The sequence below is a fragment of the Pan troglodytes genome, chromosome 9, assembly GCF_028858775.2.
Source record: "Pan troglodytes isolate AG18354 chromosome 9, NHGRI_mPanTro3-v2.0_pri, whole genome shotgun sequence".
NCBI lineage: Eukaryota > Metazoa > Chordata > Mammalia > Primates > Hominidae > Pan > Pan troglodytes.
The window spans coordinates 48273059-48415457 of NC_072407.2; the positions used below are offsets into that span (position 1 = coordinate 48273059).

Consider the following 142399-nt stretch of genomic DNA (forward strand, 5'->3'; position numbering starts at 1 on the left):
TCTCCTCTTTGAAGAGCCTTTTAGGGATGTGAGGAAGTCAGATGGATAAATAGATATACGGTATCATGTGCCATCATGGTATTATGACACAAACAGTTTTGTGGAGGCCAGAGGGGCAGCCTTTGACCTAGGGGTGGAAGTTGAGGTGAGGGCATGGGCTTAAGAAAGAGCTTCACAGAGGGTGCTATCATTTGGAGGATACACTGCAGAGTGGCTGGGTGCATTGGAGGGGATCTAGGGAGGAGATAGAGGCACTCTAAGAAGAGATAGCAAGTCCAGTGGTGTGGCCAGGTGAAAAGGCCTAGATGGCTTGGGGAACAACAAGCTGTGCTGGGTGGTCAGACCCAGTGAAGGGCTGAGCCGTAGTCCACAGTCAGAGGAGGCCCTGCTGGCCCTGGCCTTGTCGTTGTTCTCCCCAGAGACCACTCGGAGGCACAGGTCCCAGGGGTGGGCTACCTGCATCCCCCGTGATGCCTAAGTCACACATCAGGCCAGTCTTCCTCTTCAGCAGTGGCGCTCATCTGGACTCTGAAGGATTTGGGGGGTGCTCAGCTCCCACAGGAAGAAGCAGGGGTGTGAGGTAGAGACAACACCCCGTGGTTTCGCATGTGGTTTGCACATGGCTTTTCTCCCTCTCTGCTTCAATTCCTGCCCTGTGACTTGGCAGTGATTTGGTGTGGAGTGTCCAAGTGCTACCATGACCCTGAGCCCTAATATAGGACAGGTGTCATTTTTTAAAAAAAACAAGCTCCCAGCCCAGGTCAACCTAAAACCCAGTTGGGTCTATACTGAATGTGAATGCACTGACACAGGTATCAAATCTGAGATGTGGTTCCAAGAGAACAATGTTCAAATAGTTGGAAAGAGAGGATAAAATGGAGCTTGTTGTTGTTGTTGTTGTTTTATCAGACTCACAGCTGGGAGCTGGAGGGAGATGTCATTCTCTGGGAGTATCATTGTCCCTTATGTCACTATGCCACATCGGCTTACGAAGCCCATGCATGGACATTGTCCACTTAATCCTCCCCCCTCCATCGGTAAGCTAAGCAGGGACAGGGCTTGTTTCTATCCTTCAGATGTGAGAACTTAGACTCAGCTGGTTTGGTCAACAAAAATGACTCCCTGTCCACACAGTGGTCCCTTGGAGGCTGACTGCCTCTTCCTGAGTCACCTTCGTGCTGGAAAGCAAGGAAACACCTATACGACAGTAGAACCTGGGTTCCTTCTGCTTCATAATTTGTCTTCAGAGGTTTGCTTTAAAAGTTGTCTGGCCATACGTCCTGGAAGGACAGTTCCCCTGGCCACTCAGTAGCAGAGCCAGAACTGGGACCCGCCTCTCCTGGAGGTCCGCCCTGTGCTCCTGGTGTCAAGCAGCCTGGACCTCTGTGCTCTGGCTCTCCTGCTTTCAGAACAGCCCCTGGGAACAGAACGGTACTCAGTGGCACCGAGGGGCTGGCAGTGCTGGTTGTGAAGACCTCACGGCACAGTCTGTGCCAAGCACACCCCAGATGCAGGGGAGGCAAAGAGTTGCTGCTGCGACCCTTTGGGCTGCCTGAGAAGTGGGTTCTGGTACCCCCTGCCCCCTTCTAGCTTCCCTGCAGTGCAGACAGGTCCTCTGGGACAAGGGGGCTGGGTATGTCCCAGACCTTCACAGGCCACGCACCCCTTCTTTGTGCAGGAGCATCAGCCGGCCACCTGTTGTTCATCTAGCCCTGGTAATCCCTTCTGTACTGTGTCAGCAGTTCAAAAGGGCACTGTTAGTATTTTTTGCCGACTTCAATTAATGTGAGATTTCAGAGGCCCCTCTGATCACATTTCATCTGTCACAAGTCAGGAACAAAACAGACAGATTCCAGTTGAGAGGAGGAAGGAGAAGGAGTTTATTGCAAATAACAACAACCAAACAGTTTGGGCTGGGCCAGCAAAGGGTGTTCTGGGAGTGCCCGGCTGCCTCTGCACTCCATTTTGCCCCATGCCTGGGCCCCTATGTCTCCTTCCCATCCGTGTTCCTCCTCTCCCAAAAAAGATGTAAGTGCAATAACTTACTTTAAAAGGCAAGAACGTTTCTTTTAATATTTTGCTATAATGTAGTTACATGGTGGTATAGGCAGTAAAACTTTATGGAACCGACCTCATTTTTTTTTTACATTTTTCTGGATTTTTACTGTATTTTTAATATATATTTTTAATATTCCACCCCAGGCCATTAAGCTAAAGGAAAAGTTGCATTTATACAGGGTTAAAATATCTTACAATGAGAACAATAAGTATTGGTTGAGGTTCATGTTCCTTCTAGCACTCAGCTTTCTTTTTTCAACCACTGCACACCTAAACAGATGATTAGACATTGAAAACTGTCCTTCAAAATCAGTAGTATAAAGGCCTAGCTCTATGTGTGTGAGTGAAGAGGGAAGAAAGGAGAGGCCGAGGTTAGGTCATGGAAGCCCCTTTCCTCCCTACAGCATCCTGAAAGAAGTGAAGTGGGGTTGATGGGTCTTTGTCACCTTCTTATTTTTTAACTGGATAGTCACAGAGTATTATCCTGGGGGCCAGTTTACCAACCATCCTCCCCCAGCTAGGCCTGTTTGCCTTTGCACTGGACAGTAAGGGCCATGAAACAGACCAGGAACCCCTGCGTGTCTTTCAGGTTCTCGAAGATGGCCCCCCACTGTCTAGCCCAGGGAGGGAATGACTGCATAAGCAGGGTACGTAGTTTTTCATGGAAGCGTCCCTCTTGTCTGCCCAGCCGAAATGACAGGAGATGGGGCACGGAGCTGGGTCCAGTGTGATCACAGCTGTGTGTGCTGGGGACCCACCCCACACTTGCTGCACCCACCCCGTCGCAGTGTCTTTGAGCTAACCTGGCCACCGTGCTTCCCGAAGCTGGAGGCACGGTAGTGAGCGCTGAGAATCAAGTATAGTTAAAAGAATTCAAGGAAAGTTCTAAAAGCCCATGTCCTCCAAGTGCTATTTCAGCCTTGGAGACAAGCCTCTCTGTGTGCCCCCCAGAGCCCTCGCTCCCATGCCCCAGGAGTAGTGCTGGCATCTGGAGGGCAGTAGCAGCACCTTAGTGTCAAGCCTTGCCATGCTGAGACCTGTGCCCAGCAGGGACTGGAGGCTGTCAGTGTGGGGAGGCTGCCCATCCATCTGCCGGCTACCCACGACTTCATTTTTAAGTTGCCATCTCTGTTGAGATCTTAGGCAGGTATCCAAAGGAAATCCTCACCTCTCTTAGCTTATTCGCATAGCAATGAACCACGTGGCAGGTAGATGCTTCTCTCCACCTGCCTTCATGAGCTTTAGCTCCAGATGGCCTTGGGCAGCTGCCCTGACTTGCTCAGTCATCCTAGGACCTGACACGGCAGTGGCCCCCTGCTCTGCAGTGCAGAAGGCTGGGCCTAGCCACCTGTCTGGGAAGGGACTGGGCCCCAAGGTTCTCTTCTGGAGAACTGAGCTGCTGAGTGAATGCCCATGAGGCATTGGAGAGGGGAGCTCCATGCAGCACCGGCCGCCCCTGGTGCCAACGAAGCCCAGGCCCTCACACCCTGGGTGGCACGTCCCAGGCTCCTCTCTCAGCTTAGTCTCAGGGCAAATACAGGTCAGGGCAGTCATGTCTCCACTCTGGGCCAGGGTCTTCTCTGTTGTGAAGGGACTGGACTAACTAGAGGGTTTCTAAGCTTCCTCCCAACTCGGTGGTCCTATCATACTTAGTGTGGTTAGGTGGCCCCCAAGGGCTGGGCCAAGCCACGGAGGACAGGCCTGGGGTACGTGGCTGCCTTTGACGAGATGAACAGGAATGTTTCACATTGGCATGTTTAATCCTAGACACTTCCTGGGTGTGTTGGGACAGGCAGCCATAGCCACAGAGTCTTCTAATAGATGCCTTTTCTTCTCAAGCTTTTGGGTTGAAATTTGCCTGACTTGGGTCTAGCCCAGCCAGAGAGCAGACGCATGGAGGAACTGAGTGCCGGGGGCCACTGCGGAAGAGCCCCCTTAAAGCTCTCACTCTCCCTCCCTCCCTGCTCTGGAGCTACCTGTCTGTCCTCCTCTTTGTCCTGATTCCCTTGCTCTCCCTCGTGGCCCACTCTGGAGCTACCTGGCTCTCCTCCTCTTTGTCCTGATTCTCTCATGGGTGAGAAAGACCCAAGGTGAAAGTTCCTTCCTCCCCCATCCTTCCTCAGCCATGAGCATTTCAGAAGGAAAGTGGGGAGAAATGGGGAAACTGTTCCCAGCCTTAAGTTCTTCCTTTCCCTGGCTAGATTTTGGGGGAGTCTGGGTCATTTCAGCGAGCCTCAGAACTAGAAAAAACTTCCCAAAAGTCACTCCAAATCCTCAAATATTTGAAACACTTAAAGCCAAGCCTCCAAGAACATTTAATTCAATGTCCAAGACCCTTTCACCTCTATAAGATCAATTTTAGAGCTACGGTTCACAAAGAGGTCTGACTCATTAAGGGAGGCCACAGCCAGACCCTTCCTCAGCCTGGTTTCTAGAGCAGATGAGAACACCAGGCAGGCGGGAGACTGTCACCCCCAACCCCAGAGACCCTCATTCAACAACACCAAGTTTACCCTCAGCCCAACCCAGGAGGCCTTTCTGTGTCCACGACCCTGAGCCTAGTGGGCCTGGCCCTACTCCATGACAGGAATCAAGGGAGAAGGTAGAAAAGGCGAGCGCTTCAATGCGGGGCGCTGCCTGCTGGAGGGACCCCCCACCTGGGATCTGACAGGCCTGCCTCTGGACGGTTACTGTGTACTCCCAGCTGAGGTGAGGGCTGGGGCTCAGGGCCAGACCCAAGCTACAGGGGTCGGGCAGGCAGGCACGGAGCCCCGCTTCCTGGAGGCAGGAAGTCTGGTTTCAGGAGGGCATCCTGACAGCCCCATTTGCAATAGCAAAGCCACACCGAGGAGCCCAGGCCAGGAGCCCTTCCGCAGGCTGGAGAGAGGGCAGAGAGTCCTGGTCCCTGTGGAAGAAGTGTAAGGACGGAGTGTGGAAAGCTGTGTGGAGAAGAGCAACACCTCCTAGTGCCTGGAGGGACACAGAGCCCCCATCTGCCATGGAAGGCTCTGGGCAGCGATGACACTGACAGATATGGCAGGGAGGACAGTCAGTTTGAGGCCATAGCAGGGCCTGGAGGCCGAGCATGGCCACACGTCCTCTAGCAAAGCCTGCACGCAGCTTTTGACCCTCTGCCACCCGGCCCCCAAGCTCTAGCTTATGTGTTCCGAAGTTGTGAGTCCTTCCATGCCGGGACACTGCTGAGCAGCCCCAGGGAGGGGCCAGGCTAGGGCAGGGAAGAGACGAGCCCCTCCACATCCTCCTGGAGGGAACCTGACTGGGCTCTGGATGGAGAACAAAGCTGCCCAGACCTCCCTACTGTACCAGATGCCAGGCAGGCCGGAGAGCGGGAGGACTGCCCGGGCCCACGCCCCACCCGGATGCCTCCCCCTCTCCCAGGACCTTTCCTTCTTCTAGCACCATGGGAGCCCTTGTGGCATCCGTGTTCTCAGCCTCCCTCAGGTCTGGCTCCTCCCCTATAGTGTCCAGTGAGGGGCTGGCCCGTGTCTCCCCTGGGGACTGGCATTGCTAGATGGCAGCAGGGGTCCTCGGCTCCAGCTCCTGTCATCCTCTGCCCACTCTCTCCAGGTGTATCCAGCCTAGGGGACAGCCAGGATGCAGTCAGCCAGGCTCTGTCAGACTCGTCACTGTTCGGGGGGAGGTGGAGGCCGGTGCCTTGGCCCCAGCAGGTCGGATTCCATGTGCTTTCAGGGAGAGAAAGATGGGAGGGCAGGAGGCTGGCTCTGCAGGGCAGCCTGTGCTTCAGACACACAGCCACCGGCCTGGTGACCAGGGGACCCCATTAGGAGCGGGAAGGATGGACAAGACTGGGCTGGTGAGGCTGCTGGGTCTGCATGGAAATCTAGCATTGACTCATGGTCAACTCGGCAGAGCAGAGGAGTGGGCGGGAGCAAGAAAGCGCTTTCAGCTTATCATGGATGCGAAGCTGAAAAACGTGGCCACCTGGCTTTCTCCACTGCCTGTGGCCGGGAGCAGGGGTCAGGGCCTCAGTGCCAGGGAGGGGCCAGGGGCCTGCTGCCCCCTCCCTCCCAGCAGTCCACGGGGCCTCAGACTTGGGGCGGCTGAAAGTGCTGAGGGTCAGGCCCCTGGCCCAGGCCAGGTTCCTAAGAGGAAAGTCGAGTGGGAGGCTGGGGGCCTGGAAAACATGGGCGTGGCCCATGGTGTCCCGAGGTGGGGACGGGGCAGGGGTGCCCTGTCATGTGGCCCAGGAAATGGCCGCACTGTGCTCCTTGGCCTTCATGCGGAGGGCCGCGATGCTCGAGGTCTTGCGGTCCGGCTCGCCGTTGAGCTCGTAGCCATTGAGGCCTGGGCTGAGGCTGGCTGCTCCAAACAGGCTGCCCATGTGCGTCTGGCCCACGTGACTGCCAGCCCCAGACACACTCAGGAAGTCGGTGACGCTGCTGGCCCCAGAGCCAGGGGGGTGGGCATGAGGGGACATGCAGGCAGGCACCGGGTCGCAGGGGACCACGCAGGCTGGCACTGGTGAGGCAGCCCCGTTGTTGCCGAGCCAGGACGGGTTCTGAATCTGGGAGAGGAAGGGAGAGATGTCACCGGCTGGCGGGCAGGTGTGGTGTGGAAGGGGCTCGCCCCTTCCCCCAGAGCACCTCTCCCCTCACTGTCCATCCTTCCCATGAAGCCCCTCTTGAGTGTTTAGCCTTGATGGACATCCAGATACCCCTGTAGGGGTGGCTTTTACACCTTGGCATCTCTGTTCCCAGGGCCAGGCTAGCAGCAGAGGGAAATTCAGTTCTAAAGAGTGACCTCAGGCTTCATTAAGGGTCCAGTGGAAGGGTGACACCCCAGCACCCCCCAGCTGCCTTCCTATTTTTAGACTCAACTGTAGACTTGGCCTCCATCTGCGGATGGCAGCTGTGTCTCATTCACCTCCAGCTCCTCCGCAGGCCCCTCACATCCATAGGCACCTGAGCAAGGTGAGCAGACCTCAACTCGGAGAGCTTTGGCCTCGCAGGTTCCCTTGGGCCCCCACCAGTAGCAGGGAAGATGGAGGGGTTGGGTGAGGTGGGCGGCAGGGACCTAAACCTCTCAGAAACCAAGGGTCAGTGGCTGAGGTTCCAGGGCCTGAGCTAGGAGGCTTCAGAACTAACTCAGGATGGAAGGGGCTGCCTCAGGAGTGGACAGCCAGAGCTGAGACCGGACCTCCTCGTGCCAAGGGGGCGAGGGCATGCGCAGGGATGAGTTGGCCATCTTATCTTCCATCTGTGCCACTGGGCTTCCCTTCCCTCCCCAACGTTCACCTGGGGCTCCCATCTTCCTCTACCTTCTAGGCACGTATAAGGAGATAGAATTAGGGTGTGGGGGAGACCCGGGAACCTCTCAGCTTATGCACACGGGATTCCTGGTTACCTCATGTGGGCTTCTGCTGGCCTGCCCTCCTGCATGTGTCTGGAGCACACTCGAGGGAGGCATTTTAAAGCAGGGAGAAAGAGCTCAGCCCCCATCCTGGAGGGAACCGCATTTCTCTCTGCGGTGCAGGGGAAGGGGGACCGGTTGGCCTCCATCACCCCCTCTCGGAAGAGGTCTGAGCACACACTATGTGGTGCTGTAGGTGAGGTGGGGGTAGGAGGGGTGAACAGGGCCCTGTGTTGGGTTCTCCCTCCAGCTGTGCGCTCAGGCAGCAGAGCTGAAAGCCAAGGAGGGAGCTAGAGTTCCATCCTGGGAGGACAGAGGGAGGCTGAGTTTAGGGAGGGAGAGGGGAGAAAGAGAATGGAAGAACATAGTGCGAGCTGATGCTGATGGTGCCTGTGTGAGACACCCCATATTCCTCAGCCTCACCTCCAGGCCTGTGCCCTGCCCTCCTGCCCCATGAATCCTGGGCTGGGGGAGAGGGAACGGAGGGCTGGTCTAGTTGGAGAGCCAGAGACCATTTGCTAGCACAGAACCAGGTCAGGGAGAAGTAAAGGAGGCAGGGGTGCCCGTGCTACTGGCTGGCTGCTGAGCAGGGCCGGGTTGGGAGCTGAGGCAGAGGCCACGCCAGAATGAGGCCTGAGCAGGTAGGGAGCAGCCACTTCTGCTGGGCAGGCTGAGTGGGGGTCAGGAGTGGACTTGGACTTGGCCAAAAACACATCTCTCCAAGCATCCCATGTGCCTGATGTGACTCAATACTTCTCATCCCTTGCATCTCACACTAGAACAGGGGACTGGCTGACAGACACCTAGGGAAAATGCTCTGGGGGGAGGGGAGGACACGGCCCCAGAAGCTGAGCACAGGCACACAAGCTTTTTGAAACTGTACAATTCACAAAATACTTTTGCATGATTGAATTTAGACCTTACAACTGCCTGACAACAGAGCTGAGCAGATGCTTTTACCATGTCCAAGGTACAGGTGAAGAAACTGAGGCTCAGAGATTTGAGACTTGCCTAAAGTGAGAAAGACCTGGAGCTGGAAAGATAACCTAAGTCCCTGGACTCGGAATCCCAAGCTCATTCCAACTTGGCCACGAGTCCTGGAGATTTCAGTGCTCGCTTTCTGAAGAGACCCTCCGAGCGGTATCTGAGGGCCTGGTGGCCTTCTGCCTGCCTTGGTTCCGATGCCCACAGCAAAAGTGGCCAAAGCTAGTGGAGGAAAGAGCCGTTCTCACTGCCCCAACCTTCCCTTCCCTAAAGTTCAGCCAAGCCTGGTTCAATGATTAGTTGGATAGATTAACCCTGGGCCTCCCACACTCTGGTATAAACAGGCACACCCCTGGAATGAGACGGAAGGGCAGCCTGGAGCCATAAGTCATCTCGGGGTGCCTGGGCTCTCCTCCAAGGGGCTCATTCTCAGAGCACCAGGGGCTGGGGATCGGTGGCGGCAGCTCAGGGCGGGACTTACCTGGGCGTAGTTCTCAGCTCGGGTGAGGAGGGGCAGCTCATATGCAGTGGAGAAGTGGGTTCGAACCTGCTGCATCTGCCCAAAACGCTCCCGCTTCCTCCACTTGGCCCTTCGGTTCTGGAACCAGACCTACAAGACGCGAAAAAGCCATTGTCACCAGGGTGAGACGCCCGCCTGGAGGCCTCACTTTCAGGCAGTGCAAACTGTTCCCTTGAGCCCCCCATCAGTTGCAGTGCGTTTGGGAAGCGGTGCGGCCACACATAAATATCAACCTTGGTCTTTGTCCTCAAGAGCTGACAATCTAGAATCATCCACTCTGAGCTGGGAAGGTATCTTACCCCCACTAGCCATGGGCGTGATCCTGAGCCAGAACTTTTATTTTTCTAAGCTTCAGAATCTAGAGCAGCCAAGTGTCACCACCTATAAAACAAGTCACTGGTCATCTTAGCAGTCATCTAACCAGACTCCTGTGGAGAAGCTGATAAAAGCTACAAATGCTCCTCCAGATGTGTTCTCCTAGACAATCACACACAGTTTTGCCACAGTTTTCCAAAAGGTTCATGGCTCTCTAAGGCTTATTGGTCCAGATTCAGAATGCCTTCCTCCCTGCATCCTGTCTGCAGCCTTCTTGTTGGAGACAGTCTCCCAGCTCAGAACTCCCCTGTGTTAAAGGGAGAACAGGGGCTCTGCTGGGCAACAGAGGCAGTCAGGGAAGATTTCCTGGAGGAGGTACAGGAGCTGGGCCTTGAATGGTTGGCTGAAAGGAGGAAAGCCAAGGCCTGGGTTTAGAAACACCAAGGCATACTCCAAAAACCTAAAGAGGTCAATTTGAAGGAAGCGGTGGGAGAGAAAGAAACAGAGTCAGATTGCAGGGGGCCTTGACTGCCAAGTGAAGGGTTTTTCCCTTGGTGCTGTCTGTAGAGGCAGTTGCTATAAAATCTTGTGTAGAAGCGTGGCCTGATGGTGAGAGGAAGTGGAGGCCAACCCGTCACTGAGCACAAGTGGATGGGATGTTGGCCTGATTGGGAGCCCAACGGGGGAGGGGAGGTCTCTGAGTCAGCTGTGAGCACTGGGGTTTTTGGCGATGGGGAGTGTTGGGTCCTTTTCCTTTGCACGAGCATTTCTGGAAGGCTGAGAACTTTCCCAAGGCTCAAGAGCAAGAGCTGCCCTACCCCTGGCCCATGACTTAGGATCTGGAGAAGGGGTGATGGGGACGGGGTGGATGAGAGAGGGAGAGTGAGGAGGGATCAGCTTCCAGGCCAGGAATGGCTTTAGGCTGATTCAGAGATGGACCGTGGTGCTCCTCAGAGGGAGGCCTCTGCCAGCTTGATGTGCACCTGTCTGCTGGCTTTGCAGACTCAGATGCAAGTGGGCACACCTCAGACAGCACGCTGCAGACCGGGAGAACAGAGCCATGACAACAGCCTCAGCTGCAGAGCCATAAGGAGCCTTGCCAGGCCCTTCCAGGCCCAGGCATCAAGAAAGCCAACTTTCCTGAGGTCCAGTCCCTGCTCTCCAGGTGGAAACATTTCTCTATCCATCACGACCAATGCAGCTGCTGAGCTAAATATAGGAGTCAGCTCTCAAAATTCCTCTGCCTCAGAGCCTTTGAGCTTCCTAGGAACCACTTCGAGGAGGGGAGAAGGAGGTGTGGACGTGCTTCCTCACAGACGCTGCCTGGCCTCTTTGGGCATCCAGTGTAGCTGGCCAATGGACAGGCTCATAGGAGCACTGGCATTGCCAAGGGCCTCAGTTTCTGCATGGCGAATGGTACCTCATAGTCGCAGCAGGGGAGATAGATGGGAAATGCAGTCCAAGAATGTTTAGAGTACTTCCCATTTGTTTCCTTACAGCTCCTGACCTTTCTCACTGTCTTTTGCTAGAGGAAAGAGGTCAAGGAAGATGGGGATGTATCTCATGTTACTGTGAGGAGGGTGGGGGTGAGCAGGGGTGTACATTATTATGTTTCTCCACTCCTGTACCAACTCACTTTCCCCTCCCTAATCCTAAGCATGTGTGTGCGTGCACGAGCGTACTCACTAGTGTGGCTACACGCACGTGCATGTGTGCACACACATTGACTGGGGGAGGAGAAGCCTCTTCCTTAGAAACGGACCCTCTCCCCAGGTTGGGGTCTCAGCCCCTGCCCTGGCCTCCCAGGGCCCCTTTTCCTCCAGGGATTCCTAGGGTCCAGGCCCTGGCTGCCCACTGGGAGCCAAGGACAGATGGGGTCTCCTCTCTGTGCTGCTGAAATGGGATCCCTCTTTATCAGTGGCCTGGGATGGGAGACTGGGGCCAGGATGAGAGAATGAATCAGAGGAGCTTGTTTTCATTTCATGTTTAATTTCCTGCAGGCTTAGCTCCGTCTTTCCGCTCCTTCCTCAGCCTCCCAGGGTTTTCTGTGGGGGAAGCTGGGGGGAGGGGAGAAGCCACTGGAGGCGCGGAGAGAGATGGCTTCTCTTTTTCTTTTTGTCACTGTGACTGTTGGGGTTCTCCTTGTGTCTCTGTGGGTTCCAGGTCCCCATGGTGGGACTGTGGAAGTGGAAGATGTCCCTACAGGCTCTGGAACAGAGGATCCAGGGATGGGCGGGGAGGGACCCCGAAGAGGGAAGGAGGTGGCCAGCGCCTGGCAAAGGGGTCTAGAGTGGAGGGAGGAGCCATGTGGGGGAGTGGAATGTGGGGCGCGGGCTCGCTGGAGCTGAGTGTGAGGGAGGAGGAGATGTGGGTTATCTGGGGAAGACAGATGACCAGGCGGGGGAGAGGCCAGCAGAGCTAGCACCGTCTTTGGAACAGGAGTGGAAGAAGGTCAGGCTGAGGGATTTATTTGAGGGCTGAAGATGGAAATGGTGAGAGGCGGGTGAGCGACCGGTGGGAGCAGGGCTGCCCACCTCCTCCCTCCTTCTTCTCCTGTTCCTTTGTCCTGGGGCCTTACCCTGCGCACCCAGTTCTGGCTTTTCTGCCCAGATCCAGACATGAGCTAGGTGAGCCTGGCCGGTCCTCAATATCCTCCCCAGTAAATTGGAGGCAGCAAGGGTATCCTCACGACCCCTTCTATGCTCACATCTGCAGGTCCTGAGGCTTGGAGTGTCCATCCATTTCTGACCCCTGGCACCCCAGGGGCTCCGAGAGCTCCCTTCCAGATGCCACGCCAACCCCCACGCCCGCTCCTGTGCCTCCAAGCTCTGCACCGCAGGCCTGTCTCCACTGTGCAGCCCCAGGAGGACAGCCAACCACGAGGTCCCCACTGTTCTCCCGGTCTGAATGTCATACCTCAGGACCACCCCAGCCTGGGCCCACTCAGCACAGGCCTCTCCTGAGGACCGGGCTGTGCAAGGAACCAACTGTCTTGGCGGAGGCCTCGCTAACCGCAGCCCATCTGGGGCCAGGGCGGGGTGGCCCAGGGCGGGGAGGCCTCTGTCTTATTGTCTTCAGACACCAGCTGCAGAGATTGGAATCCCAGACAGCAGAGAGAGGCCCCTGCAGCCCCCTGGAGCAGGGCCAAACCCCAGGCTTCTTCCCAGGAAAAGTCCATCTTGGGGCCCCCATTGCCCCGTCCCTGTCCCCACCACCACTCTACGCCAGGCACCTGGCTTGCCACCAGCTGAGTATGGGCCCTGAACAAACACAGCAGAGGCAGACAGGGGGTTCCAGCACCACCCCCTTACCCCCCCCAGGGCACTGCCAGGCTTAGGGCTCAACCCAGAGGTCTGACGCACATGAAGATCCCACCCACCCTGCTGCCTTTATACAAAGAAAAGCCTCTGAACAATCTGGCATGTGTCCTTGTACAGCAAACTGAAGTCAAAGAAGCACTAGGCTGCGACTCAGGAGTCCCGGATTCCAGTCGCAGTGCTGCTACTGAGTGGCTGCTGTTAACTTCAGGTTATGACTTCCCACCTATGGGCCTCTTCTTCCTCGTCTATCAAATGGGAAGGTGGGGTGATCATTTCCAGCACTACCGTTCTATAATTCTGTGGTTCTCCCACTAGGTGATAAGATATGCAGCACCTCAGAGTTTCCCTTTCTGCCTTGGCTGCCAGGAAGCTCCAAGTTGAAGTTTGCGCTCAATGGCAACCATGAACCTTAGCCTAAATTTTTTTTACCACATTACCTCTGCATTTCATGCCATTGTTCTTGTTTTTAGATTGAACGAATAAATCTTTAATTGTAAGCTACCTCAACTCCGTTGTGGAAGTAGGTATAAGTGTGTGTGTGTGTGTGTGTGCGCGTGCATGTGTGTGTGCAGAGAACACTCTGTTTTAGTTGTATGGTGGTAACTGAAAAATGCTCTGTGTGCCTTTGTTTTCATGTTTTGTACTCAAGGCGTCATTCTTCTTTCAGTACTTAGTGAATTCTACTCCCGGGCACTCCCATATGTTTGTTAGGAAGCATGCATGCAACACACATATGCAAACACAAATGTACACACATACTGCACAGAAAAGGAACAGGTTTATCGCACACCAACACAGCACCTACAGGGCTGTCCCATAACCAGCTATGCCCCTTTCTCTACCTACACCTGTGGGTCCTCCCCAATCCATTTGCTGGAGATCAGGCTAGATGCTAGGATTCCTGTCCAAACTCAGGCATGTAAGGTCATGTGAGTGGCTGGTTGTCCAAATTCAAGTGAGATCTGGGTGTGTGAGGGCTTCTGGATTCACAGGAAAGCCCCAGCTGCCCTGTCATCCTTCATCAAACATTCATTAGGCACTGGAGGGGAATAAAATGGCAGTCTTGCCAGGTGCAGTGGCTCATGCCTGTAATCCCAGCACTTTGGGAGGCTGAGGTGGGTGGATCACCTGAGGTCAGGAGTTGAAGACCAGCCAACCAACATGGTGAAACCCCATCTCTATTAAATATACAAAAATTAGCCGGCTGTGGTGGTGCACACCTGTAATCCCAGCTACTCAGGAGGCTGAGGCAGGAGAATCGCTTGAACCCGGGAGGCAGAGGTTGCAGTGAGCCAAGATTGCACCACTGCACTCCAGCCTGGGCGACAGAACAAGACTCTGTCTAAAAAAAAAAAGGAGTCTGGGCTGGGCATGGTGGCTCACGCCTGTAATCTCAGCACTTTGGGAGACCAAAGCAGGTGCACCACTTGAGGTCATGAGTTCACGACCAACCTGGCCAACATGGTGAAACCTCCATCTCTACCAAAAAATAAAAAAAATTAGCTGGGTGTAGTGGTGCATGCCTGTAGTCACAGCTACTTGGGAGGCTGAGGCATGAGAATCGCTTGAACCCAGGAGGTGGAGGCCGCAGTGAGCCAAGATCACACCACTGCACTCCAACCTGGGTGACACAGTGAGATCCTGTCTCAAAAAATAAAAAATAAAAAATAAATGGCAGGCTGCCCTCAGGGAACTTACAGCAACTCAACCATGCAGCTCTTCAGCATCACTTCTGGTAGCTGCAGTTTCTGAACAGCTACATATTTACTGATAACCACTAGTCCTTTTCCACATTAGCCATTTTGGAAAAAAAGTTTGTAGACTCTATTAGAGATGCCTCTGCCTTCTTAAACAGAAAATGGTTGCAACTGATGAATCTTTTACTGATGCCTTAGAACAATGCTGCTGAAGATGCTTTCATGAATTAATTCAAGAGTCCCTGGGGCCTGCTGAGGATTGCAGGGTTGGGGCATCTCTGTCCTAACATTGAAGGGCTCAGCCCACTGAGCTGCATGGCGCTTTGCTGATTAAAAAAAAAAAAAAAAAAGATTTCTCTTTGTTCTAAAGCTATTGATTTTTCTGGCCCACTGGAGAGGGAAAAACTGCTATGTGGCAACATTTTATTTGCTATTTCCAACATGCTTTGGGTTGGAAAAGCGGACTGATTATGACATTTATTTTGTGTTAAATTGAAACTTAAACTTGAGTGTGTGAATTTTGTCACCTGTATTTTGGCTACTCATGGGTCTTTTCTTTCTTTCTGATCCTTTCTTTGCTGTGAATTCATGCTGGTCGGGGCAGATACAGCTCTCTGGACAAGGGTTGATTGGTCCACGGATACTTATTTTTTAGACTTGATGCTCTGCGTTTGGCTTTCTCTAATTGGTGGGAATACAGTGATGAACAATCAGTGCTTGATCTCAAGGAAATCACAGTTTAGTAGGAGGGGACAAACAAGTAAAATAACGTAAGCCAGTCAACAATCCTGTAAAGAAGACAAAATAGGAGTTGGGCACAGTGTCTCATGCCTATAATCCCAGCAGTATGGGAGGCTGAGGTGAGGGATTACTTGAGGCCAGGAGTTTGAGACCAACATGGACAACAAAGCAAGACCCCATCTCTACAAAAAATAAAAAACCTTATCCCAGGCGTGGTGGTGTATGCCTGTGGTCCCAGCTACTCAGGAAACTGAGGCGGGAGGATCCATTGAGCCCACGAAGTTAAGGCTACAGTGAGCCATGATCACACCACTGTACTCCACACTGGGTGACAGAGAGAGACCCAGTCTCTTTAAAAAAAATAAACAAAAATACCCAAAAGATAAAATGGGCCCAGGCATGGTGGCTCATGCCTATAATTCTAGCACTTTGGGAGGTTGAGGTGGGATGATCACTTTAGCCTAGGAGTTTGAGGCTGCAGTGAGCTATAATCATCTTATTGCACTCCAGCCTGGGTGATAGAATGAGACCCTGTCTCTAAAAAGAAAACAAAAAAAATTTAAAAAAATTTTTTAAGAAGATAAAATAGGACAGTGTAACAAAAGGTGAGCTGGTTTGATTCTGTTGTGTTGGGTTGGGTTGAGTTCTATTGGGTTGTGTTGAGTGGGTTGAGTGTGTCAGGTTCCATTGTGTTGTGTTGTGTTAGGTTGAGTTCTGTTGGAATGTGTTATATTGGGTTGTGTTGTGTTGGAAGGGGTTGCATTAGGTTTAGTATGTTGAGTTCCATTGTGTTGTGTTGGGTTGAGTTGAGTTCTATTGGGTTGTGTTGTGTTGGGTTGGGTTGAGTTCTATTCGGTTGCACTGAGTTGAGTTGAGTGTGTCAGGTTCCATTGTGTTGTGTTGTGTTAGGTTGAGTTCCACTGGAATGTGTTATATTGGGTTGTGTTGTGTTGGAATGGGTTGAGTTGGGTTGAGTGTGTTGAGTTCCATTGTGTTGTGTTGTGTTGAGTTGAGTTCTATTGGGTTGTGTTCTGTTGGGTTGCAATGAGTTGGGTTGAGTGTTGGGTTCCACTGTATTGTACTGGGTTGGGTGTTTTGGTTGTTGGCTGGTAATAGGGGGGCTACTGCTTTAGCCACAGTGGTCAGGAAGACTTCTCAGAGGAGGTATGAGTTGGAACTTGAAAAATGGAGGGGGATGCAGCCATCTAGGCAGAAGGAAGAGCTAAACTGTTCTCTGTTTCTGCCCATTGGGATGCTGTAGACATTGTCTTCATGTTTGTCCTGTTTCCTGTCTAAGAGATAGGCCTTCTAGAGCAGGGACAAGTAACCCTTCTCTGTGTGAAAGAGCCAGGACTCTCACACTGTGTCAAGCCCAGAAACAGCCAGCAGCAGCCTTCCTGCCCCTCTGCTGGAGGCCCTCCTTCCTTTGCAACCCCCCACCACAGTGCAGAAGCCCAATATTAAAGAGGATAAAAGCAGAGTCGCTCTAGTTGGGAAAGGGGCATGAGGGGCAGGCTAGGAGCCCCCACTTTCAGGTTCTCAATGAACTGAGGAAAGGAAAGCCATGGTGTGGTTGGTGGGCAGTCAGGAGACCCCAACTGCAGCCAAGAGCCCAGGGACAGGCTCTGCTTTACCAGCCTCACTCCCAGGTGGCCCTCACTGACCTGCACGCGGGCCTCGGTGAGGTCTGTCCTCATGGCCAGCTGTTCCCGCGCATACACGTCTGGGTAGTGGGTCTTCTGGAAGACCTTCTCCAGCTCCTCCAGCTGGTAGCTGGTGAAGGTGGTCCGGTTCCGCCGCTTCTTGCCCTTGTTGCTCTCCGAGTCGGCCTTCTCCAACGGGCTGGGGAGGTCTGAGCTGGCCCGGTCCTGGGGCCCCTTCACCCCAGCCTCCTTGACACTCAGGTAGCTGCTGTCCATCCCCACAGTGTCAGAGTCAGGGGGTAACTCTGGCTCACCCAGGGAGCTCTCTTTAGCTGAGGGAGGAGGAAACAAAGTCAGAAACCAATGGTTGAACCAAGCAAGAGAAGGGGGATGTCGGGGGGACAGTGGGGCACTCGGGTAGCCACCCCTTGCCTTTTTCCTCTTAGAGCTCATTGGATGCGAGGTCAGGAGACTTGGCTTCTAATTCTGGCTTGCCATTAACTTGCTGTGTGACCTTGGGCAAATCTCTTCCCCAATCTGAGCCTCTTCGCCATCATCTTAGACTAGGTCCCTTCCAGCAACAATGTTATGTGAACCTAAGGCAGCCAATCTGACCTCTGTGACCTTTAATCCCCACCTCACTGACCCTGAGCTCCTCTCTCTAGAGGGATTCCCTGCATCAGGACTTTTCTGGGGCCCGAGAATTCTGACCCCAGTGCCATGGCCTCCCTGGGTGGAAGGGAAACTCATTCAGCAGCCATGTCTGGCCCAGTGGGGCTTGGGGTGAGGAGGACCCAGCATTGAGGCAGACAGGAGTGCCCCTCCTTTCCTGGCCTAGTCCCACCAGGAGTTCAGCAGGAGCTGTGGAGACTCTGCCCCAAGAGTCCTGTGCTGAGGAGTCAACACCTCCTTCCCTGCCCCCCAACCCTGCACACTGGTCTCACCTATTGTTCAAGAGAAGGGTCTTTCTTCCTTGGGGGTGCATGGGATTGAGGCATGGGCCACATTTTCTGTTACAAGCAGCTCCTGCCCACTGTTTACTGAGGCTGCCCGGGCACCTTCATCCCCAGCATGCTGACCCCGGGCCTGGGTGGGTGTACATGAGCACAGCTCCCAGCCACTGCGTCTGGCAGATGGACCCCCCCCAGGACATTCCTAGCTCAGGACTGCAAGGACGAGTCAACCCATACACATCAAGAAAGAAGAGGTGGGGGCTGGGGTGGGAGAGTGAGGCGAGAAGCCACTTTACCACCACACAGCCTGGTGAGCTTCCTAGGCAGACACACTCACCTCCTGGCAGAGGGTTTGGGACAACAGTCCCTACCTTTTTGGCACCAGGGACTGGTTTTGTGGAAGATAATTTTTTCCATGGGTGGAGAAGGTGGTGGTGGGGCATGGTTTGGGGATGAAACTGTTCCACCTCAAATCATCAGGCATCAGATTCTCGTAAGGAGCACGCAACCTAGATCCCTCACATGCATGGTTCACAGTAGGATTCACGCCTCTGTGAGAATCTAATGGCACCGCTGATCTGACAGGAGCCAGAACTTGCAGTAATGCTTGCTCACCTGCCGCTCACCTCCTGTGTGCGGCCCGGTTACTAACAGGCCATGGATCGGTACTGGTCCACAGCCTGGGGGCTAAGGACCCCTGGTTTAGGTCATGGACTCTTGATAGCCCCACCATGAATCCTATGGCCATGACTCCCCAGCTGTGTGCTCAGGAGAGCTTACCTACCCTCTATGTGCCTCAGTTTCCCCCTCTATAAAATGGGGATGAAGATACTTCTAGGATCTTCCTCACAGGGTAGCTGTGGGAAATAAAGAGGCTAGTGTGCTAGCTATGTAGTTTTGCCATTATTGATATTCACATTTCTAGTCTGGACTTGCAAACCCACAGACCCTGTGAACATTAGAGGACTCCGACCCTGGAGAAGTCCTCCAAGCATGCAGGCCCTTGGGCACAGGAGCATGTGCAGGGTGTGCACAGATGCCTAGGGAAGGGCAGCCAACTGGGTGTCTGCAGATGTGGGTGTGAACTCCTCGAGAACTGCATTCCTTGTCTGTAACTTGGGGAAAAGGAACTTGTTGAGTGAAAGAACAAACACAATTAATAAGACGTTTGGGGAGCATTTGACACAACCTTTCATGTGCACGAGCTTTGATCATCACAACAAGCACGTGTGGTAGGTGTGAGCATCAGCCACTCTGACCCGCGGTTTCTTCTGGAAATAGGTCCAAGCGATGGGCATTAAGTGTCAGAATGATGCCTCTAGTCCAGGTCTTCTGACTCCATCCAGATCCTGAGGGCTGAAGCTTCAGACTCGTCTCATTCCTGGCTTTCTGTGCACACTGGGGAAGCTGAGAGGGACATTTGGCCTGTGGCATTCTCGCCTCCCTCTCCAAGGCATCAAGGAAAGGGCATAGAGGTGAGTGCCCAGAGTAGGCCTGGAAGCAGCTTCAGGAGGCTGCTCCTGAGGGCCACTGGCAGTGCAGACGCCATGGGGGTGCACGACCGGCCCAGCGGCATCACGCATGACACCTGTGTGAGCCCAGGCACATGCAGACAGCCACGGCTTCAGTGACAACATTCTGCAAACTGCAGCTGGCAGCTGGGCCAAGAGCTTTCAGCAAAGATATTTATCTTCCTGGCAGACAAATACATTTTATGTTTTAGGTTTTTTTTTTTTTTTTTAGAAACCCCACCCAGCCTCACAAAAATAACCATCACTGTTTTGCAACTTCCTGGAAGCCAGATGAGGGGCTGAGGGAGGTGAGCACTGAGCCCTGAGCTCTGGTCCCCAGGCGCCATCTCACAGCCCCACAGACCCTTGCTGGGGATCGGGACCACCCTGCACAGCAATGGGAGCTCCATGTTACAGGAACTGAGAGTTGGTATGGACCAGCCTGAACTGCTAGTTTTAACTGGGGGGAAACTGAGGCCAGAGAGAGAAGGGAACATGCCCCAATTCCGGACAGAGCACAGCCTCTCAGCTCCTGGCCTGCCCTCTACTCCCTCCCCTGGGGTCTTAGGCCTTATTCCCAGGGAGAGAGGTAGGGGCAGAAGGAATCCAGGGGCCTCATATGACCAAGGCGTCCTGCTCTGTCCATCTTGTGGGGAGCAGGACCAGCCCTTGAGGATGAGGGAGTGAGGATGCGGCCTGGGGGCAGCCTCTCAGCACTGAGCCAGCTCTTGGCCTTTCAGGGGAAGTGGCAGAAGGTCCAGTCTTCATGGTGACAAGTAAGGGTCCAGTTTTGCCCACCTCCAGCTGCCCACTGAGACCAAGTGAGCAGGCAGAGATAGAGGTGGCCCAGGGTGTGCAAAGACCACCAGCCCAAGAGTTGGGAGCCCTGGCCTCGGCCCCTGCTCTGCGCAGGACTTCAGATGACCCATTTCATCTCTGGAGTCTCACCTACAAATAGGGAGAGCGGGGTAGTTGAGGGTCCCTCCTCCCTTGCTCACCAGCAGCCAGGACTGTCCCTGAGGACCTGGGGAGGGGAGGAGAGGGGGAGGGTGTGCCTGTTTCAGAGATGGAAGGAATTCAGGGCAGTGCTGCTCCTGGTTCCTCAAGGAAGAAGGAAGCAAGCCTTCTAACCTGTCTTGAGTCAGCTTGCTTTAAATTCTGAGGCTGGGTTCCTCATTTAGACAACAAAGAAAAATTCCCCGAAGTTCTGCAGCTCCACTCAACTGGTCAGAATAACAAGCACGGCCCTCTCAGAGTCTGAGTCCTAAGACCCCAAGCTCAGGCTGTCTATGTCCACCTCTCGCCACCCTGCAGCATCTCCACCTGGCGCTGGTTCCAGTCTAGGGTAGCAGGGAGCTCACTGCCCCCAGGACAGCAGAACTATTCATCTTTAGACCCAGCCCATGTCTGTCTCCCGTAGGTCTGGCTCACTGATTCCAGTTCTAACCCCCCAGCGCCCTTCCCCATGACAGCCCTGTCCCTGCGGACATTGGGAGGCTACTGCCACCCGTCTGAGTCTCCCTTCCTTCTGCAGTTCCCACTGCTGTTCCTCGGGTGGCCCTGAGTTTCTCCGGCCTGTGTGAGACAGAGGGTGGCAGGGATGATATGAGGAGTGGGGCTGGGCCCTGGGCAAAGCCAGCAGATTGCTCTCCAGGGAGATGACCCCGGGCTGGCTGGAGTGTCAGCATGGTAGCTGAAGGCCTGGGTGCTGGTCAGATCTGACTCCCCGCAAGGTGCCCTCCTCAGCAAGACGGCTGCTGAAAATAGAAGTCCCATGGCTCAGGCTGACTGCTCCTGACCAAAGGAAACCAGTGACCTTGGTCCCCCAAGTCCCCATCTTGGGCCCCTGCCTGGAATGTTCCTCCTTCCAGCTGACCTCCAAGATCCAATGCTCCTCCAGGAATCCCTCCCAGATTGTGACTGTTTTCCATCCTCTGATCACCCTCTCCACTGACTGCCTATGTTTGCTGACTCGTATCTCATCAAGCCCTGAATGTCCAGCTCCTCCTATAGAATGTCAGTTCCCCAAGGGCTGGGACCTCATGCCGTTTGTCCCTTCTCAGCCTGAGGCTCAGCACAGGATAGGTCAGGTGGCAGAGATGCAGTAAGAGGTTGCTGAGGAATAAATGAACAATTTCTAACTAACAAACATCACTGAGCTCTCGCTCTGTCCAGGTATCTGTGTGCACCTTTGGTGAGCCGATGTTCTATAGAGCACGTGCAGAAAATGTCTCTCGAGTAAATGAACCAACCGCCTCATCCTCCTACCCATTGGGGAGAAAGTTGGGTGGGATACATTGAAAAAGGGCACGCAATGACGAATGCCACCATTCAAGGCTGACAGCACAAACAGCAAAGGTCACTGCGGGAGACAGGGGAGAAGAAAGACCCAGACAGACCTTGAGCGATGTCTCCATGCAGAGAGCAAGGGACAGAAGGAGAAGCAGAGACGGGCTTCATAGGGGCGGCTCCAGAATTGAAACCAAGGTCCAGAAACCCAGTCCAGGATCTGCCAGGAACTGGCTCCACACCCACCCTGCCACCACACTGGGGTAGAGAAGACCGCCAGGGTGCTCTCAGTTTGCCTGGATGCTGGGCAAGCCTTCTTCAGAGCCTTGGGGCACCTCGTGCTGGCATAAGGCTGAGCAGCAACAGCGCCCAGCGTGGGTCCAGGCCACCCGCCAGGGGTTGGACTTCTCACATCCTCCCTGGAGCAGCTCCTTGTGGACCCAGAAAGGCTCTATGCTGACGCCCCTCCCATGATGAGTTTGTCCCAGGGCTGAGGCTATGGGGTCCAAGACAATGTAGTCCCAATCTGCAGCTTCCCAGTCTTGATCTGGAAGTAAACCCCTGACTACTTAGAGCCATCAATCAAGTAGTGAACCTACATCACCGAGAGCAATGCCTGCTCCACGGAGGGTGTTGTGCACGCAGTGTGGCCATCATGGTATCCAGTGCTCTTCAAACAATCCTAGGTCAGCATTATTGCCATAGACTGCTTTTGATGAAGTGGGAAGCATTCAGTTCAAGGTTGTATTCTCAATCCGGAGCCACTGAGCCCTTCAACCTCTGCTGGAACTCCCCCTGGGAGGACCCCCGTACCACTGGGAGCTGTTGTTTCTAGTGCTGGGAACCCCAGGCTGTTGGATTTCAGCTGGAGAAATGCATGAAGTGGAAAGCCTTGCTTCGTTCCCTTAACCTCTACCCATCTGTCCTGGTTCAACCCAATGGCATCACTCTAATCTAGTTTTACCTTTTTAAAACAGGAAAGTCCTTGAGAGGTTTCCAAAGATGACTCATTTTTCTTTTTTCTTTCTTTCTTTCTTTTTTTTTTTTGGCCGTGATTTAAAGAATGACCTTCTAGAGCCATTTTAGGGAGAGGGTGCTGGTGGCATCTGTATGTACAGATGTACACCCGAGGGCCTGTGGCACAAGTCTGCCATTGTGAGTGGGTGTGGGGAACATATGTGTAGTTGCTTGTGGATAGGTTTGTGGAGTGTGCATGCTTGTGTGGTCAAGTGCAGGCACACAAGTGGGATGTGTGTCCCCGTGGGCAGTTGTGTGTGGGTGCAGATCCGCGTGGGTGGGTGTGGACATGGGTGGTGTGGGCCTGTGTGGAGCCGTGCACAGGCCCATGCATATGGCGCTAAGGGGTCTCAGTCATTTTATCCTCCACGGTTTTGATTACATCTATTTTTCCTCCAAACATCTGCTTTGTGGGGGACATGCCGCTTGCTCTGTTCTCGGGTGAGCTGGCCCCACACACCCTGTGGCGGAGTGCACACACCGATGTAATCTCCTTAAAAAAAACAGGCCAGCATGAGGCCCTTTCATGCTATTGAAAGGGCACTGACTAAACCCACTGCTGTCCAAACGGTCCTGTGGGGGTGAGGGCGGAGATTAAAGTTTAGCCATTGATCACGTCCCCACCCCACCTCATCTGACACTGGGGTCTGTCCAGAGCTCAACTTGAATGTCCCTAATTTAGCTCCAGTCCCAATAAATAATGCCAAAGGGGTAGTAGTGACTGGGCTTAGATTTCAGCACACATGCACGGGGCACAGCTGTTTGCAGAGAGAGACAGTGTCCCGGCCCTCAAGGGGCTGCCAATCTTCAGCAGAGGGTGGGGTGGAAATGGCAGTCCTCAGGCTAGCCAGTGGCACAGGCCATCCTGCTCACCCACAGCCACCAACCCAAGCCCTGAAATGCTCTCGAAATAAGGAAAGTCTGAGAAACTGCCCCAGACTAGAGGAGGCCAAGGAGCCATGAGGACTAAGTGTAATCAATGTGTTCTGGGGGGAATGCTGGAACAGTAAAAGGACATTGGGGGAAGCCAGTGAAATCTCAATAAAGTGTGGAGTGTAGTTAATAGTAATATTTAACAAAAAGTGGGCAAAATATTCTAGCAGACACTTCACCCAAGAAGATCTACAGGGAGCAAGTAAGCATGAAAGATGCTCAACCTCATTACCCACTATGGAAATGCAAATTAAAAGCACAATGAGATACCACTATGTGCCTATCACAGTGGGAATAAGACCTGATGATGCCAAGTTACGGCGATGTATGGAGCACCCGGAACTCCCATCCATCACGGTGCAAACACTTGGGCAGTGTCTTATCTAGTTAAACTAACACTGACCTCATGACCCAGCAATCCCACTCCTAGGTATTTACCCTACAGAAATAATGACTTATTTTAAGAGGAGAGGAACCCAAACCCATAAGCAAATGTCTGCAGCAGCTCTATTCAGAATCACCCCGAAATGGAAACACCCCCAAGTGTCCTTTGACAGGGGAATGGAGACGCAAGCTGTGGTCTATCCAGGCCATGGATGGACTCCACAGTGAAAAGAAAAAACTGTTGACAAACAATGACATGGATGAATCTCAAAGGTGGCCTTAGGGTCTGTAAACGAAGCCAGTCTCAAATTTACATGAAGTGCAACTGCACTCAGCTAGCACATGAATTCTGGGAAAGGCAAAACTACGGGGACTCTAGGCAACAGATCATTGGTTTTCAGGTGTAGGAGGAGGGGGAAGGTTTGTTTACAAAGGGCTTGCACTGGTGTGATGGAACTATTCTGTATCCTGACTGTGGCAGTGAATACATGAATCTATACATGAGTGTGTTAAAACTCATAAAAGTATACACCAAAAAGTTTTTTACAGCTGGGCGCGGTGGCTTGCGCCTGTAATCTTAGCACTTTGAGAGGCAGAGGCGGGTGGTGGATCACCTGAGGTCAGGAGTTTGAGACCAGCCTGGCCAACACGGTGAAACCCCGTCTCTACTAAAAATACAAAAATTCGTCGGGCATGGTGGCAGCCACCTATAATCCCAGCTACTTGGGAGGGTGAGGCAGGAGAATCGCTTGAACACGGGAGGTGCAGATTACACTGAACTGAGATCATGCCATTGCACTTTAGCCTGGGCAACAAGAGCAAAACTCCGTCTCAAAAAAAAAAAAAAAAATTTACAGCATGTTGTTTTCAAATTTTAAAAAATGTAACTAAAAAGAAAATACAAAATTGTGTTCAAATATATAAAACAAAAACTAAATTAAAAGTTTATATGCCTTCACCCAGAAATCTCACTTCTAGGAATTTACTCTAAATAAATGATGGTAAGCATTCACTAGAGAGAAAGTTCATCATGTCATAGTTTAATATGTAGGAAAACCGACAGTAATCAAAATATTCAACAATAGGGGATTGGTTAAATAAAGGATGATATTTCCATAAATGGAAGATCCTTCCTGATAGTCTTTATTCTGCACGCTGTTTCTTTTTTTGAGACAGAGTCTCGCTTTGCCACCCAGGCTGGAGTGCAGTGGTTCGATCTCGGCTCACTGCAACCTCACCTCCTAGATTCAAACGATTGTCGGACCTCGGCCTCCTGAGTAGCCGGGACTACAGGCATGGGCCACCACACCCCGCTCATTTTTGTATTTTTAGTAGAGACGGGGTTTCCTCATGTTGCCCAGGCTGGTCTTGAACTCCTGGCCTCAAATGATCCACCTGTCTTGGTCTCCCAAAGTGCTGGGATTACAGGCATGGACCACCACGCCAATATTAGGTATTTATTTGTTCTTCTGTTTTCCCCTTGTTTATTGTCTCTCTTTCCCTCCCATGGAGCAGGGAATATATCTGAACATGTGTGCTTTGTTTACCCTGCTGTGTAACACCTAGTATCATAGCCGGCATGCAGTAGATGCTCAGTAAACATTTGATGAACAAATGAATGAAATGATGCTAAGAAAGGATAGCGTTTTAACACATGCAAAGATGTTCAATTTATATCAGATAAATCTCATTTTGATCAAAAAGAGGAAGGGAGTGGAGCATTTGTCCTCAGAAAATACTACACGTTTCCAGAAGTGGCAATATGGGTCTATGGGTTAATTTTGTTTCTTTTCTTTTTTGGTGGGGGGCGGGGCTGGTCTGAATTAATTTTCTATTTGTTTTCCCAGGAACAGGTTGAAACGTTATCTGAAAGCAGTGATTAGAATCCTGGATGGTGCATGCTCTGAGAGCGGGCTGGGCTCTGTGCTGTGGGATTATGGGAAGCAAGAGACAAGCACCACTTGGAATGGGCTGGAGGAAGGTTAGGGAAGCTTCCGAGAAAGGCCCTTTTTTTTGCCGTGGAGATTGGCCACTGTCCTCACAAACTGGGCCCCTGCAACTCAGACCTCTAGGATCTCGGTGACGCTCAGGGTGACACTCAGTCCCGACCTCCTGAGGGGTTTCTCCACCTTCAGGCTCACGACCCTCAAATACAACCGGAGGGCGTGTCTAAAACATACACAGCTGGTCATGTCGGGGCTGTCTCCGTAGCCTTTCACTGGCTCCCAGATCCCTCCTTAGGATGGCCAGAAAAAATACAGGAGACTTGGTTAAACTGGAATTTTAGATAAACAGTTAACACTTTAAACAATATAAGTATATCCCAAATATGGCACAAGAAATACTTATCCTACAAATTATTCATTATTCAAATGCAGATTTGACTGAGCAACCTGGTTTTGTTGTTTGCTTGCTTGCTTTTTGCTAAATCTGCCAACCCTGTACATCAGGCTTATGTGGCATTCAGGGTCCCGAAGGCAGGACTGGTCCCCACCAGAGTCACGGACTTACACCCCAGCCTTCCATCTAGCTTGAGGTTCAGAGACCTGCTTCTGCTCTGCAGTGCACTGCACGAGTATCTTCAGGCTTCCGCACTCCTGCGGGCACCCTTCCTTCTACCTAGCATGTCTCTCTGCCTCTCCTGTCTGTGGCTAACTACTACTTTCACCTGGATAGCTTTCTCTGTAACTTTTGTGACTTTTCTTTCCCATTACAAATGTAATCTATGTTCTATATGGAAGATTAAACAAAAATCAAGACAGACCAAAAGAAAATCACTCACACACACACACATACACACACACACACAAACACACATAGAGAAAACATTACTTTGTAAACTTTTGTGTTTTTTTTTTGAGTTGGAGTCTCACTGTTGTCGCCCAGGCTGGAGTGCAGTGGCGCAATCTTGGCTCAGTGCAACCTCCGCCTCCCCGGTCCAAGCTATTCTCCTGCCTCAGCCTCCTGAGTAGCTGGGATTACAGGCACCCGCCACCACGCCCGACTAATTTTTGTACTCTTAGTAGAGACAGGGTTTCGCCATGTTGGCCAGGCTGGTCTCGAACTCCTGACCTCAGGTGATCTGCCTTCCTGGGCCTCCCAAAGTGCTGGGATTACAGGCGTGAGCCACCGTGCCCAGCCTGTAAACGTTTTAGTAAAATCTAACCACATTCCGTACCCCTTTCCATGCTGTTCTATATTCTTCTACCACACCATCCTTAATGGTTATGTAGCGAGAACAATCACTATTTTATTTAATCCATCCTTTTCTGTTGGGCTCACAGGTTTCTACTTGTTTGAAATCATAGCAGGTCTGTGATTTAAATCTCTCAATACATGCATGGCGATTCCCTTAGGAGAAGCTCCAAGAACTAGAAATACGAAGTTCAATTATCCACATATCTGAGGGTCTCTGAGAAACACGGCCAAGTTGTCTTCCAGAAACATGTAATGTCCTCAGCTACCACGGTGTCCCCTCCCACTTCAGAGCCAATAATGGTCATTATAGTGTTTTTAAAATCTTTGCCAGCACGATGGATGAAAGTGAGATCTTGTCTTTCCTTTTTTTTTTTTTTATTTTTTAACTATGGAACGTTTTATTTTTTTTATTTCTTCTGCTGTGAATTCCCTCTCCTGGGCTTTCAAAGCTCAGCCAAGGGTCACCCTTCTTCCTCCAGGACCTCCCTTGCCTCTTAAACACTGAATCTGCTGCTTTACAGCACCGGCTCATGGGCCTGCTCCCTCCCTAGACTGTGAGCTGGTCAGAGTGGGCCTCCCAGATGTACTGCTGGGGCCTGGGCCTCGTGTGAGTAAGGGCTCAGGACACACCCCTGGAATTAATGCAAATGCCTGTGTGTCCCTGGGTTGGGGGAGACTCCTCTGGGCTCCTTCTGCCTCTACTATGGCTGGGGCAGCTCTGCAGGCACAGCTGAGGGTGGCCAGTGTGTCTGCAGGAAAGGGCCCCAGGCCCTGGAGCTGGGCTCCAGACACAGGAGGTCCTTGGTCCCCTGCACACACTGCTTGTGTCGGGAGGCTGCTGCATGGAGTCGGAAGAAGGGACCTTTCAGGATGAGGGGGGTCGAGGAAACCAGCCACAGCGCAGGGCAGGAAGGACCAAAGATGACCCTGGCAGCTCCCTGGCCCTGGACAAACCTCTTGCCTTCTGTTTGCTCAGCTCAACAACGTTGCATGAATTCCTGCCAGGGAGGGGTATGAGAAGAGGAGATGGAGGGGTATAGCCCTGTGGGGGAAGCCAAGACTGAAGAGGAGTCCCCGGCCCTGGCTGCTTACCCAGAAGGCTAAGCATTCAGGTTCCAGGGCCCAACTCCCAGCAGGCCAAGATCAAGACTGCAGTTGTGCACGCTGGCCACCAGGAGGCACTGCAGTTCCAATAAAGTCACTGGACGGAAGGTGATGATCCTGGGGCCCCAGTGCCTAATGAGGTTTCTAGACGTTTGTTTGAAGACCCAGGTCCTAGCTGGGAGGATTTGCCACTCAAGCAGTAATTCAGCCCTACTACGCGTCTGCCACCATTCCAGCACTACAAGGGACAAAGAGACGGATGGGGCGGGTCGCTGGCCTTCCTTGCAGGGGTCTTTCCTCCCCTAGTTCTGGGTATTTTCACATTCCTGCCTCATTCCAGTCTCCTCAGAATTCCCACACGGTGGCCCCAGCATCCTCATTGGACAGACGGTCAAAGTGAGGCGCCGAGAGAAGGGACCCACCAGTGTCACTAGCAACTGAGTGACAGACAGGCTGAGACCTGGGCTCTTTTTCATTCCTTAAGTGGCCTCCCTTTGGAGACCCATGGGGATTCCTTGGCCCTCCAGAGAGGGTGGTGCACAGTGGGTGCTCAGGAAACTGACTAACTTGCAAAAGCCTTTGCCTTGCAAAAGCTCCCTAGGACACCCCTGTCGTTTGGCCCAGCAGCTTTCCATGTGGCTGGCAGATTTGTTACCAGCTTCCCCGTGGTTTCTTCCCGAGGCGGGCATCCGCCGAGGCAGGGTCTGCCACCCCGTCCTCCACTGCTCCGCCCTCACACAGAAGCTGTCTCAGTTCTTTCTGCAATGGCAGGGGTGAGTTAGGAGGACTGTCTTTCTCTTAGTCTAGAGATGGAGTGGGCTTCCCAGAGTCCAGGAACGAAAAGGGATTAATGCTGGGCTCTCGCAAAAACAAAAAACAAAAAACAAACAAACAAAACAAAACCAGGAACTGGGCTTTGTACTTTACAAAGTACTAGGGCATCTATTATGCCACCAGTAGGGTTCCAGCCTCTTTACAACCGCCAGGTTTCCATTTTATAGCCCCAGAAACTGAGGCCAGAGGGGTAAATGCCTTGCTAAGAATCAATAACTGTTAAGAAGGTCCAGGGGTGGTGGTTCATGCCTGTAATCCCAACATTTTGGGAGGCGGAGGTGGGAGGGTCACTTGACCCCCAGAGTTCCATCTAGCCTGGGTGACAGAGGGGGAGACCTGTCTCAAAAAAAAAAAAAAAAGAAAAAGAAAACAAAAAACTGGTAAGAGGCAGAGCTGAGACTTGAATCTCATGCCTGGAGCATGCCTACTGGGCCCTCCTGGGGTGGATGCTGTGGGTGGGACTGGGACAGGCAGACAGGAGACAGGGTCAAGGAGGAAGGGAGGAAGTCACAGGAGAATGGCTGCTCTCAGCTGCCTCAAGAGATTGGCCCCCTTGCAACAACCTTCAAGGCTGCCCCTGATCAAACTGCTCTGCTGAAGATCAACTTCATTGACCATCTGGGACCTCAGATGTGGACCCATGCCTTGTTTCAGGGCCTACACACACTGAAGTACTTAGAGGCAAAGAGGCATATGAGTCATATGTCTGCAACTTACTCCTTTTTTTTTTTTTTTTTTTAGACAAAGTCTTGCTCTGTTGCCCAGGCTGGAGTGCAGTGGCACAATCTTGGCTAACTGCAACCTCTGCCTCCCGGGTTCAAGTGATTCACTATGTTGGCCAGGCTGGTCTCGAACTCCTGACCTCAGGTGATCCACCTTCCTCGGCCTCCCAAAGTGCTGGGATTACAGGCATGAGCCACTGCGCACAGCCTGCAACTTACTGTTAAATGATACAGCTGTATATAGTATGCATGTATATCAATACATACATAAACAGAGCATATGCACAGAGAGAGACACAGAGAGAGACCCAGAAAGATTGAAAATAATGCAAATATGGCAAAACATCACCATTTGGGGAGTCAGCATAAAAGGCATCTGGGAATTCTTTTAAGTGTAATATTATATCAAAATAAAAAGTTTTTTAAAAATAAAATGTATTAGAAGGCACCTTCCCTAGGAAGCCCTCTTGTGGAGCTGGCATATGTAATCATTCGAACAGGACATGGATGAGTTTACCTGGCAACCTCCCCGCCTTCCCCTCATCACCACCACCATTCATAATTCTACAAGGGGCCTTGTACGTTGCAATAAAAATCACAAGACAAATGCAAACTCTGGGAGCACACATTGCTCCCCAGCCCTCTGGAAGCCCTCACTCCCGTGGAAGCCATTGTGACCCAATTAGAACATGGGGATCCTTTAAGCAGCTCTTCTGAGAGCTGTAGGAGACCAAGGTCAAGCTACTGTTGGAACTTAAAAGTTTAAAAAGTACTCTAATTTTTGAGTCTACTGTAATTTCAACTGTCCTACAGTTAGTCCAAATGAGTAAAGTTTCCTTGTATAAAAAAAAGAAATGGTGGAAAGAAAGAACCCTAACCTTTGTCCAGCCCCCAGCCCCCATGGCCCCTCTGCCAAGGCCTGGGTCCCCTCCATCCCCTAGCTTGTGTCTGGAATTTGTCTTTCCTGTTCTCTCCCCCACCCTGTGTCTTGCCTCACTGATTCATTCAGAGCTTCCCTTAGGAATCATGGCCTAGTGGAAGAGATGGATGAGGGACAAGCACGGTCAAGTGTTCCAGGGTCCCCAGGGCAAAAGTCTTGTTTCCCAGACACGGCAGGGCCCACAGAAAGGAGCGGTCAATTTCGGTTGAAAAGGTCGGAGAAGGCCTCCGCAATGGAGTGGCTCTTGAATTGGGTATTGCCAGTCAAGGAAGGCTTGGCAAGGCATGTTGCATTTTATGGTAAAACAAGATACCAAGATACCATCCCCCCACCCCAAATAGGGCAAATCCCAAATTACCAAGCTCCTTAGACAGGAGCTCTCCAACCAGGGCTGATTACAACCATGACAGCAATAATGTAATGCCTTGTATTCGTGTTGCCCTGACCCACCCACTATCTCCTCTGACCCTCCCCAGATCCCATGAGGTCAGTGTTGGTATCTCCGTTTCACAGATGAGAAAACTGAGGTCCAGTGAAGATGAACAACTTGCTCAAGATCACATAGTTAGGAGGGGGAGACCGGATGGTCCCATGCCAAGTCCACTGCCTTTCAAGGTGGTGATGAGTTATCTTTCTAACATGGAGGGGTCAGGCAGGCTTCATTTTGTTCTAAGGGGGCATTGCTGAGCCACTGGGGTCATTTCTATCTCAAAGGACTAGGGTAAACCAAGCTTCAGGGTCTCCATGAGAAGCCCACGTATGATCTAACACTTGGAGATCACTTCCTGATGCCTCCTGGGGTGGGATGGGTGTTCCAGCTTCAGTCTGGGCTCTAAGTGCCCCTGTCAGCTTCTCTCCTCAAGGAGGCTAGAAGTTTCCCGGCTCCTCGTCCCATCCCCAAGCTCCATCTCATGGCGTGGGTGGTTGGATGAGACCCTGTCCCTGGCAGGACCCACTGCCAGAGAAGCAGAGTCTCCCATGCTCTCCCCTATCCCAGCAATACGTCCCCAGGGTTCAGAGACCCCACTGGACCAGACCCTCCCTTCACAGCCAAGATGCGGAGGCCCAGAGCAAGGTCATACTGCCTGATAATGGAAGGGCCAGGACTCGAACCCTGCACCTCCTGCATCCAGCCCTGTGGTCTGTCTGCCCATTGTCCCTCTTAAGCCCCCTAAACCATGTGGCCCTGGGCGTGTCCCGAGACATCTCTCACTTAATTCCCCCAAGCCTCTGTTTCCCTTCTGTAGCAGAAAGAATCCTGCAGCTCCACCACCTTCACCAAGACACTGTAATATCACTTTCATCCAGAGGCAGGCGAGATGGAGAAGCTTAGATCCTGCACAAGGCAAAATGAAATGATTGAGAAGTCTTTGGGGTAGGACAGGCCTGGGCTTGGCCCCTGGCTCTGCCACTTATTTGCTACATTGATTCATTCAACAGCATTCCTGGAGCACCAGCTATGCACTGGGCAAAGTTCCAGGTGGTGAAAATATAAAGCCCAGTAAAACACAGTCCCTCCCTTCAAATGGCTCGCCTCAGTGACAGGGGCCATGGTTACAGTGCAGGGTGGTGACCAGGGCAGGGGCACCTAGCCCAGCCTTGGGGCGACTCCAGATCTCTGTAGAGGAGGTGTTTTGAGGCAGCGATGTGGTTGGAGAGGTCTGTTGAAGCTGTGTTTAGCTAACGCTTCACATAAGACTAGGGAATGCCAGTTTTCCCCGTGAAAGAAATGGGAGCAGACTAAAGGAGATTATTAAGGAGGCTCCCAAGCCACCTTGTGGTTCTGCCACAGAAGGGTATCCTTGGAAAAGTGACTTGACCTTTGTGTGCTTCAGTTTCCTCATCTGTAAGGTGAGGCTGAGAACATCCACATCCCAGAATGGCTGTGAGGTCTGACTGAAGTAGAGTGCAAGACGGCATATCCCCTGACCCACACACGGCACCCACTCTATCAATGGGACGTCGCCATGATATATTAACACAGTTATGATCTGGGGATGAATTTGGCCGTGGCAGCTGACAGCCAGGGCAACGTTGCTCAGCCTGCAACTGTGTCATCCCCACCCACTTCCTTCCCCAGGTGCATCCTCTCCAGTTCAGGTTTCCCGAGCGGCAGCTCCCAGAATGACATTTATGAACCATAAACCTCTGTCAAAAGTAGCTCCCAGGGTCCCTTTCAATGAAGGGCCCATTTCACATACATATAACAAAGACTATAAATGGGGTGAAACATTGGCAACTGCTGTAAAAATCAAATGTTAAATTTATTTGGTTATATAGACTTAAAAAACTTTTAAAGAGTGGATTCATGGCAGCCTCTGCCTTTAGACTGTGCCCTCACCAAGGGCAGGGGAGGGGTGTTACGAGGCAGCGTTATCACTCGCCCTGCCTGTTGTCAGTGTCTGGCACCCAAGTACATGCTGAATCGAGCTAATCTTAAACAATTGAATTTCTTTCTTTCTTTTTTTGGAGACGGGGTCTTGCTGTGCTGCCCAGGCTGAAGTGCAGTGGTGCGATCTCGGCTCACTGCAACCTCCGCCTTCTGGGTTCAAGCGATTCTCCTGCCTCAGCCTTCCGTGTAGCTGAGGCTACAGGCACATGCCGCCATGCCTGGCTAACTTTTTGTATTTTAGTAGAGACAGGGTTTCACTGTTGTTGTCCAGGCTGGTCTTGAACTCATGAGCTCAAGCAATCCGCCCGCCTCGGCCTCCCAAAGTGCTAGGATTACAGGCATGAGCCATTGCGCCTGACCAAACAATTGAATTTCTTAGCCTGCAGAAGCAGCATATGATCCCAGAAAGAATGTGCTGCTTTCACCAACATCAAATCTTTTCTTTCTCAAATGTGCTCCTTCTTTAATTTTTATTTATGTATTTATTTATAGAGACGGAGTCTCACTCTGTCACCCAGGCTGGAGTGCATTGATGCCATCTCGGCTAACTGCAACCTCTGCCCCCCGGGTTCAAGCCATTCTTCTGCCTCAGCCTCCCGAGTAGCTGGGATTACCGGCACTGGTCACTGCACCTGGCTAATTTTTGTACTTTTAGTAGAGATGGGGTTTCACCATCTTGGCCAGGCTGGTCTTGAACTCCTGACCTCGAGATCCACCCTCCTCAGCCTCCCAAAGTGCTGGGATTACAGGTATGAGCCACCTCGCCTGGCCCAAATGTACTCATTCCAATCTAGAGAATCACTTACAAACTGAAAAAGCAACAAGGCTTTTCTCCCCTTGGATGAGAAAGGGAAAGTAATGGCTCAATTAATTATAAGATTGCTTTTTTTTTTTTCTGTTGCCTAGGCTGGAGCACAGTGGTACAATCACAGCTCACTGCAGCCTCAACCTCCTGGGCTCAAGCAATCCTCCATCCTCAGCCTCCTGAGTAGCTGGTACTATGGGCACACAACATCACAGCTGGCTAATTAAAATTTTTTTTTTTTTTTTGTAGAGACGAGGTGTCACTATGTTGCCCAGGCTGGTCTCAAACTCCTGGATTCAAGCAATTCTCCCACCTCAGCCTCCCAAAGTGCTGGAATACAGGCATGAGCCACCATGCCCAGTCCTCGTTTGTACTTTAAGAAAGTCATCAACTTCCTTAAAGTTGATAAGAATGGAAAAGATTTTTCAATATTTGCTTTTTAAAAAATCCACATTTACAACTATAAAATAGTTAACAATTCAAAATATCTAAAGGATAATTATACCTAAAAGTTTTGGTTGGTGTTTTTGTATAAATGACTGGGATTTGGAGTAGATGGGTTCCCAGGATTTTGCCTATCACATATAGTAAGGATAAAATATAAATAATCAATGTTTCAGCATTCACAATTAACATGTTAGTTAAAAATGGTTCTTTTGGCCCCGCATGGTAGCTCATGCCTGTAATCCCAGCACTTTGGGAAGCCAACGTGGGCAGACTGCCTGAGCTCAGGAGTTTGAGACCAGCCTGGGCAACACAGTAAGACCCCCAACTCTATAAAAAAAATTTCTAAATTAGCTGGGCGTGGTGGCACAAGCCTGTAGTCCCAGCTACTCAGGAGTCTGAGGCAGGAGAACTGCTTGAGCCCAGGAGGTTGTGGCTGCAGTGGGCCATGATTTAGCCATTGAATTCCAGCCTGGGTGATAGTGAGACCCTGTCTGAGAGAAGGAAGGAAGGAAGGGAGGAAGAAAGGAAGGAAGGAAGGAAGGAAGGAAGGAAGGAAGGAAGGAAGGAGGGAGGGAGCGAGCGAGCGAGGGAGGGAGGGAGGGAGGCAAGGAAGGAAGAAAATGGTTTTTTCATTGACTTCTGCTCATCTGAACAAAATAAAAAATTCAAATAAGTCTCTTCTTTAAAATGCATGGTGTGGCCAGGCGCAGTGGCTCACACTTGTAATCCCAGCACTTTGGGAGGCTGAGGTGGGCGGATCACCTGAGGTCAGGAGTTCGAGACCAGCCTGGCCAACATGGCAAAACCCCATCTTAAAAAAAGAAAAAAATATATATATAATGCATGGTGTGTCCCTTCTACCAAGCAAACCTTAATCCACAGCGAACATGAGACAAATACATCTCTTTTCCACCTGTTACTACTTCTTGGCAGGATGGATCCCCTGCAACGGGATAGATCTCCTGAGAAGATACTTTGTGTAGCACAAAACTGGGCTCTGTGGAATCTTCTCTCATGGGGCTAAATCCTGGGGGATGCGTTAATAGAGCAGGGGTTGGGCACATACATTCCCTGAGGAGGCCTGGCCCTCACTGTCCACCTGCCACATGGTACAAGTAATATTTCCAAACTGGCCTCTTGCCCCTGGCTTCACCAACACTGGGCTAGTGAGGAGGCTATTACTCATTCTGTTTAGAAGGGTTTGTCTCCTCCTTCTTTACCCACAGGAGCTGCTCCCACACATCACATGGGGGTCCTGGGCTGGGCTGGCCTGGTTCTCAGGATGGCTCTGGAGGGAGAAGGGAGTGGTGTCTGGGCGGTCAGGGGACATGGTCATCATTTCAGTAGATGGGCGAAGATGGTGTAGCCCACGTACAGCATGCAGTGTGCTGAATACCCCTCCCAGTGCGCCCCCTCCACCGTCTACAGAGCTCTCACATGCTGGTCAAGTCTGATGGGCACATAGGCATGAGGGCGTCCAGGCAGTGGGCATGAGCCCCCTGGGCAGGGGAGGAAAAAGGCTCTTTGGCTTCAGGAGATCTGGGTTCAATTCACAGCGGGACAGCCTCACCTTCCTCATCTTCAAATTGAGGATACTAATATCTCCCAGTGGGTTTCCATGAAAAGTCTCAGTCCAGGTGTGGCCCAGGGCAATGCCCACCAGGTGCTTTCTTAATTGCAGATGGGGCCCAGGAAGCTGGGACCCAGGAAGGGTGCAGAGGTTGCCTGACATTCCCTGAGCCCGATTCTCTGTGCTCAGCCCTGTGCTGATCAGAGAGGAACACAACAGAACCCCTGCCCTGGGGACAGGCTGAAGTTCTGGGTCAAATAAACACAGAAAACACATTCAGCAGGGAGAGAGTTATTCCCCAGCTCATGACACATGGGTACAAGGTGCAGCAGCCTATGGGGAGGAGGGGCCTGAGGTGCCTGGGTGGCCTCTGTCCCTCCTTGAAGCCTGCCCCCGCTGCGTTAGGTAGAGATGGCAGCCCCCTCCCCTCCCATCACTCATCCATGTTTTAAAAGACAATGTCAACCACACAGTAATCATAGATTCAGTAATAATTTGTTCATTTTCCAACTCTATGCATCCCAGTCAACTTTAACTGCCTGTCAAGGTTTCTGGCCAGTCTGATAGAGTCAAGGTTCCAGTAAAATCTTATCAATCATAACAGCTAACATTGACTGAGCACTTACTATGCTCCAGGAACTGTTCTAAGATCCTTACCTATTTATTTATTTATTTATTTATTTATTTATTTATTTAGAGACAGCGTTTCACTCTTCTTGCCCAGGCTGGAGTGCAATGGTGTGGTCTTGGCTCACTGCAACCTCTGCCTCCTGGGCTCAAGTGATTCTCCTGCCTCAGCCTCCCTAGTAGCTGGGATTACAGGCGCCCACCACCACGCCCAGCTAATTTTTTGTATTTTTAGTAGACACAGGGTTTCACCATGTTGGCCAGGCTGGTCTCAAACTCCTGACCTCAGGCAATCCACCTGCCTCAGCCTCCCAAAGTGCTGGGATTACAGATGTGAGCAACCACACCTGGCTTTATCCTTGCCTATTTTACCATATTTAAGCCTCACCCTATCACTAACAGGTAGACATGATTCTTATCCCCACTTTACAGGTAAAGAAACTGAGGCAAAGAGGTCAACTAATTTGCCCAAGGTCACTCAGCTATGTGGGCTGAAATCTGTTTCCAGGTCCTGAGCTCCATGGGCTTCTCCAAACCAAAGGCATCTGAAGCATCAAGCAGCCTGTGTAGCCCAATTGTGGAATGAACATAGTTTCCATGATTTTCCAAGAACTCTAGAAATTATGCCTTAGGGCACATGGCTGGAAGACCAGGCTCAAGCAGGCCTCTGTTTAGTCACCTAGGCCGGGGAAGTTCCTAGGAGGGGGAGCCGGGGGCAGCTACTTCTCTGCAGCTGTGCTCCCCTTGGACTCTGCTGTCTAGTCCCTGGAGCCCCAGCCCCTGGTTGTGCCGCTCACTGGATGGCCTAGGGTAGGGGACAGGGAGTTGCAAGTGCCTCTTTTGGGAATCTAACAGAAAATCTTCAAAATATGCACGGGGCCAACAGCATGGAGCCACTGGCTGCTTCCTTCTTGGAGCTCCTCCGAGCTCCACTGGAAGGATTCTGGAATCATCTTAATAAAGGAAGTGGTCCCAGATTTGCGCATCTCAGGAGGTGGGTGTATAGATCCTCAGAGCACATAAGAATTTCCCCAAAGGCCACGTCCTCATGGGATGGTCAACTGAAGGGGCAGAGGGGCCCCCGAATATCCAGGGGCCTAGCCAGGGCCAAGACTGTGGCTCTAGAGTCCTTGCCTTTGGCTCTGCCCTCCACCCCTTCTCACCAGCTCCAGGTCCCGGAAAACAAATGTGTCCTTGAGCTGAATTTCTGTGACCTGTTGGTCACTGGCCCGCAGGCAAGGAGATGAACGGATGGCCTACGAGGGTCCTTGTACATTCTGCAATCCTGGACTTCACATCAGAAGATCATTCAGGGGCCAGATAGACAAATGCAACAGAACAGAGACCAGATGTAAACTCTCAAATACATGCGCAATTGATTTTCAACAAAGGTCCCAAGACCAGTCGCTGAGAAAAGGGCCATCTTTTCTACAAATGGTGCTGGGAAAAGTGGATATCCCCATGAAGAAGAATGAAGTTGGAGAGCCTTATGTTACATCATATTCAAAATTAAAGTGCATCAAAGACCTAAACCTAAGAGCTAAACTATAAAGCTCTTAAAAGAAGACATAGGCAAAAATCCCCCTGACACTGGAGTTATTGATGATTTCTTGAATATGACACCAAAAGCACAGACAACAAAATAAAGAAATTGAAAAATTGTACTTCCTCATCAAAATGTAAAACTTTTGTGCATCAAAGGACAGTATCCAGGGAGTGAAAGGACAATCCATAGAATGAGAAGAAATATTCGCAAATCATGTATCTGAAAAGGAATTAATATCCAGAATTCCTATGACTGAAGAACAAGGAAACAACCCCATTCAAAAATGGGCAAAGTACTTGAATACACTTCTCCAAAGGAGATACACAAATGGCCAGACGCCAAAGGAGAAATACTGTATGATTCCACCTATAAGAGGTACCTAAGGCCAGGTGCAGTGGCTCACGCCTGTAATCCCAGCACTTTGGGAGGCTGAGGCGGGTGGATCACCTGAGGTCAGGAGTTCAAGACCAGCCTGGCCAACGTGGCGAAACCCCATCTCTACTAAAAACACAAAAATTAGGCAGGTGTGGTGGTGGGTGCCTGTAATCCCAGCTACTTGGGAGGCTGAGGCAGGAGAATCGCTTGAACCCGGGAGGTGGAGATTGCAGTGAGCTGAGATTGCGCCATTGCATTCCAGCCTGGGCAACAAGAGTGAAACTCTGTCTCAAAAAAAAAAAAAAAAAAAAAAAAAAGAGGTACCTACAGTAGGAAAATCCACAGAGAGAGAGTAGAATAGAGGTCCCTTGGGTGGGGGGTCAGGGGTGTGATGGCGGTTCCCGTTTAATGGTATGGAGTTTCTGTTTGGGATGATGAAAAAGTTCTGGAAGCAGTGGTGATGGTTACACAATATTGTGGGTTTACTTAATGCCACTGAAAGGTTCACTTGTAGATGTTAAAATGGTAACATTTTATGCTATGTATATTTTACCACAATAAAAAGTTCATTCTTAATTAAAATAAAGATTTTGAGTGCAAAAAGCAAAGGCCATACTGAACCATGCAAAGAACACTCAGCCTGGGGTCTCACTGTTTTGCTCAGAGTCCTCCAGTGGCTTCCCCAAAGTCTGAACCCTTTGGTAGAAAATAAATGGCCCAGGGGCCAGGCGCGGTGGCTTATGCTTGTAATTCCAGCAATTTGGGAGGCTGAGGCGGGAGGATCACTTGAGTCTAGGAGTTCAAGACCAGCCTGGGCAACATGGAGAAACCCTGTCTCTACTAAAAATACAAAAGTTAACTGGGCGTGGTGACGAGCCTGTAGTCCCAGCTACTTGGGAGGCTGAGGTGGGAGGATCACTTAAGCCTGGGAGGCAGAGGTTGCAGTGAGCTGAGATTGCGCCACTGCACTCCAGCCTGGGTGACCAAGTGAGACCCTGTCTCAAAAAATAATAAAATAAAAAAAATAAAAAGCTCTCTTCGGCTGTGCCCCTGCCATTCCTCAGCCCACCTCACCGGCATGCATCATGCCCCTGCACTCCACACACTTGCTTCATGTTCTTCCCTTACCCGAAGACTTAGTTCATGCTGTTTCCTGAGTCTAGAGGGCCTCTTTCATCTCCTTCAGCTGGTGAGCTCCTATTCAACTTTCAAGGTCCACTTTGAATGTCCATGCTCAGGAAGCCCCAATCCATTCACCTTCCCTGGGGATTCCCATGGCATGTAGCACATTCTAACCAGGCTATGGGCTCTCTGAGGGCAGGAGCCAGTTCGTTCACTACCAAACACTCTGGTCCCTGCCCGACACAGAAGTGCCAGGCTGAAGGATCTGTTGGATGTAAGGAGGAGCTTTTGCCAGGCGCACACTCCTCCGTGCGTTCCTTCTGAGCTGTTCCCCCTCTTTGAACTTTGGCTTCCACCTGTAAAATGGAGATTCAATTCCTCCACCTAGGCCTTTGGTGAGACTCAGGGGATCGTGGATGTTCAAGTGCCCTCAGATTGCATATGCCGGGGTGGGACGGGTGGACGGAATCATGGGTGTGCTGGGAAGAGCCCAGGCCTTGGAGCCGGATGCCCCGCTGGGAACCCGGGTGAGGTCAGATGGCATCCTGGCCAGAAGAGAGGGCTGCATCCCTTGCAGGTGAGTCTCAGAATCCCAGGGTGAAGGATGAGTGAATGGGGGACTAAGGGAGGAACCTCAGCAGCTCTCAGGCAGTACCCTGGGCAGGTGGCAGGAATGGGGGTGCCAGCGGGCAGGACACGGAACTCACTGTAGGGAATGGGGGAGACCTGAGGAGGAGAGTTGGGGACGAAGGGAGAAAACCATTTGACTAGAGCCGACCCCGGGGGCTGTGGCAGTCAGACCGCAGGCCTGTGGCCAGTGGGGTGAGACCCAAAAGAGGAGCAGTGAGGAAAAGGGGTACTCCTCCGACTGCTGGAGTCGGAGAAGACCAAGGCTTGTGCTAAATAGAGCTACCCAGAGCCTCGCTGCTCCTACACCCCACAGGAAACCCTGCAAAAAAAAAAAAAATCAATAATTTTCTACCAGAATGCAAGAGAACGACAAAGCAGGCTCTCACCCCAGGCCTCCATTCAAAGGAAGGATGAATGAAGAGAGAGTGGAAAGACTTACAGAGTTCCTAGCATGTTCCCCTCCTGTAAGATCCCTTCATTCATTCACTCAGCAACAGACATTTATTGAGCATCTACTATATAGACTAGCTCCAGGCTCTGGGGAAAGTTTGAAACAAAACAGACAAAGCCTCCTGCGGTCTCTCATGTTTCCTAGAGGGCACTGTTCCCACAGATGCTCCTCAGCTCCACCCTACCTTGATCAGAGGTTCTCTCATGTTCCTGAAACTTCTGGAAACTCATGCAGTCATTCCTCATACCAGCTATGAGGCCCTATGCCATGCCTGGGACACTGTTTTCACCTGGTACAGGTGAGGAAGCTGTGCCCAAGGTCACAGAGTCAGGTGTAGAACTTCAACCTGGCAGGTGCCGAAATTTACTCCTGACACTACTTGTCTTCTGCATCCCCGGATGTGAAGCTGAGAAGAATGAGAAGAATGCTTTGGGGGCCATGGTTTTTTTTTTTTTTTTGAGACGGATCTTGCTCTGTCGCCCAGGCTGGAGTGCAGTGGCATGATCTCGGCTCACTGCAAGCTCCGCCTCCTGGGTTCACACCATTCTCCTGCCTCAGTCTCCCAAGTAGCTGGGACTACAGGCGCCCGCCACTACGCCCAGCTAATTTTTTGTATTTTTGGTAGAGACAGGATTTCACCGTGTTAGCCAGGATGGTCTCAATCTCCTGACCTTGTGATCCGCCCGCCTAGGCCTCCCAAAATCCTGGGATTAGGGGCGTGAGCCACCGCGCCCTGCCCTGGGGGCCATGTTTGTAAGACCCTGTCTTTCATCTCCACATCATCTGGGACGGAATTAGGGTTATCTCAAGTCTAATCAGGATCATTCTAGAACAGGATGCCTTTTAGGTTTCTTGGAGCTCTTGGCCAGCAAGACTCGACTCTTCCTTCCTGGCTGTCTCACTGTGGACGAGTTACTTATCTTCCATGAACCTCAGTTTTCATCCACGAAATGGGGATGATAATAGTACCAATCTCATAGGATTGTGATGGTGATTAAGTGAAATAATGCATAAGCAGCACTGGTGTACTGCCTGGCGCACAGGCAGGGGCGCTCAGTCGTTCTGGGCTGTCTCATGGTTCTGCAGCAGCAGCCAACTCTAAGCCTTCTTTGCCTTAAAACCCATTATTGTCTCTGTCCTGTAGATGGGAAAACTCAGGCCAGGAGCCAGGCCTGGCATCCCAGACTCTTAACCTTTGGCAGACTGGACCAGCCTTCCCCCTTTCCTGGTACAATGAATGGGGAAGAGTGTGGGGTCCTGAGGCATCTTGAGGATTCTGGAGGGCCCATTCACCCCTCTTGGTGAATATCACAGAACCCCAAGGCCTCTAAAACCACTGAGTCCCATGAAGAAGGTTCAGAGATGGGGAGGCTGAGGCCACAACAGGGGAGCCATGCAGTAGAGCTATGTGCATGTTTGTCTTCCCCATTTGAAAGTGAGCTCCCTCCTTGAAGTCAGAGGCCATGGAGCTGGAGTTGTCCCATCTCCATGCTGGGATGTGAGCCAGGTGTGAATGGATCCTTGTGGCCACATAGAGACATCGGGGAGGCTCACATATCCAGGAGGACCCCAAACTCTACATACATACTCTAAAACCTGATCAGAACCCCACCACTATCATTTGCAATATCCTAGCACCCTCAAAGGGTATAGTGTGAGGGGTGGGGCAGAGAACCTGGTGGTGCAGGATGTACGGGGCAGACACACTACCTCTCTCCATCATCACATCCTCCTCACGCTCCCCTCCCAGGTGGGACAGGGCCAAAGTGCCATTCAACACAGGGAGAAATGGAGTGGCACCAGAGAAGTAAGGGGGCTGTTATACATGACTATTTCCATAGAAAAACCAAGAGAAAGCATGGAGGGAGAAAAGGAGAAAGTCAAGAGAGAAGAAGCCTCAGGATTTCCAGCCACTAGAGAAAACTCATTGGCCTGGACAAATCCCAACTTCCCCCAACTTTCCTGCACCCTCCCCTTAAGTGGCTTCCAGTAAGCTACCAAACCCTGGTGGCGCCTGCACGCCCCAGGGCAAGCCAGCCTGACCTTCTCCTCAGAGCCTGAGTCAGGGCTTTCCCCATCTCAGGGCCCATCCCACTGAACTGGAATTTCAAGGTCACTTGTCTGTCTCTGCCTCTGGACCTGAAGGCAGGGGCTGCATCCAGAGCTTCCCAGAATCCCCTACAAGGCTTGGCATAGTGACAGGCAAAGTTTGGTGAGCCTTGCGTAAATGGAATCAAGCCTCTCAGTCCCCTTGTCTGTGAAATAAGACATGTGGGCCAGGAGATGACTGCCATCTCTTCCAAACTTGAGTGAGACCCCCCAACATGTCACCATGACCCATTGTGTGTGTGCTGCAGGGTCAGGGGAGGTACCAGTTTCCTCGATGTAACCAAAGGCCCTCAGGGCCTGGTGGACAGTCCTACACAGTGGGAGGAGTTGGTCATCTGGCCTCAGCTGACCCTGGCTTGTGGTTTTCAAGAACTTAGGAAAAGAAAACCCAGCTTGGGGAGCTGGGCAGAGAGCAGGAGTCCCAGCCTGGTGGGGCTGCATTAGAGTCAGGTCCCTGCAATCCCACCAGGGATTCCACGGGTGCTCTCCTGCTGTCCTCTAATGCCCAGGAGCTCGTGGCGGGGTCTGCTTTACTTCTAAGGAGACTGAGGCAGAACTGCAAGCATCTGCCCTATTTGATGCACAGAGAGAGTGCAACTTACTGGACTTACTGCAGGAGTCGCATCCAACAAGACAGCGGGTGAGTGGATTGGATTCCCCAACACTTTCTGCCTTTCCACCCATTTTAGTGGAAGGAGGAGAACTTGGTGGGTTCCTGCCCTCCTACTAACCTGGCTGTGGGGGTCCATTTCCCCTTGGGCCTCAGTTTGCTCATGTGCTAAATGGGGTCAGCAGTGGGCACAGACAGTGCCAAGGACACGTCTCTTCCGCAGTGAGCCACACGGGACAGAGGGTACATTCCAGAGCTGGTGGCTTGTCAGAAGGCCTCGCCGCAGTGTGGGTGGGCTGGATGGACCATGTTCGAGGGCCCCAGGATGACGTGGGGGGTGGTTGGGCCCCACTGGGGACTTGCCACAGGGAGATTCTGCCTGCCACTCGGTGAGTCAGCTGCTCCTGGGAGCTATGACCAGGGGCAGGAAGGCCACAGGCCATGATGCAAGGGCGCTTAGTCACTCTCCCTGGGGGCGCCTCTGGAGGCAGAGGCTATGCCACCCACAGACCCAGAGAAGCTCCAGAGCCGTGCACACGGGTACTCACCCTTGCACACCTGAGGCTCGCACACTGGGGGACACAGACACAAGTGCCAGAGGACAGACATGCCTTTCACCAGACTACACACAAACCCTCGGCCTCGCCCTGAAACACTCAGATAGCAGGACGTGGACCCAGAGAGAATGGGCACGGCACACACCGCTCACATTCATGCTGTGCACACGCTCACACAAACACCTAAGCTGGCTCCTGGGTGCACTTAACCATGTGGGGGCAACACTGCAGGAGACACCAGTTCTTCATTCATTCTTCCAGCCAGCGAACATTTGTTAAGCCCAACTGTACAAAACACTTGGAAGGACATAAGCCGTAACACAGGAGGCAGGGACTTGGCATGTTCTACCTCCTAGGAGAAGGTCCGCCCAGGGAAGGTGCTCCATAAATACTGGGATAGGGAAGATGAGTGGACACAGGGGCCATGAGCCCGGGGCCTCAGCTTGAGCCTGGTCACAAAGACACTTGCTTACCCCCTCCCTATTTGCATCCCAGTCCTGAGCCCAGAACCTGCATTCCACCATGGCCCTGTAGGACCTCCAGCCGGCTTTGTGTCCTGTGATGGCTCCCCACTCAGGACCTGTGTTAGCCTCCAGGGAAGCCTTTTCCACCCACCTTACCCCAGTTTCTCCTGGACAAAAATGCATGTGGGGGTGAGGAGGGAAGACAAAGGGGGTGAAGGTGGGCCCAGACTGCTACCAGCACAGAAACTCCAAGAGGGTCTTTGGAAATTGTCAACACTCCTGCATTTCATACAGCTAAAATTCAGACCCCGGAGCAGAACAGACTTCTCCAAGGCCATGGAGGAGTAGAGAATGCAAAGGTGGAGGCTGGGGTGATCTACACCGCAACTGTGGGCCCCGGTCCCCACGTGTGCCACGCTGGACATCAGTGTCATGGTCCAAACCTCCCACAGCTTCCCAGCCTTCTCGGTTGTGGCCTTCAGAGCCCTGGAGAGCCAGTTGTTCTGCTCTGACCTGGGTCACCAGGTCCTGTCCCTCTACGAGGTGCGTGGGGCCAACATCCATGCTGGGCCTCCAGTTCAGAATGAAAATCCACTCTTAAAGAATCTGCTTTAAGAATCCGATGAAGCAAGCACTGGCTCCCTCTCTGCCCCCAATGTGCACCGGCGCCAGTGCCCAGCAGCCTTGACCAAGCGGTCCCGAGTACAAGCGGCGCCTTCACCGGGAAAGACAGGTACCTGGCAGCCGGTGGCCCCTCTTACCCCGCCCGTATCTCCCAGTGACCCCCTCCTCACCAAAACGGCACCCTGGGAGCCGCGGAGCGCCACGGTGACCCTTCCAACTGCCTCTGGAGTCCAAATCCGAACCGGTCCGCGGCCCTGAGTACTACCCTACACACCCCAGCCTTGGCTCCTCAGAGCCTTGCCTCTGCGTGGCTCTTCCTCGCCGCTGAGCCACAACTCCCTTCCATTCCTCTCTTTCCTCGGCGCTGGCTGGTGCGGGTTGGGGTCAGGTGGAGAAGCCGGTCTTTGTTAAGGTGACAGAACGTGCTGGGGGTGGGGGCCGGGGCCAGGGCCGGTGCAACTAGGGGGCCGCTGCCCTTTCCTGGACACAGTGGAAGCTTCTTCCGCATCACCAAATTTTTGTCATCCTTTCTGAGGGACCTGCTTCCAGGCAGCACGCAAGTTGTTGTCCCGGGTTTACTCCGCACCCCTCTACTGGGTGAGGAAGGAGCATCTTGAATGGAGATGGGGGTGTCCCCGGTTTATACATCTGCAGAGGAGAGGTGTGCCGGGCTGCGCCTCTGGAGGCAGGGTCTCTGGAGGCCGCGGTAACTGATATTAGAGAAGACCCCGGTTGCAGCTGGGAAGGCTCACTGGCTGGAAAGAGGTGCCTCCTCCTTCCAGCAAAGGGCCCTGTTTGGAAGGGCTGCTTCTCACTTGTCTAGTGGCACCACAGGACGGTCGGCTTCCACTCGAATTCCCCCGGACGGTATCATCACATAGCCGGGTCCTCGCAGTGTTGGTTTCCCAATCCGATGACTGTCACCTCGGTGAGGACCTGTGCTGATGCCTGGAGAACCCTGCGCTGCGGGCGCACATGGCCAGGTGGCGCCTGGCAGGCGACGTCCGGGTGCAGGACCGCGCTCTTACCGCCCCACCCCAAACCGTTGCCTGGGCCTAGGTCCTTCGGCTTCCTGAACAGGGGTTTGGGGGGCTAAGGACGCTGAGGCTCCGGGGGCAGGAAGTTCTCTCTGGTTAAGCGTTCTCTCTTCTCTCCGGCATACACTCCCCTACCCACCCACCTCGCCTACCCTCGGGGCGAGAGGCTCACCAAGGCAGGGCGCGCCCCCCCATGAATCATCCCAAGGCCTCTGAGCCGCGGGGGCTCCGGGCAACTATCCCCCTCCTCTCCTGGCCTCAGGCACCCCAGTCCAGGGGTCTGCAGAGAAGCCCGAAGCCCGGACAAACGCGCCGGACGTCAACAACCTCTCATCCCTGGCAGCAGCAAAGGCCAATATGTTTCCATTTCTTATTTAAGTTTGCCACCAAAACAAAGCTGCGCGCGGCTGAGGGAAGGAAGGCGCTGAGACCGAGAAGAAGGGACGTCCCGGAGAAAGTGCGCCCAGCTGATCTTAGAAACCAGAGTCCTCCGGGACTTCGCCGAGATTTTCTATAGGGCGTTTTAATCTGTTTTCCTACTGCGGGCCGGCGTCGCAGCGCGTGCGGCTCAGGGCTTGGTGACTCCGGCTTAGCCCGGCGGTCGCGGCGAGGTTCCTGGCGCAGCCGCTTGGAACTTCGCATTAGAATCGGGACCGCGCAAATGCCCTGGCTGAAGTGTCACCCTATTCAAGAAACACTGCTGTCAGGAACAAAATGGGGTCCCCGGTGCTCCGAAGTATCTTCTGAAATTTTCTTAAAACAACTTACAAAAAATGTTTTTGCTTTAACGTTTTACAACGTTTAAGGAAACATGTAAATGGTCTGTTTCTTTATCCAGATGGTCGTCCTAACTGTGTACACATACATAACAATTCTTCCAACTTTCCTCCTCAGAGCTAAGCACTTCACTATATGTAAATTATAATAAAGAAAAGATTGTGCAAGATCGTGCAAGTCGATTGACTTAAAATATTGAGTTTTAATCCAGGCCCTCTGTTTTTCTATTTAACAACGTATGTGTTTGGACCAGACTGGTGAAGCAGGCTATGGAAATTAACAAAGTAAAAAATTAAAAGCATGTTCCTTCGCCATCCCTCCCTCCAAAATTAAACAACAGTCGCCCCTTCCTGAGCAGGCTTCAGTCCCAGGCTCGAGTTTTCCTGCGATCACCCCACAGTCACCCACTGGCTGTTGCTGCTTCTGTCGGGTTTTCGTTTATGCCTTCTTTGGGTCGTCTCTTGTATACAAAACACACCCCAGTTCTCTAACTAAATTCAAATACGACCCCGGCAGAATTTACACATTTCGTGGTGCATGGATTGTGTCGGTGCAGGGGAAATAAATACCCTCTGGTATTTAACCACTGCGTCTAATTCGAAAAATCGGGACTGGGTCCCTAGGCGGCACCCCAGGGGCTCCAGCCTGGCCCGCGCCTCCCCAGACCTTGGCGCTGAGAGCGCTGCTTTTGCGGGTGGGTGGATGGAGAGGTAACAGTCTGCTTTCAACAAAAACCTGTCGCCACCGAATCGAAAGCGAAAGGGAAGGGGGAAGAGGGGCAGCTTCCCGCAGCGGCCCCGCGTCTCGGGACAGGTAGACTAGGACCAGCACGCGCCGGCTGCAGCTCCGGCGGTCGGATCCGGAGTTTGGGGGCGAGGCGCCGGAGTCCCTGCCCTGAGTACAGGGAGGTTCTTTGCGTCGCTGAGAAACGTCGGATCTCCAACCCGACATGTCTCCTGTGGCCCAGGCGGCCCGCCCTGGGCTCGGGCAAGGAATTCAGGAGGCCAAAGAGCGGACCCAGAGTCTGGAGGGGAGAATGGTGAAGTCTTGGGTTGCAACAGAAGAGGGCTCGGTGGGGGCTCTTTCGTAAAAACGCGGTCTTAGCACCCAAAGGACACTGCGGAGCCGCCTTAATCATCGTTCTTTTAGCACATTTGGGGAAAGGAAGGCCCAAGTTGGGGTAGGGACGCTTGCAGCCCGGGAGGGTTTCTCTCACCAACTCTTTCCGCAACCCGGTCCAGACCCGGCCAGCAGAGACTGGAGGCGGCTTCCCCGCCCCGCACTCCCTCGGCTTGGCCCTGGCTCAGCTGCCCGGGGCACCTTCCTTGCCGAGAGGCAATTGGACTCTGCCGGGAGTGGGCCCAGAAGTTGAGGCCCAGGAAGAGGCCTCCGAGCTTCCCCCTTTTGTTAGGTGTAGTTACACACGTGAAAGAACAGCTTTCGCCCCGACCTCCAGGGCTAGGAATGGTTGCCAGGTCTCAGCTGCCTGCCTGAAGACGGAGATCAGCCAGCGCCAGTACTGGCACCAAGGCCGCCCCTGCCTCCGACTTTCCCAATGCTCCTGGGAGCGTCTAAGGATTTTTCCTTGAACTCCATTTCTCCGCTTTTGAATATATACACTCTCACAACTGTGGGAGAGAATCGTTGTCAATGCATGCCTCAGTTTTCCTGCTTGCTGGCAGGGTAGGGATCCCACTCCAGAGTCCCTCTCCTCCTGGCTACTTCTGTTAAGGGCAGAGCCTCACCTTTTGTATCCTCAGTTTCTCCATCTTAGACCTAACGCACCTAATCCCTTTCCTAGAAGGACCAGACATCTCCTGGCTGGGGAGACTCAGCTGCTGAGAGAGGGAAAGAACAAACACTGACTTGCTGTTTATTGTTTGTGGCTTTGCCCCGAGCAGTGCCTCCATCTTAGGCAGCATGGAGTGGCATCCTGCCGGTAGTTACAGGCTCCCTTTGGTCCCAGCCTGCAGTTTATGACCCAGAGCAGTGGCAGGGACTTGCCCTGTCCTCAGAATTGGGTGCTCTCCAGTTCCCAGCGGCTCGGAGATAGATAGGGATGGAAATGTGGGCGGGGGTTGGGAGGGGCAGGGGTAGCGGGGGCTCTTGCTCTTGCCTCTTGCTGTCTCTGCAGAGGCACATTTATGACCCAGTAAGGCCTTTCTGTTATCACCCCAGGATGCAGATGAGGAAACCGGGGTTTGGGAAGGTGTTTGCTGTCAGGTCACACTGCCACGGGTTAGGGGCAGTAGCGGGTCAAGTGGCTAGCCCTTTCCGTCAGCTCCAAAGGCTAGTGAAAGTAGAGGAAGGGCCAGGCTGGCTGTGGGGGCCCAGCAGGGCACAGAAAGAGGGCTCAGGGGAGGTCAGGCCTCTCCGCCTTTCCTCTGGACCTGAAGGCATTTAACCAAGAGGTGGGGAGCTCCTTAGGCTCTCTTCTTGCCTAATGTATCAGCCTCTTCAGAGGTCTCACTGGTAATTTTCATTAAAATATGAAAATTCAATGCAGTGGAGAGAGAGCATGAGCTCCCTGGCTATGCAGGATGAACCTCCATAGGTCCCCTAGTCTGTGACCTGCCCTCACCTAATAGTCCTGAATGACAGGGACGAGCTGGGGCCTGCATCCCTGGGCTGGGAAGGACAGCCAGTACGGACAGGGCTGAGAATCTCTGCTGGCTTAGCACGGAAAGAGCGCCTGTATGAGAGCTATGTGTGTCCATGTGCGGAGCTGTGTGTGTCTGTGTGTGGAGCGGTGTGTGTCCATGTGTGGAGCTGTGTGTGTCCGTGTGTGGAGCTGTGGGTGTCTGTGTGTGGAGCAGTGGGTGTCTGTGTGTGGAACTGTGTGTGTCTGCGTGTGGAGCTGTGGGTGTCTGTGTGTGGAGCCTTGGGGGTCTGTGATCTGAATGCCTGATCTCATTCCAACTGGAGGTGAAGAGGAAGGTGGAGGAAGTGGGGAAGAGCCACTGAATCTTTCTAAATCTTCTCTCAGTTCTGTCCTATGGGTTTGGGAGTATGTGGCTCATTCGAGGCCACATGGGCATGTGTTCTTGGGGTATGACCACATCGGCTCCTAAAGAAGATGCTCTCCGCGTGTGTGTGTGTAGAGTGCAATTGTAGACAAGCGTATGACTGTGAATGTTTGTCAGCAGCCATCTATGAACTAGTTCTGCGCCTGTGAAAGAAGGAACCTGAATACGAGAAAATATCTGCCATCGGCTGTTTTCCCAAAGTTATTCTAGCCACCAAGGCCTCCGCCGTGTCCCAGCCTCTGTCCCCAGGCCTAGTGCCTCTCCATCAGCCTGGATCAGGGCAAATTCCCTGCCCCCAACTCTTCTCACCAGGGCCGGACCTGAAGGCCAAGGCCTCCGGGTATGTGCTCAGGGCTCCTGGCCCAGAGAAGGTTTTTCCCTTTCTGCGTCTTTGCTTCCCCTTCCGCTTTGGGGTTCAGGAACCCCGATTCTCTGGAAGAAGAGAAGGCCTAGGCTACCGAGCTGCTCTGGCTAGAGACGTCCTTGAGTGTCTCTCTCTCCCGGGCAGTGGTGGCTGTGCTCTGGGGGGCCCAGGCCTGCCTCCTGTGGCTGCGTTCAAGGCGGCTTGGAGGTCATTTAGGCCAGCTCCCCCGGGTTCCCCGTGGGCTCAAATCAGGACCCAGATCCTTCTCTCTTGCCACAGCTCTGGGCCACCTGGGACTCGGGACTTCCTGTCTCCCTTCCTACTCTGTCCTAAACCATTGTTCAGAGGCCTGCCGCCTCCAAGAATCGCCGAGGGAGAAGCTCCAGGGGAACTGGCCTGCCCGCATCCCCACTGCCAGTAGCGCTCAGGGTCCCAGGACTCGGGTCTTGCCAGACCACAGTGTCCCCTGGGACCCTAGGGTCTCTGGCTCCGCACTGTGTTGCGCCAGTGCGCCTGGATTTCCCGTGAGCTTTCGGCCAACCACGCTCCGGGCTTCCCGCCTGGCTCCGCACCTGCGGCGCTCTCACCTGCGGCGGCGCCGCCCGAGGAGCCTCCCAGCCGGCGAGGAGCGAGGCCTCTGCAGTCCTGCTGTCCCGCAGCCCCGCAGCCCCGCAGCCCCGCAGCCCCGCAGCCCCGCAGTCCCGCAGCCCCGCAGCCCCGCAGCCCCGCAGCCCCGCAGTCCCGCAGCCCCGCCGCCCCGCAGCCCAGCGCCAGAGCGCTGCGCGGAGACTCCTTAGCGCTGCGCGGAGACTCCTTGCCGCCGCACGCCCTGGGCCGGTAAGAAGCATCCGCTTCAAATCCCGCCCAGCGGGCAGCGCAAAGCGAGCGGTTTGGGGAAATGCCGAAGGGACCGGGAAAAACAAACTCCAAGTCGAGTTTAACAGCCGAAACGCTCCGTGCCTAGGCCGGCGGACTTGAAGGAGACAGAACAGATCCCTTGGCTCCCTCGCAGCGATCGATCCCGTTTACCGACCAGAGTCACCACCCCGCCCCCAGCCCGCCAACTCATACCTCCCGCAAGCCACCAGTTTCAAGGGATGCGGAAGCCAAGCACCCCGTGGTCCCCAGCACCAGGTGACCCGCACGTGCACTCACCGTAGCAGGGAACCTGCAAGGCCGCGCTGTGGCCGCTGCTGCCTTCCTGGAGTTTGAGGCTGCCGTCCGGGGGCGTCTTGCAGGCGCCTCGCTGCAAGTAAAGATGCGGTTGCGCGGGCGGCTGGGGCTGCGGCTGCTGCTGCTGCGGCTGCGGCGGCGGCGGCGGCTGGGGCTGCGGGGTCGACGGCTGGGGCTGGAACTTGTTAAAGGAGCCCCGCGCCGCAGCTCCACTCTCCAGGGGTGTCGCCAGGTCCTGCTGCCCAGCGCCGTAACGGGCCCGGCTCTTGGCGTCCCCGAATCCCTGTGCTTTGGCGGCGGCCGACAGGAAAGTTGTGCCGAACTTGTCGCCTCCGGGAAATGCCCTAAAAGGCGACGAGCCCTCCCGACTCTGCGACACCGGGCTGTAGTAGGCGTCCATGGCAGCGGCCGGCGACTCGCAGTAAGAGACGCAAGTCTCAGCATTCATGCCTGGCTTGCGCAGGCGGCGGGCGGGGGCGCGAGCGAGGGCGCGAGGACGCCACCGCGCGCCTTGGCTGGGAGTTTGGGGAGGCGAGGAGGCTGTGGCTGTGCACTCCGTGCCCGGCCTGCTCGCTCTCCCTCCTCCCCTCCACGCCTGCCTCTCTCTCTCTCCCCCTCTTCTTTCTCTGTCTCTCTCCTCTCTCTCCCTCCTCTCTCTCTCTTCCCCTCCCTCCCCCCCCTTCCTCTCTCTCTCCCTCTCTCTCTTTCCTCCCTCCCCACAGCTAGCCGAAGGAAAGAACGGAGGGCAGTAAAAAGATTCAGATGTTTCGGAAAGTTGACCAGATCTCCCAAACCCTCTTAAGGTTTTGCAGCGGAAAAAAAAAATAAGTAAATTTTTTTCCCTGCCTTGCTTCTTCCTTTCCCCCTCTCTCGTCCCCTCCTCCTCTCTCCTTCCACTGGCCCCTGCCCCCTCCTCTCCACTCTTAAGGAGATGCTACTAACTCGCTAGCGGGGATTCAACCCGGAGGCGCCCGAGGGCTTTTCCGATTCTAGGCGGGGCTGGGGAGGTGCCAGGATCCCCAGGGCTCCCAAGGCTAGGCTGAGAATTGGCGGGGTGTCGGAGCTTTGGCCTAGGGCAAAGGGAAATGCAAATTTTAATGACAGGTTAAAAAAAAGCCCCCCAAAATAAACCTAACAGGTTTTGACATTCGAAGCCAGGGGGACCACGGGCCTGCGGATGCAAGCGAGTCCTACGGACTCCTGCGCGCGAGCTCGCGGGCGCCGCTGCGGGCCTTCCCGCTGGCACCTTTTCCTAGGTTTCCAACCTTCCTCCCCATTCCCGTTCCTACGGGAGATTAACACACACACAAGCCTTCGTCGTCTAGTGCATGGTCACTTGCACGTCTTGTTAACTATTTCCCTCTGCTGTAAGGGCGCTGGGCTGGGATGTAGCGGAATCTGTGCTCCCTCAAGCCCTGGGGAAGCCCTGGGCTGGGCCCGGCTTCAGAAGCTTTAGAGCGCTGCCCTCTGCGCTCCCTTCTAGAGGCCGCACCGTTCACGCCCCACGTCTGCGCCCAGGCGAGGGGATTTCCTGCCAGGCGAAGTACAGAGAGCGGACTCTGGAGACCCCCTGACCTTGCCCGATAGTCGCGCTGTCACCTGTTCACTCCTTGGGGTCAGGGGTCGGGGAGAGGGGTGAGACCGTCTCTTCTCTTTCTGGCCTCACTGCCCCCGACTGTAAAACGAACTGCTTGGTTTTGATAGGTTGTGGTTTCACCACCACTGCGAGCCTCAAGGCCCCTGGCACCGCCACAGCAAGGGAAAAAAACTTTGCGCGTGCAGCCCCTCGATTTCGCTTCATGACAACCGTGCTAGAGATTGGCGCCCCCAATTTTCTGATGAGCTAACGGAGGCTCAGAGAGGGGCGGCCACCTGGTCCAGGTCACACAGCTGGGAAATAGCCGTCGCGCCCTGGAACCTCTGCTCAGGCTAGTCCCTCCACCGACCTGGAAGGCCGTGCGGACAGCGTAGATGCAGAGGGGAAACTGGCCCCCGGCTGTGGAATGGTTCAAGTTGAAGGAGACCAGCTAGAGCAGCCTTCCTTAAACCGCTGAGAAATCGTTAAGCGAGAACGTACCTCTAGGGAGTCTGGGAGTAGGGTGAGAGGTAAAAGTGCAAGGTAAAATTAAAGAGGGCCTGAGCACCGTGAACGAAGGAATGTGGGTCAGATGTCAACTTTCTGCATCTAAGGTCTCCCAAAGAAAAAATATACCTGGGGGGTCGCGCTTCTGCTCCCAATCTCATCTGGGCTAATTCTTACCCCCACCCTACCCCCTTAGTATCTCTGGTCCTTGCTCCGCCGCCGACCGCGCGATCCCACATCTGGTTTCCATCGCCGGCTTACCTTGAAGTGCTCGTTAATAAAGATATTCCGCAAACCAAGCCAGGAGCGCGCAGGCTCCAGCCGCCCCCCACTCCATGCCCAATGGGAACCGCGCCTCACTGGCCCGCAGACCTAAGCCACTTGAGAGTCCTTTATTTATTGAGCTCCTGTTGTGCCAACAATCTGGCAATACAAGGCTTATCATACCCATTTTGCATATGGGTAGACTGAGACTCAACCAAAATAATTTTCCAGTTAGCAAAAAGCGGAGTGCTCCTGCCATCATCCTAAATGCTCCTGTCCAGCGGTTTCTTCAAGTTCCTAGAACCTGCCAAGGTCTCTAGCCTGTGCACTGTAGCATAGGTGGTTTCCCCTACCTGGAATTCCCTAAACTCATTCCTGCACTTTCGTCTGGCTAATGATTCAGAGTTCAGCCTAGAGCATCTTCCTCTAGGAAGACTTCCCGTCTCTCCTAGTTTAAGTTGACGCTTCCGTTTGCCTCATCTCCGTCCCAGATCTCGTGGTTGTCTGGTTGCCTGGCTGTGAGTGTATCTCAACCCCACTAGTTGCCCCAGGGCAGCCTCCTACGTGCCTGGCACCCCACAAATATTTGTGGAATAAAAGATTAAACCTGGACCAGGCGCGGTGGCTCACACCTGTAATCCCAGCACTTTAGGAGGCCAAGGAGGATGGATCACAAGGTCAGGAGATCGAGACCATCCTGGCTAACACGGTGAAACCCTGTCTCTACTAAAAATACAAAAATTAGCCAGACGTGGTGGCAGACGCATGTAGTCCCAGCTACTTGCGAGGCTGAGGCAGGAGAATGGCGTGAACCAGGGAGGCGGAGCTTGCAGTGAGCCGAGTTTGTGCCACTGCACTCCAGCATGGGCGACAGGGCGACAGGGCGAGACTCCGTCTCAAAAAATAAATAAATAAATAAAAATAAAATAAAATAAAGATTAAACCTGGGGCTGTAGGACTCTATCACCTCAGTTTATTCCAACTGCTCAGTGCAGCACCAAGTTCTGAGACTCTTTCTTTGGTTTCCCTTAGTCAAGGACAGCTGGTCACCCACCCACCCCCTCTTCAAAAATCAAGTAGCGGAATTAACAGCGTGCTGGACCTTCCTGAGCCTGTGCCTTGAGAGCAGTGAGTTTTCTCACAGCAGGGGCCAGGTCTGTCTTGTTCACTGTAGGGCTTGGCACTCATAAAATGCTTGTTGAGTGAATGAATGAAAGTGTCCTATGGTTCCCAGGGGCTTAGAGATGCATTTTTTTGTCAAGGAGTTCCAAGCCAGCAGCCTACTCCAGTCTCCTGTGCCCAGCAGCTGCCTGTAGGCACCCAGAAGGTGGTGGCAATACCCCCACTTCTTTCTCCACCTCCATTCCTGTCTAAAAAATGAGGGAAGGACTATGAGAGGCAAATTGTGGTGGAGAGGGTTGGGGTGGGGATGACAACCCCGAGACAGGAACAATTGCAATTGTACACTCTTCCTAGAACCTCTGAACCAGGCGCACCCAATGCAAAAATTTGCTGTGTTTCATGAAGCATTTTTTGAGCATCACCTCGCCTCTTACCACCTAAACACTCTGAGCTTGTATTACCTGTTTAATTACTGCCTTGCTATTCAACCTTTCCCTGACCACCTGGATATTCAAACCTAAGGATTTCATGCCCTAAGCCAGAATCTTTCCTGTCTTGCCTGAGACCCTGTGTCCTTGGAACGAGTGCCTTTAGTCCTCTGCATTTTATCTTATAGATGCATCCAGGAAGAATGAGCGAGTGCCAACAAGTGAGAAAGTGCCTTGGGGACAACGTTCCGGGCAAGTCCTTTGAATGTGTGACCTGAAGCCCTCATGCAAACCTCCACCGACTCCCTCTCCTAGGTGCCTTCCAAAACATTCCAGGGACTGTGCTAATAAGAGCAGCTGGTTATTTCTGTTTGTGTTCAATCATTTGTTCCTCTATTGGTCCTTCCGTAGTTGAAAGTGGAACCACTCCCATCTGGTTCTTAAGCAAGGATGTAGGGCATCCTTCCAGCTTTCTGGCCACAGGGAGAGTGCTGGAGCCTGAGTCTGGGCCTGACTGCTGCTCTCCAGGTGCGTTATTTCTCCCGCAGCTGAGGCTCTCCCTGGCTTGCTGCCTGATTCCTGTCAGGTTCCTTCACACGCCAGGCAGTTTCTGCATGCCCAGTTACTTCACTGTGTACTGGGAGACCCAGGGGACTACACACCCACCTCAGCAAGTCATGAAGTCATGTGCACCACTTGGCTGGAAGTTGCCAGCTCTGCAAATGGTGGAAGGCTAGGATAACTGCTTCTAGTCCTGCACTCCCACCCCTGGCAAATGCTCCACTGGCTGCCCCTTTCTCCCTCCCTTTTGCTTCTCCCAGTCAGCCCTCCAGGAGGCAGCTTCCACATTCTGTGGCCTCAGGCTCCAGGCTCCACACTTGGGAAGGGTGTGGGAACATGGTGAAGAAAAGCCTTTCTTCCTCAACCCTAGTGTTGGGTGTCACCTCCTCGCTGAGGCCTTCCTTCGCCACCCTAGCTACCCCTGTCACATCTTCTTTTTCCTCCATAGCGTCTACCGTGATCTGATATTATCTCCCACATTTGTTAATGTACTTGGTTTATTGTCTGTGTTCTTCCTAGAATGCAAGTCCCTGGCCACTGTCTCCCCAGTACTAAGTGTAGTACTTGGCACACAGTGCTGCTCAGAAAATATGTTGAATAGATGATTGAATGAATAGCCCAGAGGACTGCCCCTGGCTGGGGGGGTAGCTGCCCAGTCCTGGTGGCTCCGGTAGAGCCCAAGGGTGGGGGATTGAGTTGGTTAGAGGGTGCCCAGTGGGGAGAGAGCACAGCAGACTCTTTTTCTTTCTTTTCTTTCTTTCTTTTCTCGTTCTTTTTCCTTCCTTCCTTCCCTCTCTCTCCTTTCTTCCTTCCTTCTCTCTCTTTTCCTTCCTTCCTTCTTTCCTTCCTTCCCTCCCTCTGTCCTTTTTTCCTTCCTTCCTTCCTTCCTTGTCTCTCCTTCTCCCCTTCCTTCCTTCCTTCTCTCTCTCTTCCTTCCTTTCCTTCCTTCTTTCCTTCCTTACCTCCCTCCCTCCTTTTTTTCCCTTCCTTCCTTCCTCCCTCCCTCCCTCTCTCTCTCTCTTTTTTTCTTTCTTTCTTTCCCTTGAGATGGAGTCTCACTCTGTCGCCCAGGTTGGAGTGCAGTGGCACGATCTTGGCACACTGCAACCTCCATCTCCCAGGTTCAAGTGATTCTCCTGTCTCAGACTCCTGAGTAGCTAGGACTACAGGTGTGTGCCACCATGCCCGGCTAATTTTTTGTATTTTTAGTAGAGACGGGGTTTCACCGTGTTAGCCAGGATGGTCTCAATCTCCTGACCTCGTGATCCACCCACCTTGGCCTCTCAAAGTGCTGGGATTACAAGTGTGAATCACTGCACCCGGCAGAGCCACCACCTTCAGTCTGAGCTGCCCTCTACTCCCCAATTATCTACTGCACTGCCACCCTGGCTGAGCACTGTGGACGTGTGATGAGGGGCACCCCGGATCCTTGCCTGACTGACCCAAGCCTTGAATTCCATGTGAGTCAAATGGGGACTACGCCCACATCAGCGAGCCCTGTGCAGCACTTGGCTGGAAGTTGCCAGCTCTGCAAATGGCAGAAGGCTACAATAACTGAAGTGTGGGGTGGCTGAAAGGACACTTTGGACACCGGCAGAAAAGACGGGAAGAGTCAAGATATGAAGCCGAGAAGCTTCTAAGTCTTGCATGGGAACCCTCCTGTCCTAAGGAACCCTGTGCACTCACCTCACACTCTAGAAATAACAACGTAATAGCCACAGCCTATCGGCAACTGTTACATCACAAGTCAGCCCTTGCACACTGAGATCTTTGCAATCCTAACAATAGCCTTACGGTGGAACTATTATTCTCATTCTATAATGGTTACGAAATCGAAACACAGACAAGTGAAGTAATAGCTCGGGGCCACACAGCAAAGCAGAGGACTTGGGATTCGAACTCAGGCGATCCAACGTCAGAAACTATGGTCTTAACCACTGCACGAGTTATCAGAAATCCCTGGAGCCAAACACTACGGGGGACCGGCGGACCAAAAGGTTCCTAACTCCTTTGGACCTCCAGGGCTCGCAGAAAAGCTGCCACTTCTCCAGAGCCGCCAGGGCGGGCGCGAGAGCAGCGAGTCCGCGCGGGTCCTCGGCGCGCTCGCCAGACCCAGTCGACCGCGTGACTCACCACGTCCTCCGCCGGGAGGAGGTCAGCATCGGCCCTGGGCACCGGTCCCCAGCCGCCGCAGCCCCTGCCCCAATCTCCCCGGAATGCGGACGCCGCCGCAGCCCCTGCCCCAATCTCCCCGGAATGCGGACGCCGCCGCGCCAACCCGAGCCTCCAGTCGGATAGAGGCAGGGAGGGAGGCACTGCCCACGACGAGTGCTCTCCAGGCGCTGCAAAGAGCAGGGGTCGCTTAGGGGCTTTGAGACCGCGGGCGGACCTCGGGGGAGCAGGCGTGGGACCCGATCTGTGCCGGCTCAGCAGGGCCCCAGCAGCGCCCAGCGTCGCCCGCCCTTCCTCCTCGCCCACCTCACGCTGGGACTTGCACCCCGAGTTTAGGGGCTTAGCCATTTCCGGAACTCGGGCTAGTGGACTCTGGGGAATCAGGCGCTGGGAGAGGCCTTCGCAGCTGCGTCTCTCCTGCCCAGCATATTGTGTTGAATGAGGCAGGGGAGTGAGGGGGTCGTAAAGGAAACCCGCATTCAGGGGCACACCTTCATTTATCTGGGAACAGCGCGGATCCCAGAGGTGCGGGATAAACGAGGCGTTCCAGCCGCTCACACGCTGTTTGGTACCCCGCGTCTATGAAGCACAAAGCAGGAGCGGATTGGAGGTTTTACAAACTGACCAACCCCGCCGCCCGCGCCCGCTGGAGGGAGACGCACACCTTTGCCCTGCATATTCGCTTCCAGGCTCTGCATCTCTGCTCTTGGGGAGCCGGCCGCCCGCTTTTCCGCGCGGGGGCTGGGGTTCTCGCCTGAAGGCGAAGTCCGGGTGCGCGATGGAACCTGGTGCCCCGCCCTCTCTGGCAAGGGCAAGGCCAAGAGCGCAGGGCGGGGAGAGGAGCTCCGGGGACCCGCGGAAAACCTGGCTCGAAAGCCCTGGAGGCGAGCTCTCCACCCTGTTCGGTGGCCACCTTAATTCTTGTTGAACCGAGAGGAAGTTGTTGAAACCGGAAGTCGGCCTCTGGGGTCTGAGCCCGTCCACCCTTTGCAGATCGGTTACAGCCGAGGAAAGCACAGATATTTTAAGTCCTCACATAATTCCCACGTCATTAGCCAAACCCCAGGCCAGGTGTTTGGAGGGAAGCCCCGTGTGCCTACTTGTTTTCTCCCCGTCCCTTCTCTCCCGGAAGCTGGTCCTTTAAGGTTTCAAAATGTGGCTGCAAAAGATTGGTGGTGGAAGAGGTGGGCCAAACGCAGCGCCTATCCAGGGTCCTATCCAGGGTCCTCAGGCACCTCCTGGGCAGACGCGAGGCCTCAGTTTCTTGAGGTGCTTGGCAGGAGAAGTGGATCTGCCTTTATTCAGCCGTAGTTCCAGGGAAGCCAGTAGGAATGTTCTACCCATTTCTCAGCTGGGGAGGTGGAGGCAAAGGAGCGTGATGGCCAGGGTATCTGAAGACCCTTCAAACTGTGTCTGCTTGTGCCTGGCTCTGGAGAGTGGGGGAGGGCTCAATGCTCTTAGTAGAATCTCCAAGGAGTTCCTGGCCCCCAGAAGGTTAAGCTCCACTGTCCTGGGCAGAGCTGGCCCTTGGGACAAAGCATCCCTCTTCCCAGAGTTGTCTCGGTTCCCTCAGGCCTGGACCTCACTCCCTTCCCCCTCCTCCCTTTCATTCTGCAATGCAAAGGTCTACATGCCCAGCCTGGCACTGCCCAACTGACAGCCTGTGGGTTTGGGGAAGAGGGCTCTTCTGGGGTGGGTAGCACCTCTGTCTGGTAAGGAAGGGGTGGTCCTTCCATCCCACCATTCAGAAAACCGAGCTGAAGCTGGAGAGAGTCAAAGGGGCAGGCTTCCATGAGGACGGGAGAGGGCTGGCTTCTTGATTCTCTCTGGCTGATACTCAAGCTTGGCTCTGCGTCCACACCTCCCTCCCTCCTTTCCCCACTCCTACTCTCCTCCAGTCCCCAGAGCCCATTGTTCAACCTTGTGCCATGGCTTCACTCACAGGAGGGAGCATGGTCCATAATTCCCTTGTCTCCTCCCCACAACTATGGCCCTGGGCCTCCAAGAGTCCTTCTTCTCTAAGGTTTCATTTGTCTGTCCACCTGCCCCGCCCCCCACCCCAAGAGTTGGTGGGCAGTCAGTGGCAGCTGTGTTGACTCCCATTCCAACCCTCCCTCCGTCCCCAGTATGGTCTCTGGATTGGGAGGGGGCTTCTGGATTCCCTCCAGGACAGAGCTGGAGTGAGGCCTCTGTGATAGCGGGGAGGCCTGTGGGGTGGCAAAGTGGGAAGGAAGGAGGCAGCAAAATGCTCGGACAGTGGCTACATTAGTGGTGAGGAGCCCAGCTTTGAATCCCAGCTGTGCTGCTTACTGGCTGTGTAATGCCTGTAAGTGACTGCCTTCAGGGAACTCAGTTTCTCCTTCTGTGAAATGGGGATAATAATAGCCCAGTACCTACTTCATAGGATGGCTGCTTAGATTAAATGAGATCATGCTGACTTCAGATTTTCCCACCATTTCCATATTGGAGACTGCTGTTTTAGATACCCTAGCCCAGGCTGAAAAGCCCCTGAAGTGATCATTTGGGGTTCCTGACCTTCAACAGCTGGGAAAATGGGTTATATTCACCCGCTTCTTCTACCCACAGCTCGCCCTGGGTCAGGGTCCTTTCAAAGCACCAGGAGTGAAAAAGCCAAAGGAATTAATAACTCCCACGGTCCGGCCCTTCCTGTCGGTGCGCAGGGAGATGGAGGGCGTGTGTTGAGTGGGAGAAGGTCTTAGGGGTAGGGTCTCTGCTGCTCTCCATCTCCCGGCTCTGACCCACCTGGCACTTTAAGTAGCACCTTCTTCACCTTCCTTGATTCGCTTCGTGAGCTTACTACTGCCTTGTGGAGTAGGGTCTATGTCCCTGTTTTACTGTTAGGGAAAGGGGAGCCCAGACACGCATTGCCGTTTTCCCGAAGTCACTGGGCCAGCAAGAGGTCAGGTTGACCCTCCAGCCCAGGGCTGCCGGCTCCCAGGCCTGCTGTCTTTATCCCGGCAGCCTCCTGCAACCTCCCCCACCCTGCCCTCCTGCCGCCTGCCTCCGGAGGGAGGGGTCCCTGCCCTAGCACCTGTCATAGGAGGCAGCCGGAGCGCACATTCTGATCGCATAATCCCGAGGCTTGTGACTGGCAGGGAGGGGGGCTGAGAGGAGCGAGGCGGACATCGGGGAGGGCAGAGCCGAGGGGAATGCACAGGAGAAGTACTAGGGTAACCTTAGCCACAGAAAGAGACAGAAGGAGGGGGACAAACATGGGGCTGCTTGGCATAGTGCGCGGCACAGAGTAGGTGCTTAGTAAGTGGTGGTGGTGATTATATTTCGATTGCCTCCTGCTACTCATTAGCTGCGTCCAGCCTGTGCAACTCCCCCGATCCGGCCGGTAGTATCTGAGGATTCCAGTGGCCAGACCTCGACCCTCTCTCCCACCCCTCCTGAGGTCCTTCCTTCCCCAGGACCCACGGGCGCACAGCTGGCCTCTCCATACTCCCCCCACACGCCCAGAGCAGGCCCAGAGCGCGCAACTGCGGGCGAACTGACACCTCTCCTGGCGTCGACCCCTCGGTCCAAAACTGAGTCCAAGGGCCCTGATTACCGATCTATGGGAGGAAGCGCAGCGCAGCGGCTTTGTTTCTCCACCCCCAGGCCTTGGGGAAACTTAGGGCGGCGCGCGCTCCCAGGTCGACTAAGACCGGAGCGAACCGACTTGCAAAACCACAAGGGCAACTGATGGGATAAAAAGAAACACCCAAAGCCATAGCCTCGTGTGCCACTCGGGCCACTCCCGGAGCAAAGAGGCGAGGCCCGGAGGAAGCAAGCTCCGGAGGTCGCTGGGAGGTGGCTTCTTCGTTGAACTTCTCGAGCGCCACTGCTCCACCCCCCGCCCCCCGCCCCGCGCATCTCAGCCGACCCGCGCAATGCGCTCTCTCTCGGTCCTCACTCAAGGTCTTGGGGCCTGAAGGAGGCTGGGCCGCGTCCCGAGGAGGAGCCACCCGCCGGAAACACCCAGGAAACTACTCGTCCTCAGGGGTTGGCTGTGGAACGAGCTTTGGCTGGAGAGCCTGGTACCGTGTCCTGGCTGTGTCTGCGCAGTGACGTGCTTCAGGGCCTGGACACCAAGCTTCCTCTCTCTCAAACCTTTTCCCTCAGGTGCTCTGCCATGCTCAGGAGCGAGGAAACTCCTCGCTGCTTTCTCTAAATTGAATTCGTTTACAGGTCCCGGTCGAGTTTTTCAAAGGGTGGTGGAAAACGCGCGCGCGAGCTCTAGTAAAGCCAGGCAGAGCTGGTTGCTAATCCGTGGTCTGCGGTTGTGCCATCTTGGGCAAGTCACTTCTCTCTGTGCCTCCATTTCTTCACCTGTGAAATGGACGTGATTATTTCTATCTCCTAGGAAAGCTGTGAGGATCAGAGATCACGTGGGTAGATGCTCCCTTAACTTCAGTTCTTATTCTCACTTGGGATGGTTGCAGGTTTTGCAGAGCTTGGAGGAAGATGCAATTCTAGAAGCCACCCTGACCTCCTGTCCAGTCGAATTCAAATGAAGTAGTGGCTAGATTTCCCCAGATCCTCTTCCAATGGGGTCCCGGGGCCACATGACCTGCTCTTTGATGGTCCCTCGGCTCCCAAGTGTGGCCAATCCAGTCCTTTCAGGATTTGCCTCTAAAATAAATCACTGGTCTTGCCCTTTCTCTTGCCAAGTTAACTAGCACTGTTTCAATTTCTTAGAGACGAGGAGTGGGGTGCAAAATGAGCTTTGTTAATTATTGCACCTAGGGAAGCAATTGATGCTGATTTCCCTCCCCCTCCACTCCTCATTTTTTAAAGGTGAAATTCACATAACATAAAATTAACCTTTTAAAGTGAACAATTCTGTGGCGTTTAGCATATTCTTAGTGTGGTGCAACAACCATCGGTCTAGAGAGGTTCCAAAACATTTGCATCATCACCAAAGGACCTATTTTCCTTTTTTAAGGATTGCTTGCCCTTGGAGCTGAGATGCTATGCAGGTAGACAAGGTAGACACCAGGGCTTTTCAATGCTTTTAGAAAGAGCTGCTTCCCAGATGATTGCGAAGTTGATCTCAAAAGACTTGGGAGCTGAGGAAGTGGAGTCGGGTGCTTACCCAGAACCTACAGAATCAGTGTGGGAGAGAGTAGGGAAGGGAGTGAGAAGGACTATGGGACAGAGACCTCCATCTCCAGGCCCAGGTTGAGGGTGTTTGCTGATCCCGCCTTCCAAATTATAGGTACGGTTTCCATCCTGCAGGAGCAGTGACTCTAGAAATACATGCAATTCACACAAATATTTTACATCCATGACTCTTCGGCTTTCTAGGGGAGACGTTTCTTTGATGATCTGATGAAAGTTGAGGACCCTCTTTCTGGAAAGATGCAGATAGATGCTGTATTAGTTTCTGAGAGCTTCCTTAACAAATTGAAGCAAACGTGGTGGACCAAAATTTCTTCCCTCCCAGCTCTGGAAGCGGGAAGTGGAAGATCAAAGTTCCCGCAGGGTCGTGTTCCTCCAAAGGCTCTAAGAAAGAATCTTCCTTTCCTTTTCCCGGCTTCCGGGTCCCCAAGCTTTCCTTGTGACTTCATTACTCCAATCCCTGCCTTTGTCTTCCCAAGGCCTTCTTCTCTCGGTCTCCTTCTCTTCAGTCTCTGATAAGGATACTTGTCATTGGATGTAGGGCCCACCCGGATAATCTGGAATGATCTCATTTGACAGCCTTAATTTAATTAAGCTGCAAATACCCTTTTCCCAAATAAAGTCACATCACATTCTAAGGTAGTGGGGGTTAGGACTAGGACATATCTTTTGGGGGTTACCATTCAACCCATTATTGTTGCATACTCCCATTTTCACATAAAATTTAGGGGGTCTTCAAGCCCCTGTCCAATCTAGGAGTTGCAGTTTTAATGCCACTAAGTAATCCTTTGATATCACTATTTGAAAGATGGAGAGAAAAACAACCAACCTTGTTCTGTAAATCCAAATTCCTATAGTTCTCTTCTTTTAAGGGAGGACACACCTACATATGGTTAAAAGGAGAAAAGAAAACTGCCATTTGGCCCCAGTGATATCATCTACCATTTTGAGGAAGGACATTCCAGAGCAGAAGGCTAGAGACAGACAGTGGTTGCCTTTTTATAAAGAAGCCCTTGGAAAATGCAGCATCAGCCAGAATCTAAATTTGTGAAAATGGACCAACAGGAAATTTCACCCCACGTCAGACAAACTTCATAAGGGCGCTGTGGGGGACTCTATTGCTCAGAGAGGCTTTTTAACAAAATTGCAACTTTTCACCAGACCCCGAGGGTATTGGGAAGTTGCACAAAGATCGTCACACCCTTTCGTGGCTTCTCCTCCCTTGGTGGTAAGGGAGGAGTAAGCTTTTTCTCAAAGAAAAGGAGATGGTATGGAGGAGGAGAGGCTGGGGAGAGGCTACTTCCAGAGCCAAGGATGAGGACGGCTCCAAAGATAGAAGTGACAGCTTCCTCAGCTGAGTCCCTGGGTCGCCACCTGTGTCCTTCCTGCAGATCGGATTTATAGAGTGTAACATTTTAATAAAAAACACACACACCTTCCCATTTTGGTGCATTAAGAGATTTTTAACAAAACACTGTAATGTTGCTATAAATTTTTCTCCCAGCACCCTCGCAAGTAATAACTCAGCTCTGGCATTTTGCATTTAATGTTTATTTTGATGGCTACATTCCAGCCAGAGTGGGGGCTCAGGGTGGGGAGGGGTGGGGAGAGAGAAGCAAAAATGCCTCCTCTTTCCTAACCATTAACTGTGTGTTTTTAATAAAGTCCCTACAAATTGGGGAGCCAACACTTGGAAAGGAAGGAAGGAAATCATGACACCTTATCAGGAAGGGCTAGTGGCCTCAGCTCTAGGAAGTAGCTGGGGTTAGGCCCCAGCTGGATCCTGCCAAGATGGGTCCCCAGAGGGTTTCTGGAATGTTCTGCCTAAAATGCCCTTCTCCCTTCTCCCCAGCAGCTTTGGAGGCATAGCTCAAGCCTCATCTTCTGGAAGTTTCCTCTTAATCTTCTCTACTGGAGTGATGTGCCCCTCCCCTGAACAGTGTTCATTCTCTCCACCCATCACCTGTAATGTAGATGTTGGCTAGAACAGACTCAGAGCAAGGAATGTTGAATGAATGAAGGAAGGAAGGAAGGAACAAATGAATTAAGTAGAACTGGTTGGAGAATTCCCTTTCGTTATATCTGAGTTACTGCCATTAAGGCAGCTATTATGGGAATGGTTCATTATTTTCCCCTTTGGATCTGAATGGTTTAAAATCAGATGGAAATCAGTTCACAAGCCCCATCTCGTTCACAGGTTTCGTATTCCAGATTTCTTATACCAAGGACACAGGCCAGAGGAGAGGTTGTTTAGGTCATGTAGTGTGTTCCTTTGGCACCAGGTCAGAAGGAAAGGTGAGGGCTGCCAAAGATGTAAGGGCTGCTTCCTGGAAGGTTGAGACTAAGGGTCTCAAAGCCTCATGGCTGCTTACGGCCAAGCTTCCTGTCCCTTGGCTGTGGAGCCTCCCCAATGTCCTCCCACCATCAACCCTTCCTTCTTACCAACTCCCAGCCCTTCCTGCTTGCCTTTCCATGGGGCCACTGATGAGAGCCTGAGCTCTGGGTGATGCCCTCTTTTTTGCCCAAGGCTTGCTCAAATCATAAGTGGAGATAATGAATGGAAAAAACATTATTAGCTTGTAAACTGCAAAGTGCCTCAGACATGGAGGGTGACACTTAACACAATGGTTGTGAGTCACATGGGTAGTGAGTGGGTCAGACACTGGAATCAGAATGATTTGGGCTCTGCCGCTTATTGGCATGGGGCCTCAGTGTTCTCATTGGTACACTGGGGACTTTAGTAATTGGGTCGGGGGTGGGGTTATTTGAGAAAGGTCATGGGAAATGCTTGGCTCAGGTTAGCGCTCCACTGTCACTTTCCAGGATAGGAGGGTACCTGACTGTACACCTGCCACTCTTTGATCCCTGGACATAGTCAGCTGGCTGGGCAGGGGTGTCCTTCCTCCACTTACCTCCACCCCTTGCCCTTCCTTCACTTTCTCTGTGGAGGAAAAGTGTTCCTCCATCAAGGTTTCAAATTCTCCCTCTGCCACTTCTGCCACTTATTAGCTGTGCAACCTCAGGTGAGTTACTTAACCTCTCTGGACTTCTGTTTTCTTTTATTTGATAAATGAGGAGGTAATGGTTGTCTTGATGCATTATTTGAGGATTGAAGGAAATGATGAGAAAGGCTGGCACACAGTAGGCATGTCTAAATGTTTTTCCTTATCCTTCTTTCCCCAGGTATCCAACAAGCAGATACTGTATCTGATGTTGCAGTGCCTCTTAGGGTCTACACACAGATGGTGCCTAATAGCTGCTCTAGATGGATGGACTGGCAGAAAGCTGCATTGCCTGTACTGGGGAGCTCTCAGGGAGACCACCTCACTCCTCCTCCATGAGGACAATATGCATTTTCCCTTTTTACAAGCTCTCAGCCTGGCCCATGGCATTTTAAAGCTGAGATAAACAGTTCCAGGGCAAAGCCAGCGATCAGGGCTGATCTTGGCTCTTTCTAAAGAAGTGTTTCTGAGCCTTTTAGGCAGGATCTCAGCCCCCACCCTGCTGCCCCTCTAGCTTTAATGGGTGCTGAGCACTTTACACCCCGTGAAACCCGCGGCAAATGGTTCTGGTCTCTGATGTTCAGTCCAGGCTGGCAGCAGGGGCTGGCGCTCAGCCTCCGCCTGAGGAAATGAAAGCCCGATGGAGGCTGGAGGAGGAGGAGGCGCGGGAATGTCCAGAAACAGCATGGCAGCTGAAGCAAGCCAGGCCTTTACCCTGGCGGCGCCATCCCTCAGACATCTCTCCCTTGTCAAACTGAGGGCAGCAAGACCTGTGGCTGTCAGGCAAACTCCTGCTTACTCCCAGAAGCCCTTGCAGATCAAGCTGCATATCTGACCATTAGTAATAATTAACAGTCAGTAGTATTTACTTAGTACCCATTAAGAGCCAGACCCAATTCTGGGCTTGTTCCATAGATTCCCTCTTCTGGGCCACCCAATCCAAGTTAGCTCCCTCCCCACCTGCTTTATTTCTTCAGAGCACTCGGCACCAGCTGCAGTTACCTGGTTTATGTATTTGTTTACTCATCTGTTCTTGTAATGTGAGGAATCATGTGTTTGCTCTGCTCTGTCTCCGGGGCCTGGAGGAGAGCTTAACACAGAACAAGTGTTCAATGAATATGAACTTTTTTGCCTGAATGAACGGAAATCTTCAGAGTTGTCTTATAGGAGGATACTACGATCATCCCCGTCTTGCAGAAAAGGCAACTAAGGCTGAGAAGAGGCCAGGAGCCTTGAAGAAAGGCACACAGGAAGAGCAGAGCTGGGACTCTAACCCTGAACGTTTGAGTAAAATCTGTGATGTTCTTCTGCTCCACAACCACCTCGTCTCACTCATCTGACTTCCCTTGTGCTGAATATCCTGTTGGAAACAGAGGCCTCTTCAACGATGAAAACTTGCTGCCCTTCTTGTGTTTGAAGAAACGTCTCCTGAATATTTGTATTCATGACCCTACAATCTTATTTTCTGTAATTTTTACAGCAACCAGTCAGGTCATTGTCATTATATACCATTTTATAATGAAGAAATCAAAGCTCAGAGAGGTTGAGCACTTGCCTAAAGACACACAGCAAAAACACAGCAGAGCTGGCATTCAAGTCTGGATCTGGCTGTAAAGCCCATGCAGGTCTGGCCTTGCAGACACGTGGCTTTCCAGGGTGTCTGAGGGACCGCTCTGGACTCACATGGCTAGGAAGTGGTAAAGCAGAAACTGGGCCAGGACTTAGGATGCCACATCCAGTTTTCCTCCCCGCCAACGCAGCATGGCAGCCTGGAAGCCTGGTGGGCAGAAGGAAGGGATGAGGGCTCGGACTGAACACAGGGTGTGATTGCCTTGAGAGCCAGGGATTGGCAAGCTGGGAGGGATCCTCTAAGACTGTGTGTGTGTGTGTGCGTGTGTGTGCGTGTGTGTGTGTGTAAAATACTAAGGCCTGAGCATTGATGTCCTCTTACTCCACCTCCACCCCACCCCGCTGTGGATCAGAGTAATTGTGAAGGGAGGGCGAGGGGCAGAGAAGCTGGAAAAATTGCCTCATTTAATATGGGAAAGGCTGCAGAGCTCATGGGAAGTAGGAAAAAGTACAGCAAGGGGAAGGTGCAGGCTGGGGTCGGGGGGAGTGAAGAGGAGACTTGGGAGGGCACCTGCCATCCTCGGTGCCTGGGGCGAGGGAGGACAGTCTCTAAGGTGTTTCTCCGTGTTATCTGTGAATATATAACGAATAGATGAATATAATAGTCCTTTTCTTGTGAATCTGCAGTGAACATTTGAATGAAATTTCAAGCGACTTCTGGATGTTGTTTTTTGGTTTGTGGCTCATGTCTGGAGGGGCTATGCACTGGCTTGACTTTCAAGGATTAACTTGTGTGCATGTGTGTTCTCTACCTGTGTGCACATGTCTGCATGTGTGTGTTCACGTGCACGTGGGAGGTTGTGTTCATGAAGGCGTGTGTGTGGAGGGAGGGAGGGAATACTCACAGCCCAGCCCAAGACTGTGAGCATGGCTCCTCCCTCAGGAGGTGAGTGGGATGGTCTCAGGGGAACCAGAAGCTATGAATCAGGAAAAGCTTCCCCAACCTCCACTTTTGGGGAATGGGTGTTTGTATGGGCAGAACAGGATGTGGGGCGACACTCCCAGGGGCAGAAAATGCAAAGGGGTGAGGGAGAGACACAGAGAACAGAGCAGGAAGGAGCCAGGCCAGGGAGTGCTAGTTCTTGGCTAGTTCTTGGGGTGAGGGTGGGAGCACCCTGGAAGTGTGCCCAGTGGGGCTGTCCCTGCCCCTCCCCACCTCCCTGGAATGTGTGTTGCCGAGGACCTCTGGGAAAATACAGCAATGCACATGGGGAAAGCCCTGAGCCTGGGGCCGAGAAACTGGCGTCGCCTCCTGGCTCTGCACACACTCACTGGCTGTGCGACCTTGGGCAAGTTGCTCGGCCCCTCTGAGCCCAGGTTCCTCATAGTGACACTGCCTTTCGGGAAGCCAGGAGGACAGGGTGGGCTGGTGGGTGGGAAAGTGCTGAGTGTGTGGGGGCCTGGGTTTCTTGCTGTAACCATCATCCCTATGATGCTGCCCTGGGATCTCAGGGAATTCTGGGTCTGGTGTTCAGGACAATGGGGTGGCCAGTTATGTGTGAATATATACCTGTAAGATCATCTAAAAAATCCTTGCAACATTCCTTGTAGTTAATCTTTCTGATTTTGACAAAGTCAGCTTAACTCTTTTAGGAGGCCAGTCAGGGTGCCAGCCCAAATGTCCAGCCTGGATGTGTGTCCAGACACACTGTGACGGCTCCTCCAGAGCCCCGGAGTGACTGAAGGCTATGCCAGCTGCTAGTTGCTGTTTTCGATGTCAACTTTAAAAGCCTGGCCTTGGTGTCCAGGGAAGTGCTATAAGAGAGTCGGGAGAGAATGGCATAGAAAAAAAAGATAGGAAGGAGCAAGGAAGGCAGTAGCAGTAACGTCAGACCCAACTCTCTTGCATCTCGTCCTCTTCAGGCCAGACACCATGGCCAGTGTCCTCACCCTTGGAATCTCATTGAATGCGCAAAACCACTCCTGAAGGCAGGCATCCATCGCCACCTACAGATGAGGGCACTGAGCAGTAATGGTGCCGCCATGTGGCTGGACTCAATGCCTTCTGTCTCCCTTATGGTCCTGGCCCCAGATAATAATTTTATGTTGATGAGGAAATTGATGACTTGTCTCATTCTTTGCAAACATAAGTCGTGCCCCAGTTCACATCACTGAATGTACTTGTTCAATTTTGTTTTTCTGGTGACGCTGATGGATGCAAACCCTTTTGACCCTATGAGGGTCACAGACAAGACAAGCCCCTGGGCCTCCCAGTGGACGATTCCCATCACCGCCTCCTTGCGGGGGTGTGGAGGATGTTACTGCTATTGCCTGCCTTGCTCCCTCCTGTGTTTTTTTCTACACGGTTCCCTCCCCACTCTCTTATTGCACTTCTCCTCTGGACCCTCCCTCTCCCCCACTTTCCCTCCCTGCCCCTTCACCCTGGCCTGGCCCCTTCCCCTCCTCTCCCCCAGGCCCAGAGCCAGAGCCTCAGCCAGGATGAAAGCCACTGGCCAGGCCCATAAATCAGCCGGCAGGTGCTCCTTAACCTTCCCTATTAACCTCTCACACTGGCAGGCATTAGGTGTTATACTTGGCTGCCATAAATTACTCGCCAATGAATTTATGAGCACTTACTCCTTAGGGGCGTGCTTTTGCATCCTCCTCTCACTCTCCTTCTGGGCTTGCAGAGATCAAGCCCGTGCTCTTGGCAGTGCCTGGTTCCAGCCAGGGACTCCCTGTTTGGCACTCTATGTGGGACCCCCTATTATAGACACTAACTAGAAGGCAGAGGGGCTTTAGGGGAGGGGCAGGGTCAGAGTTAAGTCACCTCTTAACTCAGCTAGCCAATATTCCCCTCTCCAGAGGCCATTACCTGGAGCTTCTGTGCATTTACCTCCACAGGTAAACTGATCCTGAATGGTAATATCAAAATAACTAATGGGCACTAGGCTTAATACCTGGGTGGCCACATAATCTATACAACAAACCCCCATGACACAAGTTTACCTATATAACAAACATGCACATGTACCCCTGAACTGAAAATAAAAGTTAAATAAATCATTTAAAAACACAGTAATATCCGACACCATTTATTGTGCCAGGCACACATTTGCTCACTGCCTCGAATTATTCCAAAAGCTCTGGATAGGAGTCATCACCCATCTCACAGACACGGAAATGGAGACCCAGGTGAGTGATCAGACTTGATTGAGGTTCCCGGGCAGATGGTGATAATAGCTACCTTCTCCTTTCTTCCTGGCCACAATCTGGGAAGAAAGGGAGGGACCACTATACAGATGAGAAAACGGAAGCCCAAGTCATACAAGTCCTAAGGGTCAGAGCTGGGAACCTCTGGTGTGGAGAGCTGGTGGCTCAATTAACTAACTTAAAAAATCTAATTCTGCAAAAACAATTCCACATACGGCAACCACAGCAACTCTGTGAACCAGAATATGTGTCTCATTCCCCAGGCAGGTTGCAAGTCAGTTCACCGTAATAACCGCTGTTGTAGGATAGTGATGGTGATGATGATGAAGCCTCACACATGAGGGATGTTACCACGTAACCGTTAGGTGCAAGGCATTATATGTGCAGAAACTTGCCAAATTCTCACCACAGTGTGAGGCTGGTACTGTTGTTGTGCCCATTTAACAAAAGAGGAAACTGAGGCTAAGAGAAGTCAAAGTCACCCAAGCTAGTAAGTGCCAGGCTCAGGAGGCAGGCATTAGCAGTCAGCTCCAGACACCCACCCTTCATTGCTGTGGTAGTGACACTGATAACAAATTCGACCAGACCATGGGTAATTAGAGCAAAAGGAGTGGAACAGGCACCTCCAGGGGCCAAGGGCTGTGTGGCACCTGTGGGGGACCCCCAGGAAAGTCCTTTGCGGGCTACCCAGGGGATGAAGCCCGCCTGGCTTTCCCTCCTTGGCTTTTCCTAGGCAGCAGCAGTGGCCAGAGCTGGAAGCTTTCCCTAGGTGAGCCCAAGCCCACTTGGGGCGTCAGGCCAAGTGCCAGCTGTGACTCCAGCTCCTAGATCTGTGAGGTCTTCCCTGCAGCTTCCTGGGTGTGGCCCTAGGGAGAGGGGAGCAGGTGTGTGTGAAGAGGGAGCTGGCTTCAGGGGACCTGCAGGGACCACAGGCTGAGGCTGGTGCAGGGGCAGAAGTCTCAGAGGATGCCTCCAGGTCAGCTACCACCAAGGGTCCTATGCCTCCTCTCTGCCCCACTGCCAGAGCTTTGGTGTGTGTAAGTATCCCCCTGTGCAGCGGGGACACAGCTCTAAGGAAGGGTAGCCTGTGGTTTGTGCTCCTCTTGACTATGCATAACCCTGACCTAGAGGGAAGGACAGGTAGAGGGCACTGCTGCTGCCCCTAACCTTGAAACAGAGGACTTGGGCCCAGGACCCACTGGGAAGCACAGGAGTGTGGGATTATATTATATTATTATGTGAATTCAGCTCCCAGCTGTACGGGGTTGAATAATGTTCCCCCAAACTCATGTCTACCTGGAACTTTCAAAGGTGGCCTTATTAGGAAATAGAGTCTTTACTGCAGATGTAACTCATTAAGACGAGGTCCTGCTGGACTAGAGTGGGCTGTAATCCAGTGACTGGTCTCCTTATAAGAAGGGGAGAGCGTGGACACAGACGTGCGGGGGAGATGAGAGCCTGGGGTGGTAGATCAACAAGCCGAGGAGCATCAAGGACTGCTGGCAAACACCAGAAGCTAGAAGGAGCAGGGAAGGATTCTTTCCTTCGAGTCTTTGGAGAGAGAACATTGACTCCTTGATTTGGACTCCTGGCCTCCAGAACTGTGGGAGAACAAGTTCTGTTGTTTCAAGCCACCCAGTTGAGTTCGTTGTTATGGCAGACCTGGGCAATGAGTAAACAGGCTCCCTTCCCTATGTGCTGATTTACCTTGGGTAGGTTGCTAGCTTCTCCAAGCCTCAGTTCCTTGTCTTGCAGTAAGGATGATAAAACCTGGTTCACAGGGTATTGTGAGGATTAAATGAAACGATGTATACAAACATGAAGTGGTTCAGTAAATGGCAGTGGAATTTGACTCCATTGTTTAACTACAGTCATTCTTCAGAGATGGGCTCACCGTTGCTTACGGAGAGACTGACAGCTCCCCTATTATTTTTTTATGGTTGATTTTGGAAATTCTAAGTTTGTGGTTTGGTTAAAAGTTGATCATAATTATGTAATCTATGTGATACTTTATTAAAAGTATCACAAGTTTTGTATTCAGCACTTTCACGAAAAGGAAAAAAATACCAGTCATATATTTCACTCTGTGCACACACAGATTACATGCTTGTACCAACTGAATGAACAGTTAGTTTATACCAGATGCCAGCTGACTGCCTGATGCCAACTGGAAATAAAGTTATATATGTGTATACACTCATATAAACTGATCTCTAACCTTGTATATAAAACCATATGTGTCTCTCTGTGCACATTGCATCCTGATATATTCACAACAGATGCATACGTATATATCTCTTCAGCAGTTCCATCCAGAAAATATTTATTCAGCATTCACTCTATCTGGGGCATGCGTGTGTACAGATACAGAGGATTATGAGTTTGTCCATAAATAATATATGCACCTAGCTGATTACACCAGAAGCCAACCAAAGTCTAGAGGTAGGGATGTGAGCATTGCTGTTGGAAAACAGTATACTCCACATGTCCTGGTTGGGAAATGGGCCAAGGCCTGGAAGTTAACACAGCTCCCAAATGAGAGATGAGGCAGCATGGGGCAGATTTGGGGGCACAGGAGGAAGGCCTTGCGACTTTCTTTTCTTTTTTTCTTTTCTTTTCTTTTTTTTTTTTTTTTTGAGACAAGATATCACTCTATCACCCAGGCTAGAGTGCTCACTGAAACCTCGGCCTCCCAGGCTCAAGCCATCCTCTCACCTCAGCCTCCCAAGTAGCTGGGACTCCAGGCATGCAACAACAAACCCAGCTACTATTTTTGTTTTTTTTTTGTAGAGTTGAGGTTTTGTTATGTTGCCCAGGCTGGTCTTGAACCTGTGAGCTCAATCGATCCACCTGCCTCGGCCTCCCAAGGTACTGGGATTACAGGAGTGAGCCACCACGCCTGGCTGGCCTTGGGTCTATACCATGGGAATGGGGTCAGGCTTGGGGCTACCATCTCTTCAAGTCAGTTGTACCCAGACTGTCACTGTCTCCATCTTTATGGGGATATCAAATGAAATGGCTTTCAGGAAGAGTAGCATCTGGGCTCCCCTGCCACTGTCCCTGCCTCCCACACTCAGAAGCACCTCCTGGACAGGTAGACCGAATGCCTTGAGGCCTCCCACTATTCCTTCTACTCCCACCTCCTCCTTCATGGCTCTTCTGTTCAGGATGGGGCCAGACCGGGCTAGCTAAGGCAGTCAGGGCACCCTGGAGGGTGGGAGGGGCTGGACTTTATTCTTTCCCTCACAACTAAAGTAATGTATACATCCCCTGACTTTCACACTAGACTCCAAAGGGGGGCTGTTGGGTCTTGTTGGCTGTTCTAACCCCAGAACCCAGCACAGAGCCTGCCCCATAGGATGCTCTTAATAGACTATTGGAATACAGAGGCTTAGACAGGTGAAAGGACTTGTCCAAGGTTAGCCAGGCGGTGGAGTGGGGTTTGTGTGCACACACCCCCTATTCAGAGCAGACTCACTATTGAAGAAATAAAGCAGCTCCCATTGCCTTACATCCCATGTGCCCACCAGAACATGGGCTCCAGAGCCCGCCCCGTCTCTCAGTTCCACACCTGGATTCCCAAAAATCAGTGCAGTGTAACCACACACAGTAGGCACTCAGCCAGCATTTGCTGCTAAATTGTTGCTAAGTCAGCCAGTGTTTGTTGCTAACGACTTAGGGGCCTGAGTACAGAGCTCTGGGTGTTGGGACTGCAGGGGCTCAGAGCAACAGGATTTTTGCCCTGGGAAATGGAGAATCCTCACGCTAAGGCACCGGAACCAAAGACGGGTCTCCAGGGAGAAGGAAGGTCTGAAATCAGCAAGAGTCTGCTGTGGTTGGTAAACTAATAATGAGTGGGATTTGGCTATGACAAAGAAAGACACCCCTGATAATAACCACACATTTTAAAAAGGATGAAAGCCTAAACACAGCAATTGATTTTAAGTATGGAAGGGCTGCTAAGGTTTGGGGATGAAAAGGAAAGGGAACAATTTTTCTTTTTTTAAAAAAAATTTATTTTTTAAGTTTCAGGGTCCTTGTGTAGGATGTGCAGGTTTGTTACACAGGTAAATGTGTGCCATGGTGGTTTGCTGCACCTATCAACCCATCACCTAGGTATTAAGCCCAGCATGCATTAGCCATTTTTCCTAATGCTCTCCGCCCCAACCCTCCCCCAACAGGCCCCAGTATGTGTTGTTCCCCTTCCCGTGTCCATGTGCTCTCATTGGAACAATTTTTCTTTAAGCCTCTATGAATACTGATCACTAGGTCCTGGACATATTTGATCCCATTTTAGACAGTCAGAATTATCTCTACTTAACAGATGAGGAAACCGAAGTTCACAGTGGTAAAGCAATTTGCTCAAGTTTACACAGCCAGGATGAGGCAACGCTGGTGTGACTCAACTCTTATCAGTGACCTTAGGGAAAATTGCTGCTGGTCTTGCTACTGAAACTGGTGTAATAGTTATTGTCTCCCTGCTCCTTTTTTTTTTTTTTCTGTAAGAATCTAGTTCTTCTTCAAGCAAAAAGGATAAGTTGGGGGCATTCAAAAATGTATCCCCCACCCCCCTACTGTCGGCACACCATCTAGGAAGGATGGCATGTGTTCTGGACGCTTCTAAGGGCCACATCAGAGACAACATGGGCTTCGGGTGATGTGCGTCCCCTGACCCACTCTTCCTTGTTCTCTCAAAGAGAGCTCCCTGGATGCTGTTGTGAGTAAGAGGGATGGTTTGTAGGGGTGACTTCAGTTGGCATGAAAGCAAATTATTTGCAAACTTAGGTGCCAGATACATGAATTAACAAGCTTAAGGTGGGTCCCTCATCACTACTAACATAATTGACACACAGCTCAGAACAGACCCAGACAGGACATAGAAGTGGACTGAGCCTGCGCCGCTGGGGCGGGGCGGGGCTGCCCCCAGGGAGTTCCCACTGATGTGTCTCCCTAGTCCCCCCATCCTAGCTTAGTGACTGGGGCTCTATGCAGCTAGCCTGCTTCTTAGTAGCTTAGCGATCTTGTAAGTAGCTGGGTATCCTTGGGCAAGGTACGTTGGCCCTCTCTGCCTCAGTTTCCTCTTCTGCTGGTAGTAGCAATCCCTAATATAGTTGCCGTAATGCTTTAGACAAAGCCTATGAAGCACTGTGTGCAGAGCCGGGCTTGGGAAGCATGAAATAAATGTCAGCTGGTACAGCAACAATTGCCATCTTTAACAGGGCAGCCTTTCCGGGCTGACGGAGGTGCGGGGAGCAGTGTGTCTGAGTGGTGTGTGCCACCTATGCCTCTGCTCTGGAAATACCAGGCCCAGGGGAGGTATCGGCCCAGTGTCTGCCTTGCTGAGCCCTGCAGCGGAGACTTCTCACGCACACACACACTGCTTCCTCCAGTCTCTGTCCTTTGGGCTGGCTGCCTGTCTGTACCCTGGCAAGGGCAAAGAGGCCCAGCCAGGGGCCCCCTGGACCCAGGCAGCTCACCCGAAACAGGCCAAGGACTCGCTGTCCTGGGAGGGGGACCAGCCCTCGGCTGCAGCTGCTCCTCCTGGGAGGGGCAGGCAGGAGCTCCCCACAGTCTCTCAGCACAGCTTGGGGTCAGCACCCAGAGGGGCATGACCTCAAAGACCTTCAGGGACCCCTCAGAGCTGCTCCTCCTGTTCCTCATTCTTCTGTAAATGAGCCAGGTCCTGGGGAAATGGGGCTCCAGCTGGAGGCCTGGTCCCCTGACCCCAATTACTTCTGGCTGGGGGTGGGGCAGTGGTTGTCCGTCCTCTTGAAGATTCTCTCTTCCTTCCACCCCCATCCAGGGCCGCTTTTCCAGATTTTTCCCTTTCCCACACTCTTTCCCGAACGGTCCTTCACACACCCAGTTCTTCTTAAAGGGGCTCTAAGAAGAACACATTTTCTATGAACAGAACAATGCCCTATTAATCTTACAAGGGATTTGAACTTGGCAACATTTCAGCCTTTGATTTAAATATCATTTTGGTAATGGGGAAGGATAAAGAAGGCTGACTCTTGGTAAGGAGTTTCCAATACCTTCTGAGCATGAGACGATTTTGAATATAAAATTAAACCCAACTCTCTCCTCCCTTTTCTCCCTTCCTCCCTCTCTCTCTCCCTCCTGCTTTCACTCACACAAAAGCTCACTTCCCACATACTTCATGGGGATATTTCAAGTTAAAGTTTTGTTTACCTTATAGAAAAGTTAATTAGTTCCTTTTGATCTCACAGGGAAAACCACACAGGAAATTTTTCTTCAGAAAGTGTACACACGAAGGCAGGCTTTACCCTCATAACCAGAGATATTCATTAAAACAATTCGTTTCGATTTTTAATTTAAAGAAAACATTTTACGTTTTCCCTATTTATTATTAAGAAAGTAGTTATCCCCAGGGCAGGGCGTTGAGGGAGTCGGAGGCAGTGTTTTCGCTGTGCTGGCAGCCAGCGTTGGGCAGTTCGTAATCCGTCCCTAGTTTGTTTTTTCTGCTTTGGATAACAAGAGACTTCTGCAGAGAGACAAACCTTCAAACATGCCAGATTTCAATCGCCAAAATATTAAAAATCCAGGGTTTTGGAGATTGAGGCTGTATGGTTTAAATAAAGATATTTAAGTTTTGAAATATAAATATTCGAGATCCTGAAAAAACATACCATTGCATTAAAATCTGAAACAGGCAGCGGGTGAATCGCGGGGAGAAAATGTTTACTTTTTTGAGGTTTATCTAATGAAATACAATAAATAGTACATCATGCTTTATTTTATCATTATTATTATTATTATTATTTTTTACCCCTAGAGATAGTTAAGTAATACCTGGATTTGTACAATAAGCGGCTTAGCAAAAGCCTGGAAAGAGAAACGCTTGGATTTCCAAAATGTGATTTTCAATCTTAAGCACATTTTCCACATCTTGTGTTGTTATGGGGTAAGGGATGCCTGGGACTGCAAATTGTGGAATTCATTTCCAGCACGGATCAACCAAAAAAGAAAGAGCATGGCTTCACTGAGGTTGAAAGAATAAATTAAACGATATTGCTGATGGCGTAGCCAAAAGCTGTGGTCCCCATTACTGCGAGAAAAAAAAAATCATACAGATATGGTATGGACAAAAAGCCTGTGGAAAAGATGTTTTTACAAAAGAAAAACCACAAAAACATAACAGCTCTAAAGAGTGGTGTTGACATCAGTATATAATTTTGAGGGTATTTTTGGGGTGTGTATCCCTTTCCTGCCCCTGACACAAATATTTGGAGATTGGGACTGTCATTGTTGATAAAAATTAAATTGATGCCACATACAAAAGATATATAAAAAGCATGTTAACATATGGGGTGACTTTGATGATGTTCTGTACAGCAAAAGTATAAGAATCTGATGACATTTTATTGTCACCGATTCCTGTTTTAATCTGCCCCGACCAGTGCCTTTAAAAACAGAACTCTTAATATAGATTCCTTTCCTCAAAGTTTTCACCTGAAGATAAATTTTCTGGTTTAAATACACCCCATTCTCCTTTTTAATTTTTCTTTCTTTTTTATTTTTGGTAAATGGTGAAGGCACGTGACAGTCCATTTGTGAAGTTGGAAACAAATACAGATATTTTGAAGAAGGGTTTTAAAATGCTGACTGGAGGAGCCGATCCCTGCAAATGAACAGCCCCAGGGAAGCTGGTTATTAGTACGAGTTTCCATAGTCTTTCCGTTCAAATGCAGAGCCCCAAAAGCTTTTTAAAACTGTCCTTCTATAACACATTTATTTTCATTTCCTCCCTAAGATACCTTTGATATTTTCTTCTAAAGAAGTATTTATGCTTTTTAGAGTTGAAAATGCTGTTTTTTTTTCTTCTTTTTTTTCCCTTGAGGGAAACCATTTAATGTGGAGTTTAAGGGGAAGAGAAACTCGTTTAACAAAATGGATAGAAAACAGAAGTTTCAAATGGATACCCAATTCCCTCTTCGGATTTGCCAAATAATTACTAAAAATCAAATACTTCCCATAAGACGATGGATGCAATTCCTCCCAGATAAATAGGCATCTATTTCCACTTTTATCCAAACAAACAATTTTGTCTGTGGCTAGAAGTTTTGGAGACTGGGGTCCCTCACATCCTAAGTGCTCGCCAAGGGGAACCTTCAGATTTCAATAGGTATATAATATATGTGTATAAAATTGTCCTTTCCATAAAGAGGAAAACAGGGGAATTCCCACAAACTCCAAGTTCTTTCTTTAGGAGAGCAGTGGGCTAGGAGAGACTTGGGGCTCTGGGTCAACGCTTTATTGGCCTGAAGGCAAGAGGGAAGTGGGAGAAAGGAGCTTCCAGAAAGATATAATCTGAAAGGAGAAAACGCTGGCAGAGTGATAAAAAGAACAAGACAAGTAAACATTTTTCTAGTGCGCTTCCAAGTGAAAATCCACGAAACTACTGCCCAGTTAGAGAAAGAAAAAACAAAATTCATCCCTACCTTAGTCAGTTGAAAAGTAATGGGGAACTTGCTTCCAAAGTGGTTGTGACCTGTACAGGCTACACAGTGCTTCTTACCTTAAATCTATACGTTTTGAACAAAAACAGCTTGGAGCAATTCTCTCCAAACAACCCCAAATGTTAACCATTCCATCTCAAGATCAGGTTTCTCCTTCGGCCTACGGTGATATCAGTTGGATTTTCTTTTCTTTTTCTGTTTTTTTTTTTTTTTTTTAAATATGTATTCTTATGTTTCCAAGCCTGAAACATACTTTTCTCATCTTTGTTAATGCTCCTTCTGGCTGGTGGATGGGATAGGAGTAGTCAGGAGTCCCTCTCTTCAGGACAATTAGCCCCCTACTTGATCATTTTAAGATGGAATGATTTGTTGTGGTCACTGAGTGAGGGCTTACTGCTGCTCTCCTTTAATATTGTTGCAGATACGTAAAGTTTACTGCGTGCTGTAAATATGTCAGCTTTTGCCAGGGAGTTTGCTAATAAAGAACTTTGAGGTATTATTGATGGAAAAGATAATGTTTTCAATAAGACTTGCAGGGGCTGAGGTTCGAGACATTCCACACCCAGCAAAGTGCAGGCGTTTAAAACAGACGCCGACCCTCTGGCTGTGGTGCTGCCAGCGCTGGGTCTGACAGCCACAGGCCAGGCAGCTGCCCGTCGCTCCGTGGTCACCGTGCCTCCATTTCCAGCACTATTTGAATTGCCTAACTGGTTTTAAGAACTCTGTCCTTTTTCAAATGGTTTTCCTGACCGTCAGTAACAGCTGAGCTTATCAGAGAGCCACAAGAGACCGTTTTCCCAGTATGATGGCTTTGGATTTACAAGTTGAGCCGTGGATAGGAGAGAAAAAGAAATCGATCATTTACAGTGGAATCTCATATTTCTGTTTTGAAAGGCAAAATTGGATTCATTTTTTCCACCTTTATCTTCATTTGTGGATTATTCTTCTGCCTTCCTCCCTTACAAGGAAAAAAAAAAAGAAATTACAGAAAAGTTGGTTTTCATCTCTCATGTGGCCAGGGTTCCACAAATACAGTCATTTGCTCTTGGTTTTTTTGTCACATCACCCCACATGACAGTTTCATCTGATGCTAATGTGGCCGTCACATGGGTTGGCTCTAAGAATTCCATGCTCACTCACCATTAATCAAATGCATCATTATGAATTGTGTATGCATTTTAGAGTAGACCTGAGCCCCGGCTCGAGAGAAAAGTACTTTTTTGCGTTCATGTTCAGCAACAAAATTCACGTCTGCTGTGAAGATGAATGGCAAGGCCAAAGTGGCATTCTCTGTGTTTGCCTAGCCCAGAAATCAACAACTCTAAATGACAGGTTGGTAAGCAATGTTCAGGTAGCATTCGTTTTTCTGGATAATTATCGAGAGCACTTATGTGCCAACACAAGCACCCCCAGCTAACTGAAGCTGGTGTGAGAGAGGCCAAACAAAGCTAGTGGAGAGCTCAGCCCCAGCTTCCCAGAGGCCGGGGGTGGGGGGTGGGTGCCTTCTTTAGACTGGGGGGATTTTAGTCTTAAGTTGCATTTTGGGTGAAATAGGGACTGGCCTTCTAATTTGGAAGAATGTGAAGTATTTGCAGGCTGAGCTCGGATGGGAGGGGGTGGGGGCCATGACGGTGTTACTGCACTACGCTTTGCTTTGGAACTGTGAGCTCATTTGCCAATTGGTGCTCTGTGGGAGCATCTGAGTTCCGGAACCTTCCTTGGAGGGCCTGTCTCCGTCAGCTGATGGGGACATGAAGTCTCCTGGGTGTATAAAGAGGGTTTTCATTGGGCGTTGCCAGTGATCAAAGTCTTTCCTGAGGACGGGACCGTGTTTCAGGTAAAAACCCTTTGCTGAACTATCACAACAGTTCCAGGAGACGGGGCCTGGTGCCTGAGACAGGAGGGCCCTGGGCCCGACTCCTCTCTCACAGTTAGGCTGGAGACACAGATCTGGCCTGGGGTCAGCTCACATTTTGATGTCTAATTGTCAGCAACGCCAGAAGAGGTTGGTCCGGAAGAGTGAGGAGAGGCTATGGTGCTGGTTTATTTCGTGGCACTGTTTTGTTCCCTGCAAGCAGATAGCTGGGCCTGGATTATGATATGGCTGAAGCCTGCTAAAAATAAACACCTTTTTAGAAGATGCTGCTCACAGCCCGCCTTAGCCTGTGGTTTGGGAGGTTCCAGGAGAGATTGAGAGTCCTGGGCTGCTCTGTGAGCTTGCTGCTGGGGTGCTGGGGTGCTGGGGTCACCTGTGTGCGCTCCTGGGCACATTTTGGGAACTCTTCTCCCTTGGAGCCTCTGTTCCTTCTTGGAAGGTCTGGGCTGCTTTCCCTTGGAGGGGTTCAGGGGCACAAGAGCACAGATTTTCAGCCCCCATCCCCCTTTTTTTTGAGACAGGGTCTCGTTCTGTTGCCCAGGCTGGAGTGCAGTGGCACAATCAACAGCTCACTGCAGACTTGACCTCCCGGGCTCAAGTGATCCTCCCATCTCAGCCTCCTGAGTAGCTGCTATCACAGGCACACATCACCATGCCCGGCTAGTTTTTGTGTTTTTTTTTTTTGTAGAGACGAGGTTTTGCCATGTTGCCCAGGCTGGTCTCAGACTCCTGAGCTCAAGTAATTCTTCTGCCTTGGCCTCTCAAAGTGCTGGGATTACAGGCATGAGCCACCGCACCCGGCCTCAGACCCTCTTCCTGACCTTCTTCTCCTGGTTGGAGAAGAGTGATGGTGCCACCATTGGCTCAGAAGCAGCTATCTGCAGGTGGCCAAAGCGCTGAGCCTGGAGGCAGCAGCCAGCAGTTAAATTCAGTGGCAAGATGTGGCCCTCTGCACATGGATGGGGGAGTGTGTGGGTGTGTGATGGGAGTGGGGGGCTGTTGTCAATACCCTCTAGGCCAAGGCTCAGGTTCTGCTTTTGTTCCCTTGGGTCCTCTTTCCCAGTGGGGCAGTGACCCTGGTACTGCTGCCAGCTAGGCTGAGCCTGGAATCTGGAATGGGCATCTTGAGGCAGGTATGGCCTCAGAGGGGTGAGCAGCTGGGGCATCGCTACTGTCCCCGCCCCCCCGACCGCCCCCATGACCTTTAGGGCCCGGAACAAGGCAGTAACATCCAGGCTCTGAGCCCAGGCTTCTCAATGGCTTGGAAGAGGCCTGGGAGACAAGGCTTTGGAAATGCTCTTGTCTGAGGCCTTCAGCTACTTTACAGGGTCTGTGGCTTACCCTCCGAACCACCTGGGACTTCACCAAAGCACTGGAGTCCACTCTGTGGCCACAGCTTTCTGAACCTGCTTCTTAGGGCTGTTTAATCCCACAGCAGCCCTGGGAAGTGGGACTCTGGGACTCAGAGCAGTTTATACTCTGTTCAAGGTCACTAAGAACCCAAGCTTTTTGGATTCTGAACCTTGAACCTCACCTCCGTGAATGATGCCCCAGAAAGCCCTTGCGCTGAATAAAATGCAGGGCCTCGAGATACTGGAATAGGTCGTCTCAGACAAAAATTTGAGGGATGGTCTAATTGAACTGCTTACAAAAATACAGAGGACCAGTCCTGCTTTGAGCAGCTCACTAGGGGTTTTAGGGAAATAGCTCTGGTTCCACTGACATTTTTGGTTTTTTGAAATTAGGATTTGGGTCATTTTGGTATGAGGTTTAACAAGTTGATGTGGCTTGTCTGGCGTTTTGTCTGTGACCTGGTTTGGTTCAAGGACAGAGAAGAGTTTCCACCTATAAAACAGGCACAGACATGGCTGCCATGTGGAGGTGTCATCTCTCTCTGCTTCTGCCCCTTTTCAAGGGAGCGGAGGAGTCTGCCCTTATACACCCTGGACCGGTCCTTTAAATAGGCCTAGACCAGGATGCTGAGCAATGGAAAACTCCAGGCAGCTAGTAAAAGCGACATGTAAGTGGACATTATTTGACATGGAGAGACTTTCCCTCCATGTGTTAATTAATTAATTAATTTATTTATTTATTTATTTGAGATGGAGTCTTGCTCTGTCACCCAGGCTGGAGTGCAGTGATGCAATCTCGGCTCACTGCAACCTCCACCTCCCGGGTTCAAGCAATTCTCCCGCCTTAGCCTCCGGAGTAGCTGAGATTACAGACATGTGCCACCACGTTTGGCTAATTTTTGTGTTTTTAGTAGAGAAGGGGTTTCGCCATGTTGGCCAGGCTGGTCTTGAGCTCCTGACCTTAAGTGATCCGTCCTCCTCAGCCTCCCAAAGTGCTGGGATTACAGGCATAAGCCACCGCGCCTGGCTCCTCCATGTGTGAATTTAAACTCATTTTTAATTATAAAAGCAACACATACACCTGGTAAGAAAGTAAAACTCTACAGAAGCACTTTTAAAGTAAATGAAATGAGTTAACATTTGTACAATGCTTAGAAGAATAGGGCCTGGCTCTCTAGAAGTGTTTTTTAAATAAAAATATATGAAATTAGAAGTACGATTTTCTCCCACGTTAGACCTGCAGTCTTCCTTTCAAGAGCAACCACATCAATAATTTCTTGCATATTCTTCCAGCAATTTTGTGAGCTTACATAAGTGTGTGTGGGCACACAATAATTTCACATTGTAAAGTGAAAAGAGTAGGTTACAAAACAGTTTCAAAGAGTAAGATCCCATTTGTGTTTGTTTGCTTATTTATTTATTTATTTATTTAGAGTCTGCATCTTGCCCTGTTGCCCAGGCTGGAGTGTACTGGCGTGATCATGGCTCACTGCAGCTTTGACCTCCTGGGCTCAAGTGATCCTCCCACCTCAGCCTCCCAAGTAGCTGGGGCCAAAGGCTGGCTAACTCTGTTAATTTTTTCAGAGATGGGGTCTCCTTATGTTGCCCATGCTGGTCTCGAACTCCTGGGCTCAAGTGATCCGCCTGCTTGGCCTCCCAAAGTGCTGGGATTATAGGCATGAGCCATCATGCCTGGTCTTGATTCCGCTTTTAAAACAAACAAAAAATACTCATAGAAGATAATCCAGAATCATGTGTATCTAAGTAGTAACAGGGATTATCTCTAAAAAGTGGGATCTGGGGTGGATTTTTTTTTTACTTCTTGTCTCCTTTTGCTCATTCTTTTTGTAATTCTAAAACTAACGAAGGAGAAGTGAGTATAGATAAATGAATGAGTGGGGGAATACATGGACCTGGGTCTTCTCAGATGAACATGTTCTAAGAGGGCTAACATCCCAGCTGGAGGCCCAGGGCCGCCCTTGTGGCATGTGCCTGGACCACTTCCTGTGGGCTCCCTGGGACCTGCCACTCTGCTGTGGCACAAATGCTGGTCTGAATCTGACTTTCCCCAGTGGCTCCAGGACTCCCCTTGGGCCCAAGGACTGATGACCAACACTAGGATACATTCCTCAGGACTGTCTTACACACTTTGCTCAGGACGCGACTTTTTTTTAAGCTTCTTTTTTTTTGGTGTGTGTGTGTGTGTGTGTGTGTGTGTGTGTGTGTGTGTGAGATACAGTCTCACTCTGTCACCCAGGCTAGAGTGCAGTGGTGCGATCTCGGCTCACTGCAACCTCTGCCTCCCAGGTTCAAGCAATTCTTGTGCCTCAGCCTCCTGAGTAGCTGGGACTACAGGTGTGTGCCATCACGCCAGGCTAATTTTTGTATTTTTAGTAGAGACGGTGTTTCACCCTGCTGGCCAGGCTGGTTTTGAACTCCTGACCTCACGTGATCTGCCTGCCTCAGCCTCCCAAAGTGCTGGGGTTACAGGCATGAGCCACTACATCCAGCCAGGACATGAGTTTTGCTGTTGTTTATTGAGGCTATAGTGGGAAAGAGACCCCCACTTCCTCTACCTGCCCAGACCTGGAGGGCCTGCCTGGCTGGGCCTGATCTCCCCATCAGGGGATAAGAGTGAGACCTGTTTGAAGCAAATCCACTTATGTGTCCTTCCTGAGACCCCCATGTTCCATGGCCTGGGTCCTTTGGAGCTATCAGATGGTCATCTCTGGGTGTGCTTAGAGATGAGAGGTGGCAGGCCAGCCCTGGCTCTCCAGCTTCCTGGCCTGCTTTTCTTGAAGCTCAGTCTGATTCCTGCAGCAGCCAGGGCAGCAGGGGTCCTGGGTGAGGGTCCCCAGTGGGCACAGCTGACTGCTTCTGATTCCTGATGATGATCTGAAGTCAAATACACCTGGGCTATGAAGCAGGTTCTACTATGGGACTGGGGCAGGCCAATTCATCTTTCTAAGCTTCAATTTCTTCATTTCTAAAATGGGGGAACCAGGAGGTGCTAATGTTATCTTCATTCTCATCTCATTCCTTCAGTACGGATTTATCTGGGCACCTCCTGTGTGCGAAGCTCTTTATTGGACCTCCTGACGTATAAACCTCTTGTAGGACACCAGGTAGAGAAAAGGAAGTGTTCTCCAGTGGTGAAAACACATGGAAAGCAGGGAAGGCTTCTCAGAGGAGGTGGCATTATAGTTGCACCTTGAAGGACTGATAGGAGCTCTGATACCTTGGGGCTTGCAATTGGGAAGGAGCTTAGGAGTTTTCACAGCCCTTCCACATATATAACTTCATATGTTTCTCACAATAGTCGTATAATTTGATTTTTGCTGAGGGGAGGTTAGGTTGAGTTTGTTTTTTAGCCAGATTGGGTTGGATTGTAAGTAGAGGGGAATACGCCAGGCAGTACTAGACGATACTCAGAGTCCAGTCTGTCCTGCTCCTTCTGCTCTCATCTAGGGATAACTAGCTGCCCCTTCAGCTTTGAGTAGGTAGGTCTTGAAGGTCAACTCAAGGAAAGTTTCCCTAGAGATACCTCCCTTTCCACTTTTCTACTGCTGGGGTGCCCAGGGCTGGAAAGGACAAGATCTTTGGGCGAACCAGCCTCCAACTTGGACTCTGCCACATGCATGCTGGTGATCGTGGGCAAGCCTCATTTTCCTCATCAGGAAAATGGGTATTGTGGCAAAAACCCACCTTGCCAAGCTGCTGTGAGGATTGCAGATGGTGCAAAGCACCCACTTAATGCCTAGCATATGCCAGGATGTCTGAGGCAGAGCTGGGTCCTCTGCCAGCGGGGCCCAGTGTCTGGACTCAAGACATCGTACTCCTTATTATAAGCCGCACAGCCAGGTCCTAGCCCATCTGGGTCCCACGTGAACCCTGGGGCTGCAGACGAATTTCATCCCTTTACTTGGCTTTCATCTTCCCAACCCTGGCTGAATGCCTACCTCCCCACCTGCTGCCCCTGCAGACCCCCATCAGGCAGATAAATTGGTGACCTGCAAGAGCTAAGGAGAAGGAGGCTGTGAGGTGAAGGGAGGAGAAGAGCTGTGTTTGCAGACGAGGGTTGCAGGAGAGATGGGGACCCCAGATGCTATTTCTGGGTGATGGGGCCTCCTGGGTAACAAGGCCAGCCACAAAACCTGCTCTGGTGCTATCCTTCACCCTCAACTTCCCAAATCAAGAAGGCAAAGAAGAGTTTGGCATTTTTTTCCCTCTCCCTCCTCTCATCTGTAAAATTGAGACATTACAGTTCCAAAATGGGCTTTGAGCCTGTAGAAATTAACCCAGTCTGGCAGGAGGTCTGAAAATAAACATATTGTTTTGATTGGTGTTGACATTTGGATTGCGAGAAGGTTTGAAAATGTAACTGTAGTTGGGATTTTCCAGCCCATCCAAGTTTTTCCATGGAGGAGCTCAGCAGACTTAAGCCGGTGACTGGGTGAATGTCCTCTTACTGCCAACGTGGGCACTGGAAAAGGCTGAGGGCTTCACGGCTTGGAGACTGAACCAGTGGAGGCCGACTGTGCTCTTTGGTGGTGTGGGGAGGGGTTGAGCATTTCAGGATGCCGAGCCCCTCTGGGCAATGTGGGGGCAACCAAGTGTCCAGCATGACCTGAACTACTTAGAACGCCTACTACATGCCTGGCACCTTATCCGCACTATCTCACATAGTCCTTGCACCGGGGCTAGAGAGTATCGTGTGACTATTCCCACTTCACAGATTGGGACGCTGAGGAACTGAGGGTTTCAATGACATGCCAAAGCCACCCAGGAGAAAAGCAAGGACTTAAACTTAGCCCTCTCTGGAGCTCCATGGCTTGCTGTACACCACCTACTTCATGTCAGGAACTTTCTGGAAGGTTTTCTCAGCAAGAGAATGGCTCATTGTTCCAGAGAGAGGGCTGATCCTGGACTGAAGTAACTGTCGTTGGCATAGTACTTGGTTGTAGAGACTGCCAGCTCCATCCATTTCTGGAAACCTGTGGATTTAATCACCTCTCCACCTCCCACACTTTACCCTCTTGCCACCATGGGAGCCTGTAAAGTGGTTTTTGCCCCCTACTCCCACTCCATGGCCCAATGAGCCTCAGTGCCTATTCCTCTCACCCAGCTCCAGCCTCCCACCATGTCCTAGCAGGGAAGCTGCCTGGTCCCCTGTAGGAGAGGCCAGCCCTAGGAAGGCACCCTGCCCAGGGCGGAGGTGCACACAGCTTTTAGCTACGAACCCAGAGTGCTGGCTGAATCAGGCAGGCACCTCATTTTTGGGAAAGGCTTGGTGTCTAATGCACCTGGCAACTTCTGTGTGCCCCAGGCCTCATCTCCCCACCTCCTGGCCTTTGAGATGCAAGGGCCAATCTCCACTTGACTTCAATTGCTGGTCTCCCTGCTCCAGTCTCTTGTCCACTCTCTGCACCTGCCTCTGCATGGCTGAATGTGGCTGGAAAACACACACCACACCAAGCTGAGTGGTCTTGCTTTAAATTTACCATCACAAGACGGCGGGGGCACTGGTAGTACTAACTGGCCATCCTCCCCATTTCCTGAGTCCATAATTTCTTCTGGTTCTCAGATGTCTATTTCACCTCTTGTCAAAGTTAGACCAAACGTGTCAGGAGTCCTTGAGGCAGGGGCCTCCATGCTACCTGGGATCAAGCTCCCAGCCCCTGCACCTCTACCTCCACTCCCAGGGGAGAGCACTTTGCTGTCTGGGAGGACATGGAACAGGGGTTGTAAGATGGTGGCCAGACCCCGTCCTGTGCTGTCCCACCCTATCCTGCACACTGAGCTTCTGGGGAAGGTGACTCCATGCCTGGCCAGGAAGATCCTCAGTCACAGCCCCCTCCTCTGCTGTGACTCCATGCCTGGCCAGGAAGATCCTCAGTCACAGCCCCCTCCTCTGCTGTCTCTCTCCCCTCTCAGGGGCTCCAGTGGTAACTGGCAGCCTCCTTGGGGGAGGAACAAACGTTACCTGTTTCCACCTGGGGGATTTCTGTCACAGGATTCCTGGAGCTGTCCTTGTAGCTGCAAGTACCTGGCACCTTTACACATCAGTGCCTCCCTCCCTCTGCCCTCATGCCCTGTCCCCATTCGGTCAGGCTCCTCAGGGCTTGCTCTCCTTTTCATATTCAAAGACTCGAAACCATGACCAGAAGTTTGGGGGCGTTGGGTTTGGCCTGACACTGTTTTGGGAGCAAATGCTTGGATCCATCTGGATGTTTTTGTTTGTTGGCTGGCTTTGCCTTCGGGAGGTGTGAGCCTCTGACTGGGTTTGAGGTTCTGTAAATCGGGAAGGTTTGTGTTCATTTCAAGGTTCAGAAAATCATTGTGGTTTGGGGTCATGGTTGGGTTTGATTTGCGTGCTTGATGGCAGTGGCGGCCGGGTGGCTCTGAGCTAGGCCTCTGCTCAGCCCTGGGGTTTCTGAGTGAGAGGTACCCGGGTGTGCACCTCTGGGTGGGGCTGGTCCTGGGCCAAGCCCTTGGGCAAGCATCCAAGGCAGGGGCACGAGGCTGGTTTGGGGACATAGAGATGGGGAATTTGCTCTGCTCTCAAACTGCTTATCACAGAGCATGCCTGGATGTAATTTTCATGGACAGCCAGGGAGGTGATTTTCGGGCAGAGCAGGGTGAGAGAGTCAGGGCTGAAAGAAGGATGGCTCCAGACACTGGGGTGGAGTGAGCAGCCAGGTCTCTGCTTGGGGACCTGCACCTACCTCGCACCTGCTGGGTGATTTGAGCAGCCCGTTAACTTCTCTGAGCTCCGGCTTCCTCTTGCCTCTTCCTAAGGCAGTTCTGAGGATTAGAGGGGAGAGCATTTGTGGAAACTCACAGAGGAGGTCAGAATATATTAGTTTTCCTGAGCTCTACAAAGACAGGTCTATGCCTCATTAATCCTATTCTTCCCAAGTTCGCACAATGCTTGGCCCCAGTTCCCGTTCAAGGAAATCTTCTTGAATGCCACATGGGATTGGCCCCCTGGTTATTTGTGTCAGTTTTAGTGTCCAGCCTCTTTTGCCCCATTGGAGGTCTAAGTTGCAGTCCTGAACTGCCATACCTTGCTCTGGAAGAAGCTTTTCTCTCTGGACACAGCAGTTTTCCTGCAATGATCACCAACCTTTGGTCACCTCCCAGGGTTGTTCCCGGGCCTGCCAAGGCTGGTCGCTTTCTGCCTCTGAACTGACTGGATTCATTTCCGTCTTCCCAGGGCTGGAGGAGCCTGACTTCTCCAGCCACAGAGAATTCCCACAGTCTTTGGGTTTTCAATTTTTGGATCAGTGTGTTGGAGCCCGAGGCCCTTTGGACTGCCCATATGTCTCAGATTTCCAGCTATAGTTTCAAACCCTCAGTGCCATTGTCCCTGTTGAGTGTCAGCCTAGGATCCTTGAATTTTAGTCTGCAAATAATACTGTTATTTTATTTGACCATAAACTGAGCACTTGTCTTTTCTAGGCACTTACTTAATCCTCACAGCTGCCCTGAGAGGTGGCAGTATTAGTACAATGCCCACTTTACAGATGAGGAAGCTGAGGCTCAGAAGGTTACGTAACATGCCCATGTTCACAGAGCATGGAGTGGCAGAGTTGGAACACAAAGCCATTTGTGTTCCGACACAAAGCCAGAACACCATTTGTTCTGCTTCCAAATATGGTGCACTGATTAAAAAGAAGGGCAACTGGTGTCCCCAAGACCCCTCGGCCTCTAACTTGCTCAGTGACACTGAATCTCTTGGGAGGTGTTCCCCATCTGGAACGGGGAGGGTGAAGAACTTCCCAGCCAGAAACCCGTCCCAGCCTTGGAAGACACCAATGGCTGGCTGCTGCACCAGGCTGGCTGTCACGAACTGTTCAGAAGGTGCAACTGGCCATGAAAGGTGAACTGTTGGGAGCAGAACTGCCTGGGGCTGTGTCAGAGGTGCCTGCCTGAAACTCTGCTGCTTCACTTGCCATGGCCCCGCTCAATCCCTAGGTCTGTTCTGCCACCCAAACCACGAGCCTCGGGATGACAGCCACAGGCCCCCTCCCATCCACCCCTCGCTTTCCTCCTTCCCTGGCAAGGGAGAAATCCAGGCCCCGAGTCGGTCAATGCCCCAGTGTTCCTGGCATCACCAGCCTCGGGGTTACTTTGCTGTCTTCAAAAAGGATCTGCCTTCCCTGCCCTCTGCCATCCCCATGGAGGCTTCACAGGCCTGCGGGTTCACCGGGCTGGGAGCACAGATGGCCTCTTTGTGGCTCTTCCCCCAAGGCCCTGCCATCTTTGAGGATGACAAACAGCCTTTGAGGAGAGAGTCACGTTTGCACACAGAAGACCACCACTTAACTTGTCCAAAAGCATTTTTATTTCCTTTGGCAATTTGTTTTCCTTTGGGTGAGAATAAAATGATGCAGGAGATTTGCATGCTCTGATATTTTTTCTCCCATTTCCCTCTTTCCTATTTTCTGCCAGCCACTCCTTAGCTGTGCTGAGAAGTTGCCCTGAATGCACCCTCTAGTAGCTCTGGAAAGCTGCCTTATCTCTGTTTCTGTGGCCTGTGCAGGGTTTCAGTCTCAGCATCCCTCCCTGGAATGAGCCTGGCTGGTACCTGGTCTCTGGGCTTCCACTTCTGCTGCCTGGGATCCTTATGGTGGTCAGGACGACCTTGCAAGCAAGAATGCTAGTCTGATCCCACTGGCCCAGGCCACGTCTTGGACTGTCTCCTCCCCTCTCTTCCTCACCATTCTGGCCTCCTCCAGGCAGGCTTCCAGCTCAACACCTCTGCCTGGAATGCTTTTCTCCCAAATATCCATGTGGCTCCCTCACCTCCTCTAGGTTTCCCCGAGGTCACCTTCTCAATGAAGAAGGCTTGTCTGTCTACCCCATTTCAAGTGCTGCCCCTCCCCCAATTCTCCCAAGGCCGGCTGCCCCCAGTGCTTGATTTTTCTTAATCTCATTGATCACCTTCTGACCAGAGGTGGAGTCTCCAGCAAGCTGATGATTCCTAAGTTTCAGGACCCCTCACTGGTAGCTTCCAAGGCTTTGCACCTCAACTGATATTTACAATTTTTTATTCTTTTTTAATCTTAAAGAGTTCCTTACCCTGACATTATATGAGATCACTTCAGGCTCTGTGAAAGCCTGGATTTGCCTGCCTCTGCCTCTGACAACTCATCTGTTTTTATTTTGTTTATTGTGTCTTTCCCTCTACCATTAAAATATAAACTCCACGAGGGCAGAAGTTTTTGTCTTTTTTTTTTTGAGATGGAGTCTCGCTCTGTCGCCCAGGCTGGAGTGCAGTGGCATGATCTTGGCTCACTGCAGCCTCTACCTCCCGAGTTCAAGATCCTCCTGCCTCAGCCTCCCAAGTAGCTGGAACTACAGAAGCGTGCCACCACACCTGGCTAATTTTTGTATTTTTAGTAGAGACGGGGTTTCACCATGTTGGCCAGGCTGGTCTCGAACTCCTGACCTCAGGTGATGCATCCACCTCGGCCTCCCAAAGCGCTGGGATTATAGGTATGAGCCACTATACCCAGCCTTTTTCTTAACTGTTTTATCCCCAGGGTCCAGAACAGTGACTGTACACAGTAGGAGCTCAATAAATCTGCTGAATGTATGTCATTCCCAGGTTCACACTTCTTTCAAGGGTTTCCCTTTCAGACTCCTTAACACCCCCATCCTTCAGCTTCCCTATTGTCTCGTACACTGGGATCCAGCCATCTTGCCGTCTTTCTGCTCCCAGATGTGCTAAGCTGCGGACTCAGGCCCTTGGAACATGCTGTTTCTTTTCTCTGGATGTTCTTCCTTTCCCCTTCCCCTCCTTATTCCTTAGATCTCTACTGGAATGTCACCTGCTTGCCTGGGCTCAGCCCAGCCCTGGGGTTATGTGCTCTCCAGGACCTCGGAGTCTGTCTTTACAGTGCTTGCTCTCACTGTCATGCACAGTCTCTGCCATTGGTGGTTTGGTAATTCATTTCCTCCTAAGGACCGTAAAAGCTCCATGAGGGTAGGCCGTGCTCAGCTGAGGTGCTGCGGTAACCCCAGCATAATCCCCGGCACTTAGGCCTTTTCATTGACCAGTAAATATCCGCTGAGGAAATGAGTGAATTAAAACACACTCTAGGCAAGACAGGAATCAGGCACAAATATTATCCAAATAAACAAAATCAGAATCCATGGCATGTCAGAGCTGGGAGAAGGTTTAGAGATGGTCTAGTCTGCAAGTTGCAGAATGAGCTCTGCTCCCTCGTGCCTCTGTAGAGGTGTCCCCAAATCTGCTGCTGCATGTGTGCACATGTGTATGTGCGTGTGCGCGTGTGTATGTATACATGTGTGCACACACATACAAGTGTTGCAGGGGGTGGGGCCATCAGGCAGGCAAAAGAGGTGGCAAATGAAAACATCTCAGTTCCCCATTTCCACTTCAAACACAAAGAAGTTCTGCTTTATCTGTTTCTATATTGAACGTCTGCTTCTGATTTTGTTTGAAGAGAAATAGGACTTCCAGCTGAAATGAAATTTGGAAACTGACCAAATCCCTCCTCCCTGTTTTATGGATGGGGAAACTGAGGCCCAGAGAGCAGAGGTACCTGCCTAAGATCACAGAGGGAGTGAGCCACAGGGCTGGGACATGCACACTGGGACACAGGGGACATCCAGCCCCCTCTGCCTGACTTTGGCAGAGCACCATTATTCTCAGCTGTGACCAGGTGGCTGAGCACCTGGATGTCCTGGAGCTCACAGAGAAGCTCCAGGGATCACTGGCACTTTAATCCCATCATGTGAATCAGGAATCATTTTCCTAGCAGAAGACATGACTTCCTGGACGCATACAGTAAAAATCACAACGTTGAGTATTACACTGAAGGGGGGAAATCCCAATATGGAAGACTAACTCTCTTCTGAGTCTTTCTGTTCATATTCTTTGGCTACTTGTTCATTTATACAATTGTCTGGAGGTGCTCCTTAGAGGAGACACAGTAAAAAGCACCAAAGGTTTTAGGAAAATCTGTGGGAGCAAAACTTAAATGAGACCATTTCTCATATATTTTGATGGTGGAACAAATACCTCTGGCCAAAGGGATCTCCATGGGGGAAGAAAAAACATTATTTTTCATTGTTTTAAAAATAAATCTTTAATTTGTTTTCTGATTACAAAAGAAACAAGTACTTCTGAAAAAAAGTAGAACATTACAGAAATATACATGACTTAGAAAGTAAAAGTGTTTCCATATTGTATCCCCCCCACCCCACAGCCACGGTTAATAGTACTTTTTTTCAAACTTACCGAGTGAGTGCCAGGTTCTGTTCTAGACACTCGGGGGCAATAGTGAGCAAACACAGATGTTGTGTGTGCCTTCACGGAGCGCATAGTTGAAAAGGGAAGAAATATAAAATCACTAAAAAGGAGAGATATAAAGACATAAAACTAGAGAAAAAGGCCTTGACAGGGAGGTCTGGGAGAGCTTTGTGGAGGGAGTGAAGCTGGAGTTGGGATCTGTTAAGTATGTGAAAATGGAGGGAAGAGTGTTCAGGAAAGAAGAGACAGCATATGTAATGGCCCTGTGACAGAAGGGAGCAGACGGGTGTAGCAGGAGGAGCTGGTTCACAGTGAGGCTGCAGGAGGCAGCTGGGGTAGGGCTGCGAAGAACATGGCAAGATTGATGTTAAAAGCAAAGGAAACCATAAGTTGTTGTAAATAAGGGGGTGGATTATGATTAAATGTTTATTTGATACCTATTCTTTCTGTTTTTTTTTTTTGGTGCATCTATCTATCTATCTATCTAGCAAAACCCCATCTCCACATAAATACAAAAATTTATATATATAATATATATAAATTCATTCTTTAGCAGAACGGCCTAAGCAAAAGAGATTTTTATTGGCTCATGTGACTGCAGCTTGATCGAAGGGCTCCAATATTATCCCCAGGACTTGGTTTCTCTCTATCTCTCAGCCTTGGCATCGGGTCTGCTGACTCTATTTCCTGGCTCCACATGGGGCCTCCCACAGCTCCAGGGGTAAAGACACCATCTCATCTTTCTACCCCCATCACAGTAGAGAAGAGTGCCTGTCACTGCCAGCAGGCCAGTTTCAGCCCAATTCAGCCACATGTCACCCCTTCCGGCACTGAGGTTAGGGGGATGTGGTGCTCTGGTTGGCCAGGAGCAAGTCACATGCTCGGGAACGAGGCATGAAATCAACTCCAGTGGACCGGAAGCACATGGCCTGATAAAAAGTAAATCTAAGTGGTAAAAGTCAGAATAGTGGTCAACTCTGTTATGGGAGTGGGGGCAGAATTAACTAGGAGGGAACCTGGGGGTTTGGGAGGATTGGAAACGTTTCATATTGTGATCTGGGGCTGGCTATGCAGGCAGATGTGTATGTAAAAATGTACCAATTTTGCTGTGTGCAATAGAAACCAAGATTTAGTCCAGGAGCCGTGACTAACACCTGTAATCCCAACACCTTGGAAGGTGAGGCGGGCGGATCACCTGAGGTCAGGAGTTCGAGACCAGCCTGGCCAACATGGCAAAACCGCATCTCCACATAAATACAAAAATTAGCCGAGTGTGGTGGCGGGTGTCTGTAGTCCCAGCTACTTGGGAGGCTGAGGCAGGAGAATCACTTGAACCTGGGAGGTGGAGGTTGCAGTGAGCCAAGATCACGCCACTGCACTCCAGCCTGGGTGACAGAGTGAGACTCCGTCTCAAAACAAACAAACAAAGAAACCAAGTGCGGTGGCTCACACCTGTAATCCCAGCACTTTGGGAGGCTGAGGCAGGAGGATTTCTTGAGCCCAGAACTTGGAGACCAACCTGGGCAACATAGTGAGACCCTGTCCCTACAAAAAAACAAAATAGAAAAACTTAGCTGGGTATGGCAGCCTGTTCCTGTAGTCCCAGCTACTTGGGAGGCTAAGGTGGGAGGATTGCTTGAGCCCAGGAGTTCAAGGCTGCTGTGAGCAATGATCCCACCACTGCCCTCCAGCCTAGGCCATAGAGTAAGATTCTGACTCAAAACAATAGTAATAATAAATAATAAAAAGCACCCGGCCCAAGAGTGGGGAAGAAGTATTTCCAGAGAAAAATTAAGACACTGTGACTAAGACAAGGGTGAATGAATGTTCATTATAGTACAGTCATATATGCATACATGTATCATACAGATACAGTTTTAACATGTGGTGGGCATTACAATGCACCCTCTTATGTAATACTTTTTTGCTTCATAAATCCTGGGCATTTGTTCATGAAATCCATGGCTTTATGGCATAGATTAATTTTGGAAGCATGCTTTAATCAGGCAAACGAGCTGTGTCTCCTCAGTGCTCCCTGCAGGAAGGGGCACTCCAGAAGCATGCTGGGGCCCAGCTCCCTTGAGTGACCAGTTGCCTGCAGACGATTGACGTTTGTGTGGTTGAGGACCTCAGACCTTGTTGTGCAAACTGGCTCAGCCTCAGAGCTCTGGGCCCGTTTCTCTTCTCTGGGAGCCCTCACCTCCTCAATTAGGCTTTCAGCTCTCTCTTACTCTGCCCCTGTCAAAATATGCCCTACAAAACAGAATATATTCTTACTCATGCTAGGTCGTTAATGACTAGGAGCCTGCAGTATTCCTTTTCCTGTGGTGGGACACATATTATGTTTTCTTGATAGCAAAAACAAGGAAACTTCTAAAATGGTCTCTCCCTAAGTGCAGGGGAATGGTTGAGAGTGGGGCTCCAGCTTCGGACCTCAGACTGAAGTCCTGCCTCTCTGTTGACCAACTGTGGGTCCCTGGCCAAATTTTTACCTCTCAGTGCCTCACTTCCTCCTCTATGTTCGGGAGAAGAGAGGATTCAATGAGCCAGGGCCTGCTAGGCACTGAGCAGGGCGCCTGCCATGTAGTAAGAACTTTGCGTGGGTCTGCACTGTAGGGTGGGGGGACTGTCAGGCTTTGGGAGTGCAGGAGAAGTTTTAGGGAACATTCTTCACTGTGGACAGAGCATTCTTCTAGTTCTTGGACCCACCCCCGTATCCTCATCTTTAATCCCTTTTGTATGACATCCTCTCCTTTTTTTCTTTCTTCTCAGGGCCTCTCTCCTTTGCAAGAAATGGAACACTCTGGGCTGTTTTCTGGGAGACTGCAGGTGGCTGCCCCAGGCGTGGTGCTCAGAGCTCATGGATGCCTGTGGATAGATGCCCAGGAATCCCCTCTGCCACCCTTGGCTTGATGGCCACCCAGTTTCTATTTGTGATCTTCTGGCTAAGCAAACCCTGAACCTGTGTAACTGGTGAAATGGGCCCAGGCTTTAAAATCTGACACTTGAGTTCAAACACAGCTTGGAGGAGCTCATCTTCTGAGAGGCTCTCGGTTAGCTCAGTTGCACAGTGTGACCCATGCTGTTCCTGGCAGGGCTGGGAGGATTCAGTGAGGTTATTTATTTATTTATTTTAAAGACAGGGTCTCACTCTGTCACTCAGGCTGGAGTGCGATGGCATGATCTTGGCTCACTGCAGCTTCAGCCTCCTTGGGTTCAGGTGATCCTCCCACCTCAGCCTCCTGGGCAGCTGAGACTACAGGCATGTACCACCATTCCCAACTAATATGTATATATATATTTTTGTAGAGATTAGGTCTCCCTACATTGTCTAGGCTGGTCTCAAACTTCTGGGCTCAAGCCATCCGCCTGCCTTGGCCTCTCAAAGTGCTTGGATTACAGGCATGAACCACCGCACCCGGCCAGCAAAGTAACGTGTATGTGCCTGGCACATAGTAGGCCTTCAGCACTCACTCATTCTCTTTCTCTTCTACTTGAGTGATAAGATTTACTTGGTAGCCTTGTTTGGGGTGTGTTGTTCAATTTATTGGGAGACTAATCAGGGCCTAGATTACTAACTGGGCTGCCATAGCAAAGTCCCACAGACTGGGGGCTGAAACAACACAGATTTATCTTCTCACATTTCTGGAGCCTGGACATCTGAGATCAGGGTGTCAGCAGGGTTGGTTTCTTCTGAGACCTCTCCCCTCTTAGATGCCACCTTCTCATTGTGTCCTTATGTGGCCTTCTCTGTGTGTGTCTGGCTCCCAATCTCTACTTGGAAGGACACCGGTCACATTGGTTTAGGTCCCACCCATATAACCTCATGTTCCCGTAATTACCTCTTTAAAGACCTATCGCCAAATACAGTCACATTCTGTGAACTGGATATCAGGACTTCAACATGTGAGTTGTGGCAGGGGGACTAGGGGAGATACGATTCAGCCTATAATAGGGGCATTGAGCCAAATCAACTCCCTTGGCCATCATTATTATTTCCTTGCTTTGGGCCTTGAAGGGTCTTTGAACTTCAAGAGTTCCCTTTTCAAATGGGGCTGTCTCTAGGATAGTGCCTCCTCCTGCTGGCTCTAAGTAACAGCAGAGATCAGCTGTAGCGATTGGGATGGGCCCCAGGGAGGAAAACTGGGGCCAGGAGGGAAGCTCACTGGCCAGCGCGGATGTCTGGCCAGGGCAGAGTGCTCTGCACGCCTTCTGTGTTATAATGGCACCTTGGCTGCTCCTGTGCCCAACCCCTCCCTCAGGGTCTCTTCAACCCTGACTTTGCCATGCCACATGTACCCAGATGCCATTCCTGTTCCCAGTCCATTAGGGCTGCCAGCCTGGGGAGTGTGGACCATTGGGGAGAAGACGCTGTTTTGGTGAGACAGGCAGACTGGCAGACGTCCCCGTGGAGCAGGGTGGGATGGCATTAGCTGGAGGCTAATCTCATTAGCAGCCACATCCTGTGTCTACCAAGGCTCTGTTCCCCCGCCTTGCCCTCAGCCTGATGCCCATTCCCAGGCAGAAGGCAGATTAAGCATGAGCAAGGCCCAGAGTTGCCTCCTATCTCTGGACCTCAGAGACGCTGCCCTGAGCATCCCTGCCTTCTCCCACTGGCCGAGCAACTGACTTGCTCTGTGCTGAGGTAAGACATTTGAGCATTGGCCACCCTTTTTTTTTTCTGGCTATGAAGTGGGCCATACTGTGGGATCCCATGACAAAGCAATTCTATGAGCCTCTATGGTGATTTTTGTGCTAGGAACAGATGTGTGCCTGGTTATGATGTGGCTGAGGTACACAGCACTTGTTTCATCAAAGAGAGGCTTGGCTGGGGCCGGGTGTGGTGGCTCATTCCTGTAATCCTACCACTTTGGGAGGGCAAGGTGGGCGGATCACCTGAGGTCAGGAGTTCAAAACTAGGCTGGCCAATGTGGTGAAACTCCTGTCTCTACTTAAAAAAAAAAAAAAAAATTAGCCAGGCATGCTGGCATGTGCCTGCAGTCCCAGCTACTCAGGAGGCTGAGGCAAAAGAATTGCTTGAACTTGGGAGGCAGAGGTTGCAGTGAGTGGAGATCATACCATTGCACTCCAGCCTGAGTGACAGAGCAAGACTCTTGTCTTAAAAAAATAAAGGGTGGGGAGTTGCTTGGGAGATTAGAGTCAGGGTCAGGTGGAAATACTTCAGAAGTTACTGGGACACTTTGAGGCATTAGAACAGACCAACACTCTTTAGGGCAGAGGATATGGGGACACAGAACCTCACGCCAGTGAGATTTGCATCTTTCAGTTAAAGAGACCCTGCAGGGAGTAGCTGGGCCCAGGTCTAGCTACTGTCTTGGGTGGTGTAGCTCTAATCACCATGTTCTGCTACTTTTCTCTCCATTCCTAATAGCAGGAAGGCAATTTGGGGCAACTTCATGTAGTTGATTGCAATTTGCAACAAGTGTTTAGGAGTTTAGAAACTTAGGAATTTCCCTGAATAGAGGGCTAATCATAGACTAAAAAAAATCTACATCGATGTACCTATATCTCAAGATTTCCTTTTTTGATCAGATTGTGGGTAACAGAAAGCACAGGAGCTGATTTGATCATCAGACAAGAATAAAACCATCTGCCATGTTTTCCCTTTTTTACCTCAGCCACCAGGAAGCTCTGGGTAAGATCTAATGTTCAGTTGCCGTATTTTTCAGGTCTCTGGCTTCTGATACATTTCTCTGTTCTTTTCCTTGAGTCAATTTTTCATTTAAATGATGTACAAGCATTAAAATTAAAGAAGCTATTACACATGGTGACTCACTTGGTATGGAATCTGGAATACGATAGGTACTGAGGTGTGTGTGGTGGGGAGGGGTGACCTTTCCTGACATTTATACACGGGGACACGGAATGCCAACTTCCATAATTTATAAGCTGTTTTCATTTATTTAATAGTTCTTATGATATGCAAAGTGCTGTGTGAGTGCTTTACAAATATTAGTTCATTTAATCTTTATAACGACTCTAGGAGGTATGTATTACTACTATTATCCCCATTTTGCAGATGGAGAAACTGGGGCAGGTGGAAACTAACTTGCCCAGAGTCACACGGCTAGAAAGTGGCAAAGCAAGATCTGAATGTAGGCAGCCTGTCTCCGGAGCCCAGGCTCTTGTCCAGAGCTTTAGGACTTAGCTATGCTGTCCAATAGTGAAGCTACCAGCCACATGTGGCTGGTGAGCACTTGAGATGTGGCTAGTACAACTGAGAAACTGAATTTACAATTTTATTTAATTGTAATGTAAATAGCTATGTGTGGCTAGGGGCTAGTGTAGCCACCATGCCTTGCTACTTCTCTCATTCCTATTGGTGGGAAGGCAATTTGGGGCAACTTATGTGGTTGATTGCACATTGCAACAAGTATCAAGAGCCTTAAAAACTTCCTGCTCTTCGTCTCCATCCTTTTCCTTCTCCTTCATCATCATAGCTGACAATTCCTGAGCACTTACGATTCTCCATTAACTCTCCCCCAAACCTTGGATGTAGATACTTTTTCTAATATTCCTGCTTTACAGGAGAGGAAATCAGCATTCAGAGGGGTGACTTATTGAGGGCTGCACAGCCGGTAAGTGGTAGAGCTGGAATTTGAACCAAGGTGTAAATGACTCTAAAGCCAAAGTATCTCCAGCTTTCTTTTTACTTTTTAATGTAAAATGTGCTCCTCTTATGACTCCTTAGGCCACAGGCCTATCAGTTTCCTCCAGAGTAAAGTTTCTCTTGTCAACTACAGTCAGCGTTTTTAAAGGAAAGAATGGGGAAGACACAGGTGGTGAGCAGAGGCGGGTGAAGTGCTGGATCAGCACAGCCTCGGAAGAGCTAGGGAGAGGGGCCTGCGTGCAGTGCAGCGAAGGCACCTGGACCCCGTAGGAGTAGCCAAGAGCCTGCTCAGAGAGCCCACTGCCAGCCCCGCCTCCACTGGGAAAGGGCTGCATTCAGGGAGAAGAGTCCCAACAAGATGCCTCAGTTTTCTCATCTGTCAAATAGGGACAAGGATGATTAAAGGAGACAGTGTCCTAGAGCACATCCGGCAAGTAAAAGAGTTGTTACCTCTTTTTGAGTCGGGGCTTGTCTCTGGGCTGGAAGCTCCCGGAGACCTCACAAGGGAGAAGTCCTGGGCGCGGAGCTCTCTCCATCGTGGGCAAAGGGAAGGAAAACAGCTTGCTAGCTGAGGGGTCGGGGTGGGCGGCGGGGGCTGCGCACATGGCTGTCGGCTGAGATCACTGCCTTCGCCTTCCAGCTGCCTGGGGATATTAGGAGGTTGCAGAGACAGGGAGAGGAAGCTCAAGCTTGGGGGCCTCTTTGGGGGGTGGAGAAGGGGAGCAGAGGAGTAGGATGTTAATGAAAAAAACATTCCTCGTTCAAGGTGACTGAAAGGGTTTGGGGCTTGTTGGGTCAGGGTCTGGCTTTGGCTGAAAACAAGTCCCCCAGATGCAGAGGGGCCAGGCCTGCTGAGAAGGCACTTTGTGCGGCCCCAGCTGACTTCACTCTCTTTGGGGCTGCTGAACCCCAGAAACCCCCCAACTCTGAAGAGACACCTGGGATGGGGCAACTGTGATGTCCTGGGGCCAGAAACTCTTGACGGGCTGGGCTGCCCTGTCCGTGCTTTGCAGAGATCTCGCCCCCTCCCTCCTGCTTCCTCCAGGCTGCATTTGGGCACAGGATTCCAGCTTGACTCAGAGATGGCACATGCTGCGCCCAGCCTCTGAAATGGAGGAACTGCCAAGGTGGGAAGGCTCGGATGGGTTTCTGGGGCAACTCCTCACTCGCCTCCTGACTTTGCCACTAGACAATTTCTAGACTTGCAGAGAGTGCACAATATCTGACAGGCGTCGGAATAAGGGCCCCTTCCAATCAGAGAAAGCTAAGCACAGAGCCTGTCCCCACCACAGCCCTGTCAGGTAGGCATCCCCACTTCACAGCTGGGGAAACTGAGGCTCAGAAAGGTTAAGGCCTGAAGCTACTTGGCTGAGAAAGAATCAGGGTTGAAACCAGATTTTTGCTCCTAGGGGAGGAAATCCTATGTAATTTTTGATGTCCCTCACTACTTCCTTCTAGATGCCAGGAAAACCCCAAAAGGCCCAGATACCTCTGGAGAGAGCCCTAGCCTGGAGCATGGAGAGGCAGAGGACAGGGATGAAGCACAATGGTGATTTGTCCTCAGGATGCTTTTGCAAAAGGCAAAGGTCTTATTTCTTAGAACTAAGGCTGCAGGGAAGCTAAGGGAATAGATCAAAGACATGTGGATCCAAGAACAGGCCCTGATCATGCTGGGACCCCTGTTTCCTCTTCCAAGCCAGATTCCATCATGATTGACTTTCATCCCTCCAAAGGGGAATGGGGCCCCTGCCGTGTGTTTTGGGATACATGGGACATACATCATCCCTTGGGAAGCTTGGTTTTCCTCAGGAGTGAAGCGATGGTTGGCTATGCAGGCAAATGCATCTTTCATCCCCACCAGGATGGGGACCAAGTCACCCATCTCCTGCCTACATCAGTGCTTCTAGGGGTTTGGAAAGTTGTTGAAGATGCTAAAGGCTGCAGGGCCTTGAATGGGGATGTCCAGCCTCGGAAAATCCCCATCTTGGGCATTTGAAAGCCTTTCCCAGGCCGGAGGGAGTCTCAGCCCTTCACAGACTGGTGAACCATCAGCTCTGAAAGGGAGCTTCGGGAGTGACCTTATCCAATTGCCTTTTGGCACAGATGGGTAAACCAAAGCCTGGAGAGGAAAGGCACTGCCCAGGCAAGACCTGGAGAGTGTTCCAGGGGTCCATGGTCCTTTCTGGAAGAAACCTGAGGATGAGGCAGTTAGTGGATGGACAGGGGGTAGCCACATGCAGAGGCCCTGGGAGGAACCACCTCTGGAATATTCAGGGATAGCCTCCCTGCTTCAGGCTTCTCAAGAGGCAAGAGATCCCTCTCCCTCTCAAATCTTGTCCAGTTCCGGTTATGATGGAGCAGAGCATGAAGCACCCCTGTCCTTTCCTCCTGTCAGCTCTGAAATGAGAACATTCTCATAGGAGCGAACACATCTCTAGTGGGCTTCAGGGAACACCAGAAAGAAGTGTCCTGAAAGAACCAGGCCCTGCAGAGCTCTCTGGATCTAACAGCTCCCAGATGGCAAGGATGCCCCAATCCAAGTGCCATTTTCTGAGCAGGGACTGAGTGTCATGCACACTTGGCACATCTTCATGGGAACCTCCAGTCCTCCCAGCGGCCCCGTAGTGGGGAGGTGTTTCATGGTTTTCTCAGCAGAAAAACAGAGGCGACAGAGTCATGTAGGGCAAAGCGACTTGCTCAGGCACACAGAGCTGGGAAGTGGAAGGGGATGGAGCAGACTATAAACCTAAGCCCGTCCTTGAGTCTCTATGTCCCACTTCTCTCCAAAACAAACAAGCTCTTAAAAAAAAAACTAACTGTTCATTGGCGTTCATTTTTGCCCACTTTAGATACTCTATATCCTCCTCTCCTTTTTCCTGTTTTAAATTGAAGTTGCAAATTCCCAGCACCCTAAAAAAACAAAAACACAAACAAAAATTCTCTCCAAGTCGAGAGATACGACAGGCCAGGACACCAGCCTCTCTGCATCTTCCAAAGTACAAGGATTCCCGTAGTACTTCTGTTCAGAAGCAGAACGTCTGTTTTTTTTTTTGCCCTTGGACAATGTGGTTCTAATATATATCAACAGAGCCAAAGCAAAGAAAAGCAACCCCCCCCCCCTTCTTTTTTAAAAGACGTTAACTTCATTTCAAGAACTTGTGTGTTTCTCATTAGTAACGCTGCCTTTTGAAATCCAGCCGAGGGAGGCGATTCCAGTTGAAATCAAAACTGATATGCGAGAGTTTGACTTAAATGCCGCCCTGTCAGCCGGCTCGCTGCCTTGTTGGGGCTGATTGCTACAGAGATGGGACAGGCAGGGCAGATGGCCAGCTCTCAGCTCCCTGTCCCACGTCAGCGGTGGGTCTCAGAGCGGCAGGGGAGCCTGCCAGGCAGGGCTCTTTCAACCTGGCTAGCTTCTCACCTGATGCGGGAGGTTGAGACAAGAGCTTGAGCTAATGACCTTGAAGTGGGGGACCTGGTGACCTGGACCTGGGGGTTGGGGGATGGAGTGGGCCACAGAGGGCAGGCGGCTCCAGACACGATCACAGCCACACTCTGAGCCATTCCTACAAGACAGAGCGTGATCAACACGTCCCACGAGGAGCCGCACCACTCCTCCACTTCTAGGTTTTTCGAGCTGTTCTAAGCAGAAAACTCCTACTTTCTATTTTCTTGGCCAGTTTTGGCATTTCTTCTCTGTAAGACCAGGCCTCCTGGAGAACATTAGGAAAATTGAAAAATCTTCCCATGGTCAGGCAAGGGGCCACTCATGCTTCCTGCTGGTGGGGCCACTTTCTCCAGTGTCCGGACATGTCATTTTCTGCGTGGGCAAGCAGTTTCAGCCTTCACTAGGGATGGCAGAGTGTGTTCTCTTCCTACCCTTCTCTTCTCTTCTGTCCACTGACCCCAAATTGGATTTTTTTTTTCCTTAATAAAACGCTGTCTTGTTCTTCAGAGAGCCGATGCGGGCTGCTCTACATGCCAAAGATATTTATTTCAAGAACGACAGAAACCAACAGGATGGTTGCTCCAACCCAGCCCCCATCCCTGTCTAATCAGATTTTCCCCATGTTTCAAGACCTAGCAATGTTCCTCCTTCCATGGGAAACCTTTCTCTACTCTCTGCCCTGCCATGATGGCTACAGCCTTAAATTCACTGGTCTGAATCAGTCCCTTTACAATTAAGGGAGTGATGTCTTTTGATCAAATTGTCCCTTCTTGCTTGATATTATTACTTAACTTTCCAGCCATCCAGACGTTTCTGTTTTGTCTCCTTAGCTGAGGGTGTGACTTCCTTGAGAACCTGACTCTTCTCCATGTCTGTGTCCCCAGGTCTTTATCACACAGAGACTTACATGGGTTTGCAAACAATAGCAGTAATGATTAAAACGACTATGAACACATTTTTTGACTTTAACCTGTGTTCCTATCCGTCTCTTTAATAGAAACTCCCTTAGAAAAATAAAAAGTGTTTCAAGAGATGACCAGATTAATCTTTATTGAGTCACTTTCTCTTTAAGGCCGCTCTGGTCCTGAGAGTTTTGACAGTGGAATTTGTTGGGCACCATGAGCTTGGCCTGTGCCGGATGCTTTCTCATGCATTACTTTGTTTAAAGAATTGAGGGATTTGTTGATAAATGGATTCAGTTTTCCATAAGGGAGACTGAAGACTCCCACCCCCATCTTCCCAAATTAGGTTTGGGGAAACAGGAGGCAGTGTGGGTTGTGAAGAGCTGGCCAGACCTGCCTGGGTTCAAATCCCAGCTTCTTCCCACAGCCACATTGGAACCCTGGGCAAGTGACTTGGCACCTCTGGTCTTTAGTTTCCTCATCTGTAAAATGGGGATCATCCTGGTACCTTCCTTGCAGCGTGATGGTTTAGATGAAGTGAATTCATAGTAACATTGTATTTGCTACCATTCGTTGAGCTTTACTAGGCTAGGCACTATGCTGAGTGCTTGACAAGGAAGTAAATGTGAAAAGCTTAGGCATCAGCTATTCTACAAATCTTTCCTGCTCTTTACACCCACTTTGCTGATTGAGTGAGCTCCACTGTGATATAGTTTGTGTCTTGTCCTCACAGCTCCCATCCTGTTTATGTCTATTGTGTCTTGTGTGAGTGTTTGACATCACTCTTCCCCATTAGAAACTCCCAGAGAGCCAAGATCTTGTTTATTTTCACTCCCACTACTCATCCAGGGCCTACCTAGGTACTCAATAAACTTTAGCTTCCATTTCCCCTGGGTCCCTCTTCTGAATTAGATTAGAGCTCTCCTTGCCTCCCTGAGAGCCCTGTATCTAGGACTAGCAACAGAGGCCGTGGGGCAGGGATTTTATGCTCAACTTATGAATGTTTGAGCCATGCAGGGATGGCTTCTCATGACTGCAATGTACAGAATCCTGTGTTCCCACTCCTGCAGATGACTTGGCATTTGGTGGCCAACCCCTCTTCCCCACTCAATTACCCTCGCTCCTCCTTTCAGGATGTGCTCCAATGCCACCTCCTCTGAGAAACATTTTTTTTTGACTATTACAGGCTTAGATATCTAAAAATAATTGTGAGCACAGGCTGTGTCATAGACTTAGATATCTAGAAATAATTATGAATCTTGTTCATTGGACTCAGCTCCCTGGCAGCTCACTGAAGCTCCGAATTCCCAGTGCCCAGTACAGAGTTAGTGATCAGCAAGTGTGACTTGAATGAATCCTGTCAAAGCAAAATAAAATCAAGCCCAAATCACTCCCACACTGGCCAGAAAAGGCCAGTATACACCTTTGTAATTTACACAGCTGATTTCTTTCTTAATTCATTCAAAAAATATTTATGGAGCACCAGTGTGGTACCAGGCCCTATCCTGGGTGCTGGGTGCTGAGTACTGGGGAGTCAGTGGTGAACTGGGCAGACTCATTCCTGAGTCCTGGCACTCACAGTCCAGGCCAGTGAATTCATGGACACCACAAGGCCAAGGCCAAAATAAAACCAGGAAGTTGGAAGACATAAGCCTCCCTGCCAGACACGGCCTGGAAGCCACCATCCCCAAGGTAACAATGAGCTGTCTCTCCACAGGGGTGTATGGGTCTGGCTCCTTTTCCTGGCTGCGGCACCTGAGGGCTTAGGGGAGCAGACAAGCAGGGATGAAACCATCCTGCTTCTAAGGCAGGGCTCACCCTCTGAACTCAGGGCCAGGGAGGACTCTGTCCACACAGAACCAGCTGGGCTGCCCAGCTGTGGGCCGGCACCGCTGAAAGGTCCTAATTAGCTCATTTCCCCAGCCCTGTGGGCTGCAAGCAGGCTCCCTTCACCTTTTGCCCTGCTCCATCTCACTCAATTTAGCAGTTCAAGGTTCACCGTGGTGTCAGGGTGGGGACAGGGAAAACGCCCTCTCCCTCCCACTCCCATGCCATTAAATAAAACCATTCCTTTGTGGTGGCTCCACCTGGAAGACTTTGGAATTCTTTCCCCCATCCCCAGCCTGGTTCTAATGGCTGCATCGAGGGGTAGGCTGTGGATTCAGAGCCCAGCTGCAAACTCTGGCTCTGTCATTTAACCAGCACCTGTGTGATCTTGAGCAAGTGACTCACCGTCTCTGACTCTCAGTATTTTTTATTATAAGGACCAACATCCACTTTACTTGGTGGTTATGAGGATTTAATGGGATAAGGCCTGTAAGGCAAGGGCCCAGAGCCTGGACAGAGTCTGCCCTCAGTTCAAGCCCCTGTACTCTGCTCAACTTTCCCCAGACTATAGACCCCACGGGGGTAGGCACAGTGTCTGCTTCACTCACCATTGCATTTCCAGCATCTTCCATGGATCCTGGACATAGGAGGAGCTTCCCTACTCCTTTCTTTAATCAACAAGCATTTGCTGAAGGCCTCCCGTGTGCCAGGCCCTGGGCTCAAGACATATCTGTTTAATAAATAAATAAATAAATGCTTTCTTCTTCCCGTACCTGCTTCTTCAGGGCTGAGCCCTGGGTAAAACAGGGACCTCGGCCAAGAATTCACAGTGTGGATGGGGCATAGGACATAGGGTCGGGAGGCCAGGAAAGCTCTGGATTCTGGGTTCAGGTCTGCCCTCAGCAGCCTGCGTCTCTTAGGAAACGGGGCTTTCTTCCTTGTCCCCTACGCCATCCATGCCCACACTCCCAACCTCAGGGGCTGCTGGGTGAGCCATGAGCTCCCGACCTTCCCCTGTCACTGGCTGAGTCTGAAAACCTCCCCGTGCACCTCTCAGGTAAGGGAGTGGGGATAAATATTCCTCCTTCCAGGATGGTGTGTGGCGTTGGCCAGGTATGAAACGGGAATAAGAATTGTAAAGAGCCTAGCACGGCGCCTGGCCAGGGGAGGAGGTGATCATGTTAGCCTCCTTCCCTGCAGCCAGTGCCATAGCAACCTGTTACTCAAAGTGTGGTCAGTCCTCAGACCTGGGAGCTGGTTAGAAACAAGGACTCCCAGGCTCCACCCCAGCCCCAGCGAATCTAAATCTGCATTTTGCCAAGATCCCCAGGCTTGGTGTGCACATTGAGTTCGAGAAACTCTGCTCTCTGACATGCCCTGGAGCTAGCCACCACCTCTCTATGTCTGTTTCTTCAACTGTAAATTCGGGTGATGTTAAAAATAATAACTGGATAAGCCAAACAGAATGAGGAAATCCAGTCTGGATCAAAAGAATGGGATAGCATATTCCAAAGCCAAACAGAATGAGGAAATCCAGTCTGGATCAAAAGAATGGGATGGCATATTCCAAAGTCAAACAGAAAGGGACTGGGGGCTTTCTGCCAGTCTCTGGGCCACAGCTCTGTTGGTTGCTGGAAGCAGATGGAACCCAAGAATGGGGGCAGCAGAGGGGCACTGGGGTCATCTCTTCCATCCTGTGTTGGGTTTAAAAATAGACCTAAGGGAGGGTCTGGACGGGCAAAAGACCTTCTCCTGCTTCTCCTTATTATGGGGCCTGTAGAGGGGAGGTCAGGAATCACGCCCCATCCTGTGGTTTACAGGACCCCTCCCTAATAAAGCAGAGGGCTGGGAGGCCATGCATTCCAGGGTACATAATTAAAACCAATGAGGGTTATTTGGAATAACAGACCGTTTAGTCGGAAGCACTTGCCATGCTAATTCAAACAAGGTGATTACAGGCGATTAGCAAGCCTAATGGCTTCAGTTTAAAAACAGCCTAGCGGAGAGATGAGCGAGTGGCCTCTGCTGCTTCTGGTGAGCAGTGGAGGGGACTGACCTGGGACTGAAATTCACAAGGTCAGTGCCACGGGGGCTTGTGGGCCTCCCACCTAGGTAAGACGCTGGCCCAGTGCAAACTGCTTCCAGGGTGGAAGAGGCTGACCCTGCCTGGGGAGAGTCAGAAGTCAACCTGTTCAAGCATACCCAAACACCTTTGCCTGCCCCACAGAAACTGGGTCTTTCCTGTCTCTTTAGCCCCATCCCCTGTGGCCTCTTCAGTACAGAGGCTGGGTCTTGAGGCCCCTGCATCCTTGAAAGGGAATGTTTATGGGTATACCTACACACACCTAATATCTTTTTTTTTTTTTTTTTTTTTTTTTTGAGACAGAGTTTCTCTGTTGCCTAGGCTGGAGTGCAGTGGCGTGATCACGGTCACTGTAGCTTCATATTCCCAGCTCAGGTAATCCTCCCACCTCAGCTCTCTGGTAGCTGGGACTAGAGGCACATGCCACCATGCCTGGCTAATTAAAAAAATTGTTTTTGTAGAGATGGGGGTTACCCTATATTGCCCAGGCTGGTCCCAAACTCCTGGGCTCAAATGATCTGCCTGCTTCAGCCTCCCAGAGTGTTGGGATTACAGGCATGAGCCACTGCATCAGGCCCACACACCTAATATCTTATTCAGCACTGTACTAAGCAATTCATACATGTCATCTCATTAATTCATTTAAGTCAGCACAATTGTTGTCTCCATATGACGGAGGAGGAGCTTGGACGCAGACAGATTGTCTGAAAGTGACAAAGCCAGGCCTGTTACCCAAATCCTCCTGTCTCTGAAACCCTTCTATTATCTTGCTGAATGCATATCACAAGGTGGGCACTTTCACTGCAATTCCCATCTTACAGTCTAGGGGACTAAAGCTCAGAGGAACTAAGGAACTTGCCAAAGGTCCCTGGCGAGTGGCAGAACTGGTATTTGACCCTGATTTTGCTGATGCAAAACCTTGGTTCTCAAGCACCCTGGAGAGGGAGCAGAATTGCAGCCAAGCTTGGATGGAGAGGGGAACAGCAGGGAGACTTGTCAGGGAAGGGCATCCGAGGCACAGGGAATGGCACAGATACACAAAATAGGGAGTTTTCGGTGGCTAGAGACCAAAACCCCACACTGACCTGCTTAAACTTATTTAATAAGGAATATGTATTATCACCAGAAACAAGAAGTCTTGAGGACTGCCTAATTTAGAGGCTTCATGCTGTCCTCAAGTACACAGGCCTCCTGCCTTTCTGCCTCCCTTCCATCAGATATTGCTAGGCACCTTTCTCTGTACCAAGCATGCTCTTAGGCCCTGGGGTTACCGTGGGGAAAAAAAACAAGTCCTTGCCTTGGTGGCGCTTACATTATTGTGTGAAAGATGATTAAATAGACGCATACACACACGCTGTGTATATATCATGTATATTATATGTATGGCATATATACATGATACATAGGGTGAGAATGCCTAATATGAAATCCAAAATGCTTCAAATTCTGAAACTTTTTGAGCGCCAACATGATGCCACAAATGGTAAATTTTACACACAGTCTCACTTGATGGGTCACAGTGAAAACGCAGGTGCAGAACACGGTTTATTCTGGGTCCCCAAAGCAAAAATGAAATTACATTCAGGCTGTGTACATGAGGTGCACATAAATCATAAATAAATTTTGTCTTTAGACTTGGGTCCCATCCATCAGATATCTCATTATGTAATGTGAATATTCCAAAATCTGAAAAAAAAAAACCCTGAAATCTGCAACACCTCTGGTCTCAACTATTTCAGATAGGGGATACTCAGTCTGTTTAATATGTACTCATATATAAGTGTTTATGATATATTATATAGACACAGTGTATGTGTATATTATACACAATGCATGTGTATATAATTTAAATATATAACACAATGTCAATTAAAAGCTATGAATAACAAAGCAAGAGAATAGAATGGCAGAGGGGAGAGAAGTCAGAGAAGTCTATCTGAGGAGCTGATATTTGAGCAGAGACCTTAATGAAGTGAAGGGGTGAGCCAGGTGAGAGCTGAGGGAAAGTGTTCTTGGCAGAGGGAATTGCAGGTGCAAAGGCCCTTGGGTAGGGTGGTGCTTGCAGTGGAATGTGTGAGTTGTGCATGCTCTGAGGGTCAGGTTCTCGTGCAGACGAGTCCCCCTCATGGTGGCCAAGTGACCATAGCAGTTCCAGGCACCATAGGCAGACATGACGCTGGCCAGTGAATAAGAGAGGGGTCTCTTCCCTGTATATCATGCCTTTTGTAAATCAATGAAGAAACTCTTCCTGAGAGCCCCAGCAGGTTTCTCATTAATCTTCTTGGACAGAATTATATCACAGACCCATGTCTAAACCAGTCCCAGACAGGGGAATGGGACCTACAGTGGTTGGCTTAGTAAGGGAGACACCCTTGGAACTGGCAATGGGACCATCCTTTGACTGGTAGGGGAGAGGAGGTAGATATTCCCCCCCCAAAAATGGGGCCCTGCCAGGAAGGAGGAGGAGAAAAGGCTGCCAGGCAGGCAACCACTGTGTCTGGCATGGCAGGAGCTGAGTTCTGGCTGATGAAAGCGTTTCCATGTGGCTATGCCCCTGATTACTGTATCAAGTGGGCCTGTGGGCCTGCTCCCCCTTTCTTCCTGGAGCGCCTCTCTTCTTCGCCTTCATCCCCCATCCCCCAATCTACCTCAACACTTGGCTTTCAGAATAACTCCATGCTGGGGAAAAGAAGCAGCTGAACTAAAACAATGAACTAAAAAGCCCATCTTTTGACAATATTCACATTCGGAGAAGTAAAAAATTAAATGACACGCTGGTATTTTGAAAACGAAGGTTTCACAAGTCTATTTAAAAGAAAGTGTCCCTTAAAGCAGTTGGAGGAATATCTTGCCCCTGGTTTAGATTTTCTAAGGCCTGGGCTTGACAGAAACCCACACAGCCATTGCCCTGCTTACCTTGTCCCATCATCGCCACAACGAGGAGGTGCATGGGAAGGAGTCTAGAAATCTGGGAGGCTGGGACTCTGTACAAGAGCTCTGCAGTCTGAGGTCTGAGCTGGAAGGGAGCCTGGAGGACTGGAGGCTCAGGAGGCTCAGACTGTCAATCATTGGAGATTCTTCTGCAGGGGATGGGGAGGTGGCAGCTGCTAGGAAGGAGAGAACTTGGGCCATACCAGAGTCCAGACCCCTTGTTTGGCTGAGAGCAGGGAGGTATTCCCTCTTGGTTGCAAGTGGCAGAAACCTAATGAAAACTGGCCTAAGCAAAAAGGAAAATATATTGGATCCTGTAATTGAGAATTCCAAGTGTCAATGGCTTCAGGCATGGCTAGATCCAGCGGTTCTGTGTCTTTGTCTCTCTCTACCTCTGACTCTGCTTTTCTCTGTGGCTTTCTTTCAGGCAGTCTTTCTTTCTCCACAGTGGGAAAGACACCCACTGGAAGCCTAAGACATACGTGGTGCTGCCATCTTGGGATCCTAAGGAGGAGACACTCTATCTCTTCCAGCATCCATATAGCAAAGGCATGAAAGCACACAGACTTTCCCTGCCTGGGTTGCATCTCCAATTCGTAGTCCATTTACTATGGATGGGGGTGGGGTGGGGTGGGGTTCCACAATTTGTAGGCATGGATTGTGTGCCTACCTCTGTCATCAGGGGACAAGCAGGGCACTGAGATTGTTCCCTAGGAGCTGTGGGATGGAGTGGCGGATGCCCTAATAGACATGGATCCTGCAGAATGAACCACAGCTGCCCACCTTAGGAAGTGACTGGTTCAGTATCACCCTAGTGCTAAGAGGCAAAGTCTGCTTCAGCCCAGTGTCCTTACCCATGGTCCAGTGTGCTTCCCATCATGCCACAGGCCTGCAGAGGACACTGGGAGTCTCTTGTCGGGGCTGAAGTGTCTATGATGATTATGATGGGGTTAGGGTGGGTGTGGCTAAGGTCTTAGCCATAATCTCAGGCAGCCGTGATGTAATGGGCAGGTCTGGTCTCAGTGTCCCTGAGAGGATTCTGACTCTGCCTTTTCCTTTGTAATTGGGACAACTTAGTTAACTTTGTAGACCCTCAGTTTTCTCATCTATAAAAGGGGTGATATGGCCCAGCTCTGTGTCCCCACCCAAATCTCATCTTGAATTGTAATCTGAATTGTAATTCCCACATGTTGGGGGAGGGACCTGGTGGGAGGTGATTACCTCATAGGGGCGGTCTCCCCAGGCTGTTCTCATAATACTGAGTGAGTTCTCACAAGATCTGATGGTTTTGTAAGGGACTTCCCCCTTCGCTCACCACTCATTCTTTCTCCTGCTTCCCTGTGAAGAGGTGCCTTCTGCCATGACTGTAAGTTTCCTGAGGCCTCCCAAGCCATGTGGAACTGTGAGTCAATTAAACCTCTTTTCTTTATAAATTACCCAGTCTTGGGTATTTCTAATAGCAGCATGAAAACAGACAAATACAAGGGGGATAATAAATGCCCATGTCCTCGGACTGAGTGAGTTATTGATAATCCTTGCATGGATAGACAAAGGGGGAAGGGAGATGAGTTCCAGGAGCTTTGCTCATGGAGGGTTGCCCCGGGGACAGAGGGCAGAGATGTTCCCTGGCCTCTGGAGTGGTGTTGGCAGGAGGTGGTCTGTGTGGGGCCTCTCAGACTTGACTGTTACCTATGGGGGTCAGGGTAGGGTTGTGAGATTTAGCAAATAAAAATACAGGATGCCCAATTAAATTTGAATTTCAGATAATCAATAATTTTTCGGTACTGGATAACTATGTCTCACACAATATGTGGGACACGCTTATAGTAAAAACTTACTTGTTATTCAGCTGTAATTCAAACTTCTTGTACTTTATCTGGCAACACCAGGTAAGGGGAAGGAGCATGTGGGGGTCCAACTGATTCAGGCCGATGACCCCGATCCCAAAGGTGCTACCAGTCTCCTGGCCCCCTCCACGCCTCCCAAGCTCCTCAGAGGTTAGCTTGCTCTTCTAAAAGTATTTTTAAGGACTAGCCCCACCCTGGTGTTCCAGGAGACTTTTTCAGGGCTGTTACAGGCCAAAGGACATACTGGAAACTTGTTTCTTTGGTCAGAGGTTTCTTTGTGGATGTGCAACAGCAGGAGACCTTGAGAAGAAAGGTGAGTGGGCACCAAAGGGGAGAAGAGCCATGGCCTCAGCACCCTAGGGCCCTGTAGACCACAGGGTTTGGTGTCCCTGCACTTCCTGGACCTACTAGGCTTGGGATAGGCCAGGTGACCAGAACAGGAATTATAGTTGTGTTAGAGAGGAAAGGTCTTGGGGAAGATTAGATGATAGCTCAAAGATTAATCTCCTTCCTTACTGAGCCCCTGACTTCTAAAATCAACTCCGGTCCTGTGCCCAGGCCTCAGACTCCCTCACCTCTGAGATGTACTCAACTCTTTCATTCCTGCAGAGATGAACAGGAAGAGAGTCCCCAGAGTTAAGGGGTTTTGGTGCTTGGAAGAAAGATGATCTAGCTGTCTGAACCACAGGCCCTGCCTCCTGGGATGGGCCCTGGCCAGCCCAAAGCTCTTCTCTCTGTAGACCTGAAGCTTTGAAGGATGTGTAGAAGGCAGGCCAGTAGCCTCCCTCAGCTCAGATCAGTGCTTCCTTCCAGCCCAGCTCAGCTTGGGTTGTGGTGAGAACATAGGCCTGAAGTGAGAGCCCCAGCTCTGCCCCTTCCTAGCCGCAGCTCCACCTCTCTGAGCCTCAGTTTCCCATCTGGAAAAATGGGGCTAATCCAACTTGACCTTCCCACCTCATAGGCAGACATGGTAGATGAAAGTGCCTTACCCATGATAAGAACAAAACAATGAGAGGAGTTAAGATGCTCCTTGGAGGAGTGCACCCTGTTCCCTCCCAGAACATCCTCTCCCTTTTTTCCCCCCAGGAATACACACTTGTGGTATATATTAGTGATGGTGTAGATTTTGTCACTAGTAACTCCAGCAGAAGAGTTGTGATGTAAGAAACCAGGACTGCAGTGGGAGATCTGTGGGGCACCAGTCCCCTTCCATCTTGTTGCTCCATCTGCTTGGGAACTGGCCTCACTCACGTGGTTTAGAGGGGCTCACCACCATGTCCACATTCCAGCTAGAGGGAAGTGGAGGGGGTGTGTGTGCTCCTTTTCATTAAAGGCATGGCCTGAGTGATGTAGGTAAATCACCTCTACTTGCCTCCTATTGGCCACATCATAGTCACATAGCCAAAGCCAGCTGCAAAGGAGGCTGGGAAATGTAGTCTTTCTTTTTGGGTGGCTACTTAGCTAAAAATCAGGAGTTCTAATATTACAGAAGAAAGAGAGAATGGATTTTAAGAGACTCTGGCAGTCCCTGCCACAGATGTCAGCAGTTTTCTCACTCGGCACTTTAGTTTGCTGAATTGATGTTTACTGAGCATGGATTAAATGCCAAACCTTTTGCAAGAATCTGCGGAGGCAAAGAGGAAACAGTCCTTGATCCAACCTGGTGTAATGGAAAGGGTAGATTGGGAGCTGAGAGACTGGCAGTCAGTCTCTTGAGCGCTGAGATCCTTGTTTTGTGGTCTCTTGTAGCTGCCTGTGTCCTTGTTCTGTGGTCTCTTACTTATACCTTGAGATCTTGTTCTGTGGTCTCTTACTTATACCTTGTTCTGTGGTCTCTGAGTAGCTGCCTGTGTCCTAAATCACTGCTTCCTGGATAGGAAGCTGCGGGCTGGGCCATTTCAGGCGAGCTTGTTTGGAAGGGAGTAAAAGGGTCGTGGGGAGGGAGATATCCCTGGAGCACTTCATGGCCTGGCTGACCACAGACAAGATGGGCAACCTGAGTGACCCACTGAATGCATGTATTACTCAAGACTCTTCATTTGCAAGTGACATAAACTTAACAAAATCAGAGAAGGACAAAATAAAGGAAGAAAGTAAAGGAATTTATGTTTTAGGAGTTTATGTAGCAAAAGGCAGTAAACTCACTTCAGGCATGTTGGATCCAGAGGCTCTAATTATACCACGAGGAATTTCTCTCTCTGTCTCTTGGCTCTGCATTTTTATGCTCTGCTTCCTTCCCAAATAGTACAACAGTGGCCACCAGCAGCACCAGGTTCTCCTTCCTATCAGATTAGCAAACCCAGCGGGAAGAGCATGCCTTTTTCTCAGGCAGTCCAGCAAAAGTTTCAGGTCAGACTTTCACTGGCCCAAATTGGGTCAAGTGCCCTTTCCTGAACCAATCATTGTGTCCCAGAAGGTGAAGTCTCCTGATTGGCCAGGCCTGGGTCATGTGCCCACACCACTCGTGCTGAAGAGTGATATCTGTTCTGCTTACTTCACCTGGACCGAAAGCTGGGGAGCTTCCCAATGGAAAATTGGAGTGCTGTCACCACAAGGGGAAAAGAAAGGGGGCTGTTGAAATAACAGGTGCCCACAATGGGGATTCACATCGTCCCAGCCAGTCCCTTGTGGCAAGGGGCAGAGTCAGCTAAGCCCCCATGGCATCCGAAGAAGTGAACATCTGAGCTCTCACTGCCCTTGGAGAGATGAGGTCATATGTTCTGGGGGTAACAGTGTGGGGCTCTGAAACCATACAGGACTAGAATGAATCCTAGCTCTGCCCCTGTGACTTTGGGCCAGTTCTTCTACCTCTTCGTGGCTCAGTTTCCTCATGTGTAAGTTGAGAATAAACAGCAACAGCATAGTAGAATGCCTGGCTCGGAGGCTGACATGTGGCAGGCACCAAATGCCTAGCAGCTCTTATCTTTTTGGATGCCATCATTCCAAGTGAGGTCCTTGTAATGGAGAAGTGACAAAACTTTGGTTCTTGGATTATATGTAGGAGGGCACCGTCTTTGGGTGGGTAAAACGTTTGAACAGTCCTGGCCCACTGAGCAATTCTTTAGACAATTAAGATTCTTTAATGAAGAACAAAACTGCTATTGTCTGGGCTCTGTATGGGCCCAAGTTCCTTGACAGGCAAATAGTGGTGCTTGAAGGGTGGGGGAGCCTGGAGGTACAAGATACCCGCCATTGAGTTGATTTATTAGGGACAGGGTAAGCAGATCTCTCAGAGATCTTGAGCCTGGGTGGCACTGCCCTGTCCCGACGCTCAGTCATGTGTCTTAAGTCATGCCAAGAGGTACATGGACCAGAACGGTTCAGGAGATGTAATTTAGGTTGCTCTCTTTGGGATCTTCAACCCTCCTTGGCTCACGTTCCTGGACTGACCTATATAGGAGATCTATGGTGGTTGGTTTTCTTTTTTCAACTTTACCGATATGCTGGAAATGCCTTATCATGGCTCTGTGCCCTCAGTTTTAGAGTTTCATCCTTTTCAAGATATAAATACCTCTGGAATGGGTTCGACTTTAAGTGGTTAATAACTGTTAACACCTCTCTGGGAGTGAAGGAACTAAAACAAGATTTATAAGGGAAATGAGAGAGGGAGAGAAGGGGGCCTTGGGTATGGAAAGGGGTGGGTTCAGGCCCTACCGGTAGGGACAGTTGTTGGGACAGGGAGGCCGTGGCTGCCTCCTCCATCCTAGCTCTGCCCCCAGAGAGCCACTCACACTGCCCGGCTCCCCATTGCCTGGGACCCTGACGATGGAGGCAGCGAGTGTGATGGAAAAAGGATTTGGAAACCAGAACTTGGCGAGAATCTTGACTTTGCTACTTAAACACAGTGAGTGGCCCCAAGCAAGTGACTTCACCTCTCAGCAACTCAATGCCCTCATCTGTTAAATGGAGATCTTCCTGCCTACCTGACGGGGTCAGTACCAGAACTTATGGATTATATTTTAAGACCCCACAGTTTGGCTGACCAGCCGAAATTTCCCCCAAAACAGTTAAGTTGCTCTAGATCTTTCTGTTTTCATGGCAGCCCCATCCCAGGGATTCCCCCATCATTCCTGGGCCACAGCCCTAACTTTAGAGACAGAGCCAGGCAGCCCATCAGACCCCTAAGGAGGGACTTACGGGGTTAGGTCTTGGCCTGGATCTCACCATCAGGTATCTTGTACCTCCAGGATCAAGCACCACTATTTGGCTGTCAAGGAACTTGGGCCCACGTGGTGCCCAGACAATAGCTGCTTTGTTCTTTATTAAAGGATCTTAACTGACTGAAGAAGAAGAAGAAAAAAATCCAGCTCTTCCTTACGAAGCTCATAATTTAATAGGTGAAATGTCAGTGAAAATCAATGCCAGGCTGTTTCCTCGCAGCCTCATTATGCCATCCATTATGTTTTGTTTATAGTTGCTCGTTTTATTTCCTCCTCTTATTCCTCCCCTCCTCCACTCTTTGTAATAAAAGAACATTTTTAAATTTATGATGTTAAAAAGGGACATGGGCTGAGAAATTGAGTTACGAGAAACCCAAGAGTTGTCCCTGGCAGGGCTGGGAAATCCAGCCACCGCAAGGAGGAGATGTCCCCAGCCCCAGAATTGGTGGGCAGTTTGAGCAGTTTGCTGACCTGGAGGGTTTTCCTGGGGGTAAAAAGGTCCTTGTTTGTCGGGTGATGGTTGGAGAGGCCCTGGGGGAGCCCAAGGAGAGAGAAGAGCAAGTGAGCCTTGGGACTCTCCTTTCGCCCTCAAGGAGAGAAACTGTGGGCTCTGTAGTCTAGCAGAACCCAGCGAGTCAAGAGAGGTGCTCCCCTGGATGTGGTCTTGTTTATGATCCTCTGAAGGCGTGGCTCGACATGCAAAGCAAAATCTTAGGAAATGAGACCTCTGGCCCCATCAGCTGGGTCCTGCTTTTTCCTGGCCATGCTCTGGCCACCAGTGTGACCACGCGGGGGATGGCCCAACCTCAGGAACAACCCAGGCTCAAGATGAAGCCGTCCCCAGCCTGTAGGTCTACAGCCTTGGCCAAGCAGATGAGCAGAGGTAAATTTCTCTGGAGCCTTCCAGATGCTGTGCCTGTGGCCCCCTTCCCTGGGATTCTGCTGAATCAGCCTGGAGATCAGGGTCTGGACCAGCTCCTGCCAGGCCATCAGGAGAGAAAAGGTGTTATTTCCAGAGAGGTTGGAGGGGTTCCATTGCAGTGTAGGTTTCCCCAGGATCAGATCCAGAGAGGAGGAGTCTAGTGCAAGTCATTTATCTGGGAGTTGATCTCGGGAAACGTAGCATGGGAGTGGGGGAAATGAGACAGGGATGGGTAAATTATTGAGTAGGTTACCGTTGTGGGCAACTGGGGCCTAACTCTTCTGGGAAACTCTGGGAGACAGTGTAGAACAAACCCTAGGGAAAAGCCAAGGCTTTGGGGTCAAAGCTTACCCTCCCTCCATCCCTCCTCCTCTACTCTGGGCCAGGCCTGTAAAGCACAGAGACTACAAAGATGGAGAGGTTGCAGTTCTAGTCCTCAAGAACTTTCCTGCACATGGAGAAATAGAAGCTGAGAGACAGCTGATAAGAAAGGGGAAGGGAAGTTCTGCACAGGAGGCTGGCATGGCCACTGGGAGTGCACAGGGCTGGGGGCCAACCTCGCTGTGCTCCTTCCTTGTAGCCACATGGGCCCAGAGATCAATTTTCCAAGCCTGAGTCTCAAATGGAGGCAGTCATTGCTACTCAAAACCCTTGCTGTGGCTGTAAAGGTGGCTTGGTATAGAGGTTAACTCATTTTTACAGACTAAATTTTGCTGTATCTCCCCAGTTCATATGTTGAAGTCTTAGCCTCCAATATTTGGAGATGAGGCCTTCAGGTTAAATAAAGTTTTGTGGATGGGGCCCTAATCCAACAGGATTGGTGTCCTTATAAGAAGAGACACCAGTGATCTCCCACTTTCTTTCTTCTTGCATGCACCAAGGAAAGGCCATATGAGGGCACAGCAAGAAGGCAGCTGTCCACAAACCAGGAAGAGAGGCCTCACTGGGAATCAACCCTGATGGGACCACAATCTTGGACTTCTGGCCTCCAGAACTGTAAGAATAAATGCCTGTTCTTTAAGTCACCAAGTCTATGGTATTTTATTCTGGCAGCCCAAACTGACGAAGATACTCCTGAACCCTGGAACCAGACTATGTGGGTTTGAATCCTACTTCTGTTTACACATAAGCCATGGGATCTTGGAGAAGTTTTTACCTATTCTCAATTTCCTCATCTGTAAAATGGGGAGACTGACGACACTGGCCTCTATCAGTAAGCTATCGCTGATGTAACAACCCACCCACAACTCAGCGGCTGAGAAAGATAAGCACTTCAGCCTGTGGTTCTGTCTCATCTGTATCTGTAGTCAGCTGTGGGTTGGGTAGGAGCTCAGCTGATCTGGGTGGGGATCTCTCACAAATTTGGTGGTCAGCTGACAATGAGCTGGTCTGCTGGGGCTCAGCTGGGGCTGCAGGCACAGACATACAAGGTGCTGTTCATTCCCCCAGGCACACTATACATGCAGAGTAAGGGCTCTCTTTCTCCAGCAGGCTGGTCTGGGCTCCTTCATGGGCAGCTGAGGTTCAAGGCAGCAAGTGGGAGCTACAAGGCCACTGGAGGTCTAGGGTTCAAATGGACACTACATTGCTTCTGCTACATTCTATTGGCCAAATCTAGGGTCACAGCACAGCCCAGATTCAAGGGGAGGTGAAAGAGATGCCACCTCTGCATGGGAGTTGCTGCAAAGTCATATTGCAAAGGAAGTAGATTCAGAGAGGCCATGGATTGAGGCCCTGATGCCATCACTCTCCTCACGGGACATTTGGCGGACGAAATGAGGTCCTCAAGTGCTGGGGCAACCTGTGAATTTGTGTGCTGCTTATTCATCACTGTGCCTGACATGGAGTCAGTACTCACTAAGCTGGGCTCCTTTTCCTCCCAGCAGGCTGGTGGGATCCTGCTGTCCCTCTTCTCCCAGTGGTTGAAAGGGTATCCCCTGTGGTCTTTACAAATGAGTTAGGAAGTCCTCAGGCTGTGACGGACTCATGGGTCATGAGTCAGAATCCAATCATTTTAAAGCCATAGCTTGTGTTTGCTCAAACTTTCCCTTGACAGGGCGAACACAGGGGTGCACATCACACAGACACAGACACACACAGGCACAGGTGGGTGTTCCTCACACCCAGACACACACAGGCAGTGAGATGTCCTTGTGTACCCAGACACACATAGGCACAGAGAGGTGTCCCTGAATACCCAGACACACACAGGCAGTGAGGTGTCCCTGCATACCTAGACACACACAAGCACAGCCAGGTGTCCCTGTGTACCCAGACACACACAGGCACTGATGGATGTTCCTCATACCCAGACACACACAGGCAGCGAGGCGTCCCTGCATACTCAGACACACACAAGCACAGCCAGGTGTCCCTGTGTACCCAGACACACACAGGCACTGATGGGTGTTCCTCATACCCAGACACACACAGGCAGCGAGGCGTCCCTGCATACTCAGACACACACAAGCACAGCCAGGTGTCCCTGTGTATCCAGACACACATAAGGACATATGCACACTGCGCCATGCGCCCCTCCCCATGTGTACCTCACAACACACAGATGCTGGGCACCTTTCCTCACATGCAGCCCACAACACACAGATACCGGGCATCACCCTCCATCTACCTTATATGTGACATATGTCCTCACACATAGGGCAGTTGACATGCCCAGCTGATGTCCACACACAATGTATACACCCCATGCACAGGCACACGTGCTCATACATACCTGTATATACAGATGGGCAGGAAACACACACTTCACTCCCACACAGACTTAGGTTGGAGTCTGCCAGCTGGGGCCCAGCAGTCCTGGCCACTTCAACTCCCAACCTCTGCCCACGCTGTATCTGCTCTGTGCACTTTTGGCAAGGGCTCTTCAAAGGGGTGAGGAGAGGAGTGGGGGGAGGGAGGCTGGCAGGTGGGACAGGTGTTTCTGTCTGGCTCCTGTGCTGATGGGGTCTGGGAAACAGCAGAACTGGGTTGGCATTAGTGCCAATGGGAAGGTCACAGGGTGCTCTGTTGATACAAAATAGGAGGAGCTGTGGTCCTCCCCAGCTTGAGATTCAGCACCTGAAGGCCAAATGCCCCAGCAGCTCCCATGCCTGCTCTGTCCTCTGGGAAGGAGGCCCAAGCCCCAAACAAAGCAGGCTCATTGGTGCTCCCCAGACCCAGCCATCCCCTACCTGGTGCTTGGTTTCAGGTGACCGTGATGGTGAAAAGCCCCAGGCTTCCCAAAGCACACGGGCTATGCTGCAGCTTCCTGGCCATCAGCCCCCAGCAGGTGCCACCCAGGGCACAGATCAGGGAGGCAGCCAGGTTCTGCAGCTCAGCCTTCTACCTCTGAGATGGTGATGGCCCAGCGAGCCACCACGGACTCTCCTGCAGGCAGTGACTGCGGCTTTGGAGGGGTTTACTGTTTTCTTAGGTTTCTGCCTCTTTGGGTTGACTTGTCCCAGAATTTGGGCCCTCTGGGTTTGGGATGTGCTAGGGACAGAGTGTGGGGTACTACCAGGAGGCTGAGAGACCTATCTGTGGCCCGAGGACAGCCTGGCTCTTCTGGTGAAGGGGCCCCAGCAGAAGGACAGGCAGATCTGTGGTCTGCCCCAGGGGCTGGGTCTGAGCACTTTAGAGACCCACATACCCATATACCTGTGCAAGGTAAAGGGAGAGGGGAATCTTCAGTGCCATGGGACAGGGGCTAGAGAGGGTGAGGGGTGGGAGCCAGCAGCTGTGGGCACGTTGGGCAGGTCTGCCAGACAACCTCGAGTTATCTGTGTCCTTGATCTTGGTCTTGTTGGTGGTATAGGTGGAGATGATAGCGTGTGAACAAGCATGTGAGTGTGCTTTACTCCAGGGGCCAGCAGCTCCCACCTACTGCCCATTCCTGTAAATAAAGCTTTATTGGAACACAGCCAGGCCCACTCGATTATATATTGCCTATGGCTGCTTTCCTGCTGCAGACTGGAGTAGTTGCCACAGAGACCTGAGGAATCACAAAGCCGAATCTCTTTACGCTCTGGCCTTTTACAGAAAATGTTTGCTGATTCCTGCTTTCCTTTGTTTTCTGAAAGTTGAGAACATGGGCTCAAGAATGAGAAAGACCTGGGATCGAACACTACTTCCTAGCTGTGTGACCTCGGGCAGGTCACTTAACCTCTCTGAGCCTCGGTTTTCCCATCTATAAAATAGAGATAACTGCACCTGCCTCATGGGGTTGCTCAGAGACTTATAACACTCAGCCCAGTGCCCAGCATGTGATCAGTAAATGGCAGGGTTTATTCAACATTTTCCTTGAGGCTCCCTTAAATTGATTTTTATTTTTTTGAGACAGGGTCTTGCCATATTGCCCAGGCTGGTCTCAAACTCCTGGGCTCAGGTGATCCTCCTGCCCCAGCCTCCCAAAGTGCTGGGATCACATGCATGAGCCACCGCACCCAGCCTAAATCAGTGATTCTGCAGGTGCCTGGTAATAAGAATCCCTACGTGTCCATTTGTGGTGGAGGTGGCATGGAGGGAGGGAGGGTTTGATAGAAACACAGACCCCTGAGGCTCACCCCAGACCTGCTGAATCAGCTTTGCAGTGCATGTGGGTGAGACAGGAGACCTCATCGGGCCATCGGGGATAGGAGGGTAAGGCCAGCATGGAGATGGATGTGGCTTAGGGTGAACACCCATCCCTGTTTGCTTGGGACTAAGGTAAAAGTCCTGGTCAAACTGAGATGAGTTGGTCACCCTGATGTGACTCCTTCAAATAACTGTCCAGTGGGATGGCCTGGCCAGAGCTCTGCTCAGTTGAAGCATCACTCCAGGCCCTCCCTACTCTGGAGAGGGAGCACTACACAGTATTTGCCTGGGGGGTCCTGACCCTTCTTCCTCTGATGTACTCCCACCCCAGCAGGTCTCCCCATCTCTGTTATGCAGACTTCCATCATTTTTGGGTCTCATGCTTCCCTTGCCCCCATCAAGCCTGGCTGGCAGGAAAGGATGAGTTACCAGTTATTAACACCTTAGAATTAATTTCAGCAAGTGTGTTGCTTTTCCTGGGGGTCTTTGTATTTGAAACTTCCTTCTTGAGAGTGGAAGAAATAACTTTTTTTAGTGGGGGGTGATATTTATGCAATGAGGTCGCAGGCTCAGGAAAGAGATGCCTGGACCGATGCTGAGCAGTAACACCTATTCCTGCAAAGACGGCCCCAGGAGCTCTGAGGGACACTCAGGGGGTATATTCTACCCCTGAGAGAGACCCTGGGCCCCTGGGCCGCCTTGACCAGCCTTTGTCTTGACTTCCCCTGAGAATGGTGAAATCTTAGCTTTTGAGCCAAGAATATTGCTTTGAAAAAATGAAACGCCCAGCGAGTCCCTATAGTCCCCAAACCTCATTTTAAAGGGATTACAGCAGCTGGCTTGTAAATCCTGTTTCTTACGGTGGGGGGCTTAGAGCAGGGCTCAGGAAGAGACTAGGGTGGGGGAAAGAAAGGAGGTCATTTCATTTCCTGGAGAGGAAAGCCAGGCTCTCCTCCACTGTGACGCCTGGGACGGGGCTCACTGTCCCCACTGGGGAAAACGGAGGGGGCAGGAAAGGGCCCTGGACTTGGAGTCTGGCCACCAGAGCTCCAGTCCCAGTTGTACCATCAATTCACAGGCGACCTGGGGGCCGCCCCGACCTCCTCTGGGCCTCTGTCTCCTGCACGACAAGGATTTGAAAATTAAAAAGAAGAGTTTTGATGTCTTTCCTTCTTCTCTTATCCTCCAAGCAGGGTACCCTCTCTGTGGGCTCCCCGGCATGTGAGGGGCTGACAGAGGTGGGCGAATGGATAACTGGGTAGAAATGTGCTGCCCAGGGAAGCTGTGGAGCTTTCCGGGGCAGCTGTGTGGTTGAGAGATTTCAGAAACTCTAATTTTAAAAGCTAAGGCTTATTTGAGGGTGGCGTGGGAGTGAACTTGGGGAAGAGATTTGACACCTGCTAGGATGTGGGACTAGGGGGAGGGAGAGGTGGAGAAAGAGGATTTCAAATACTCTTGGCTGTGTGTTGCACAGTGTTATCCCCCTCCACCAAGTGCTCTGGAGGAAGCTTCAGTTAAGGTTGACCGGCCACCCCAGAGTTCTGGAGTCAGATGAATAGTTATTTGGTGCGAGCGCCCATGCAGAAGCAGACCTGGTGGAAAGAACTGGAAGGTCCACTTCTATTTGACTGGTGTCTCCAGAATGCTGGGACTGGTCCAGACCAGTGCTGATGGAGGTGTTAGGGATGAATCACCAGCGATTTGGTAGGTGATTTTGGGTGGCACACAGGTGAACGTAGGAAAATTGTGATGCCTCTATTTAAATGGGTCTTGGGAGAAAATAACTCATTCACCAAACCTGCAACTTTATAGATATTATTGCTTAGGGCAAAGTCCAAACAGATAAAGAAATATAAATATGTTAATAAACAGTGGGTTGATTTAAGGAGAATGTTAAATGATGCCCTGACCACAAGGTCATTGGCTGTAAAGGTCAACAATGGCCATCAGGAGGACTCCAGGAACTCAGTGGGTGCCAGGAAGCCCACCTGCAAAAGGCCTGGCTCCAGGCCACTGCCTACACCCTTTGTGCTATGAGGTTGCATAAGCCTCTCCTCCTTAAGAGGAGTAGGGAATTCTGGGCAACGGAAGGGCAAATGAAGTGAAGGAGTTAATGCCAAGTGTTCCAAAGACTGGATTGGAATGAGTTTTGAACCAGACTGAAGAAAACTCAGCTTCTCTTTCTCTCTCCCTTCTTCCTTTCCTTCCTTTGTTCCTTCTACCCATTGGGTGCAGGTTCCTAAGGGCAATTTTAAAGGCAATGTATTCTTGGTGTATTAGTCCGTCCTTGCACTGCTATAGAAAAATACCTGAGATTGGGTAATTTATAAAGAAAAGATGTTTAATTGGCTCATGGTTCCGCAGGCTGTACAAGAAGCATGGAAGCATCTGCTTCTGGGGAGGTCTCAGGGAGATTTTCCTCATGGCGGAGGGCAAAGTGGGAGCAGCCATCTTATGTGGCAGGAGCAGGACCGAGAGATAGGGAAAAGGTGCTACACACTTTAAAACTGTCAGATCTCATCATAATTCTATGATAAGACCGTCACCAGAGCACATAGATAATTCTATGATGAGATAATGCTAAACCATTCATGAAGTATACACCCTCACGATCCAGTCACAGTCACCTCACATCAGGTCCCACCTCCAACACTGGAGATTACAATTTAACATGAGATTTGGATGGAGACACAGATCCAAACCATATCACTTGGCAACCCTGAGCCGCCTAAAACAGTAATGCTACTGGACGATCCTCACCATCACAAATAATATTAACAAAACTAAAATAAAATGTTGGTTCAGTAACACCGCATCATCCTTTCTTGAACAGTATTACATGAGAAAACTTAAGGCTCTGAGAAGCCCTGCATTTAGCAAGAATGTACTTGACAAAATATTTTCAAAAGCATCTGATTCTGGGAGGTTCTCTCCCTATAACGTGTATTAATATCCAGCAGAACTGGCTACTGAAGAACCCATTTTGAAAAATGCTGGACTAGAAGCTGGTACCGGTGCCTTCCATATACATTGATGATTGGAGAACCCCATGAGGCAGTCGGCATCCAGGCCGGGCTCTTCTGGGTGGGCAGGAAGACTGGCTACTCTGCATGAGGCTTTCGGCCAAAATCTGTCCCTTACTTCAACATTGTCTTCACCATGGAGAAGTCAGAGTGACCTGCCAGCTATGGGGTGGGGAGGGTGGGGTTTCAGAGTTCCCCAAACCGTCTAAATCATGCCTTCCTACTGCTCTGGCCTCCTTTTGCCTCTCTTATTGGGATTAGAAAAAGAATGACAGCAGCAAAAATACAAAACACCAAACAACAAAAACCAAGACTGAACAATACCCCAAGCCACATCAGAGGAGCCTGCTGGGCACCCGCCTGGGCAGAGTGGGATGCCTGGGTACCACTCCCAGCTCTACCCCTTGGTCAATGCCAGTGTAGTCTCTGGGGGCCTCAGTTCCCCCAACTCTTCCTTCCTTCTGGGCCACCCTCCTTGGGTGGTGTGAGTGAGTGGGAGGCCAGGGCAGGCTTCATGGCAAAATCTCAGCCGTAAGGTGGCTGGAGACTCTTGATTTAAAGATTTAAAATGATCAACAGCCAGAATCCCAGATTAATCACAATTAGCAAATTAACATCTGTTCAGCATTTGACAGTTTACAAAGCAGTTAGGTAGTCATTCCTAAGATGAGCCCATAAAGTTAACAGTGCTTCTCCCCTCCATCAGTGAGGAAACTGAGGCACAGAGAGGATAAGCAGCTTGCTTGAGGTCACACGGCTAGCAAGTGGCAAAGCTGTGCTTTGAGCCTAAGTTTCTTGATTTTAACTAGACATTATTATGGAGCAAAAGACCTGGTCCCTACCTTTGAAGAGTTTTTGTTCCATTGAGGAAAAGAGGCTTATTCCATTCTAACTTTTATTGTCATTTTTTGGGGGTGTGTGTATTCATGAATAAATTAATCTGTAAAGAGTATTATAGACATTGTCTCACTCAGGAAATCTGAATTCAGAGAAAGGAGGAATTTCCATGGGGCTGGTGGATCAGGGAGAATTCTTAGAGGAAGCAGACCCAGAGCTAGGCCTTGAAGGATAATATACACAACCCAAGAAAAGTCTTCAACATATCAGTCATTTACACCATAGTATAAAATTGATGTAGTAGCCCATCTCTAATTGCAGGGGGAAAGCAAAGCTTTCTGATTCATTCATTCAGGACAACATGTTGATCCAAATTGTGTGCTAGGAGCCGCACCAGCTTGCCCTCTGGAATAGGTCCTGCAGGGTCGTGGCATCCCTTTAAATGTGAGGAAGAAGGAGAGAGATCTACAAGGAGGCTGGGTCCCCCAGCCAGGGAGTAAGGGAGCAGGATTAGCACCCAGCACCCTGCCTATGCTTTCTACCCACTTCTATCTGTCAAAGTGGCTGATCTGCCCTCCTGGAGGGAGTGGTGTCCAGATCTCAAACAGGGCTGGGTGCTCAGGTGCTGGGCAGGGAGTTTTGGTGGGAGGGCATATGAAGTAAAGGAAACCAGGATCTGAGCCTCTGGAGGGAGCAAGTTGGAGTTGGAGCAAGAGGCAACTGGGATCTGAGTGTCTGGTCCACCAAAGAGGCAGAAGAAGGAAAAAGTTCCAGAGAGAGAATTAGTAAAATCAAGGGAGGGTCAAGAAGTCAAGAAGTGGAACTGGATGGAGGAGGCTGAGCCTGTGGGCATCGGGAAATAAGCTAACAGGGGCCCCTGGTCAGGTTGGACAATTAGCAATGGAGTTGTGTTTCTAATTACACGTCTGATCTCAACCTGTTTGGTTAGTGAATGAAATGAGGTATTGAGAGTAGGTGGGAAGTCGCTTTGAAAGTAGGGTAGGCTTGCAGGAGAAAGTGATTTATGAAATCTTCATTAGGGGCTGTTGGCTCATCACTCTGGCATTTAGGTAGGTTGCCTGAATTTCTTCTTTTGACTTCCTACAGGGACTCTTGAAAGCAAGGTCCTCTTGATGTTTGCTCAGATCTCTTCTAGTCCCGGGGCTTTTCACATCTGTCTATAAGCCTGAGTTTCCCAGGTGACCTGTCCAGCTAGGGTGGCCCCTCTGGGCTCCATCTCCATCCTGGGCCACTCAACATCATCCCATACGTTCTCCCTGCTTCTCTTCAGGTTCAATTCGTACCTGTCCTTGATCTCTCCTCACACAGCCCACACTGGCCTTTCTGTCTCTTAAACATACCAAGCTTGGTCTCACCTCCAAGCCTTTGCCCGTGTTGTGCCCGCTGTCTGTAACACTCTTTCCCCAGATCCTCACAAGCCTTTTTCATGTAGGGCTAAGTTTAAAGATCTCCTCCTTAAAAAGGCCTTCAGTGGCCACCCCATCTGAGAAACAGCTGTAGCATTGCTTTCTTCTCTTTATGGTGTTTGAAAACAGGAAATTATTTATTTACTGTGTTGAGATGTGATGTCTATTTTATTAATGTAATATATGTATTTGGCTTTAAAAGTGAAATAATATGATAAAAATAATATAATATAAATAATATAATATAAAAAAGCAGCCTCCTGCCTGCCTCCTATTTGCTTTTCAAAAGCAACCATTTTTAGTTCTTTTAGCCGCTATTGCTATTAATATTTGCCTCTAGGTTTCTTTTTCTGTTTGTTTGTTTGTTTGAGACAGTCTCGCTTTGTTGCCAGGCTGGAGTGCAGCTTGGCTCACTGCAACCTCTGCTGCCCAGGTTCAAGTGATTCTTCTGCCTCAGCCTCCCAAGTAGCTGGGACTACAGGCATGCGCCACTATGCCCAGCTAATTTTTGTATTTTTAGTAAAGATGGGATTTCACCATGTTGGCCAGGATGGTTTCAATCTCTTGACCTCATGATCTGCCCGCCTCGGCCTCCCAAAGTGCTGGATTGCCTCTAGATTTCTAAATATTTCTTGTATTAGAAGTTCTTGACATCTCTATTTTATACATTACCCACAGTTGTTCTACTGAAGGTTTAACTTTTACACACACATACACACAGGACCATAGTCGCCCTCCATACTCTCTGAATAATTTATCACAATTTTTAATAGAAGTCATTATTCAGCTCTTTATAATCATGACTATGAAAATATTGTTTGAGGAAAAGCCATGTGAAATAATGGAATTGTTTTCTTTATTGCATAATTTTTGTGTTTTTTTCTGCGGTGATCCAGCAATTATTAAATTGCTTCTTGTGCTCATTTTCTTAGCTTTTCATGTGCCCGTCATTAATTCTTCCCTAAACTCTCTGACAGCACTTTAAAATGCCTCTTAATATGAACTAGCACATGAGTCAGGCCAAAAATGCCACGTTTTAATTTCTTGGAGACAAAGCTATGGGAGCTCCACCATGTCGTACTCCAATGAGGATTGTTTGATTTGGGGGGCACAGCTGTAGTTCTAGAAAATTCCATCTTGTTGGATCCTAGATCCCATTTTCTTGGTTTACACTGCTCTTGGATTAGCACACATTGTTGCAAGGGGTCAAATAGTAAGTATTCTCGGGTTTGCTGGCCACATAGTCTCACATCTATTAGACTCTGCCATTGTTGTGTGAGAGCAGTCAAGCATAAATGACTGAGCATGGCTGCCTTCCAATAATATTTTATTTACAAAAACAAGTGATGGGGTGCATTCGGCCAGCAGGTCATAGTTTGCCATCCCCTGGCTTACACCCTCTTTTTGATAGAGCACATCCTTCAGTAGCTTCTTGAGAAAGGATACCTCGGAGATAGTTTTAAAAAAAATTTGCACGCCAAAAAAAGTCATCATTCCACCTTCATGTTTGATTGACAGTTTGGCTGGATATTTAATCTAAGGCTGGAAGTCACATTTCCTCAGAATTTTTAGGCCATTCCTCTGTTGTTTTCTAGAGATTTGTGTTTCTGCTGAGAAGTTTGATACTATTCTGATTCTTGGCATATGATTTAGTGTTTTCTTTCTAAAAGTCTTTAGGATCTCTTTATCCTGGGGATTTTTGAAATTTCCTGATGATATCCCTTGATGATTTTGGTTTTCATCCATTGTCTGGGCAAATAATGGCTCCTAAAAAACATCTCATTCTAATAATCCACAGCCTTCAGTTTGGGGAAAGTTTCTTGTATTATTTCTTCAATATTAAATGCTCCCCACCCACTCCATTTCTCTACTCTCTTTTTCTGGAATTAATGAGTTAGTTGCTGAAATTCTGGGTTGAATTCACTACTTTAAATTTTTTTCTCTTATTTTTTCTTTATCTTTTTTTGATCTTTTTTTTCTGAGTTATTTCCTTCTGTCTATCTTCTATTGAATATTTTATTTTAGCTCTTAAATTTAATTTTGAAGAGCTATTTTTAAATCTGTTCCTTTTTATAACTGCCTGTAGTTTCATGGATGAAATATCTTCTTCCCATATGTTACGAGGATATAAATTATAATTTCCTTCAGCTTTTTCTTTTGCTTCCTGAATTTATCTGTGTTTCCCCGATCTCTTCTTCCCTGCACCCCTGTTTTGTTTTCTGCTTTTCATGTCAGAGGATTCCTTGGATCCCTGGTGATCCTTGGCTGTTTGCATTGGAGGAATGCTCTGTAAAGCTGGCTGGAAGCCTGCGAAAGTAGGCAGTTTGTGTGGGATTATTGGAGAGGGACCCAGACCTTTAGTTAGGAGTTCCCCAAATTAGTATCTCTCCGTCTCTTTCTTTGGGCTGAGGATTTCTACAGAGATGGATCCGCAGTCTTTTACCTCTTTTACCTGGTTGGGGGTAAAAGTTGGGCTTCCTGGGTTCTGTGAATCACGTGGGGAGAGGGGAGTAGAAGTTCCTTCCATTTCACTCTTCTGCTTGCTCCCTAAATCCAGGATCTGTCCGCTGCAGTTTTTCCTGAGTGTCACCCCCACCTCCAGGCATCACTGGTGCATCAAACTCCCAGCTTTTCCTGAATTTTGTGGCTCAGATTGGCTTCTTTCTTTTGGGCACTCCCCTCTCTGGCCGTTGGGTTTCAGCTTTTCCCGTCTGCAAAGTCAGTTCTCTTTCACTTTCCATCTTTCAAGAGTTCTTTGACCCCATCCCCTGGCATCTTCCCCTTTTCCTTCCTCATTGCTGTTGTCGTTTGAGGGAAATTATAGGAAGGAGTGGAGATAAACTCATGTGTCTAAGTGGAAGTTCTCTTTATTCTGCTCTTGTCTGACTCCCTGCTGGGCACCAAGGGGGCAGGGAACTTGTCAGTCTTGTTTGTGGCTTAACATCATCCAAAGGGGCTGGGCAAATCTTAGATAAAAGCTGGCCCAGGAGAGGACACTTGGGGCTATGTGGGGAGTTCAGGAGGTGCAGTGGGCAAGACGAGCCCCCCTTACCAACTCCTACTTGAAACAGCATCTCTTTCATCAATTTCTCCCCACCCATTCATATACCTCATCTTTACTGAGCCTCTACCATGTGCTTGGCAGTGTGCAAAACCCTGGAGAGACAGCAATGGACAAGACATACATATAACCACTGTTGTCATGGAGTCTGCAGTCTAAAGGATGAATTGTTACAATCAGGTGGGGTAAGCACTTAGGAAAAAATACACACACTATGGTCCAGGGGGCTGAAGAAGTGAGAGTTAAGACCATTCGGATGGTCAGTGGAGATGAAGCCATCCTGTTGAGGAGAAGCCTGGCTAGACAGTGAGGTGTCCTGGGCAGAGGGGACAGCAGGTGCAAAGCCTGGTGTATCAGTTAGCTACAGCTGCATAACACATTATTCCAAAATTAGTGGCAAAACAGCAACATTTATGATCTCACAGTTTCTGTGGATCAGGAATCTGGACATGGTTTTGCTGGGTCATTTGGGTCACTAGGTGGCCATCAAGGTGTCAGCCAGAGCCGAAGTCATTTTAAGGCTCAATCAGGGGTGGATCTGTTTCCAAACTCACTCAGTTAGACATTTGCATGATTTGGTTCCTCCCAGGCTGTTGGACCGAAAGTCTCACTTCCTCCCAAGCTGTTGGTTCAACTGGTTCCTTGCTGTGTAGACCCATCCACAGAGTGGCTTACAGCACAGCAGTTTGCTACATCAGAGCTAGAGGTGAGAGAGCAAGAGTGTGAGCAGGACAGAAGTCACAGTTTTCTGTAGTCCCATTTCGGAGGGTCACTTTTGTAGCTTCATCCTATCACTGTTGCTTAGCAGTGGTTAGAAGGGAGTCACTATGTCAAATCCACACTCAAAGGGAGTGGATTTCACAAGGGCATGAGCACCAGGAGGCAGTGATCACTGAGAGCCATACTATTTATTTATTTATTTATATTTTATTTTTTGAGACAGGGTCTCACTCTGTCACCCAGGCTGGAGTACAGTGGTGCAATTACGGCTCACTGTAGCCTCAAACTCCCGGGCTCAAGCAATCCTCCCACCTCAGCCTCCTGAGTAGCTAGGACTACAGGCACCCACCATCATGCCCAGCTAATTTTTAATTTTTTTTATTATACTTTAAGTTCTAGGGTACAGGTGCACAACGTGCAGGTTTGTTACATATATATACATGTGCCATGTTGGTGTGCTGTACCCATTAACTCGTTATTTACATTAGGTATATCTCCTAATGCTATCCCTCCCCACTCCCCCCACCCCACAACAGGCCCCAGTGTGTGATTTTCCCCGCCCTGTGTCCAGGTGTTCTCATTGTTCAGTTCCCACCTGAGAGTGAGAACATGTGGTGTTTGGTTTTCTGTCCTTGCGATAGTTTGCTCAGAGTGATGGTTTCCAGCTTCATCCATGTCCCTACAAAAGACATGAATTCATCCTTTTTTATGGTTGCATAGTATTCCATGGTATATATGTGCCACATATCCTTAACCCAGTCTATCATTGCTGGACATTTGGGTTGGTTCCAAGTCTTTGCTATTGTGAATAGTGCCGCAATAAACATACGTGTATGTGTGTCTTTATAGCAGCATGATTCATAATCCTTTGGGTATATACCCAGTAATGGGATGGCTGGGTCAAATGGTATTTCTAGTTCTAGAACCTTGAGGAATCGCCACGCTGTCTTCCACAATGGTTGAACTAGTTTACAGTCCCACCAACAGTGTAAAAGTGTTCCTATTTCTCCACATCCTCTCCAGCACCTGTTGTTTCCTGACATTTTAATGATTGCCATTCTAACTGGTGTGAGATGGTATCTCATTGTGGTTTTGATTTGCATTTCTCTGATGGCCAGTGATGGTGAGCATTTTTTCATGCGTTTGTTGGCTGCATAAATGTCTTCTTTTGAGAAGTGTCTGTTCATATCCTTCACCTACTTTTTGATGGGGTTGTTTGATTTTTTTCGTGTAAATTTTTTTAAGTTCTTTGTAGATATTAGCCCTTTGTTAGATGGGTAGAGTGTAAAAATTTTCGCCCATTCTGTAGGTTGCCTGTTCACTCTGATGGTAGTTTCTTTTGCTGTGCAGAAGCTCTTTAGTTTAATTAGATCCCATTTGTCAATTTTGGCTTTTGTTGCCATTGCTTTTTGTGTTTTAGTCATGAAGTCTTTCCCCATGCCTATTTCCTGAATGGTATTGCCTAGGTTTTCTTCTAGGGTTTTTATGGTTTCAGGTCTAACATTTAAGTCTTTAATCCATCTTGAATTAATTTTTGCATAATGTGTAAGGAATAGATCCAGTTTGAGCTTTCTACGTATGGCTAGCCAGTTTTCTCAGCAGCATTTATTAAATAGAGAATCCTTTCCCCATTTCTTGTTTTTGTCAGGTTTGTCAAAGATCAGATGATTGTAGATGTGTGGTATTATTTCTGAGGGCTGTGTTCTGTTCCATTGGTCTATATCTCTGTTTTGGTACAAGTATCATGCTGTTTTGGTTACTGTAGCCTTGTGGTATAGTTTGAAGTCAGGTAGTGTGATGCTTCCAGCTTTGTTCTTTTGGCTTAGGATTGTCTTGGCAATGCAGGCTCTTTTTTGGTTCCATATGAACTTTAAGGTAGTTTTTTCCAATTCTGTGAAGAAAGTCATTGGTAGCTTGATGGGGATGACATTGAATCTATGAATTACCTTGGGCAGTATGGCCATTTTCACAATATTGATTCTTCCTATCCATGAGCATGGAATGTTCTTCCATTTGTTTGTGTCCTCTCTTATTTCATTGAGCAGTGGTTTGTAGTTCTCCTTAAAGAGGTCCTTCACATCCCTTGTAAGTTGGATTCCTAGGTATTTTATTCTCTTTGAAGCAATTGCGAATGGGAGTTCACTCATGATTTGACTCTCTGTTTGTCTGTTATTGGTGTATAGGAATGCTTGTGAATTTTGCACATTGATTTTGTATCCTGAGACTGCTGAAGTTGCTTATCAGCTTAAGGAGATTTTGGGCTGAGATGATGGGGTTTTCTAAATATACAATTATGTCATCTGCAAACAGGGACAATTTGACTTCCTCTTTTCCTAATTGAATATCCTTTATTTCTTTCTCCTGCCAGATTGCCCTGGCCAGAACTTCCAACACTATGTTGAATAGGAGTGGTGAGAGAGGGCATCCCTATCTTGTGCCAGTTTTCAAAGGGAATGCCTCCAGTTTTTGCCCATTCAGTATGATATTGGCTGTGGGTTTGTCATAAATAGCTCTTATTATTTTGAGATACGTCCCATAAATACTTAGTTTATTGAGAGTTTTTAGCATGAAGGGCTGTTGAATTTTGTCGAAGGCCTTTTCTGCATCTATTGAGATAATCATGTGGTTTTTGTCTTTGGTTCTGTTTATATGATAGATTATGTTTATTGATTTGCCTATGTTGAACCAGCCTTGCATCCCAGGGATGAAGCCCACTTGATCGTGGTGGATAAGTTTTTTGATGTGCTGCTGGATTTGGTTTGCCAGTATTTTATTGAGGATTTTTGCGTTGATGTTCATGAAGGATATTGGTCTAAAATTCTCTTTTTTTTTGTTGTGTTTCCTCTAGGCTTTGGTATCAGGATGATGTTGGCCTCATAAAATGAGTTAGGGAGGATTCCCTCTTTTTCTGTTGATTGGAATAGTTTCAGAAGGGATGGTACCAGCTCCTCTTTGTACCTCTGGTAGAATTTGACTGTGAATACATCTGGTCCTGGACTTTTTTTGGTTGGCAGGCTATTAATTATTGCCTCAATTTCAGAACCTGTTATTGGTCTATTCAGGGATTCAACTTCTTCCTGGTTAAGTCTTGGGAGGGTGTATATGTCCAGGAATTTATCCATTTCTTCTAGATTTTCTGGTTTATTTACATAGAGGTGTTTATAGTATTCTCTGATGGTAGTTTGTATTTCTGTGGGATTGGTGGTGATATCCTCTTTATCATTTTTTATTGCATCTATTTGATTCTTCTCTCTTTTCTTCTTTATTAGTCTTGCTAGCAGTCTATCAATTTTGTTGATCTTTTCAAAAAACCAGCTCCTGGATTCATTGATTTTTTGAAGAGTTTTTTGTGTCTCTATCTCCTTCAGTTCTGCTCTGATTTTAGTTATTTCTTGCCTTCTGCTAGCTTTTGAATGTGTTTGCTCTTGCTTCTCTAGTTCTTTTCATTGTGATGTTAGAGTGTCAATTTTAGATCTTTCCTGCTTTCTTTTGTGGGCATTTAGTGCTATAAATTTCCCTCTACACACTGCTTTGGGCATTTAGTGCTATAAATTTCCCTCTACACCCTGCTTTCTGGTATGTGTCCCAGAGATTCTGGTATGTTGTGTCTTTGTTCTCATTGCTTTCAAAGAACATCTTTATTTCTGCCTTAGTTTCGTTATGTACCCAGTAGTCATTCAGGAGCAGGTTGTTCAGTTTCCATGTAGTTGAGTGGTTTTGAGTGAGTTTCTTAATCCTGAGTTCTAGTTTGATTGCACTGTGGTCTGAGAGACAGTTTGTTATAATTTCTGTTCTTTTACATTTGCTGAGGAGTACTTTACTTCCAACTATGTGGTCAATTTTGGAATAAGTACAATGTGGTGATGAGAAGAATGCACATTCTGTTGATTTGGGGTGGAGAGTTCTGTAGATGTCTATTAGGTCTGCTTGGTGCAGAGCTGAGTTCAATTCCTGGATATCCTTGTTAACTTTCTGTCTTGTTCATCTGTCTAATGTTGACAGTTAAAGTCTTCCATTATTATTGTGTGGGAGTCTAAGTCTCTTTGTAGGTCTCTAAGGACTTGCTTTATGAATCTGGGTGCTCCTGTATTGGGTGCATATATATTTAGGATAGTTAGCTCTTCTTATTGAATTGATCTCTTTACCATTATGTAATGGCCTTCTGTGTCTCTTTTGATCTTCATTGGTTTAAAGTCTGTTTTATGAGAGACTAGGATTGCAACCCCTGCTTTTTTTTTGTTTTCCATTTGCCTGGTAGATCTTCCACCATCCCTTTATTTTGAGCCTATGTGTGTCTCTGCACGTGAGATGGGTCTCCTGAATACAGCACACTAATGGGTCTTGACTCTTTATCCAATTTGCCAGTCTGTGTCTTTTAATTGGAGCATTTAGCCCATTTACATTTAAGGTTAATATTGTTATGTGTGAATTTGATCTTGTCATTACGATGTTAGGTGTTATTTTGCTCATTAGTTGATGCCGTTTCTTCCTAGTATTGATGGTTTTTACAATTTCGCATGTTTTTGCAGTGGCTGGTACTGGTTTTTCCTTTCCGTGTTTAGTGCTTCCTTCAGGAGCTCTTGTAAGGCAGGCCTGGTGGTGACAAATATCTCAGCATTTGCTTGTCTGTGAAGGATTTTATTTCTCCTTCACTTATGAAGCTTAGTTTGGCTGGATATGAAATTCTGGGTTGAAAATTCTGCCAGGTGCAGTGGCTCATGCCTATAATCCCAGCACTTTGGGAGGCTGAGGCAGGTGGATCACAAGGTCAGGAGATGGAGACCATCCTGGCTAACACAGTGAAACCCCGTCTCTACTAAAAATACAAAAAAATTAGCCGGGTGTGGCAGTGGGCACCTGTAGTTCCAGCTACTCGGGAGACTGAGGCAGGACAATGGCGTGAACCCGGGAGGTGGAGCTTGCAGTGTGCCAAGATTGCACCACTCCAGCCTGGGTGACAGAGCAAGACTCCATCAAAAAAAAAAAAAAGAAAAAGGAAATTCTTTTCTTTAAGAATGTTGAATATTGGCTCCCACTCTCTTCTGGCTTGTGGAGTTTCTGCTGAGAGATCCACTGTTAGTCTGATGGGCTTCCCTTTGTGGATAACCCGACTTTTCTCTCTGGCTGCCCTTAACATTTTTTCCTTCATTTCAACTTTGGTCAATCTGACAATTATGTGTCTTGGAGTTGCTGTTCTCGAGGAGTATCTTTATGGCATTCTCTGTATTTCCTGAATTTGAATGTTGGCCTGCCTTGCTAGGTTGGGGAAATTCTCCTGGATGATATCCTGAAGAGTGAAAGGAACCAACTTGGTTCCATTCTCCCCATCACTTTCAGGTACACCAATCTGACATAGACTTGTTTTTTTCACATAGTCCCATATTTCTTGGAGGCTTTGTTCATTTCTTTTTACTCTTTTTTCTCTTAACTTCTCTTGTCACTTCATTTCATTCATTTGATCTTCAATCACTGATACCCTTTCTTCCACTTGATTGAATCAGCTACTGAAGCTTGTGCATGTGTCATGTAGTTCTTGTGACATGGTTTTCAGCTCCATCAGGTCATTTAAGGTCTTCTCTATGCTGCTTATTCTAGTTAGCCATTCATCAAATCTTTTTTCAAGGTTTTTAGCTTCTTTGCGATGGGTTCGAACATCCTCCTTTAGCTCGTAGAAGTTTGTTATCACCGATCATCTGAAGCCTTCTTCTCTCAGCTCGTCAAAGTCATTCTCCATCCAGCTTTGTTCCATTGCTGGCGAGGAGCTGCATTCCTTTGAAGGAGAAGAGGCACTCTGATTTTTAGAATTTTCAGCTTTCTGCTCTGATTTCTCCCCATCTTTGTGGTTTTATCTACCTTTGGTCTTTGATGATGGTGATGTACAGATGGGGTCTTGGTGTGGATGTCCTCCTTTCTGTTTGTTAGTTTTCCTTCTAACAGTCAGGACCCTCAGCTACAGGTCTTTTGGAGTTTGCTGGAGGTCCACTCCAGACCCTGTTTGTCTGGGTATCACCAGCAGAGGCTACAGAACAGCAAATATTGCAGAATGGCAAATGTTGCTGCTTAATCGTTTCTCTGGAAGCTTCATCTCAGAGGGGCACCCAGCTGTATGAGGTGTCAGTCAGCCCCTACTGGGAGGTGTCTCCCAGTTAGGCTACTTGGGGGTCAGGTACCCACTTGAGGAGGCAGCCTGTCCGTTCTCAGATCTCAAATTCCGTGCTGGGAGAACCACTACTCTCTTCAAAGCTGTCAGACAGGGACTTTTAAGTCTGCAAACGTTTCTGCTGCCTTTTGTTCAGCTATGCCCTGCCCCCAGATGTGGAGTCTACAGAGGCAGGCAGGCCTCCTTGAACTGTGGCAGGCTACACCCAGTTCGAGCTTCCTGGCCACTTTGTTTACCTATTCAAGCCTCAGCAATGGTGGATGCCAGCACCCTCAGCCTCGCTGCCGCCTTGCAGTTCAATCTCAGACTGCTGTGCTAGCAGTGAGTGGGGCTCTGTGGGCATGGGACCTAAATGCAGTATTAGGTTAGGAGTGCCCTGATTTTCCAGGTACCGTCTGTCACGGCTTCCCTTTGCTAGGAAAAGGAATTCCCCGACCCCTTGTGTTTCCTGGGTGAGGTGATGCCCCACCCTGCTTCGGCTCACACTCCATGGGCTGCATCCACTGTCCAACAAACCCCATTGAGATTAACCCTGTACCTTAGTTGGAAATGCAGAAATCACCCATCTTCTGCATCACTCACACTGGGAGCTATAGACTGGAGCTGTTCCTATTCGGCCATCTTGGACACAAATTTTCAAATTTTTTTGTAGAGATGGAGGTCTTGCTATGTTGCTTGGGTTTGTCTCCAACTCCTGGCCTCAAGCAATCCTCCCACCTTGACCTCCCAAAGTGTTGGGATTACAGGCGTGAGCCATGGCTCTGGCAGAGACCTCTTTTATTTTATTTATTTTATTATTTTTCTATTCTCTTATTTTGTGGAGACAGGGTCTTGCTCTGTCACCCAAGTTGGAGTGCAGCGGTGCGATCTCAGCTCACTGCAGCCTCCGCTTCCCGAATTCAAGGGATTCTCATATCTCAGGCTCCCTAGTAGCTGGGACTACAGGCACACACCATCATGCCTGGCTAATTTTGTTGTTTTTTGGTAGAGATGGGGTTTTGTCATGTTGCCCAGGCTGGGCTTGAACTCTTGAGCTCAGGCAATCTGCTGGCCTGAGTCTCCCAAAGTGCTGGGATTACAGGTGTGAGCCACGGCCCCTGGCAGAGAGCCATTTTAGAAGCACCCACCACACCTGGGCTGTGGCACTGCTGTGTTTGACTTAAGTGTCTATATTAACATCTGGCAAAGCTGGGACCAAGAATGTGAGGCAGAGAGTTGGGGGTGAATTAGCCAGTGCCACTGACGCTCTTTTGGCAGATATCTGAGTTTGCACAGGCTGCCATAACAAAATGCCACAGACTGGAGGGCTTAGATAGCAGAGAGAGACAGGCAGCGAGCCTCTCGGAACATGACAGGGACACAGGAGACATTCTTCGGGGTGCGCGAGGGGAAACCAAAGCCTGGAAGGACAGTGAGCTCTGGCAATATTGATTGTTCTCCTTCTGGGGCTCCTGGCCGCAAGTCCCCATGCCCGCCCTGGATTAAAGCCCCATATTGCTGCAATCCTGGCCTCCAATGAAGAGACTTCCAACAATGCAAAACCACTAATGAGGCGATCCTGATGGAAGGCATGGTCCCCACCCTCACATGCCCCTCCTGCGTCTCTGCTTTGAAATCCCATCCAGCAGCGGGACCACTGGGCCTTGACTGGCTGGAAGCCCTCTTCCCTCTGTGCCGGGGGCTCACAACCCAGAGTGGAAGCGCTCCCTGGATTGGACTGGCCCCTCCCTGACCGACCTCCTGCTCTTGGGCTTGTTGCTGCGAAACTCACTTCTTGGCGGTGGTTCATCTGTCCCACCATGGGAACCTCACTGGCTGGGGCCGCCTTGCCAAGTTGCTCAAGCGTTTACCACACGCAGGCAAGCTGGCTGGGAGCAGCAGGGGGGAACTGGGCTCCCTTCTCTGCAGAAGGAGCAGGAGGAGGAGCTGCTGTCTTTCTGTGGTGCCCGGCCCTGGTGGGGGGCCGAGGTGACACCTCAGGGACCCTTTCCTGCACCCACCCACCCAGCCTTGCCAGAAGCTTCCTGGGTGTTAGGCTGAGCGGCAGGAAAGCAGAGCCCTGCAGGAAGACTCTGCTCTGAGCTGCTAAAGAGTAACAGAGAGTGTCTCCCCAGAGCATCTCTGCAGAGCCAGCCACTGAAACATGGTGTGCCCTGACTCAGCTTTCCAGGCTAGCTGCCCTCTCACTGCCTGTGGGAACTGGAGCAGGACGGGGCAGAAAGCAAACAGTGTGGGGAGAGCCCTTGTGGGGCTCGGCATCCCTGCTGACCCCTTCCCTCCTTACCTTCTTGGCCAATATTGACTAGCAGGACACTGAGGCATGGCCCATGACAAGGGCCTGATTGCAAACCTCTGGGAACTCATATGTGAAGCCACTGAATGGGGGGAGGGGTCCATCCTTTCTGCCCACCTGGCCTATAGGGCAGGAGGCTTTTGGGTCATGAGACCCACTGAGGAAGCTGTCCCAAAGTAGTTTTCCTGGCAGAGGACCATGGAAGGTTATAGACTTTCTTAAAGAGTCTCCATTTATTTTCAGGTGTTTCAGGGGGAAAATGAAAATATGAACCAGGTGTGCTGGGTCATGCCTGTAATCCCAGAGCTTTGAGAGGCCGAGGCAGGAGGGTGGCTTGAGCCCAGGACTTCGAGACCAGTCTGGGCAACAGAGCAAGACTCTCTCTCTCTTTAAAAAAAATTAAATTAAATTAAATTAAAAATTAGCTGGGTGTGTTGGTACGTGTCTGTAGTTGGATCTTTTGGGCCCAGGAATTTGAGGCATTTGTGAGCTAGGATTGTGCCACTGTACTCCAGCCTGGGCGACAGAACGAGACACCATCTCTCCAAAGAAAAAAAGTTTTTTTTTTAATGTGTGAAGCACATTACTTTCAGGATTATATTTAATCCTTTAAGGACTCTATGAAATACATACTATTACTCTTCTCATTTTAGAAATGAGGAAACTGAGGCATGGAGATGCTGAGGAAGAGTCTCAAGGCCACATTGTAAGTGCAGAGTTGAGACTCGAACCCACAGCTGTCTGCATGGTCAGCACTCATCTCCCCTGTCCTGCTTATCCTTGGTCATTTGCCCTGAAGAGTCCCAGGTCCTTCTTGTCTCTGTTGCACTCCACCCCATGCAGTGTAGAGGAAGGATTTCTTGGTGGGAAAGAGGCAGAGATCCCACTTCCTTGTTCTGCTGGTGGCTGATTGAGTTACAATTCATTGCAGTAACACTGTGGAGTAAATTGGGGTCTCTCGAAATCCATGGCAGTCCTTTGGCTCAGGTCCAGCCTCTCTTTAACCTGCCTCTCTTCTCCCTGGCGTAGCTCTTGGGACAGTTCAGTAAGGGCTTTGGGTTTCAGAAGCTGCAGATCCCAAGGTATAGCCTCTAAAAAGAAAAGTTTTTCTTTGCTGCAAAACACACGCCCCACCCATCCTTTCATGCTCCTTGCTAGTTCTGTCATCTTCAGCAAGTGACTTCATCTTTTTTAACCTCAGCTTCCTCATCTGTAAAATGGGAATAGCAGTACTCAATTCTCAAGGCTGACATGAGGGTTAAATGAGATGATGTGTCACTTTCATTCTTCCTTCATCTTTGCTCCAGATCAAGCCTAACTGTCATTCTCATTCTCCATACATAGTCCTCCTTTGGGGGAGGAGGGAGGATTAGGGCTGGGAGACTTTATCTGTCACCCCAGAACTTTAACCCAGGCCAACTGGACCATATGCTGTATAGCCAGCACCCCATATAGAAGTTTAGATATCTTCCTCGTTTGCTGTCATGCATGACTTCTGTCCCCTGCATGACTTCTGTCCTCTGCTTTCTTTCCGGTAACAGAATTGAGATTTTTCTTCAGGGCGCCATTGGCCCTTGAAGTTCAGATGGACCAGACTTTGTCTCGGTTTCAAGACAGGGCATGTGATCAGGCTTGCCCAATCAGAACATGACACTCTGTAGTCAGGTGACTGGCTCAGGAATGGTCATGTGATTCAGGCTGGGCCAATGATAGCCTTGGCTGGGACTTCTGCAGGATTGATCCAGTCCTCTTTCCTCTGAGA

The 142399-nt window shown here is 50.3% G+C and overlaps 1 protein-coding gene across 1 annotated transcript; it reads right to left on the reverse strand.

Annotated features, from left to right (window-relative positions):
- Positions 1 to 1856: 1856 nt before the first annotated feature.
- Positions 1857 to 52152, reverse strand: ALX4 (ALX homeobox 4). Its single transcript, XM_016920714.3, has 4 exons — positions 51243 to 52152; positions 16691 to 17001; positions 8915 to 9043; positions 1857 to 6604 (listed from the first exon to the last, which is right to left on the reverse strand). Exons 1-4 carry the CDS (start codon positions 51706 to 51708, stop codon positions 6275 to 6277), a joined length of 1236 nt encoding a protein of 411 aa, XP_016776203.1. The 5' UTR covers positions 51709 to 52152; the 3' UTR covers positions 1857 to 6274.
- Between the last annotated feature and the right edge of the window lie 90247 nt (positions 52153 to 142399).

Coding starts and splice junctions, on each gene's coding strand:
- ALX4 (XM_016920714.3), bottom strand. CDS start 51,708: ATGAATGCTGAGACTTGCGTCTCTTACTGCGAGTCGCCGGCCGCTGCC. Junction 17,002..51,242: donor CTTGCAGGTTCCCTGCTACG/GTGAGTGCACGT, acceptor CTCCTCCCTCAG/CTAAAGAGAGCTCCCTGGGT. Junction 9,044..16,690: donor TCACCGAGGCCCGCGTGCAG/GTCAGTGAGGGC, acceptor CGCGTCTTGTAG/GTCTGGTTCCAGAACCGAAG.